We start from the raw sequence: 139,033 nt of genomic DNA on the forward strand, positions 1-139,033 counted from the left end.
TGATTAGCACAAATGGCCAAAATGCCAGCTTCAAACCAAAATGGCCACCTTTCTACATCTTTCTCAGAATGGATTTCAGAGACTTTTTGGAGGTCTACTCATGATTGACCTGCCTACCAAATTTCATGTTTGTGTGTGAAACCGACTTTGAGTGCTGTATTCCTTTTCAATTTGCACAAAATACCTTTGAAACGAGCACTTAAGATCAAAATTGAAACCTTCCTGTGTCTTTTCTGGGATTTTTTTTTTTGGGGGGGGGGTGATTTCTTAGAGGATCTACTCTAGGTGGAAAATCCATGTTGGCTAAAAATGTACACGTTCATGCAAAATGTCTGACTTTCTGTTCAATTGGTCCTTGAGACTTTGTCATGCATCCTGTCATGAATCTGATAGACATTTCATGAACATTTCAAGTTGCTCAGTGAAGCGAATGTAAAAGATCATTTTTGTCAACATCTCCAAAACTCTTTCCTATCAAGTGACCACTCCAGAAACAGTATACCAGCATTTTTTTTTGTCAGTCTGTCTTGCTGCATGTGCTCACTGGCTAAAACTTGAATTCTTAAAGTGGATTACATTTTCCTCAACGTTTCCTCAAATATTTGCAGTACTTGGTTAGATTCCGGCAGCGTCCCTGCAACATGCCTGGGAGATGACCTCACTGCACAACTGGCCTGCAGATGCCCAATTATTAATATTTGATGCTACCAAAGTTTCCAGCCGCGTGTTTGCAGCCATGTACGGGCAACTGTCTTCAAGCTTTAAAGCAATAAATAGTAGCTAAGCAGAGCCTGGGAATCGACTACACCTGCAAGACTCCTAACAGGCAACAGATGTTGGCATTAAACTTTGAAATACAAAGTAATCATGAAAAAAAAGTGAATTCATTCTTTGTAGGTGTGGCTCCCAACATGTCCCGATGCCCCAAAATGTATATTAAATGAAGTTAATGTTTTGTTTTTACAATTTACACAAAAGAGGGTTTCAACCAAACTTTATGGACCTTAAACACTTCCTTGAGGAACTCCGCTCAGTGCTATTGAGGAAATTTAAGGGCACATTATTTCTTCACTGGGAATGCCACAGTCATATTTCAACTTATGTATCCTTTGCATTTTATTCCTACTGATTGTGAGAATGACAAAGGACAGTTTTCACCTTTTTATAGAAAATAGAAAAGGACCGCAATAACTTTGATGTAGACTAGTGAGGATTTGTCACCCTTAATATTCAACTTTTATACCCTAATTTGTACTCTTTTTAGCCTTGATAAAGCCCAAATCACATTACCGCTATTTCGACCAATGATAACTATTTACTCTGAAGTCCGAGACAAAACATTTATTTTAAAGTCATTAATTATTCCCATCAAGTGAAACTAAAGTTTACGAAACACTTTAAAAAAGGCATTAATCATGGCGTTGACCCAGCACTTTAATTGTGCTTTAACGCATGCTGCTGTTTTGGTTAGCAAGAGAGTTTGAAAAGATTGAATTGAGATAATTACTACCCATTTTTGTTGACAGGAAAAGGTAGCCTTTGGATGATTTCCCGGCTTCTATTGGAGGGACAGCATCCGTTTGAGGGAATTTTTCAATAGCAACGCTGTTAGTGGCCTACCCTCCGAGTTCATTCATGTCCATGTTACGGTGGGCGGGGGTCCCTCGAATTCCCCCTGCACGTATGTATGTGCGCTCCAGTGGAAAGGTTAATGTTCAACAGCGCGAATGGAAGGTGCGAACAAAGCACAATGGCCGCACTGTACGCCAGCCAATTCATCCGCATTCACTTCCTGCCCTAATAGCCGCCTCCACTTTCCTCACCGTGAGGGGTTGGTCGGTAAGTAGGTCAAAGAAAAGTCATGTTTGAGGTAATTCACCTCCCAGGGGTGGGGGAACGGCTGCGCCTCTGATCTTGAGAAGACCCCAGAGGTGAGGTCATTTGCAAGTCGCATGGTACACGCCCATGATGCGGGGCTTTGATGAAAAGACCCTCTGTTGATGGGAATGCGAAGCAAAGTCCATTCAAACTTCATCTGGTATGGGGTAGATAGAGGAAAAAAAAAAAGTTCCTATTTTAAGGAGACTTGTGGTGATTTTTCTTTTACCGTTTGGTGTCATTTTGTGCCACCGTGAATTGAGAAGGTTGTTTTAGACCATAGTAGGGCTTTGCTGCCATCTTGTGGCATCTATAGGCAATTATGAATCTTTTGGGTGCCCACAAACTTAAAGTATTTGCTGCAGAGTTTGGAAGCTATTAGCTAATCCTAATCGGCGCATCCAACAAAATTCACTGCAGCTCTGCTTACCTTTTGACTTTGATCTCATAGCAGGTGTTCCACAATGATAGCGTTTCAGACAGTGTAGTCTGACCGTCTCTTGAAAATGGACCTGGACCTTCACCCAGCCTACAAGCAATTAAAAATAAAATCTTCTCTAATGCCTTTAATGATCCTAATACAGACTTGTTTCGGAGAAAATTCAGCCGTTATGATGCCTTATTTCCCTCACTGACCATCTAACAAATTCCATTTTCCTCATCGTGATAACGCCCTTTCTGGTGTTGGAAAAAAAGGAGGAGGGTTTTATTAATTAAATTTGATTAATTAAAACACGGCTACCTGAGGCCAAGACGAACCCGTCAACTTATAACCTCCTGAGCCTGCAATAGTTAATTAAACGCGGCCCCTTTCGTCACTTGCTACGAGAACGGAGATAAGACCTCGGCTGAGTACGGCGTGCCGGAACAAGTGTGTGCTCAATAGATGCGATAGCGCTTTAATTTGATTCAGCACAAGAAAAGGAGGGATTATGTAGTGCTTCCAAGCATGCGTGTTTGCCCTGCAGGAGGTATAGCTGCGCCAAAAGTTGGTTTGGTGTCTTCATGAAAGAGTCTTTTCATGCTAAAGTCCTTCTTTTGTATTTGTTGGCGCAGAGTAAGTTAATGGCTGGTGACCAAGCCCACATGAAAGGATCAAAGGCAATCCAATGTGGGTTTGTCTTTTTTTCTATCCAAGTTTACATACTATTTTCTATTTAAGTATTGAAAGAGGTTAAATGATAGCTGTGCTCTAAAATATGCTACAGCTTGTCTAGTTGCTACAAGTAACATAAACTAAATAAAATTCCATTATATCCAAAGTATATTCAAGATTGATTTGACCTGGGAGGACTTTTGTGACGATTTCATTCCGGATTCCTGGGTAGTTTGCATGTTCTCCCTGTGCCTGCGTGGGTTTCCTCCGGTCACGGTTTCCTCCTTCTTTCTAAAAACGTGCATGGTAAATCAATCGACCAAAGGTCTGATTGTGAGTTTGAACGGTTGTTCGTCTATACGTGCCCTTCGATCGGCTGGTGACCAGTTCAGGGTTCAGCCCCCCAGAACTGCTGGGATAAACTCCAGCATTTCCGCCACCCTCGTGAAGAGAAGCGGTTTGGAAGATGAATGAATGAAAAACAATTTCCATCCGCAGGCAAGCGATCTGACGTTTCACTCAATAGCAGGTGGGTGGAGTAAAGGGCCCTGTCAATGACATCACGTCATCCGTTCCAACATGGCGCTGCGTATCCAACGATAGGGACGGGGATTATTTTGGCAAGACTAGACCTAAAAATGGGAACACCAGATATGGATTGAGCAAATATTTCTCCCATTTCTCGTTAAGACCTCATTGTGGGACCTGCGTAGGTACACTTGAATTGATGCAAGCAAGCACGGCTTCTTGTTTCTCAGTTATGAATGTGTCTGGAAAAGCATGCACCACGGGGGCAAAGAGCTTAGACAAACAACCATTTCCATCAGCAGGATGTATCTGCTTGTTTGGACGAATATAATATAAGCAGTGGCCATACAGAGTGCACAGATTGAGGAGTTGCTAGTGACATGAGCGCCTTTAGTGCTGTTTACTATATGCAAGTGATTACAAGTTTGACACTAATTTCTCACTCACAAAAAAAGATTGAGCCTACAAAAGAGTACATTAAAGATTGATTCATACACAACACTGATATAATGTTATCTGGTGTTGGAATACAATTCTTCAAGAAATAATGATACTGTAGTAAATCAAATATCTGAGTATTCTTGAGAATTCCATTAAATCACACGAGACTATTACATCTTGTGAGATGTTGGTAAATTCATGTGAAAATCTCATGAGAATTCTGTTAAAGTCCTCATAAGAATTTCTCAATTATGAGACTTCACCAAACCTATTGAGACCATAGGGGACTTCATGTGAACTTCCTCAAATAACTCATAACTTATGCAAGACATCTAAATGATGCGATACTTCTTTAAAATAACTCCAGACTTCTACGAAGCTTTACACTGATATCAGTTCCTTCTTTCTAGTAGAATATCTAACAGTTTAGTTGACTGTAATTGGCTAGTTATGGATTGCAACATTTGAGATTGTGACACCTAAGAACAATTGCGGCGGGTAAATCACGGTCACGTCACGCATGAAGGTGGTATTTGATGATATACGGCTAATGACAAAATAAACACACATGCTAAGTTAATATATATCCTCTCGCGATGTCTTGAAACTCCAAAGTCTATACTGTCTTCTGTTTACGCTCAGATAAAATTTCTTGGTAGTGTAAAGCGTTGGATGACATTTTTTGTGAATTTCCCATTCTAAGGTGCAACGCATCCTTTCATTTGTTTTTCTTTTCTTTTAGGAGTGCAGGAGTCCCATCAGGAGAAGGTGATCGCAGTGTCTGGTGAAGGGACGATCCATAGCCCGGATTTCCCTCACATTTATCCCAGGAACATTGTGATGGTGTGGAGACTGGTGGCGGCGAGCAACATGAGGATTCAGCTTTTCTTTGACGAGCGGTTCGGCTTGGAAGACCCCGAGGACGGAATATGCAAGTAAGGCCGCACCCTCCGGATGCGTTCATTTGCGAAATTGGTTTCCTGCTGCTTCGGACCCTCGTGAATATTGAAAATCAGGAAGTAGCAAATTTAACGTCGTCGATACATGCGGCGGCTAACGATAACGTAAACTTATACACGCTAGCGCTATATCTAGTTTGTCGGCGGGGTCACTTTCAATTACGGCTCGTGTTTGCCTCCGTTGCCATTTCATTACAAGGAGGAGCCGGTCGATGGCGGCCGTGTATGCGTTTACGCTGATACATCACCACTGACTGGACGTCATGCAGGAGACAAATCAGGGCAAGGTGGATGAGTGAATGAAGAAGAGCAGGAGGAAGCGGGAGGAGTTGGGGGTGCTTAATGCTGAGCTACTCATGCCTGGAGAGTCCCCTAAGGGATGACGAGGAGTACTGCAGACTCGATTTTTCTCGCCTGTGCAATTGGCAAACCTATGCTCAGATATAATTTCAATGGAATCAATTGTCTATTTGTGTTGTCCTACATATGAAAACGACCAGCTAATCTAATGAGACAGTGAGGGATGTAATGATGATGAGATTTGACGTCTTTCTTTTTTTTTTTTTTCCCCTCGCTAACATCATTTTAAGAGAAGAGAATTAAGGAGAATGTGATAACGCCCAACCAATACTTTCAAAGCTGACAAAAAAAAAAAGAGACAAATATTAAAAGGTATGTAGAAAAATAATATGTATAGTTATCATTATTTTTAATGCACATTTATTATTACAGTGTTAATGTAATGTTTTTAAATGTTTATAAAATAGCACAGAAAATACATAATATTTTAATCCTATAATTTAAAAAGATATATCAGTATATTCAGCAGTTAAAAACGTATTTTGAATTGTAAACTGGCTATTTTTCTAATCAAATCTCGCAAATGTTTCCCATTTTCCTAGATTCATTTTTTCAGTACCTAAATGCATATTAAAATTAACTTGCATTCCAACAATTTTTTTCAATGTTCAAAAGAGTCATTTAAGTAATCATTATCTCAAATTACAATTTTGAATATTTAAAGTTAATAAAGGTCGAAGCCATTTAAAATAAAAGCTGCAATAAATGTCTATTTGTTTTCCTCAATTGGAACACTCATGCTCATGAAATGCAGACATCCAGTTGCACAGACCAAAAAAATAAAAACATCTCCCAAGAACATACGTGAGCATATGTGGACAACATAGCCTGATGCAATCGGCATGTTGGAAACTGTGGGGCAAATAAGAGCAACCCTTGTTTTCCGGGGTTATCCAGGTCCAAATGAAGGCCCGAGGCAGTTGATTGCATCCCAGAATGCTGCATGAGAATGGGGCGTCCAATCATCTGCATACCCACGCATGCAAATGCATTTACATTCCACTCACAGGGCTCTCGACTATGCATTTTGACATGCACTGAGGAGCGTTATTAGAATGGTTTAGAATCCAGAATTTGTTTGTTGTCGCTTCTGTTTTGTGGCGGTTGTCATGAATAACTAATTTTTTTTGCGCTTTTCTTCAAAGGATTTTTTTTTTATACTCTGTGGATCATTTCCAGTCATCGTTGTCCTTGCAATGTCTTCAAGTTGCTACTTAATGTAGTGTATCAGCCTATTTTCCTCCATTGCTGTTCAACAGCACGTAATGATGCCAACTTACTGCATTATTGATGAGCCATCTGTCGCTACAAAACGTGTTGGAAGACTTCCACTCTGCTGTGTTTGCTGCTCGATCACAATACTAGCGTCACTGATATTATGTATTGTTTTTTTACTATTATGGCGGCGGGAAAGGTCGGAGGTCAATGCCTTGCTCAAGGCCGCATTGTCTGTCTTGTGGAAGAGGCAGGGATCAAACGTGTGGCCTTTGGCTTACAAGGCAGGGTTGCCTGTTATATAACTCGGACGTGATTGTTTTTAATGGTTGTAAGGAGGCTTTCTAGCTATGTCTGTCTATTTATCTATCCAACCTCTCATTTAGCTACCTTAACCTCCAAAGAGATAAATTTCCATCCATCCAGCTAACCACCATCTTCCGGTGACCATATTTCTAGTCATCTGTTCGGCTATCGAGTTTTAGGGACTTGGGTGTTTATAAAAATTAGTTTTCATTTCTCTGAATTGAAATGCAGTGAATAATGCAACAATTTGTGTCTTTTCTGGTAACGAGCTAACGATTTTGGTTCAAACGTTTTATTGTTTTGTCTTGTTGAAGATACGACTTTGTGGAGCTGGAGGATCCGAGCGACGGGAGCATCCTGGGCCGCTGGTGCGGGTCGCAAGCGGCCCCCGCGGCCCACCTCTCCAAAGGCAATCGGGTCCGCGTACGCTTCGTTTCGGACGAGTACTTCCCATCCGAGCCGGGCTTTCTCATCCGCTACGCCATCCAGCCGGCGGTAAGAATTATGTCATGTCAGCTGAAGCGCCAATTGTCATTTTAAACCACACGGCAGTTGCAAATAGTCTTGATTTAATTTCGATGAGGTGGAAACAACAACAATAAGCAATATATTTGGAAAATTGGCAATTACGTTTGTCTGATTCTGGTTCCAAGCATTTGGATGATTAATTAAAATGGAACGCATGTTTATTTTGTTCATCAACTTGCACAAGAACGGGGACAGCTCATTTATTTTTATCACGCAGATAAAACCAAAATGTCAACATTGCTAGGGAACCATTTGAATCAAATTTATTTTTATCATTTCTATTTTTACGTTGTATTCTTTTTGTATTTTATCGGTTTTTATCAGCACTTTTTCCCATTTGCATTTAGGATATTTTTATTTTACTCCCATCATTGTAATTGTTTAGATGTGTGTTTTTAGTTATTTTATTTTTAATTTCTTAAATAGTTTTATTTGCATTTTTTACAAGGTGGATTTTTCCCATGTATGATTACTTTCAATCTTCTTAATTGTTTCTTTTTATTTCATTATATTCTTTATTTATCATTCGAGTTTTATCATTAGCGTGTTTATTTGTATTTGCATTTGATCTGTTAGCTCCACTTTTTTATTTGTAGGTTCTGTTTCGTCTTTATGTTAAAATGTATATGTGTGTTACATTTTTAGATTTGTACTTTTACTTATATTTTGATCTTTTATTTAAGCATTTTTATCAGCTAAACAGTTTGATTTCATATTTCTATTTGCTTTTCTTTGGACAAATAAGCAAGAAATGGACTTTTCCAACATGCTCTACCTTTAATGTCTTCCACCTGCGCCCTTATCGACTCTCCATCCAGATGATCCAAAGGTTATTGTTCCCTATGAAAGCGGAGACCTTGTGAAGGGAATAAAGCGTCTCGTCGAGGGTCCTTGACCCCTGCACGGCTTTCATTGGGACTCCTGAAATGAAAGGGGGATAAAGAGGAACTGGAGTACTTTTTAAATTGTTCATGGTTTCGAAGTAATATCCCATCCTAATGTCTCTCTATCTTTAGCTCTGATATACACTATATAGTATATATATCCAGCCACTGTTTCTTTTCACACCTTAATATTGCGAGATTAATAGTGTCGAGCGACCTTTCCGTCCACCTTTCTTCAAGTCATAAAGCAACATGGAACAACGTCACAATGGTTCGTCTGTCGTTTATAATCAGGGGTGAAAACCGCTATAAAAAGGCTCTAATAATAACCGGTCGCTAATGTGTTGCGTTCAATGAAACGGTGAAAAGTGACACTCAATTATGCCAAACAACCATGGTGTGAATTTTTTTATTTCTTTTTTCTGTTGCTTCTTACAATCTTTGTTTTTGTGCGTGATGACTTCATAACAGCGTGTTTGTTTTACAATCATAAAAACTGGAGCAAAATGACGTTCCAAGTCATATTTTTTATTTGTTTGATGTTTTAATTGCTCCATTATTATTTCTACTTATTATCTATACTTGATGGCAGTTACCAGCCACCCCTACCAGCGATCTTAGGCACCCCACCAACCAAACGTCCCCAACTTCCGAGTCACATTCAAGGGCAAAGCCCTTGTGAAAATGTTCCCCCTTCTGTCTGCTCTTTGAACCTTACGCGGTGGAACAGCGGCGCTCTGTTCCCAGCTACCGGAACCCGCAGGAAGCCACACGGGGGCCCCATCAAGAGCCGCTCTGTCATTGACAGGAAGCCATTTTTGGCAGTGGGCTTGTTAAAACACAGAGAAGGAGGAGGAAGAAACATTTGAAGCTAGCGCAAAAGTAGTCACACATTGGTACTTGTGTAAAATAATACTCTTGTACATGTACTGACTTAACTCCTTAATTTAGGTAAAAGTTCAGACCGAATAAAATAGTCATTCAATATTTAAGCAGAAGGTCAGATGCTGTGTATAAGATGATATTCTGGTACTAATTCAACTCTTAAAAAAAACGGACTGTTACATTTGGCTAAACGGAGTTCCTTAATTCATTTCAACATAGTTCCTTGGCATCGAGATGCAGCGGAAAACTAATTTGTCAAAGTGAAGCACTTCAACTCACTTTAACAAAGCTTAAAGCACCACTTTTGTTTAAATGAAGCGCCTCATATCCATGCCGGATGATGGCAACAAAATAATACTTAGTGAGGGTAGGTTAAATAAAATCCTTAAATATGTGAATTTGGACCACGAATATATGGGACCTTTTTATAGGGTGATGGAAGACTGGGAAAACTGATTCATCGGTTTTTTTTTAAGTCTCGGTATTTACGCTTCATTACTCCGTGCAAGTCACATCCATGTCAGCCATTTCCCCTTCCGTGCAGGCAGAAGTTAGCAGGATATAACTGCAGAGTCTGTTTTTACACCAACCTCAATTGCAGACTGTGAACAAGGCAGGAGAAAAAAAACAACAACACAAGCCACATGATTTCACGCACAATAGACTTTGTGGCTTAATGGAAGCCAAGCGGATTGCAGAGAAGTGGTTAGCCAAAGCATGAGAACGGCAGAGAAAGTTGCCCACGTGTGTCTTAATAGACCCTTTCCTGACGAGTCGTCATCATTTCAGTCGGCACAAAATAAACGTGAACGGCCATCGCAAAATGCGCTGTGATGAGTCAACAAACAAAAGCAATTTTAGTCTTATTGTTGACATTTTCCGAGAGATTGTAATGTGGAATTGATTTGGAAAGGAGCCATTTTGGCAGGGAAATTTACCATGTGACAAAAACAGAAATCCATGTCCTAAATGGACAGGAAGTCTTCCATGTTGGTTTGAAGAGGCCACGTCGGGCTTTTTTCGTCCATTTCCCGCATCTTTTCGATCGTCTTTGAAAGGGGATATCCTTCCAAATCAACAGAGGTCTTTAGCGTGTGCGTTTGTATCTTAAATTGGCAGCCGTTAGAAGTCACAGCGGGCCTCGCTGGCCGAGGGAGCACGCCGCCGCTAATTGGGGGAGGATTGCGCCGTCAAAATTCATAGGCTGTTAATGACTTCCAGTCGCTGGACTCTGCCAAGGCTGGGCCAATTTGCCGCTCGCGCTACTGCCGCTACTCGCTGCCAAGATCTGTCGGTGTTCCACGCTTGTGTCGATTTATCTCAGCGAGGCTCCGGCGAAACCAAATGCTACACTGTAAGCTTTCTTAACGAGCTGCTTTCGTTAGAGCCACTGCACAGATGGGCCTCAGATGTTGTTGTGTTTTTATTTGGGGAGGGGGGGGGGGCACCCCTATGAAGGAGCAATCCCAGGAGAATATATAGGAGTTTAGTGCACATGCATTAATCCATGTGGGAAAGAGCGGAAACTGAAGGGAAGGATAGGTCATTCTAAAAACAAAATGAAATGTGATTTGATGAAGGCTGTGTGATGGCATGTGTATTGTTAAAAACTAAGATTTGTTTCATTCTGTATATTTCTTTTTTGCTTTACCGTATTTTCCAAACTATAAACTGCACCAGATTTTAAGGCGCACCTTCAATGAATGGCCCATTTTAAAACTTTGTCCATATATAAAGTGCACCGGATTATAAATCGCATCTTCAATGAATGGCCCATTTTAAAACTTTGTCCATATATAAGATATATGCATTTGGCCCGTGGGCCAGACTTTGGACACGCCTGCTGTAGTAGCTCAATATTAGTCCATATATAAGGCGCACCTGATTATAAGGCACACTGTCAGCTTTTCAGAAAATTGGAGGTTTTTAAGTGCGCCTCATAGTGCAGAAAATACGTTAGTTCTTGGGTTTTACATGTATTCAAATATATCAATTTTAATTGATCTTACATGTTTGCTATTTGATTTTTTTTAATTCTTATTTTGAAGTATCTAAAATACAACTTTGTTTTTATCTATAGTTGTATATTGCTTTTTATTTGGACAATATCTTTTCTTCAATTTTATTTTTGCTTTCCCGATGAGCAAATTTAACATGCATTTCTTTTATTTCTTTTTATCCAGTAAAATTAACATATTCATCTACATGCAACCTCTTGTTGCCAGGCCGAATTTGCCCCCAAAGAAATCAGTGGCACTGAACATAAAGTCAAATGGAGAAGCACAAAGAAAATGGGGCAACTGCAAATATTAACTACGATTTCATTTATATGCGCTATTTTTACAATTGAATCACTTCTGGCATTCTCGTTGACCCGATTGCTTTATTGTACAACGTTGAACTAATCGTTAAGGCAGATGGCCATTGGCCACCCCACCCTGTGTATGCTACAGGACTCCTTCACCTCATCTGTATTAAAAGGGGTTGAAAATAACGCTTTTGATTCACAGCTCAAAATAAATGTATAAAATAACTCTGAAATCCCTCCTAACCTCAGACAGCTGAGGAATTCATTTGTGGTTTTGGTATTTATATTCTTGAACGTAAATATGTGACTTGATGGAAGGTGGTTTTCACATTCGCTCAATGGCAATAACAGAAAGCTAATCTGAAATTCAGCCTCCAACGCTAGTGTCACTTTGCAAAGTGCAATTTGGTGAGCGTGTCTATGATTTTGATGACCTGCTGTGAAACAGGATAGTTTTGTGAATTGGGTTTGAAAACACATGCCCTGTTGGATTTTGCAAGATCCATTTTGGTTGGCTTGGCTATCATGAGTAGACCCACAAAAAAAGTCCCAAGATGTCATGCCAGAAAATAAACAGGAGCTCTGCTTGTTTGGTTTGAAGTAGCCACTTTTGGCTAATTTGGACTTTGCAATTATGAAGGCAAATGTCCATTTGCAAACAAATTTGAACCACATATGGGTAAATAGGCAATACAAACTTGTTAAGCATTTAAGATTTGGTCCTCCACAGCATGGTGGTAGAATTTGATGATGCGCCATAAAACACGAACCCCGCCCCAAGCATTTCTTCTTCTTCACCTAAGGCAGCCATGTTGTCGTTGCATACTAATGTGGCTCACTCCTGCCAGATTAGTGCCTAGCAAAAAGCCGACACAGCGGACAAATCTTGTATATGTATGAAATGTAACATCTGATTCAGTTTTTGGTTAAAATACCAAATAATACAGAAAAGGTCACGTAAGAAATTTGATCTTGTAAATGCATTTATAAAAAAATGAAAGAACAGAATTGCCAATAATTATATACTATTTACTCTGATCTTTTTGGTTGTCTGACATTCTTATTGACCTTCATTTCCTTTCAGATTCCAGCAGAAGCCGAATCTCCGGACCTGCAGGAGCTGTCTGCGGCTGTGTCAGGCCTGCGGACGGTGGAAGAGGTGATGAAATACTTGGAGCCCGAGCGCTGGCGGCTGGACATGGACGATTTATATAAACCTACGTGGCACGTTCTTGGCAAATCCTTCATCCATAACAAGAAAGTCAGGGGTAAGTTTATAGATAACTTGGTTAAGGAACATTGAGATCAAATAAGATTATTGTACTGTAAAAACTCATTTAAAAACATTTTTGCTCAATCTCTGATTTGGTGGAGGATCAGTGTACTGTCAACGATATGAATCTTCTTGTTTTTGTTCCCCCAAGGAGGAGCGGACCTCAACCTGCTTTGGGAGGAAGCTCAGCTGTACAGCTGCACGCCGCGCAACCTTTCCGTGTCACTGCGTGAGGAGCTCAAGCGGACCGACGCCATTTTCTGGCCCAGCTGCCTTCTGGTGAGGCGTTGCGGCGGGAACTGCGCCTGCTGTGCAAACCGTTGCTACGACTGCCAGTGCCAGCCCGCCCGCGTCACCAAGAAGTACCACGAGGTAGCCGCAAAGAAATGGATCATAGCCAGTCTTGTCCTGGCCAAATGTCTTTTTAAAACTCTTATTACTTGTTGCATTTGTTTATCACAACCAGCCATCAGTTTTACGGCTCAATTTGACCCCCGCTAACAACTTTCATTATTCACTTACCTCTTCATGAGGTTAAATTACAACTTTTGTTAACCATGTTGAGTTGTCAGTTTCACTTGTAACATAATGCAAATTATATAGATGTGACTTTTGCTTCTAAATACCGTAATTTTCGGACTATCAATCGCACCGGATTATAAATCGCACCAGCCATAAAATGCCCAAAAAAGTGAAAAAAGAAACATATACATATGTATATAAGTCGCTCCTGAGTATAAGTCGCCCCCCCCCACCCAAACTATGAAAACAAAACGCGATTTATAGTCCGAAAATTACAGTATTCATCTAACTGATTAAATCATTGTCAAAATAATTTATAATGATTGTACTTTCAAAATAAGAAAATAAGATGCGTTTCTCTACAAACTACTACTAAATCCTACTACTAAAATGACTGTTCAACAAATAATTTGTGATAATTAAAATATAATTTAATACAGTGCTTCTAAACAAAAAAATATCACTAAATTCAACCTAAATCATTATGTGATAAATAAAGGGGCTATTTGAAATACTTTAAATAATTTGGAAAATAAGAAAGATCCTAAATTCAACTGCAAATTAGTAAGTCAATCAATTAAAATGTGAAATCTAAATATAACAAAATGACAATTATCGAAACTTCGACAGCATTTGAAATCAATTGCTAACCAAATCAGCAGCACCCACTGTGGGATACAAGCAGCAATGTTTGTGTATATGTATATATGTCTAAATATGTGAACCCCCCCCCCCCCCCCCCCCCTCCATCAGGTTCTGCTGCTGAAGCACCGCAGCGGAGGCCGAGGCCTGCAGAAGTCCATGACCGACGTGGCCTTGGAGCACCATGAGGAGTGCACGTGCGTGTGCAAGGACGCCGATAACGCCAACAATAGCACACCCGTCGGACACGATTAACGCCAAATTGGACAAGGAAAGTAAAACCAAGATGGGGACGGGTTCAATCTCCGGAACGTCGTGGAATAAATACTGAGACTACAAATTCCACCCGACTATCTGGAGTGTTCGAAGACAATTTGAGATAAGGACTTGCCTATTCTTCACCTTTTTGGGGGCTGATAGTGTCATGGAAAATGGGAGCTTCTTTTGTTCAAGTGCTTTTGCTACACTTGCCCCTCCAAAAGTATTGAAACCCCTTTATTATTGCGTACACTGCCTTGACAATTGGATTTGACATCAGCATTTTTTTATATTAGATAAAAAGTAAATAAATGAAAACGCCACGACTGGAGTGGATATAAAAAGGTGACACACCCCTGTTCACACAAATTTAAAAACTAGACAAATAATTTTAAAACCTTTTCTACCAATAATGTGACTCCAGAAAAGCAGTGAAGTACAAAAAATGTGGTTGCACATGTGTGCACAACCTCTTATAACTGGAGATGTGGTTGTGTTTGGAATTGGACAATTGTTGCCTCTGATAAATGCGAATGAAGTTTGGATGTTCTAGAAGGCGCGTTCTGATAATGGAGTGAAGGAAAAGCCTACTAGAACAACTGAACTTTAAATGAGATCAATGAGCAGTTCTTTAAGTGGCAGTGACTCCCATTTAACGTGAGTTTGAATGTGATCAGCTAATTCTGAGTGGAGCAACTGTTATGAGTGTGGACACGTGTGCAGACATTTTTTTCCCCTCAGTCGAGTATTATAGGTTTTTAATTTTAAATTAACACAATTTGGATATTTGTCTTTTATTATGTAAATATTTTTTTTAAAAATTGTAAAATAGAATTGGATAAAGAACACAGCCCGATGGTTCCAATACTTTTGGTGGGTTTTGATAATCCAAAAGCCTCCTTCGTGTGTAAATATTCCATTTGCAATTCTTTTCCTTGCTGAGGTGCCTTTTTTCCTACCAAAGAGACTGTGGTTGCTTCATCTGAGTCACTTACACATTTCAAGTATTTATTTCCTTGGCAAAAAAGACATTTAACATTTAATGTCATTGTACAGATAGATTTGCCTCCATTTTCTGCCTGTATAATTATTTTAACGTGTTTTTCATTCACTCATGTTCAGTTATTTATCTACTGTCTCCTCTCCCTCTACAACTGTTATTTTATTGTACTGAAATTCTGAAATAAAGTCTTTCATTTCTTATTGTGGATGCCATGCATGGAAATGGTAAAGTTGGGGAGAGATATAGAAATGAACAAGTCATTTTCTAACAACAAACAATATACAGACAACATACAATAACAACATAAAATGTATATGTTCAACAGTATTTTAATGTTTAAAAACAATTTTACTAGCTAATTAGTCTAACATTTATTTTAGATTTTTTTTTTTAATAATTTAAAATAAAAAAAAGGTAGAATGCTCTCAATTTGTGGAACAATACTTTTTTGTCCCCGCTAAAATTCTTATCTTGTCGTCTAATGTGTTCCCTGGCAGGCGTTTGGGTAGGCCACAGATGCTGCAGAATGAAAGAGTCTCTGCTATTGTGGCGTGATGCCATTCCACTAGAAGCCTTTTCCCCTTGCACACACAATGGGCGATTAATATAAAAGCCACTCAACTCCTCCCCAACATTTCATCATCCAAAGTCTATAAATGAGCCCAATTGACCTCAATTAATCTACACCTTTCCCCTTAACCATTTTCACCATCACACAAAGGCATGCAAGGTTTCAAGGACAAGTAACTTTGTCAAGTGCTCAGCAACAATTAAACCAGGAAGTTATCCAACAAAAAATAGAGAGAGAGAGACAATGGGTATGGCAGAGACAGTGGGAATGGCAAAATATCTGAATGTTAAAGACAATTCTTTACTATGCATATGTGCATTATTTCTCAAAATGTCTGGCACTGTCTAAAGGTAATTTGACTTTCAGGGGATGGCATCGAGACCATGTCTGTGGGGTGGCAAGATTCATCCCACCAAGCAGCAAATGTTAGAAATGTCTGCTTCCCATTGATTGCAAGCCTGCACAATTTATAGCTGCTTCAAGGACATGGCTGTCCCTCATCTCACAGTAATCCCGTTGAATTATATTCTTAGATTTTCTTACAACTTTTATCTTGTTCCACTTATATTGCATTAATATAAATTTTTTTAATATTTATTCAAAACTACGCAAGCAGGACCATTTCAGCTTATCGTTCCCAGAAACTTAAAAAAAGAGAGAAAACGTTTTTTTTACCTAGCAGACTCGAGATGTATTTTCCTCTCGACATGTCTGGACTTGTCCAATTGCCTCTGTGTGAGTCACACTAGAGTGGACGTGCACAGACGCAAACACACATGCACGACAAACTCCTACTTACGCTCTTCAAACCCACACATGGACTCAGTTTGCAATCAAAGGTGAACACACACGCATACACACATACACACACACTTCGACTTCCAGCTCGTAATCATGCAAAATAAGAGTGGTGCGGCCAATAAAAACATCAGGGCCTGAAGAGGTGTTTTCTTTTAATGAGACAGCACTTCCTGTCTCCCTCACTGTGTTAAGGAACCCAGAGCATGCCACTAAGGTAAACTTATGCCAAGGCATGTTTTTATTAATGAATTCTATCGTAAAATTCATTTCGTTACAAAAGGTTAGGGCACTAAAATGTGTAAAATAAATTCTAAAACTACAAGTTTATTTTAGATTATACAAATAGAGTCTGAAGATTGGAAAAAAACTGTGAGTCTAAAATGCATAATTGAATTAGTGATTTAAATCAATAAAGTTATAACAATTTATTTTAAATTACACTTAAATGTGACACTGAAAAAAATTGTAATTTTGCAAGAATAAATATAGAATTTTAAAAAATCAAAATACATTCAAATATTAGTAACTGACTTCTCAATTATGACATTTCGCAATATGACTAATTTTGAATAATAAAACATATTTTCTCATAACATTGCCCAACTAACAACACTTCAATATTCATCCTAGTGTGACTATTATTCATCTTAAATGTGTTTTCCTTCATTCAAGAAAAGCCCATTTTCCCCGAGACTATTTCAATTTGCCTGTGATGCTGTTGCCATGGCAACAGACATCTCCATGCACCCAAGGGAGGAGACTGGAGGCAGAGTTACGCGCGTACACAAAGACCTCGAGCCCGACTTGTCGTACATCAACATATCCGTTGTTGTTTATGTATGCTTGTGAATTATGAATCCAAAGCCAATCCGGTAAACTGCTACAATTTGAGGAAAGTGAAAAGCTCACTCCCATGTTGGGGATATCATTTCTAGAGTTCATATATCAGAGACGGACTATGGAGGCGGTTGCCTGGCAACCACCCCTGAGGTATCTCGCAGCTTCTCAGCCACTAACATTTTTTTCAACGTCAAACATGAGCCAGACATTTATTTTCATTCGGCTCACATCGTTGGCCTGGAGGGTAATTAAAATGTCATGATTCTCTTCAAATGGAGTAAAATAGGTTCTTGAGGCACTAAAGAGTGGGTGCCATATTTGATTTCTTTTTTTTGCAGATACCAGCTCTACTTTAACTGAATACCTGCAACAATTTAATAGTATTAGTATTAATATTACCTATATTAAAATTTTGAATGGGCTTGAAAGACACATAAGTTCCTCAAAGAATACCTTAAAAGAATAATGACTAAATGAATCTGAACAATTTGAACTTGAAATTATTTAAACCGGTCAGAAGAATGTGCAAATGTGCTAAATGCACTTTTAATTTTGGTGAAATGTCTTGGTGTTATGTCAAACAGGGTTTGAGGGCTTGATTTTCAAATTTGTAAAGTTACGATATCAGTTTCAAATTAGCCTAAAAGGGGCCACTTTGAATCAAACTGACTTCTTGCGGGGGGGTTTTCCATGGTTCTACTTCTATCGTACTATCAAAATATTGTGAGTTCTATGTATTAATCCACTTCCGATAGAGCCAGGCCTCTATTAGAGGCAAGGTGTTTATTAGAGCATAGCCTACTATTTGTGTGTAAAGCTCCGTGACTGCTTAAATGCATAAACTGACTAAAATGGTCCATTTGGTGAGTGAGTCAGCAGCTCAGACGTGACAACACCCTGCCTTAAATAAACCTTCTTTCAACTCCGCTTTTCTAGCCTGTTTTTATTATTGCGGCTGTGACCTGGAAAACGCTGCCTGTTTAAATATGTGCAGCAGTTCAAAAGGCCCGTTAAAGACTCGCCGAGTGGTCCGGAGATACCTCGGAAGCCAAACCCTCTTTATGGGTTGTTAGGTTGGCCCGGGACCAGGATGACTGCATGGAGTCTGACTCCTTTGAGGTCGAAAGTTGAAGTGGTTCAAACCTAAAAGCACCTTTGTGAACTCATGGTAGAGTCATTTCATTGAAGAGGGGTAGTACATTAGCAGAGATTTGCAAACTTTCTTTTTATCAAGGATCCCTTAAAAACTATCTATCTATCTATCTATCTATCTATCTATCTATCTATCTATCTATCTATCTATCTATCTATCTATCTATCTATCTATCTATCTATCTATCTATCTATCTATCTATCTATCTATCTATCTATCTATCTATCTATCTATCTATCTATCTCTCTCCATCCATCTATCTATCTATCTATCTTGTTAGCTATCTTGCTATCTATCTTGCTAGCTATATAGCTGGCGAGCTTTCGCTAGCTAGTTGGGTAGCGATACGAAATGTACCGTAATAATGAGTCTTTTATTCTGAAAAAAACGTGACCTTATTTAGTTTGATAACCACTAAGTTAGAGCATCTTTAGACTATGAAGTGGGAAGCATAAGGGTTAAAACCAAGAGAAAAGAGATGGCCATTTGTCTTTGTCAGAAGCACCACCGCAGGACATGTTTACTCTCTGGAGTATCCAGCGGCAAGCCTGCGGCATCTGCTTTCTTCACTCTAATCGTTTTGGGGGGCTAAAGTGTTGAATTTTTAAATACATTTTTAAACACTTTCCAGGTAGCACCTGAATCTCTCAAAGAGGTATGGTCATAAACCGACCTGCTGGAGTTGATTTGTTAAGAGTTGTTCTTTTTTTACCGTAATTTTCGGACTATAAGTCGCGCCGGAGTATAAGTCGCACCAGCCATAAAATGCCCCAAAAAGTGAAAAAAAAAACATATATATGTATATAAGTCGCTCCTGAGTATAAGTCGCCCCCCCACCCAAACTATGAAAAAAAACCGCGACTTATAGTCCGAAAATTACGGTACTTGTTTTGTTTTTCTCAGTTGCTTCTGAAGAGCCTATTTATTGATAAATTTTTCTGTGCCCTAAAACACTACTAACTATTCTTGCTGTCCCTCTGTATGTACATATCGTATTAATTGATTCCCTTAACAACGCTGCCTTATCTTCAACCTGTGTTGGGATCAGAGAGAGGTGACGGGGGAGCTCGGTGTTCATTACAGCAAGTGCAATTAATTAAACAAGCTCTGCCATGGATGACAACATGGCGTTAACAGAGGCCAGAAAGATGCATTTAAATCCTCTCTCTCTCTCTCTCTCTCTCTCTCTCTCTCTCTCTCTCTCTCTCTCTCTCTCTCTCTCTCTCTCTCTCTCTCTCTCTCTCTCTCTCTCTCTCTCTCTCTCTCTCTCTCTCTCTCTCTCTCTCTCTCTCTCTCTCTCTCTCTCTTTATTCCAGCCAAGGACTTTGCCCACAAAGAAGGAAACAGTGCCACCTAGAGGGATGTTTTTTCCCTTTGCAACCATGTTGTGCAAACAAGACATCACGTCAAAGGGGTGATACAGTATTTGGTTCCACCTTTCAGAGTCTCACTTCAACACAAAGCAACTTAATTAGCCTAAATGCTTCTATTATGGATAGATAGAAAGATGGATGTCATTTAAAAACAGATTGGAATGAAATGTTATTTTGATTCTATTTATTACATTATTTGTTTATTGTGATTGATGTTTCTGCGCAAAGTCCCTAACAAGATGTCCGATTGCTTAGATTTACCGTAATATATTTTAGACAAAGATGACTTTTTTTCATATGCTATTGCTTAAGAAGCCAACCGACTTGAATGTTTTTGTTTTACCGTGATTATTTAGCTTCTCATCTGTTTTACGTGTGGGAGCGATGATAAGCAAAATTTGCTGAGTGTAGGCAAAGGTGAGAAAGCTGAAATGTCAAGATTTGAAACAGGCAATTTAGCATGTTCTGACTCTCGTGTATCTGTCATATCTTATCAAATCTGTTTGTTATTTGTTGTGCTTATTACATTTTGTCAGCTCGGAGAAACAGACGACTGCGTCTTAAAGCTGTCTGGCATCCGAAACTGAGTGATGGCAACTCAAAAGCTATGGAGGTTAAAAGAGAAACACCGTATCTACAAAAAAGCGAGACTAGGTTGAGCGGATTTAAATGAAGAATACCGTGAATTCCTCAAAACGTGGGCAGGTCAAAATCAAACAACTGTAAAGCTTCACAATTGCTTGTCAACCATAGACCATTCTCTGGAATTGATGCTATAGTTACACATTTAAATGGTATACATTGATGTCAAACTCCATTTTTTTCAGACCCCAGCAGCAAAAGATAAGGCCTTACTCTTCCAAAGATTTTGTTGGGAGTGTACGGCGCATGATGAACGCTATTCTGAAGCCATCCTTTTCACTTATATACGGGCTGGCTTATTTCTCATTTAGAGAAAGTTCCAGGCGACATAGTTAAAGCAGCAGCACTATTAGCGTCCATCATGTGCTGCCAACGCACATTGAAATGTGACCCTGGCACTGCACTGCGAGTACTTTTGAGATCCCAGTTGCGTAGCAACGCTTTCACTGGGCTGTGCGGCGGATATAATGAAATAAAACTTGCGCACAAAACATAAATACCATTCGCCTTGGAAGACGTGCATTTTCGCTTTTCATTTGAAATGCCCTCTGAGGTATAGAAGTCAGTAAAATTCTAAGGGGGGAAGCGACTTTTGTCTTTTTTCGAAGTATGAATCAGAACGTCACAATGATTAGCTTGACGCTAATTTATCTGGTTGTTGTACTGGATTTTTAGCATATCTGTCTTTCTCCAGTTTATTTTACTTCATATGAATCGAAGGTTAGATCAAAATGACGAAAAATAAACTAATGCACGTGCATACATACATGTGACGTGTGGGCTCAGATAATCATGAATGCACTCAGTCATGTTTGTACAGCCACAGTCATGTATGCACTCCCACATCTCCGACTGTTGTGTAGGCACCCTGACAGCCGTGAATGCACTCCCACAGTCACGTTATGTCCTTCTACAGTCATGTACCACCTTTGTCCTTCAGTATACACTCCCAAAGTAATGTATATTCCTACATTCCTTAAGTCGTCGCTCTACTATGTACTCCTACAGTCATGTATGTAGTTCTGCATTTATATGTACAGTATGTACTCCATGTACTGTCACAATTGGCGTGTTTACACCGCCACAGACAGTCATGTATGTACTGACACGGTCACATGTGGCCTCACAAAATCATGTATACAACCCCAAAAACCAAAACCACCAAAGTTCGGTCACCAACCAGAAGTACTGGGCAGGCTAACAGGTTAGTTGAAAGATGCTAATTCGCGATCGTACTAACACGCGAAAACGGACTTCTAAAGGAATGTAAACGAACATTTAGAGCAATACTAGATTGTCCTGAAGGTTAGACACATATTTCCTCAATTTAGAAGTTTTATTTTAATTTCTTTTTTTTATTTGGGAAAAAAATCCGCGATATAGTGAAGCCGCGATAAACGAAACGTGAAGTAGCGAGGGATCACTGTATACTCACACCGTCATGTATGCAATCCCACAGTCATCTAAGTATTCAAGACAACTGCAACAAGGTCTATCCAGTAATTGGTTTTAAACAACTTGGCTGGAATTACATTTTAATACGTCGGGTGGGAGCTTGTGAGAGTCAGGACTTTAATACCCATAATTGCTGAGTACTGCCATTTTTTAACAAGGGGAGGGCATGGCATTACACTTGGCTGTAGAACACGGTGCTCTGTCTATTTATATCTTGGCCCAAAGATGTTTTCCTGGATGGCAGAAATCCAGCACAAACAAGTTATCACTAACACTCGACCGAGCCATGCGAGGAAGAAGGTTGAAAGGAATGTAAATGAGCATTCATTTGAATTTTTATGAGCAGATGGGATCAGTTTAGTGGACAGGCAGTGATGTGAAAGAAGATAGGACATCTAAAAATATTACACCTTGGCACATGAATCCGTTTGGGATGATGGTATGCAGATGTAATCTTTCACCACCTTTCGATTTATAGCACAGGATGGGGACTGACGCGGTTCTCTGGCTCCCTCAAGTGGTGCAAGTAAGAAGTGACAGAGAGAGAGAGAGAGAGAGAGAGAGAGAGAGAGAGAGAGAGAGAGAGAGAGAGAGAGAGAGAGAGAGAGAGAGAGAGAGAGAGAGAGAGAGAGAGAGAGAGAGAGAGAGAGAGAGAGAGAGAGAGAGAGAGAGAGAGAGAGAGAGAGAGAGAGAGAGAGAGAGAGAGAGAGAGAGATAGATAGATAGATAGATAGATAGATAGATAGATAGATAGATAGATAGATAGATAGATAGATAGATAGATAGATAGATAGATAGATAGATAGATAGATAGATAGATAGATAGATAGATAGATAGATAGATAGATAGATAGATAGATAGATAGATAGATAGATAGATAGATAGATAGATAGATAGATAGATAGATAGATAGATAGATAGTTTTTATCTCTGCACTGCGAATCGGACGCACTTATCAGTGGACAAATTAATTGTAGTTGAAGCATAGTGTCTGAGGATGGCAGTAAAAAGTAATGTATCCTTTTACACTACCGGAAATAATAACGACAAAGAAGAAAGACGGGCTCCTGGACCAGGGGGGCGCTAACTACACTTCAAATGCAATATGAGTGCAGTGAGCGTGCGAAGAAGAAACATCATCAGCAGCAGCAGTAGCAGCGTCCATTCCTCAATTTCCCCAGACAACCAACTTTGCGTCAACATCTGGCGTCAAATATGAGTTGCTGTTTGTAATAAGAAACCACAAGCCGGGAGTGTGATCGTTATGCGACCAGGCGGCTCAGTTTAAGTTTGAAGGTCTGTTGAATGTCCGAAGCCATTTCACGGATACATCACCGACCAACCACCGAGCTGCTGTCACCGAGAAGGCCGCCTCCGCACCGGGCGGGGATTTAACTTTCTCTCTCCCGGTCGTATGGACGAAGCCGACGAGTAACCACCGAGCAGCCCCGGGGTAAAACTCGTCTCTGGCGGTAAGAATGGAATCCTCCTTGGGAATTGGCGGTGAGGAGTGCTTGGCAATATCCTTTAAGAGTAAAAAGAAAGAAAGTCAAATGAGAAGCTTTAGTTAATAATTGGTGAGGTAGCTTGCTGGCTAACGTAGCATGTCCCCGGCCTTGTAAAGTTGTCTTTAGGATACTTGAGCAAGACGAAAGTTTCTTTACAGAATTACTCTTCTTTTTTTATCGCTTGTCATTTCTTCCACTAGGGGGGCTGTCAACCAAAACAATGGTTTAAAAAAAAAAAAAACGCGACTTGATGACGTATTTATTTGTGCAGATTATTATTTTGGGCCGATTGATCATTTTTGGACTAATTTCAGTTATCTCTCTAATCTGACACTTGAAATTTTAGTAGAATTTAATTGTCTACTTGTGTTATTGTACATTTTGACGATGTTTCGAGGTTACGATTAGCGTAAGAAAACGTCGACACGGTTCACAAGAAGAATACTCAATTATTGCCGCACTTAATGTTTTTGATTTGATTGTTTTGTATTGGAATTGTGTTGCGGAACAGATTCATCTCCAGTGATTCGTTGTAATTTTGAAATGCGATTACAAACCAGTCATGTTTGCTCACCGGCGTATTTCTTTTTTTGATACAAAATACTGTGTTATGATAAAAGAGCATGTTAAGAAATAAAGTTGCTTTATAAAGTGTGGTTAAGGCTGTTTGCAGTAGTAAATTATTTTGTGGATTTAAAACACTGTGGCCGAGGGAGTAGCTCTTTATTTGTCTGAAATGTTATCATCTTTATATGATCCTTTACATTGTTTTGAATGAGAGCCCCCGATGTGAAGAAATCCCCTTGTATTTTGAGTACAAAATGTGCTATGCTTTAATTTTTTTTACATCATGTCTCGCAAACTAATTTATTTACACATTTGTGATCCATCATTGTAACTGTATATCTACATTCCTCTTTCATATTTCAAAAGCATGGCTTCTTGTGACAATACATAACAGCAATGCTGCATCCCCCATGTCTTTTAAAATACATAAACAAACACAAGTTACAGTATTTAGGATATTTACAGATTAGATTTTTCTTTTCATGTTGTGACACAATAATTCCTTGATTGTGCTGCTCACACTGTAAGAGGTCTGGAAGTGAGGGCTGGCCAGAAGGAGCCCAGGCTGCTGTCACTAATTGAACGTGGTGGAAAGTTTGTGTAAGTACCTTACACATTAGAACATGGTGAATAAATGTGTTAGGGTTAAGGCACACACACTTTATTCGGTTAATTTTTAAGACAAAAAATACTTGTGAGGCTTGGATTTAAGTTTTATCCACTTAAGTTTGCAACACTGACCTTGTGCGCATGTGTGTAGAGCTCTCGGGTCGTCTCGTTCTAGCGCGAGGCACAAAGCAATTAGTTTGCGCCGGCTCTCAGCTACCTCCGCTCATTATCTAGAATTCCTGAACTCCGTAATGAAATTCACATGGGAACACAAGTTCCATGCTCCACCAGCTGTTAGCAGGAGCCGTCTGAGTTTTCATTCTTGCTCTACCTGCGATTATATAAAGCATACTGAAAATACAGAGTGACACAAGAAGAACTTTTAGCACAGTAGAATACAAGAATACTTGAACATCACGTTTGTTGATTTTGTTTTGAGAATCTTTGAATGAGATTCTGTTGTCCTGATACAAATTCCGCACAATTGGCAGATTCCTCAGAGGGCAGCACAGTGCATTTGTGGTCTGCGCATGTGCCTCGCAGTAGTGTGGTTCAGGTTTTCAAATTCATTCCCAAAACATGCGCGTTAGATTTATTGAGGACTCTAAATTGTAAGTGCAAATGCGAGTTGGAAGGATAATTTATCTGTGCCTTGTAATTGACATTTTCTCATTTAATTTTCCATCGGCTCCACACGTGCCACATCAACTGTTAGCTTTTATTCTGGAAATCCCGTCATTTTGAGACAGACGAAGATGGACTAAAGCACTTGGCCTATAAATTGCAACATAAGACATCTCTGCATGTGAGCATGATCATTAACATGTTTTGAAACAATTCTACAGTTCAAGCAATTATAAACTTCCATCTACTCTGCATGATTGCTACTACCCACCAACCCCCTCCCCGAGTGCTGTGCATGAAACCGACTTGGGAATGAGAACTCACTGCAGCGGCTGTGTATACATGATGTACAATTGAATTTGAAGGTTCAGAAATCATGCAAACATTGACAGAAAGTGTTATTAAGCGGGCGTCTGCTCTGTTGCCATGCAGACTGGGTGTGCTGGCAACCCCTGATGCCGTCGTGACTCGTCCGGTGGCCCAGCTCTCCATACCCATAAATGGAAAGTTTGAAATTGTAAAAGGTGTGTGGCTTTTTTTTTTTTCTACACGTTTGGTGTTTGAACTAATGTGAGAAGTGCGTCAGAATCTTGTTTTGCAGCTCAAATCTGAACAATCAGTAAACGACAAATTACCTTTGACTGCTTGCTCACTCAGTTTAGCCCCTTTTTTTTTTTCTCACCGCAGAGGGCGAGGAGGCTCTTCTCATTGACTTCTCCCGAGTGTGTGAGTACTTTTCTACCATTTTGCCTCATGGAACCCCCAATTATCTTTTTTTATTTTCTTATTTTTTATACAAGGCTCTCAGTGCCAAACTGTGGGAACGTAAGCACGCTGATACAAATATATAGCAGCTCCACCAAACTGCTTTTTTTGGTACTGTTTACATCTTTATTTAGTAGCAGTCATGGGTCATGAGTTTCCCGGGCTCTCTGAAAGAATTCTGAATGGGTCGACCGTGGAATCACCATGCTTTGTTTTCTCGACAGTCTGCATTTCTTGTGGCGATTCTAAAGCTGTCCTGTTTGTATGTGTGTGTTGCCCAACTGACTTTAGCCGGACTCAAGTTCCGAATAAAAGGAGAAAAAGCCCCAGAACTTTTGTTAGAATTCCAGGATGATGAGCGCACACAAACTTTCCTCACCCAGGTGATAAGTGCTCAACAACAAGGTAGGTCAGTTGGAATATCAACTCTTGTAGGAACAGTTCTAAAAATAATAGTAACCCACAACTGCTCATGTAATATATAACTAACCATCACCAAACTGATTGCGATTGACGATTTTGTCATCATGGAGCAGCCCTAACAATAGTTATCTTCAGTAACTCTTGCTCATGACCACAATTTGGATTTGCCAGCGGATTTGACTCGACTTGAAATGTGTCCATTGTGTTTGGTGTAGTGACTTTCTGAGCCTTAGGAAAATGGCTTGTGCAAACATTCAGGACGATGTAATGACTCACGCTCAGTTCAAATGACGATTGTCTATTTCCTCATACAAGTGAATCAGCAGAGCAAGGCGGAGTGACCGCCTTCATTTTAAATTGTTTTTCTGCTAAATGGATTCATTGTTGCATAACTGCACTACAACATACGGGAATTGTTTTTGACTCACCTTAGGAAGCTGGAGAAAGAAATGTTACCTAAGACGTCATGTCGTGCCACAATGATCAACACAATTTTAATATCTACTATAAACATGGAAAGCCGACTTCAAATTGAATATATTAAGACTTCTTAATCTTAACACTTTCTCTTTACTGTCATTTTATCTCATTCACACATTTGTAGTAAAACAGGATTTTAAATCTTGCATTTTTTTTTTCCGTAATCGCTCAAGACAATGACTGTAAAAGTCATCACATCCGGCTCACTTATGCACATTTTCTTTCCTGTCCTCCAGTTCTATTGAGTCCCCGCAAACCCCGTGCAATGGATGCCCTGGCACAAAAGGGAGGTCGAGTCCCCGTCCCGCCTCAGAGAGGAAACAAGACTGCCAACTGTGTGGACTCTGGAGTCGACACGCCTTCTTTGACAAACGCACTACCTCCCGCCCTCAACAGTAACTCAACCAAACATTACACTAATGCAGGTAAATAAATGCTTAAAAACGCCAGGCCGCCTGTCATTGAAATGATGGAATAACACTTTGTAAACATTCATCCGAAAATTCAGCCCAGTCTTTGGCCTCAGACTTTGGCTTTGAGGACAACTTCAATCACACTTCGAAAGCGGAAGAAAAGAAGAACCACCAGAACAGGATAGTCGCCGCTCGAGAGCCTCCTCCTGTTCCTCCTCTTCCTCCCCGCAAAGCGTCCTTCACGCCAACTTATCAGCTGCCTCCTGCCCCCCTCCCCAAAGAGAGAGCCATCTTCGCTCAGGTCAAAGACAACTCCACTGGCATCACCAGACCAGAGTGAGTCACGTTACATTCGTAGATTGTGAAACATGCTAAAATCGTTAAATTACTTTTGATTTTTTTTTTTATGTAGTTTTAAGTCGAGCTTCGATCGGACGGACAGGTCTTCGTCCTGGTGTGAGAGTTCCACCACAAACACCATGAGGCAGGCCATGTTCTCCACCCAGGCGGCAGAAAGAGAATACCTCATCAAACGCCGCCTGGGAAAGAAGGAAAACGAATATGTGGACATCCAGAACTTTCGGTAAAACTGCTTTGTTTCCATGTAACAATTCCCAGGATATAGCTTGAACCTCTAAGGTCAAACACATTATATTCCGGAACACTGGTCAAGATTCTACAGAAGAAATAATGGAAATACGATTCATCCAATATTAAACTACAACCATCTTAAAATGTTTATAAACTGTACAGATCCATATTCAGATGTCTATGGGTTATGTTACAAAACATTCAAGCTAGGGATGTGCAATCAATCAAAATTCAGTTACAATTGCAGTTTTTACGTTACCCGGTTACAAAAATGAGCATAATCGTCCAAAAACGATTATTCGTATTCATTTATATCCAACGCGCCATGTTTGTTTATACAAAACAAAGTCAAAGTCTGCTTTATTGTCAATCCCTTCATATGTCAAGACACACAAAGAAACCGAAATTCCGTTTCCTCTATCCCACGGTGACGAGACATAGTACACGATAGACATACAAGTAGACGGACCATACTTGAATTTATACCTTTACGTCATTGTTTCTGTAGGTTTTTCAGTGGTACGTGGAATGTGAACGGGCAGTCTCCGGACAGCAGCCTTGAATCGTGGCTCTCTTGTGACCCAGAACCTCCCGATATGTATGCCGTGGGGTCAGTGATGATTTTTACCAGGACTCTTTTTTAATGTGTGTCACTTTATCGTTCTTGGTCAGCGGACTTGACATACCTTTGCTCTTAGTTTTCAAGAGTTGGACCTCAGCACTGAAGCATTCTTCTACATGGATTCATCCAAGGAACAACTGTGGGTGGAGGCAGTCGAGCGAGGCCTACACCCAAAAGCGCAGTACAAGAGGGTGAGTCGAGGAACGACTTTGACCATGTTTCGTTCGTTAACTTGCATATTTTTGACAGGTTCGCATCATTCGACTCGTCGGGATGATGCTGGTGGTCTATGTCAATAAGATACACAAGAAACATGTCACAGAAGTAGCTGCAGAACATGTTGGCACTGGAATAATGGGCAAAATGGTTAGTTGGACCAACTTGGACATTTCAGAATTGTTGTCGTGTGGCTCAAATAGGCGTTTTGCGTTGTACAGGGGAACAAAGGAGGTGTGGCAGTGAGGTTTGTGTTCCACAACACCAGCTTCTGCATTGTTAACTCGCATCTCGCGGCGCATGTGGAGGACTTTGAGCGTCGCAACCAGGACTATAAAGACATTTGTGCCCGCATGAGCTTCCACCTACTGGATCATCCACCTCTTAGTATCCACAAGCACAAGTTCGTTCTCAGCCTTTTATAGCCAGAGTGCATGTGGTTCTAATGTCACACTATTTGTTTGTTATTTTTACACATACTATTGTGTTTTTTTTTAAATCACAATTCAAGCATACAGACAAACAAAAGATAGATTTTTGTTTTAGGTTGTTGTTTCTCATATGCCAACTCCTTCACTAGGCTGTTTTTGTCTTTATCCGTTATAGTGTGGTTATCTGGTTTGGCGATTTAAACTATCGCCTGTGCATGTACGATGCATCCAAGGTCAAGTGTCTCATTTCCCAGAACGAGCTGAAGAAGCTTCAGGAGTTTGATCAGGTGAGCGATCCGTCAACAGCAACTCTCATCTGTAAAAAATGATTTTTGGAATGATTCAAACGTGAAGATAATCCGTCATTATTTTTGCTTTAACTCTCTTTGGTTACACAGCTAAACATTCAGCGGCAGACCAAACGAGCCTTCACTGATTTCAACGAAGGAGACATCAACTTCATCCCAACTTATAAATATGATTCCAAAACAGACAGATGGGACTCAAGGTTAGGTTTATGCAAGTTCTCCGGGATGTGCCAAGCACAGGGCCAACACATTTCTAGTTGTTTTCCCTTTCTGATTAAACCTGGTCAGCAAAGCAGCCATGTAGGCGATGCAGAGAATCAGCTTGTTTGTACAGGTCTACGACCCCTGAAAGTCTTTGCTTCTTTTCCATTAGCGGGAAGTGCCGCGTTCCAGCATGGTGTGACAGGATCCTGTGGCGGGGCAACGATGTCGAGCAGCTCGCGTATCGCAGTCACATGGAGCTGCAAACCAGCGACCACAAACCAGTCAGCGCTGTCTTCAAGATCGGGGTAAGAAGTGATGAATACCTCTTTCAAATTTCACCTACCCAAAAAGAAGAAGAAAAAAAAAAGTCACCAAACTAAAGAGTCCAGTTGACTCAATTCAGCCGTGACTGGTATGACTGAGAATCCACTGACAATTTTAGCGTACGCAAAAAGCCAAGCAATAAATCTTCCAACGATGATCATCAGTGTGTTGGGTCAATCTGCTGATGACCTACTTTCTTGAGTTAGCTTTTCAAAGGTAAGAATTGTGTTGTATTATTTCAGGATTTCCTCTTTTTGTGCAACAGGTGAAGGTGGTCAATGAGCAGCGCCAAAAGAAAGTGTTTGAGGAGATTGTCCGCACCATGGACAGAATGGAAAATGATTTCCTCCCATCTGTGTCTCTGAGCAGGAGAGAGGTAAGGAAGTCGCCAATAAATGTCAATCACTCCATCATGCTATTTTTAAGAGTGCCTCAATAGAGTGTTCGTTTCCCCCGCAACATATTTCGATTTCTCCTCATGGGCATTCTCAGGCCAAAAATAATCTCTGTAATCCCACAAGCATATACTAGGTTAAATTGTGACTGGAATACGATCAATGCGAGGCAACAAACTGGCTTCTATTTCAAGTGCCCGAACCCCTTCAACCCACTGGCAAAGGAGCTTAGACTATTCTTGAAAGAAATCCTGGTTGAGCTGCTTTTTTTTTTGGCAGAACATTCCTTTAATTAATACTCATGAACATGGCTGGCAAGTATCTTTAGAATCCAGATGCTGTGAGATAGCTTGAACCCAACTTTGTCTAGCTGGTACTGCGCTCACTCATTGGATCCGGAATTTACTTACAATATTCCGAGAACTCCGTTTCAACAACTGGGTCACCACTGCTCTGCTATTAACACACCACCGTAGTTGCGTTTCATCCATTTCTTTCCATCTAAAGTAGTTTATGGTTTTATTCCATTCCTTTACCCACAGTTCACATTTGAGAATGTGAAGTTCCGGCAGCTCGAGAGGGAGCGTTTGCTCATCAAGAACGACGGGCAGGTCCCATGCCACTTCACCTTCATCCCCAAGCCCAATGACACGCAGTACTGCAAGTCGTGGCTGCGTGCTGAGCCCAGCGAGGGATTCTTGGAACCGAGTAATTTCTCAGTATTCCGTACCCATTTGAAAACGCTTTCCCTTGTCATGTATAATTATATAATTTTTTTTGTCTGGCCACAACATTCATACCTTTTTAAATGGGGAGTTTGCAGTTAAAAAACTGCTCGTAAACTCTGATCAAGTTTTCCTAAAAAAAGAATCTGCTCATAAAATGGAGCCAGAGAGGGCTTATCTTCTCACAGATCATTTTACAATGGTACTGTCATGTTTGAACAAGTATAACAAAAATAATACACACAGCTCAGCTACAATTGCATATCCATATTGTGACAAATACAAGTTTGACACCCCAATTTATGGCGTATGTTTTTTCTTTTGTCCGAAAATTGAGAATGTTTTCTCCTGAACAGGTGAGACACTGGAGATCTACCTGGAGGTCTACGTGACTAAAGACTCTGTCACGCTGCTCAACTCGGGCGAGGACCGCATGGAGGACATCCTGGTGCTCCACCTGGACCGAGGCAAGGACTACTTCATCACCATCTCAGGCAAATACCTGCCCAGCTGCTTCGGCACCTCGCTGGAGACCCTGTGCAGAATGAAGAAGCCCATCAGGGAGATCCCCATCACCAAACTCATCGACTTGGTGAGGAGTGCATGAATTGCGCTGGAAATGGCAGATTAGTTGAAAGATTGTGAAATACAAGTAACGTAGCTTGGATCAGATCAGCCGGTCGGTCTACTGAGGCCCCTGAAGGCAGAAAGAGGGCGCGTGAGGGCTTGTTCAATCCCTGCGGCTAAACTCGGTCACACAATGGTGCTATTTTTAAAGACTATGAAAAGCTTCATCGTGTATTTAAGTGAATAAGGAAGTAGCAATGAGCAAGTGAGAGAACTCATTCAGGTGTTAAATCCTACTTTGCTGTTTTGGATTAGCCCTGAAATAGCACAGCTATTACTCCTTTTTTTGCCCCCGTTTCCAATTTTCACTCTTTTGTGTGGATGTAATCATTTATGCTGGCCACCATCAATTGATTTTTCTTTTCCGATTCTGATGCTTGGTGCCATCTTCTGTCTTCTTTTGCTTCCTTTTATCGCCTCTCCTTGCCTTGATCATTCCTTTCCAACTCTGCATTCGGGCTGTGGGCTGACTTTTCTCTCAGGGGGAGGACACCTTCACTGAGAAGGTAAAATATTTTTACTGATATTTGCTTAATTGGAGGACATACTTGATGGGAATTTATGTGAAGAAAATAATTTGATGGAAGATTAAATATGAGTAAAGGTTGATGGGACAATGCATCACTTGTCATCTGAATTCTCAGTGTAATTTACTGTACATTGAAATAATTTACATGCCACAAAATGTCTATACATTATTGTTTTGAGATACCTAAAAGTCACTCGACTTACAAGCACAACCACATATTTTAATGATGATGTTGAATAGCGTCTGTATTGGTGTGATAACCCTTTAAGCAATCACAAACGGTGCAGCAACACTTGTAGACAGACAGTCACAATACTCAGTCATATTCATTTGTCCTCTGCAGAGAATGATTATTGCTGTACTGATGAGCTGAGAGGATCTGATTCGTTTCAATGAACAGTATATCTACTTGTCTGTCTAGAACTGTCCCAAGATGGGCTCACTGGAAAATAAGCTTCAGAATGGCTACTCAATTGATGCATTGTGACAAAAAAATGAATGAATACATATAAAATACACATTATATGTAATAGGTAAACATTCCAATCATTTTCAGAGCATTTAAGTGAACGTAGCTTTTTTCCAATACTACACCTCAAGATCTCTTAGGACATACTGTGGCATGGCACAGGGGAATTTCTGGTCTAGTGTGCAAGTGTAACTATTTTTTTGTCGCACACAGGAAAGGTCCAAGATGAACTTCTTGTTGATGGACGGCGCAAGCACAGAGGACAAACCTCTAAAGATCCCCAAGGAAGTGTGGATTCTGGTCAATCATCTCTACACGAAGGCGTGTGACCAGGTAAGATGGGCGTGGCACATAACTCCTACTCTGGCCTCCCTGTACATTTCTTTCTAACATTCTGTTATATAACACAATTTTATTGTTTGGCTTCTGACTCATCGTGAGACTTGGTTTAGTTTTTTCTGTCTTTGTTGGGAATTTATTCTTTTAACTATGACTTATTTTGTTCCATGTACAGTACTTTGTATGCAGCGGTTGTTGTTTTAAAGTGCTCTATAAATACATTTGAATGTGCTCTACAAATACATTTGAGTTGAGTTTCAGAATACAAGTTTTGAGTGATGCTTCCCTGTTTCTTGCATCCATCTCTTAGGAGGACTTGTTCCAAACGCCGGGTTTGAAGGAGGAACTGCAGAGCATCATTGACAGTATGGATACTAGCATTCCAGATGCTGTCCGTATCCTCATTCATAAAACCAGTTTAGGAAACCAGCAACATCACCGCTCCACGCCGTCAATGGCATTTTACATTTTGTATTAACATTAAGATAGCCAGATTTCCTTAGGAAAAATTAACCTAAACATGTAATTTGCTTTATTTACTTTGACCGTAACCATAAACGGCTTGGAGCCTGTTTTTTTTTTTCCACAGTTGTTCACAGTCTGGCAAATTGCTGCTTGTTATGAATTGAGTTAGCATCGAGCGCTTGTGTACTGGGGGAAAAAAAAAAAAAGTCAAAACAATGACTTGTATTTGAATGGTAGAGCCATATAAGGTGTTAGCAGAATTGTTGTGTAGAGAACCCCCTGAGACATTTGGCGTTGAATCTGAATCCCTCATACACAGCAAAGAAAAGTCTATTTTCTTGTTCCTCCTTAATACTTCCATCAAGCCGGTTGCAACCACTCCGTGGCCGAGGCACTGTTGATCTTCTTGGAGGCCTTGCCGGAGCCGGTGGTGTGCTACGAACTCTACCAACGATGTCTGGACTGCGCCCACGACAGCCGCCTCTGCAAACAGGTGACCCCCATCAACCCTCGACGTCTTCAATTTAGTTTAGGATAACGGCAACGTTAGTCTTACTCCTATTTGATGATTTCCAGTTGATCTCCCAGCTGCCCCGTGCCCACCGCAACGTGTTCCGCTACTTGATGGGTTTCCTAAAGGAGCTGCTCAAGCACGCCAACAACAACAACCTCACAGCCAGCCTCATTGGTAAAACACGTTTCTGTAAAGTTGGGTTTGAAAGCTGACACTGTTTTCCCCAGTTGTAATAATTCATCAACTAATTTCCAAAATCACTCTGCCTTACACTTTATTCCTACAATATATATATTTTTTTCCCTTTCCACGTCAGCCACCCTCTTTGCCAGCCTCCTCATCCGACCGCCTCCCAGTATGGCGGGCCGACAGACGTCCCATGACCGTCAGAAAGCGATTGACTTTGTCTTAGGCTTCCTCATGTCAGGTGACGAAGAGTAATTTGCCAGCCCTCCGGACTTCCTCCACAGCTTCTCCACAGGAGCCAAATACAAGTTGTGCAACGCAAGTGACCCTCTGTTCATTTTTCATCTGGTGGAAAGCATTGACAAACACTAACGTAGAGATCCAAGATGCTTTTTTGGTAGACCTCCATTGGACAGTAAACGCTTTGACCAAATTGTCCTTCTCTCGATTACCGTTGTGTGGATTTACAAGCACTTTTGGCAGGTGTGAAGGATGCTACGCACTTTTTGATGACTTAAAGGATGGACTTGTGCCTCGGGACCAGACATGTCCTCGTTCAAACAGAACGGATGCCCCCAAAAAATGAAACGCTATCCGTACCAAGGTTAAAACACTATGCTTCAATGTTGTGCTAGCACACCTCTCCCAGAAGCCGCAAAGTAAGTTGAAATCTAAAGGTTACAGCGCTTCTTAAGTTCATTTTGAAATTTCACCCCAAAGCTGAGTGTTCTAAATGTTTGTTGTGTGTAGCGTACGTATATTTTGACCACCAGGGCACACCAGATAATCCATTTTACAGCAGCGTTAGTTGAAGGGGTCCACGTTGTCATACCTGCTACAACCGTCTGTTGTGTTGATTACCTGTTATTTAAATGTTTTCTTTTCATCCTAGTGGGTTGAAGTTTTGAATGGAAATTTCCATCATTTTGTCATCAATGTTTGATATCATTTTGAGAGTCTGACATCAAGTTTGTCCTCTTCTTCTGGAGTTACAAAGCAAATCTGGAAGTTGATGCACGGCTTTCCCGATCAAAGGCAACAGTGCTACCTGCTGTCCTCGAGGATGTAAATAGCACGTGTTTACCTTTTTGGTGTGGCATCTGTAATCATTGGATGTGATCCACGTTTGTATTTGCCAAACGCTTACATTTCCTGCTCGTGATTTGGTACTTTCGGTCTAACACTGTTAACTCCGTGAGGCAAAAGTGACGTGGTATATTTGAGGATTATTGTGTGTGCTACACCAGCGTGCTGCACTGATCACATCACGGGTAGTTAAATATTTGGGAGATAGCAAATGTTAAATATTTGAGAGATGGCAAATGAACGGGTGATTCCGTTTAGTGCATTGGATTTGCTTTGTCCTGTGATGGTTCAGCATGACTGTGAGCACATGATGTTACTGCTGACAATCATGCATGTAGGCTTGAAATCGTTTTATTATTTTATTTTGGTTGTCTGTGGATTTTTCAGGTTCATGCAGTTTGACCTGGGACCAACCGTCCTAGTTTGGGAGAGACATATTCCGTCAGCAATCTTTTAATGTTCTGTCATGTGTTTTACAAATCCAACTTTTGCAATCTTGCCTGAAATCAAAATCTCTGACTCCAGTCTTGTTGTATGCCAGTGAATTAAGTGTAATTATGGGAATTTATTGTGCAGACACGGTGTGGTCATCAGCTCCTTAATGAAGGTACTCAACACTCAAAGCAACACTTTGTGTTTATCTTTACAGCGTCTTTGGTACTATTTTATTTATTTCACAAATAAAATCTGATTATGTTGACTTTCTCAAATATAGTGTTACTTTTGATATTTGGGAAATGAACTCAGCTTGGTTGTCTACCTGTGAGACCATACTGTGCTTCATTCTCACTGCAGGTTGACCTTATTTGTTTGGGCAGACCTTCTATGAAAAAGCCATGACGCCACTTAAAGATCGACGTCCTACATGCTGTCTGTACGAGGAGTGGCATCACCCAGTAAGTGTCCGTCATGAGTTAAAGAAGAAATTTAGAAAACGTTTTCATGTGCATGTTTCAATTAATCCCAATTGTATGTGTTTTTTATGTAAATTTGGAAATTGAAATCAACGGGGGGACCTGCTAATATGATTGCTTAACGCAGTTGTAACACTAGGTGGCAGTATTGCCAAGCTTTTTCCCTTCTCTTGGAGTAACACGTAAAGAAAATACTTACCAGTACTAAAATACAATTGTCACGTGAAAACTGAAAGATTGTATTACTATTAAGAAAAAATGAGAGGAAATAGAAGACAGGGGAAGATTTGAGTAAAGCCCTGTAACATGCACATTTGTGTTTGAGCTGAAGTAAGACGCTTAAAAATAGGGGAATAATAAAGAATTTAAATTGAATTTAGTAGTGCCTTGACACAGTTTATTAAAATTACCCGACATTACTTCTTTGAGACGGGAGATCTTTCTCTCTTTTAATTGTATTTATTTATTTATTTATTTATTTATTTATTTGATTTGGTTTGGAGCACCTTAATCCAGCATTTTAGACTGCTCAGCCACACTACCTGCAAACTTTAGTGAATTAATTTAGTTGTTGCGCACTTCTGACCTGCTGGGACCTGAGACAGAACAATTTTAAAGACACCCAAAATATTTTTCAGGACTTAATGCTTCTAAAGCAATAAGAAGAACACATTGGAAAGATTTGCCAAACCTGTTTACAAAATAGTATTCACGGTGCATGATTAAATATCCACATTCCTGTCGGTTCACATCAATCTTATTGGCACTCCAACGTTTGCGTAAATGACTGTCATTATTTATGAGACAATTGTGTCTAATCAGTTAGAGGGCCACATAAACTTCCCAGATGTATTTTTTTTCTGGGTGAGTTAGGTAATGCTGCTGTTACTGTCCTACTTTTGCTCCATGCAACATTGCACGCACACACACGCGTGCACGCAGGCAACTCCAAACTGGACCAGTCATGATGGACGACGTGTGCATGTGTGCCAAGTATCCATGGAGATGACTGCTAGGTGCTGACCTTCTCATTTCCAGGTTATATAACCAACAGTTTTGGCAAGAATCAGACACTCAGAAGTGAGGAGACAACAGTAGAGTGTGGGGGGTTGGGGGGGGGGGGGCGTTGACACCAAATTATCTGACACGTTTGAAAAGGCAGTAGTTCACACATTTGCCATCTGTTGTGTGTTGGCATCAGCATTTGATAAAATGGGCCTACAGGCTCAAGTCGGTGGATGAATTCACAAAGATACAATAACATTTGTTTAAAGTCACTGCCGATACTTGTCGGATGAATCAATGGTCTCAATTTAATGAGATCACATTCTTATCACAGCGATGGAACATTTGGAAACTCCCTGCTACATATTCCCAATGACTGCAGTGTTGTTTAATTTGAAGTTGATTAAATGTTTAAAATGAATGGGGAATTATTGTATTTTCCCCCCCAAAGGAAATTGATTGAATTAACTTATGTATCGTGTGAAACAAAATATTCAGCAGTGTAAAATGCATTTTACATTCAGAGATTAAAAATGGCATCATTAACAATTGCAGTAGTAAATTATAATATCATGAGATTTCAAATATAATTTTTTCCTTATTTTATTATAATCATATTTACATTATATTATTGACTTGTCCAAATGTCACACGACTTCACTAAGAAAGGCAAAACATGCTTAAATGTTCATACTCTATTATTACATTTGACCTCCTTTGCAACTTTTTGTAATATCTGACTGACCTACATTTACCATGCTTGCATAAACTCTTCCTGTCCAAGTTGTTGCCTCTATAATTGAGCTGCACAAGAGTGAGTGCATTGTCAACAGTTATCTTTTTGAGGGGTGTGGTATGCTACTTGATTAATTTGTGATTTACTCCTATATGTGAAAAAGTCATCACTTGACGAGCAAAGATTGCTCTGGACGTGAGCTTGTGGTGCGGTTGTGCTGCTTGGTGTTTTGAGCATGTTGACCTTGGCATTGACCGGTTGCTTTTAATAGCAAGTTAAGAGGGCTTGGAAAGTCTACAACATAGTCAAAACTCTTGAGACATATAATCAAATTAATGACTCAGGGGTTAGGTTTGACTCTTTATCTTACTTTCAATTCAAGATTTTGGAAAATTTTAAAATTAGATTCCTGATTCACCCATTCTAGACCGTCAGTGCGACAGGCATGCCACATTGAAAGGGAACGAGAGGAGACGCTTAGATTTGCAAGGATTGAAGTCGGCTTCGATTACTCTCACAGCAGCGCAGACTTCCCTCTCTCTGAACCGATGGCCTGGGCTATTCTTCCAAATTACCAACAAAAAAAATATTTCCTTGAAACCATCATTATTAGATTCATTTCAAAATGTCACTTTAAATTGCAGGTTGAACTTCCTTCTATTCCTGAAATTAGACAACAGCGAGGTTATATGTAAATAATTGATTGAAAGTAATGATGCAAACAGTCATGTGAACTGTTCCTACTTTGGACGCTTGGCCAACCTTTCAAAACGCAAACAAAAGAAACGTCACACACATTGTGCAAGAGGAACATGTGTTATTTTTCTTTCCAAACAATGAGGCCTTGTCTCCATTTTTTTTAAGCTAACGTTGCATTCTGAATTTTCCATCACATATACAAACAACGTTACATCATCTTATTTCATAGTTGCAAGTTCTAAAACATAACATTCAAGATCATGATACATTTGGAATCAGGATCAGCTGTAATGTTTCTAAATGCTATACAAGCAAACCATGAATAAGAGATTTTCATTTGTATTGCATGCTGTTGTTATGCACATGTTGAGATGTTTCATGGAAAATTACCAGTTTGACAGTACGGCATATATCAAGTGTCCACTTTCCTTGACAGTCAGACAAATGCAAAATATTCTTAAACAAAAGGAAGCAGCAAACAGTTTAAGCCTCACCGTGTTCAACGGTTTTTGTGCAGTAAACTTTATTGAACCAGTTTCAATGGAAGCATTATTACTTATAAATGTGCTTATATTTCCCTTAAACATAAAAAAAGCTACATATAGCTTCTTAGCTTATTTTAACATTCGTTTAAAAAATAAATAAAAACAAGGGCAATATAAACTTACTTGGTCACTATCCACCTGTATTTTTGCAGCGTATGAAAAACTATGAAAGGTTACTAGTTATGTTTTAGAGCATACTTAGTTTTAGTTACTGTCATCAAACAAATCTGTTCCTTGATTGAAGCTAATTCTTATTTTTGTCTATTTCTTGATTTTGGGGGCGATTGCCTTGCAACATGCCAGACAATCAACATTAATACAATACAAAATATTGGATTCAGTGCTCAGAACAGGATGTATCAAAAATTTAAAACACATCAAAAATAGTTTAAAATGATCTTAACACAATTTAATGAACCACCCCAAATTCTGCACCCAACATTACACCGCATTCCATTTTCAACATAAGAGGGAGAAGTCCAACTTAAGGCACGAGAACTGCTGTCAGTGGAAGAGCATTTTAGTTAGATAAAAACGCCTCTCTATACTCTCTTTTTAGGCAAATAAAATGGGCTACAGTTTTTCCAGTCATTCTTTACACATGTGTTGAAATATCTATTAGTTCACAAATGTCTTTCCAATATTTTTACACTGCAAGTGTAATACATTTGACGGAAAGCATTTCCCTTTTGGGCCCAACATAATTATTATATTTGCAGAATTATGAAAGCAAATATTCCGAACATGTTGACTTCAATATCACTTTCTACCCTTTGTCCCCATAACTAATCCCAACAATGTCGTTGTGGGGAAAACCAAACATTAGAGAAGCAGCTACTGACATACAAAATGAGGTGATTGATAAATGTGACATCTGCGTACTATTGCATATCTGATCATGAGATCCTGTGAAATAATTACTAAACTAAATAACAAACTCTTAATAAAACTTGTATTTAAAACAAATGTAAAGGCAAAGCTCTCTACTGTCTTAAAACAAAACAACAATCAACAAGGCATCACAATTTTCACCAAAGTGTATTTGTGGAATAGCCAACGTCATAACAATTAAAAATCACAATGGAAGTTATTCTCCCTAATTAGGGTGGAAGTACCAAAAAAAATCAGAATTAACACTGACCTAAATAATTGTACATCAATGAGAGCTTTTTTTTTTCTTTTTTTAATTCAGGGCTTTCTCCCTTCTATTGGTACAGCGTGCAAAATGGCTGCCATTTGTAGGTGTCAAATAGAAAAATAATCCTGCGGAAAATGAGCATCTTTCAACAAATGTAAACAAAGTCACTGCTTGCATAAATAATGGAAAAAAATAAATAATGGAGAAAAAGCAAAATGCCACACATAAAAAGAGCAAAACAGTCAAAGTCCCCCTACAATCAGCACACCTTTTTGTGTGTGCTACTAACGGGTGTTGTTTCTGTGTGAATTTTCAATGAAGTCAATATTTTCTCTATCATAATTCACATAATTTCTGGTATAAAGTATATGTTTGGTCTCTCACAGAGTTCTTAAGTACACTTGGATACATAGGGTGCTTCTCAAATGTAATCGACCACCACCCGATAATTTTTTCTCATTGTTCAAAATTGTAAAATATGGCAAGGAGACAGAAATCTTTTCACAACAGGTAGTCTAATGAATGCATGAAGCAGCACTGTGCGTATATCCAGTATATACGTATCAGTCTTTCTCTTTACTCTAAAGCTGTTGGATAGGCAACTCACTCTGAGGAAGAATGTCAAATGTATTTTTTTTTTTCCATTTTGTTCTATTACCTCACATTAGAAGCGCAGAGAAATATGAAAACAAAGGCGTGCCATGCCCAATAAGGCCAACATACATTGTCTTCCATGCCCTTGGTCCATATGTTGTGCGCATTAGCGTTGTGTAAAGTGTTACAAAGAAAGGTGATACTCCTTACTCATAACCAAGCGTTTAGATTCTGGCTTGAAGTCGAAAAGATGAAACAAAGAGGGTTGCTTTGGGTGCAAAGAGCCCTGGGGTGAATGGATAAATGGAAGTTGAATATAACGTGATTGAGTGTTCTGTAGATTGTGCGACAACATGGAAAGTGCCGTCGTAAAAACAGAAATGCTCAAAAGGAAGAAAACTTCTTGTCGGAGTTGCAGGGGCGGGTGGGTCGGGCGAGATTATGAACGCTGGCCCACGACGTGTCCCCGATTTCGGTTGCGGGACATGAAGAGGAGGACTTTGCGGATGCCGCTCAAGCGGTCTTTCAGGGATGTGATGGCGAGGAAAGGCAGCTGTGCTCGGCCCTCTAATGGAAGTACAGCAAGTAACCACCAACACCATGAAGGACCATTTGGATTAGCCTAAAGGCGGGGAGAAAGACGAGTTGGATTAGGGTTGCAAAAGAATGCCATCACAGCACCTTCGTTTTCGTCCCACTTTACTTAAGCGGCTGCATATTGATACATTTATTCAAAACGTCAACTTGCTGTAGGATACGTCATCACAGCTCAAAAGTAAAAGTCAATTCCAAAGTCTTTCGATCTGCAATATGTGGTGAGAATCTTACACACCTGAAGTTCAGAGTCTTTCTTGGGTATGGGTCCAAAGTGGCCTTCAATGCGTTCCTTCTGCTCTGTTTTCAGGGAGTCGACCCAGACGAGAGCTTGGTCATACACCGTGTCATGTAAAGACTGCAGCTCCCCCACTGCCAAGCCCTCCACCTACAAAGGATTCATCAATTCATTCTCCAGCCCTTCAAAACTTTCAATTTATGCGCTTTGGTTGCCCTCCGGCTGACCTTGACATCTTCCAGGTACTCAATGTCAGCTGTGTTGTATCCATCCCTCTCACGATGCTGGATGACTTTAAACCTCCGCCTGCCGATGGTGTCGACGACGGAGCGCCCGTCGGAAAAGAACGTCACGTCACGAATCTCCAGCAGGCATCCGTAGTCTGCAAACCTAGAAAGCGGGCAGAAGGTAGAGGAAGTGGGTTTAATATTACATTCTCCGGGTGCGTACACGGAAAGCCTGACGGGACACCCACCCTTTGAGGTCATCGGCCAGACACATGCCAAAGCAGTTGGTTCCCGTTTCCATGCATCGGCGAATCATCAGTCGGTAGCAGGGCTCAAATATATGCAGAGGACACGGCACGGTGGGGAAGGCCATGGTGCACACGAAAATAGGCACGTTCTTGTTGAGGCTGGAGAGAGAGAGCGAGGCAAAGAGGCACAGGTGTTGAGCGCCTAGTTGACATTTTTTTCAATTTCAAGGTTTGGCTTAAAAATCGATTTTCTTGGATCCGGCCGCTGGCTGGTGATACTTGACACTCGTCAGGCGTGACGCGTATCTAAGAGGTCAGTGTGTCATCTCGACAGAGGGACAGTAGGTCAAACCGCAGCTCAGGTTATATCGGTCCAAGAGCAAGGGTGGTTAAGACAAAGGCAAGTAGTCATAAATATCCGTCTGTCCTTAAAGAGGAAAGGTTACCTAGATCCAGACCTTGAGGATCTTATGAACAAATCTTGAGCGTTATAAAGACATGAAAGGGGGAAGCTGCGGGAGTATAACAAATTGTATGTCAACGGAGAGGAAGTTGTAAAAACGTACTTGGAAAGCTCAGCCATCTCCTCGATGTGAATTTTCTGTCTCTCCATGAGCTCATTCGGAAGATACCTCGCTATGAGGCTTTCCATCAACGTGGTCTTGCAGTATCGTCTTTGGACGAGGTACTGTGGAGCGATGGAGATCGATAGTAAGACGCAAGGGCGGACAGCGAGAGAGAAGAGTTTGAAAGGACATGAGGCTCGCATACTTCCGACAGCTCTTCTTTGCAAAGTGGACACTTTGGGTTGTGGTCCAGACATCTCTTGAGACACTGGAGACAGAAGGTGTGACCGCAAGGTGTCGTCACCGGCTCGTAGAGTAATCTGGGCACAAAACTGTCCTTTAGCGTGTTTTGGACGGATCCAAATGCAAGTGAGTTTGGGTGTAAAGAGCACCTCACCTCATGCACAGAGAACATTCCAGATCGGTTGGGTCCAAAAGGTCCCCAACTGCAGGACTTAACAGATGGTTCGCCTCTGCTGACTCTAAAAGAAAAGACACAAGTTCAGCAATTGATTTATTAGTAAAGCGAGTTTATTAGCGAGTGTGCTCACCAGACTTCAATCTTTTTTTAGCATCACTCTTCCCCTCTGCTCCATGCTCGTCCTCGCATTCCTCCTTTGTGATTCTTCTCTTCCGCTTGTTTAGAACATAGTGGTCCATCTTCCCGTCCTCCTGAACTGTGACCTCACTGCCATCCAATCTGCCGGCCGCAGGAGTACCGGGAGCCACTCTCGACTCCGACGACAGCGGGGCCGGGCCGAGGAGCTGAGAAGGTGAAGGAATCGTTACGCAATGGGTTCTATTTGAATTGACGGGGAAGTAAGGAGTGTCTCCTTGAAGTTTTTGGGCGCGTCTCCAATTGGGCACTTCATGGCACACTTACTAGTTTGCCACGTCAACACTCTAGTAAGCAACTAGTGTGGTGCATTTTAAAGGCGTGCTGCTTTGATTGGCTAGAACTGAAGTCAGCTGTGACCACTCCCACAGCAGTGCAACCCTCCCTCTTGCGGATGCTTGAGCCTACGCTCATCTGTGAGATTACCAAGATGGAATCTAACCAGCCTCCACCCAAACACTGCACCAGATTCATGCCAGTCAATAAACAGCAGCTCTCAAACAACACTTGCAAATCGTTCTCTTACCCGAGAGGCTCCACTGATGCTATTCTTCACGCGCCCTCGAGAGGATAGCATCTTGGGGAAGTCTGAGATGTGTTCAGGCGCCTGATCCGTCACCGGAGCCAAGAGGTCACTAAGAAGCTGAGGGAGCAATGATCACAAAATAAGACTTAAGTATTCAGTTGTGGAGTGCTGAATAATTAGCGTGTCGGATTAGTTGTGGTCAGGTGGTGACTTCCCGCAAAAAAAGAATTGCGACAAAATGTCTATTTTTTTGAGATTGTAGTCTGCAAATGTGCTGTTTCAAAGGACTGAAAGCAACCCCATTAAAAGGAACACCTTTCATCTGACGGTGGTCATAAAATAAATGAAATGAACGACTAACTCTTGTCCAAAACAAAGTGCGAATACCTTGTTAGCTTCGACTACCTTGTTAGCTTCATTCCTGGCCAGTCGACAGTCGGGCTCTATAGAAAGACACAGCAGGTACTCTCTCAGCGCTTCCTCAGTCCTTCCAAGTGACATCAGAGCCTGTGCCTTACGAACATGTCCCTTGAAGTATAAAGAACTCATGTAAGGATTTCATCAGGAATTAATTCATAAAAAAAAAAAAGATAAAAGCTATTTGGTAGTATACCTTTGACCACAAAGGCATGAGTCTGCAAGCCATCTCAGCATCACTCAGAGCCTTTTCGTAGTGTTTAAGACTGGAGTGGATCTGGGAGCGGTTACTGAACAGTATGTGGTCCGTGGGAGCTGAGGAGGACAATAAACAAAAAAAAGTTTTAGTATTCAATAAAAATAAATAAAGTCATATGTTTTAATGGCTTGTCCTGCCTTGCCAAATGTGTGAAAATACAAATGAATACAAAAATAATCAGTTTTCTTAGGTTCAGAACTAAATTCCAATCATTATCAACTGGACTATTAATTATTGATAAAGTATTCAGATTAGAAATCTGTGATAAAAGTCTACCATCTTATAGCATCTTTCGTCTACCGACGTTAAAACAAAAGCAAACAATTTTGAAATCCAACTGCCGAATGTTTAAACTGGAGCTTAAATATGTAATATCAAATTGCATCTCCAAAAAGGCTGCTTTGGGGTTATTAGGTTGTGTGAAAGAATGACTATTTCAAATGGATTATGTTGCCACGTTACAAAACGCCTGCCTCACAAAATCATGCAGAACTTCAAGGTCACCCACATTCTAGGTTTCGTAACTACTAAAACTTATGCAAATGTCACATTTTGCCTAAAGATGTGCACAGCCATGGGATACACGTAGCTGAAAGAAAAAAGAAAGAGCAAAAAACAGCCTTTGTGCTAAAATGAAACCAATTGGATATGTGAATACACAAGAAGCACACACTAAGCAGCATTTCACACACACATTTCCCAAACAAATGCACTGATTCTTTTCGCAAGACATCGAAGTGACTTGCCCCAGGGCTTGCCCTGACTTCACACACAACTGTTAAATGCTTCAGCACAAAATGGATTCCATGTGACCTTAATCTAGATCAAAAACACCTTCCATGCTCTGTGATTATAATGTAACGTTAAGGAGTGTTGGGGCTATTCAAAGTGAGATTTCTGTGAAATGTACTTTGATATCTGTCATTGTCGTACATGTAGGACAGATTAAAGTCCAAAGTTATTCGAAGTCGAGACGAGCATAATCATCGATTAGCCTGATAATTGACTTGTGAAGGATGAAATATAGAAAGATGAAATATAGAAAGTGGTCTGTCTTTTTGATTGTAAAGAGGATCACCTCATTTCTAACATTGAACTATCATATGTGTTGTCCTTTGAGAGACATTTGCCCCTTGAACAGTATTTGTTAATTTTTTTACTGAAAAGAGTAGTCGGGAGGAATTCCATACAAATAACTGAGCCTGTAGACAACACAGTCAACATGAGCGCAACAGAAAATGATCCCATCTCATTTATTTGGTCTGAAAATGATCTATTTAGCACCCAAAAATATATCTTTGTTCAACTATTTATTAGGGATGTTCAAAACCACTTTTTTCAGATTCATATCAGTCTGCGTACTTGAGTACTTCCCAAATACCCCGCTACCAAGTATCGATACCAGTTTTGATACACAAGATCTCAACACAATGATAGATAATTTTGGACAAAGATCTTTCTGATGCACATGATGATCTAACAATGTGCCAGTGTAGCATCAACTACTGGCAAGAAATACTTACAGATAGTTTTGTTTTAACTGTCGTGGCTGTTTTTTTGGCAATCCTCACGAGTACAGCTGATATTTAGTATCCGTACTCACCCATCCCTATTATTCATGCCAGCGACATAGAGTGACAGGAAAAACAAGTCAATAATATTGCATTTGATGGTCCATAATCATCATTTTTGCAACGTTTTTCTTAGGTATAAACAACGACAGATGCCGTTCCTCAAAGCCAGGCTAATGTCTTTACATTAATCTTGTGGTTGTATCAGTCAGTCTGGATGCCCGTTTTAGAAACTAATTTGGCCTACTGAGCATTCCTAGCGACGGCCTGCAATAATACCCTTGACCTACATTTGTGTCATTCTCCCATTACACAACGATTGAGCCCAGTGGGCGGTGACGCGCTTACGCAATGTTTGGCCCACTGGCCTAGCCAACCGTAAGCTTGTTATCCAACACGTGGAGAAATGGTCGTGTCTCGTCAACACGCGCGCACGCAAAATGGAGTGGGTTTTTTTTTTCTTTAGTGCATTTCTTTGCAATCTGTAAGTATGATACCAGTCTGCAAGAAGTACATGTTTCATGTATTTATTTATCCCGTGTCTCGATTGCTTAAGAAGTGAAGTCCACACATTGTTTCATGAAACAGGAAAAGTCGAAGGGATAAAGTTACCTAATTTTTTGCACTGTTATTCTAATCTGACTATGATTTACTAAGTAATGTTTATGAAGCACTGGATGGATGGATGGTAGAATTTGAAGTCACAGTGAATATTTTACAGATGGCAAATGACTGTTTAGTTAGTGAGCACGAATTAAAGAAGAAAAAGAAACAGGATGTATAACAAATCTAGGGCTGCAACCAAGGATTACTCTAATTGTTGAGTATTTTGGCAATGAATCGTCAAATGAAGAACAAACATTTCTAAGTTTAAAAAAGCCTTTCTTTAAAAAAAGAAAAACGACCCTATTTCGAAGTGACAGTGCAGAAAATGGCCAAACAAATTGATTAAGATTCAGTTACTGGTTTTGTAACACGTAATAATGTTGATCATTGTTTGTGAACCCCGCCTACATGAGGATGAGCGTTTTCCGAAAATAATGGATGAATTTGATCATCAATTTGTTCCCGATCCATTGATTAACCCATGAATAAATCCGACATTGCTTATTATGCTGTGTTGCTTGTGTTTGTTCAAAAAGAAATGAGAAGTGGACCTTGAAAAAAACGATCGCACATGAAATCACAATCGCGATTTGTCAATCATTTGTGGAAACGGCTCAGCCCCGGTGCGCATAAGTTGGTCAAACCCCCTCAAGACTTACATATCGTGATAGCTTGGTTGTATTTCTCCAGAGCCGCTTCCACCTTCTTTCCCGAGTAGAGGCCGTTGCCTTCTCTCCTCAGCCGACCAGCACGGTACACCCTCGGGAACCATTTAGCCAGCAGGTTGCTGAGGACCACGTTGACCCTGTAGCTATGCACTGCAACTCGGGAGCTCAGCTTGCATTCCTTACAGACCACCTCCTTCTCGTTCTTGTCTCCCTTCTCCAGACACTTTTTGCAAAAGCAGTGTCCGCACGCCAAAGTGACGGGCTCAAACAGCGAGCTCAGACATATCCGGCACGAGATGTCTTCGCAACCTGTGGCTCCAGCCTCCGCGTCCTCTCCCCGGTCACCCTCTCTGTCCAGCCTAGTGATGGAGGTCAGATAGTCGACAAGGTTGCCCAGGTGCGCGGGTCTCAGTTTGTCCATCTCCGCGGCTTGCCGGTAAGCCACGACAGCCTCGGTGAATTTCCCCCCGAAAGCGAGCGCGTCGGCCCGCCTCACGGTCAGATCCTGTCGGCTCTCTCCGTCCCTCAGAGCCGCAAGCTGGCACTCGTAAATATCCGCGGCCAGATCGAAGTTTTTCGCCCGGAAAGCTTCCGCGGCTAGCTGCAGCATGCTTTCGCTCTCTGTCCCCATGGCGACCAGCTTGTTGGAGGAGCTCATGTGCGTGGAGCATCCCCGCTCACTTAACGTGTGAATGTTCACGAACAAGCAGCGATGAGTGACTCCACGCACCATGCGTCTCATTCAACTGAGCAACAGAGGGAGGGGCACTTACGTAAAACTTGTGTCACGTGATAGTAGTCAGACGCTCTCATTGGGCGAGCACAGGTGAAAAAAATGGTTACAAAACAATTGGCCATGTAACACTTTGGTAACGGGGAGTGACTGTGTGATGCAGCAGCCGCTCTGACCTGCATTCTACACTCACTAGACGCATCGGGTCAAACATATAACAAGGTCCTCCAACAGCCCAAATGCATTTACATGTCTAATATATAGAGTTATCTCTTTGCGTCACAAGCCTCGTGATATTTGACCCCAAAACAAAACAGTACTGGGACGACATTAGTCCAAAACGTAGCTCATTTCAATTGAGGTCAGTTGGAAGTTCATTTACTCAGTGAACCCATGAACTCAAGTTATTCTTATCAAGTTATTCATAGCTGGAGCATCAGGTTTTCAAGTAAACATTTAGCTGTTTTAAGTGGATTAAAAGAAACAAACCAAGCCAACAAATCTTCATTAGATGGAAATTAAATCAAGTGTTCATGTTAGGTTTTTTCAACCATCCATTCTTGAGTATAGTGCTCGTACGTTTGTTTAGTCTTGAAGTGGCTGTTAAAATATCTCATTTATAGAGCAAATCCTTCAGAAAATCAGAAAATGTGCTACAGCAGAGAGTAGGGCTTGCTTATTTTTTTTATAATTGATTAATCTGTCACTTAATAGATGAATCCGATTATTATTATTAATAATAATAATATTCAACTCCTAGATCCAAAACTGGACATTCTACAAATTGAAAAAGCTCAAATGTTTTGCTTTGCTTCAACACATTCATTTGAATCCACAGCGTGGACTAAACGACAATGGCTTATCTGTGTCAGGAATGTTCCAATAACCTTGATTTATGAGTTCAGTTTGTTCCATGACCCAACTCAGTTGATATCATCTAACCCAGTGCTTCTCGATTATTTTCTGTTGTGTGCCTTCCAGCAAGACGAAAATATTTAAAGTCCTCCCGACTCTCAGTGACCATAAATAGTATCATTTGTCTATGAAGTTGTAATAAGTACACCTCTGCATATCCTAATGAACATGTTCCCTGGAGTCACGCGCGCCCCTCTTGGCATTGCACCACACCTCCCCACCATTTGAAAAGCACTACCAAACATGTATCATTTTGAAATGTAGAGATCTTTGCATTTACTGTACATGAGCAAAAAACTATGACTTAGCATTTTGTCATTCCATGGACGGCGGATGTTTTTGGTAAGAAAGTCAGGTATAGTAGTCACTAACATGAACTTTAGTCAGTCATTACGCAAGTAGTACTTGCATAACAACAACGAAAACATAAATAGGTCTAAAATATTGTTTGTGCAATGTGTTCGACATCATTTGACCGATAGTCATAACTATTTACAATGAAGACATTTTGTAATGCTATTTAATGTCACCTTAAAAGACTGCAACAAGATTGCAGTGAAGGGATTTTCATCGAAATGCTTACGAATGCTACCATCTTATCAGCATCACCTCGTGCCAGCTGGCATTTCCCCAACAAAGTTGTTTGGTCATCTGGAAGCTGTGCGTGATTATGCGTTACATTGATCGGCGCCTCTGTCCATCGTAACGGCGTGCACAATATAGGTCGGCTGGTCTAGCCTGTGAACTCAATCCCTTCCATAGACATTCAGGCAGACATAGACATGCAGCAGACAGAGTTAGACATGAGTACTTCTACAAATGAGGACACAAATGACTCAACTTATTCAAGAACATAGAGGCCGATGCTGAGGGGAACTTTTGATATTTTCAGCATTGTGCACCTAATCAGTCCAGTGGTACAAAACATGCTTTTCATTGAGAATTTATTTTAGTGTAGAAATGAAGGATAACATGAGACAAACATTTAAATTGTAGCCCTCGACAGAGGTCTTCCACAATAACATTATTTCACAATGAATGTGTTAAGTTGATTGACTGCAAATCATTAATAAAATGAATGATTTTGTTGTCATTCATCTTTTTTGATAAAATTGTTCTATGAATAAAAGATGGTTTAATGGTTAGAAATTTGTGTTAACATTTGGCATACAAAGTAGTTGTTTTGAGTCATGATGAAGCAAAATCAGAAAGTCATGCTCCTGTTCATACTTTGACTCGAGTTTTTATTTCGGCTTTGGTTATGCAGACTGGGTCATAGGACACCGGTGTGCACCACCATCATCAATGTAAAGGTTGCATTTTTTCTTTCTCTCCAAAATTGCAAAGGTAAAGACCAAGTGAAAAATAAAAAAAGGATCATCTTTTCTCATCACTATGTTGTCATCGATTGCTGAACGTTTATCAGTCCTGAATCCTGAGGATGCTCCTCTTTTCCAGATCATTCATTTCTTTGAGGATCAGAGCCACATTGTAGCGCAGCTCCTGGAATTTAGCTGGTGGCACCTGCACGGGAAAACAATAACATGTCACGTGAGAAGTCACTTCCTGCTGCTGTTCTGTAATCTGGTTGAATAACACTTGCACAGCGGCAGCTGCATCCCTCTGGCCTCTTACTCAATTCATTCATCAGCCACCAACCATCGTTGGAGTCCGGCGCCCCCTATTGGCCAAAGTATTTTCCTCACTAACAGAATGAATGAATTGAAATTGACGATTTGTCTCTCTAAAGCACACAAAGAAATGCCTAATACATTGTTTACTACAAAACACCTTTACATTACATTACACTGCTAATGCCCAAATTCCAGCTCAAATGAACACTAATCGTACCTCGAATTGGTGAAAACTTCCATCCGACAGTTTTAGGTGCATCAGGACAGACGGCTGCAGTGCTCTGGCCAACGAGCTGTGTGCACATAGGTGTCAAATGTACTCACCAAGACCCAGAGCGGAAAAAAAAAATGTATGCATTTTTGTTAGCTTGTAGTTTACCTTGTAGAAATGGCAACATCTACTCTCCATTTAAATTCTTCTATTGTAGGCAGATGGGGATCCCTCTGAGAAGTGGCTGCTTCGAGAGCTGTGCGGCTGCAGTTGATCAGGTGCGTGGTACCATAAAAAAGATCATGTTTGATTTATTAAAAATAACACTAACATGTCTGCTGTAAATCGAGGCTTAGGTTATCACAGAGTTTTCTAATTTGAGAACGACCCACCACGACAGAAAACTGGAGGGGCCCCCCTTAGAGCCCAGACCACAAGGTTACGCATAATCTGTGGACAGAGGCACAATCAGGTCTAGGCATACCTCCCCGCCTTGTGTGGTGTCTTTCAAGGGTCTGCCCTTGGCCTAATTCTATTCATTTTGTACATGCTCCCTGTGAGTCATGTCATCAGCCAGCAAAGTAGGCTGATGACACAATGTTTTACAAAGAACCAAAATCTCTCAGCACTCGCGCCAACCCCAGCAACATCACTAATGTATTTTGTTATTATTATTATTGGCAGGTGACAGGCACTACAATATCATATAGGAGAGGCACCAAAAGACTGGATTGTCAATACACACCGATTTCCGAAGACCACGCTGCAGAAATCTGTGATGAAGTCTTCTGATATCCTGGTGTCAAGAAAAAAAAATCCATGAAAGCAGAATCAACGCATCAACATGAGGTTATCAAGTAGTGATACTTGCCTCAGTTCTCGAAGATCTTCTTTAAAGGCCTGCAAAGGAACACAAGCATTTTAAGACAATTGCTTTAATTGTGCAATTCACCAATTTGATGCACAATACTGCCGACCTCAAATCATCAATTAAAAGAGTAACGTACGTAAACAATATTACAGTAACACTATTCATAGATCACGCTAGTAACATACGACATTGTTGTGGATCTGTTAAAGGTTTTGAAGGTCAACGATTTATTTCAAGTGATAAGCTTACCTCCTGTTTAAGTAACGACTGCGGTATGCGAATCGCCTCCGATAACAATCTGTACATTCCAGCTACAATGTGACTGAGCTTATCCTGTGGAAAAGCACTGTTCTCGGCTATTGACTTCATCGTGTCTCTGCAGTCTTTTCCCTCCAAGGCATTCACCACAGCTGAAAATACAGAATGCACGATTAAAACACATAATTTTATTGCATACCGAATAGAGATGTTAGCAAATTGGTAATACACTTCCAACAATCGAATTACTACTAACCAGCACATACCCTTCAGTAATTTTCCAAACATCTCTTGCTCCACATCCTTTAGGTTTTTTGACATGGACTCGATTTCAGGTGGTATTCGGCCACCCAGAAAGCTGGTGTCCTTTACTTGCGTCAACGACATTCCTGAATATTCTTTAAACTGTTATAGAAGTCAAGACAGTCATGTTTTGTTTTAGAGTTGGCGACAACTTCCGGTTCGCGTCACGTGATTTGGTTCTCGCCGTAGTAAATCCCGCGATGATTTCATTCTCGCGTGGACGACGGGATTCGTTGGTGGCGAGGATTTGCAAATGGAGGTCGCGCAAAGAGCTTAGATCTTGAACAACAAAAGGTTGGTTCTTTTTCTCTCATCATTTACGCACATCGATGTATGTTGTAGGAATGTTTCTAAGGATGCTTAATTTAGTAGAACCACTTTAGTGTCTTTTGAATCTTTTTGTCAACGCCCCGTTGGCACTTAGCAATGTAATAAAAGCAAGCTAACCGTCATGGCTATCACTGCCTTACAACATTACGTTATGAGTTACTAATAAAAACAATAACTTGCCGATAATTATACTATCGAAAATATTTTGTCGTTCTATTACATTCCCTGCATTGCAGCAGTTTTGCCCTGTGTTTTAATGGACGATAAAATGATGACGTCAAAACAACAAGTAATACATTTAAATTGTAAGAGCGCTCCTATAAAATGTTTAAAGCTACTTAAGGTAGGGCAATTAATAGAAGAAAATGTTTATTTTTACCGTATTCTGTGATTTGGCCGAATGGGCCATTATGGTGTAGTTTTTCACGTGGTTGTATTGTCAATATTGTCTCAGGTACATTTACACTTAACTACACTCATTTATGCTTCATGCAACTCCTACTCTTATTTTCTCAGGTACATTTACACCATGTCAGATTCTCTGTATGAGAAGTTTCTGGCCCCAGAGGAGTATGAGAAGTTTCTGGCCCCAGAAGATCCTTTCCCCCTCCTCTCCCAAAGAGCCAACCTCAGCGATGTGGGGACCCTGGATGTGAGTGATTTCAGCTGTCAGCTTTCATCCTGTCACAGGACAGACCCACTACGCCGCTTCCACGGCAACAGGCGAGTGCAATATTCTCAAGGAAACTTTGTGGAAATGGTTTGCCCCCGAAGGAAGTCATTTTAACATTGAACAAGACACAGTTTAATTCCTCTGTCTGCATGAATCAGTATGGCCCCTCGACTCCTCTCCCAACAAAGACACCTGCGCAAATCTTTTTAAACTGTATTTATTGGTTATCAAAATTGTCATGTTCTTTGTCAAATGTAGAGTGTAGAAAAATGTCAAATTTAGACTCGATTCAGTTTGTTTTTGTCGTTTAAGAATGCCTTTGTTGTCACTGTAACAAGTACTGTATTGAGCAAGTGTGCATACAGCAGACAGTAAGCATAGCGCAAAGTACAGGACGCTACGCAGAAAGGGGGAGCGATTTCAGGATCCTAACAGCCTAACAGCATTGTGATTAAATTACAATTTATATAAATGGACGACCCTCTGTATTCCCATTCGCAGCCTTATAAATGTGCATCTACATTTTGTTTGTAGTGTACTTTCTTTTGCCACTCCAGTTCCGAATACTTGACACCTGAATTGATGCCTGGACTTACCGCTCTCCAGGTGGAATCTCACTTCCTGCGGCACAAGCGTGGCCAGCTCGGAGTGCAGCGAGGAGCTCTTCTCATCGGTGTCCGTCGGCGACCAGGACGACTGCTACTCCCTGTTAGACGACCAAGAGCTGGCGTCCCTGGATCTATTTCCCGAGGGCAGTGTTTGCAGTGACGTCTCTTCCTCCATCAGCACCTATTGGGACTGGTCTGATAGCGAGTTTGACTGGCAGGTGGGTTTTGTGTTACAAATGTTTTTCCAATCCTTTTTCACTAAAGGTTTTTCTTCACCCCCGAAACAAACATTGGTACCGATTTAGATTATAAAGACCAATCCACTCAACATGGAAAGTTATTACCACCATCTGCAGTGCCCTTTTAATTTATTCATTCATTCATTGTTTCTCCTAAGAGGAAGTACTTACATTCTTGACCCGTCCTCCAGCTGCCGGGGAGTGACATCACTAGCAACAGCGATGTCTTGTCCGACATCATCCCGAGTATTCCCAATTCTCCTTGCTTGGTTCCCAAGAGGAAGTCGAAGCCCCACCCGCACCGGAACCTGGATGAGCTGCCATGGAGCGCCATGACCAATGATGAACAAGTAATGCCAATGAAAGCTGGCAGATAAATGAACAAATTGGGGCGACTGCAAGCGGCACGCTGACACCCACTTTGTCTTTCAGGTGGAATACATCGAGTACCTGAGTCGTAAGGTCAGCACAGAGATGGGCCTGCGAGAGCAACTGGACATCATCAAGATCATCGACCCCTGTGCTCAAATCTCCCCCACGGACAGCGAGTTCATCATCGAGCTCAACTGTCTGACTGATGAGAAACTCAAGCAGGTGAGCCATCTCCATTAAAAAAAGAAAAAAGATCTCTACATTGCTACATTTAGGGCGTAGAGAATGAACGAACGATTCTGAGGTGTATGCGTGCGCCGTCCCCAGGTACGTAACTACATCAGAGAGCATGGCCCAAGGCAGAGGACCAGCAGCACCAGGGAGAGTTGGAAGAGGAGCAGCCACAGCAGCGCCAGCGCAGGTGGCGTCAGCGGCGCCAGCAGCAGTAATGCCAGCATGGTCAGCTCGACCAGCTCTTCCACCAATTCCACCGCCTCCAACTCTGTCGCAGGTACCGAAGCCATTGGGTCACGACTCCTGCAGTTTGTCTCGTGTTTCAGCTTGACTTCTTAAAACCACTTAAATTTTTCAAAAAAAGAAACACTGTGCTTTGCATGGGAAGTGGAACACACACACACACAACAAAAAACAATTGAGAGGCCAAGGTTCACAATTGGACAATCTCTGTCATGTCCTTCAGGGGGGACCGCTTCAGCATGCAGCGGAAGCAGCGCCACTAACATAAGCCGAGCCCACAGCGACGGCAATCTTTCTAGCGCCGCAGAACGGATCAGAGACTCTAAAGTAAGACTGCTTTTTCTTTTAATATCCCTGGCCCCTGATGTGTTTTGCGTAGTGTCTCAAGTAACCTCCCCGCCTCTCGTTAGAAACGTTCGAAGCAACGCAAGCTCCAGCAGAAGGCCCTGCGCAAGCGTCAGCTAAAGGAGCAGCGTCAGGCCCGCAAGGAGCGCCTGAGCGGTCTGTTCCTCAACGAGGAGGTGCTGTCACTGCGGGTGACCGAGGAGGACAACCACGGTGATGACCTGGACATACTCATGTGACACCAGTGAAGGAATCAGTGCTGCCTCTAATGCCCGCTCTTGCCACCGCATGCTTAGTTCAGGCACCACCGTTTGATTTGCAGTTGCGGAGAGCTTCTAGTAGCTAACGTGATCACTTTGACACTTAGGCTTTGACTACTCCTTACTAAAGCCCCCACCAAACATTTTGGATATTGGGCTTACCACAGATTTATCAGGGTGATACTAAAACCTTCACTTAAGAATTCTAAGCAAAATTCACAGCAGGTGTTTGATCCACGTAGTGACTGATAAATTTTGTTGTTCAGACCCATGCTCCAGTACACCAAATTCTGCAGTGAGGATGTTCCGTACTACCAACTACGCCAACTACTGTCAAGCAGGACTTATTTGGTGTAATATATATTGGTTTGCCTTAAGTATTGGTAGCTAATATTGGTAGCTTCCACAAGGACTACCTACTTCCAAAATGAGGCCTGCTTTTGGTAATCCACCTTTCCCTACGAAAAAGTACAGTTGGACATTAAGAGATGCTCAAATAAAACTCTCTGGTGAATATTATCGTTATTTTAGGTTCATTCTGAAGTTTCACCCCAACAGCTCAACATTACTACATTGTTGTGAGTAATGTACCATATATTTAATATTGACTACTGTGGTAGTCTTAAAGCTTGGACATTATAGAAGCAAAATCTAGCTGCGCTAAACTATCTTGCTGCTAACTAGGACTTCAGGCAGAAGAACTGAAGGTGAACTGCGCTGTCCTTCTCACTTGCGGTTCCATTACGCTGTCGAGGCTTTAGAGGGAGCACTGAAACACACTGCATGTTAAAGCCGGCACCTCCTCAATATGAGTCAGTAAACTTCAGCTTTGTTCCTTTTCCAACCCAGCCGTTAACCAAATGTACGTGTGCTGTATATAACTGCATAGCTTAGCGCCAGCGGTAAAGGTTTAATGAAATGTTTCCCACCTTTATTTGTATGTATTTCTGCCATTATCGAAATGTATCAATATTTTAATAACATCTAAACTCCTTTTGTGTTTGTTTGGTTGGTTTCATCCTGTTTTTCCCCTGATAGCACTCAGAATGTAATTCAGCCATGCACAGATGAATGAAAGACTTGACAGTCCAGCTGGAAATCTTACGGCAGGTCGTGGTTATGTACTGTACAGTGCCGCCATGGTTTCTGAATTTTAACATCAAACTAATAACACCTTTGAATGATGTTTGATGGCATTTTAAGTGACAGCCGGTTTGTGCTCTCCATCTTTACTGTGATGCGTTGAACCACTCGAAACACAGCCTTGAAATTTGGTCATGTACTCTAGCTGTGCCGCTCATTTCTCCTGTATTGTTTTTTTAATTGCAGCAATTCTTTTCAAAGCAGTTCTATGTATTCTGATGTGTTAAGTAGTCAAATTCTATTTTGGGAAAAAAAAAAGATAATTTTGAAAAATAAAAAGTAACAGTGCAATCAAATGAAATTCTGTAAATAATGTTTGCTGATTATAACATTAAAATGATTGAAAACGAAAAAGTCTGCATTTGTTTTAGCGAACTATTTATTTGCTCACGTGACACAATGAGAATGAATGTCCAGCAGTTTGCTTGGCCAGGGGTTAGGTGACTGATTCACAATTTGGTTTTGTCTGATATCAGAGATTAAATAAAGAAAACCAACTGGCTGATTGATTTGTTTTAATTGAGAGGAAAAAAAAACAGCAAAAGCATTTCACTAGCTGACCAGGAGATGGCGACAGCGTGGCATCTGAAGACCATGGATTGTTTGTTCTGCTATAGCCTAGGTGACTGATTCACAATTTGGTTTTGTCTGATATCAGATATTAAATAAAGAAAGCCAACTGGCTGATTGATTTGTTTTAATTGAGAGGGAAAAAAAACAGCAAAAGCATTTCACTAGCTGACCAGGAGATGGCGACAGCGTGGCATCTGAAGACCATGGATTGTTTGTTCTGCTATAGCCTAGGTGACTGATTCACAATTTGGTTTTGTCTGATAATAGATATTAAATAAAGAAAACCAACTGGCTAATTGATTTGTTTTAATTGAGAGAAAAAAAAACATCAGCAAAAGCATTTCACTAACTGACCAGGAGATGGCGACAGCGCGGCATCTGAAGACCATGGATCGTTCTGCTATGCCGGTTTGAAAAAAAAAAAAAAAACGTGATTAGCTAGGGGTCAAAGGTCAAAGTTTACGGTTCAAAGTTCACCCAGGGGTCAAAGGTCGGTTCAAAGTTCACGGGGTCATGTGCACATTTTCGATTTTTAACTAGAGTTGAAAGTTCAGGGTTCAAAGGTCACCCAGGGGTCACCACGGGGTCACCACGGGGTCACCGCGGGGTCACCGCTGGTTCAAAGTTCAGGGTTCACTTTTTTTTTTTTTTTTTAGGTTAACCTTTATTTAACCCAGTGCTTCTCAATTATTTTCTGTTACGCCCCCCCCTAGCAAGAAGAAAACTATTCGCGCCCCCCCTCCCCACCGTGACTATCCTAACTTGTCTTTTGAGAAAACAAATTCGCTATTAATTTCGGTCTTTTGTTTTTGTATTACGATCCGTTATTTTGAAAAATAAACCCACCGGAAACAGGAAGTGATTAGAAAAAAAAAAACAGGAAGTAAATCGAAAACCTGACGTCATTGTGTTTACAATGGAAAGCAGCTCTTTCATCGTTTAGCTCAATAAAAGCAAGCTAGTTTAGCTATTGAATGTTTAACAGATATTTATAGTTTATCGTTTGAGCGCTTACAGTGTTTGCATGGGGGCTCACGGCCTTTTGGGGAACGAGCCCGAGTCCATCGACTACTCTGTTCACGAAGCCTGGAACGAAGCCACCAACGTTTACCTGCTGGTTATTCTGGTTAGCTTTGGCCTGCTCATTTATGCCAGAAAGTGAGCACACTATTTTTTTTACTTCTAAAATGAATCAATTGCACATAAAAACAATCAAGGTGTTCTTCTTAACTTGACATTTGCTTTCGGTCGTGCTGCTAAATTGCTTATGTAGAAACAAGCGGAAGATTATGCGCATCTTCAACCTGCCTCCCAGCGTTGGTGGCAACCCAGAGCCAAACTTCTACGACAGCCTGCAGAAGGTCCGTTTGAGACAACAGCTGGAGATGTACTCTCTAGGTTTGTATCGAGTTTGCTACTTAGGTGGTTAATTTTGCACTTTAGAAATAAAAGACTCGTCTGTTGTGTGTTCTAGCCCGGAAATATGATCAGCAACAGCATCAAGGCCAGACAGACAGTGTTCAGCTTTCCATGGAATGAGGGTTCTTCTGGACAAGAAAAATGATGTAGAAATCCTTTCTTCAAGCCAATGATGCATGGAGACAACACAGCCAGATTGGACCTAAAGATCTCGGTGTGACTGGATGCTGGGAGTACATAAAAGTGAAGACTAGGTGTTGCACAGTGAATTAAGTTTAATGTCTAATTTTTAAAGACTCATCTAGAATATAAAATCTCCCAGTAGAAGTGTTTCTCGTTGTGATAAATGTACTTTATTCTGTGAAATATCCCAAAACATTTGTACATATCCACATCCCTCACTCTTTTAGTTAACAAAAATGTTCCATGACAAACGTTTGCATTCAAATATAATAAATTGAGAGCTCTAGCATATGTTCTAATTTGGTTTTAAAGCATTCTTAATCACTTAAGAGCATGTTTTTTTTTCCTGCAGCATTTTTTGAAATATTTTTCAAGACTTAGTATTGCATACCCAGAATTTTGAAATTACCTGAGGAAATAACATGCAGAACATATACATATTGCTCCAGGCAAAAAAAAAAAAGGGGAGGGATCTGTACAGCTCAGATTGGTAGTTCAACAGCACTGAGCACAAAAACATGATTGGGAAACCAACCATAAAAAGGGCAATTATATACAGTGGTTTCTCACGGCAGTCCCTTAGCATGCTAAAAGGGGAAAAAGGAGGGATGAAGTTGGACAGGCAGCAATGCTCACCAATAATTTAGTGTGACATACGAGGGCAGACTCTGACGTCGGTGGCCGACAGTGTGCTGGAGTAATGAGACCTCCAGTCTCGGAGGAAGAGCTCCTCTGCTTGGCTCTGCAATGTCCGCTGGCCTTGTCTGACCTCGGAATCTGTCTGGTTCACCACCAAACCCACTCCGGCGTTCTCGGTATAGTAGGTTTCGGACCAGTTGGATGTGCCTGTCCACACGTTAAAAAAAAAAAACATGTAATTTCTAGAATTTGCAGGACCGGCTGCGTTAAGTGGGAGTAACAGACTGACCGATATAGAGGACTCTGTCGGTGACCATAAACTTGCCGTGGTTGACTCGAGCAAAAGGGATCTTCATCTGCTCTACGGTTGCGGGCACTGTGAAAATTTTCTGCGTAGAAACAAAATCCTCAGTGTGACAAAATGTCCACCCCGTTAGCAGCCAGCCTTCACTTCATTCAATGACGCACCACTTCAATGTCGCATTTCATGGGCGGCCTGTTGAGAACTAGCAACGACTGCAGGAAGGTGAACATGGCGGCAGGCGAGTGCTCCCAGCAGCTGACCAGGAGACGGAGTTTCACACCTCGCGCGCAAGCTGCTGCGCGGAGGGCCGAGTCGATGGCAGGCCAGAACCTGAGAGCGGACCACCATCAACACTTTTTCAAACCGTTACATTGCTGTAGTGTGTCCCACATCTGAAGGTTTTTTTCTGTACAGCACTACAAAGTATTTCAATATGAAAGCAAAAAGTGTGTGTTGAAAGAGCATGTGCATTTTGTTAAGTCTAAATGACACCTGACCAGGCAATTCAGTATCACATGACCAATTTACAATTTAAAGGGACATTGATAGAAGATGGTGACCTGATTGGCTTGGTGAACTCCGAAAGGGGAAGATAGTCCATGACAGAGATATAAATCAATTCCTGAGCATCCTCAATGACGGACAAGATGGCGTGGAGATCATCCTCGCGTCCTCGCGCTGAGATCTGTGGTGGGGAACTCTGCACAAGATACAAGACAAGCAGTGAGCGGACGTCCTCAAATGTTTTAGAGAAATTAGATTGTTTTTTCATTATATTTCAAGAGTGATGGAACTCACAGACAAGTAGACTTTGGCGGCGACTCCGTTCAAGTTGACCTCCAGAGGATCCCGGGAGCTGGACAGGGCGGTGAAGCGAGCTGGCCAATAGAGTGGCAGGGATCCATTGAGGCTCCAGTACATCTCCAAGATACGAGCGGCGTCTTGCGCCAGGCAGCTGCAGTCCTCTATGACAACACCGACCTCCTTCACCTGGGAGGCACCAAGATCCATATTGACCTGGGCCACACTAATAGATCACGTTTGCGTGACCTGACCCACATGTGATCCATTCACTCACGATCCATCCAAAATAAAGCAACCCTAACTCTTTTACCTGAGTCAAAGAACGCCAGTCCATGTTGGCACTACCCAAGTAGAAGTGCTTCTGATCAACCAGCAGCAGTTTGGTGTGCACGATACCTCCAGATAAAGACTTCAGGTCCACCTCCCTGATGTTGACACCTTGGCAGGAATTAAAATGTCTGTGTGAGGTCATGCATGTGCTTAGAAACAAGGTCATCATATACCTGCTGCAGCCAATTCACTCGTGTCCTCAGTGGATGTCTGTGGGCCATTCACGGCTATACTGAGCTTCACATGTTTGGATGGAAGTTGCTTCAGCTGCTCAAAGACCTCCCTGCCCTGCAAATGTGCAGTAACAACATCAGAGGTGAAGACGGGCGGGGGCGAGCGTCACGCGCGAGGCCTGCGCCGCTCTTCTTGCCTGAATGTCCACGGAGCCGGCAAACTCGGAATCGTTGCTCCGCAGCGTCACGTAGAAAGCGGCGATGCTGACCGAGCTGTTGGCTTGGTCCAGGAGCTTGAGCCAGGTGGCCGCTGTGCTGTGCTGCGGCGACGGACTGGACGGGTACAAACCCACGGGAATGCTCTCCACCAAATGAGCTCTAAACAGGCAAAAGTCATTTCATTCACTGAGACGCGGTACGGCCTCCCAAAGTGTTGCTCTGAGGTGTGCCAACTCGGGTTAGAGTCCAATACAAACATAGTGAAGCAGCATTTAGCTGCACATACAGGGAATAAGATGCTTACAGCCCTTATTCAGATTTAAAAACTGCTTTACCTCTGAATAACAGTCTTTTAAAAAAATATTTTGTCTGTAAATGCCTTTAAACATGGTACTTTTTATTATGTCAAGCACACTGAGCAGCCACCCAACTTGGGAAGTGGTGAACCCTTTTTGATTTCATGTCTTACTTCATTCTGTTGAAAAGAACGTGATCGGACGGAAAGAGGTCGCTACAAGTCGCTCACCTGCAATCTCTGCTACACTCCTCCGTGATGGGGCCCACGCCCTCCAGCCAGTGCAGCTCCAGATGAGCAGCGAGTTGGCTGACCGACATGGGGAGGCCGAAGCGCCACGCGTGCATACCAAACAGCAGCAGAGTTGCCGACAGCAAGAAGTAGAGGGCCAAGCCTCCGCATCGGGATCCCTGCAAAAAGAGGAAGGCATTTGAAACGCGACAACAGCTCAGCTCCGAGACTGACAACCATCTTCGGAATGCGTTTGCGTTCCGAAGCTATTTGGAAAGGGTGTGGGTAAACTCCTCTGGCTATACGTCACACTCGGGTCCATCGTCATTCTAACAGGCATGTTTCCCACTTGGACTCATCCGTTTTGTTTTTTGCGGCCTGTCCTGTTCAACTGCTTAGTCTGACGTTGACACATTACAACGTAATTAAATGGCTATATTGGGTGGGGGCGAGGAAATAGCCATTCGATTATGTTTAGAAGTGTCAAGTGGTGCCTAAACACGCCTACTCACTTTTGTTGACTTGGTTGATGGACCTTTAGCAGGCTGCTCTGCTAGCACAGAAGAGGCCGATTTGGCGTCAATTTCAGCTTCGTCCTTTGCAACCTCCTCGCTGTCCTGTATGCTTGCCTGTGGTTCATTGCAGTCCTCTGTATTGACAGAATCATCCGAGGAGTGATCATCTGATGCCTGATCATTCTCACTATCTATGTCTGATGATCTTGGGTCATTGGACTCAGCTGCGTTTGGATCTTCGACCTCCCATGGTGGTTTTTCGTCCGCAATAGCTTGCGTGTGGGGTATGCAGGTGGGCTCTTTGGGTATTGTTAGAGGAATATTGATCTTTTTCTCTAAATAAGGCTTCTGAGGAATTTCTCCCAGACATGCGTTATTGCTTTGGGCGGCCATGAGCGGAAGGCTGCTTGCAGCGCTGTCCATTTTCGTGTGTTGGCTCTCGTTTTCCCCTCGGATGAGATTCTCCTCTGCTCTGAGGGCAGGCCTGGGGCTGAGCATCAGACTGGGTGGCACTGCCTCACACAAGACGTAGTTTTGGGGGGCAGCCCCCGCGGCCATTTGTTCTATGCCGAACGGGGTGGTGCGGGCCTCCAAAATGACTTTAGGGGTGCGGACCAGTGGCTGGAGGTGGGGTTCAAGTATTTTGGTCTTGGATACGTCAACATTTGCAGGTTTGTCAGCAGGCGGAACCAGGTTGGCAGGAGGCTCTTTTTTTGAGACGGGCGGCTCTGCGGTCACAACAGCAGGCCGCTTATGGAAAGTTGGGATGCGAGAGGCAGGCTTGGCGCTTTTGCGGTTCATGTCGTCTCGCTCCTCAGGTTCTCTTCGCGTGGTCCTATCGTCGAGACGGTCCAGCACAACGCTGCAGCGCTTCATTTCCTGAAGATGACAACAGATGACAGTGTAAGCGTTGCATTTTTTTGTAAACACATCATTCCTTTGCCCATGGCTGCCCAACCGTCATTGTTGCAACATTTCCTTGCAGCAAGACGTTTTTCTGTCCCCGACTAAAATTTAGCGCCAGTTTGATGGCTCTAAGGCGTAATGCAATTTGCACTAATCGTGGCATGTTTCATGCAAATAATGCTGTCCTTGACAAATTATGCAGTGGAGGTGTTCGAACAAAGCCAAAAGTCTGTCATATATTATCATTTTTAGCCATGTTAAGTACACCTAATGAGATGCAAGAGTATATATAGTCTTCAGTTGAGCAGTTCATTATAAAGTAATTTTAGAGCTGTGCATTTTGATACCGTGGCGCGATAGTAGGACAGAGCTGAATAGACACTGCAGATTTAAATTTGCTTATCATTTTCATTACACTTCACACTATTGTGTTAATTTGTGTTGGAATCACATTAAATGCGAAGAAAATACAAAAGATGAAACGCTTCAAAGAGTATGAATACTTTTTCAAGCCACTTCAGATACAAAGACGATAATAAACATGCATTTAGTGCACCGATACCGTGTCATCGTTTTCCTCCATGGATTCTTCATCATCAGTCTGCACTGTCTCCATCACCTCACCGTGTACAGTTTCAGAGTCCAAGTCCTCGAAGTCCTGGGACACAAGAACACAAGTCGGTATAGACAATCCACCTCTAAATAATGAATGCAGCGTGGGTTAAGATACAAAGCGATGAGTCATCAGGGCTACGTAACAAAACGTGCTCGGGATCAAACGATCTACCATGACGCAGGAGCTTGGCGAGTGTGAACGCACAACGCGTCGCAGTCAAACAATAAAAGCTTGTGACGATTAGCGACTTCTACACGCCCAGAGTCGATGTAATGCGCTCGCTCCGCTGCTTGCGGATGCTTCTTATTTTGGTTTTCTTTCAAATTTCCGGCTGAGGCGGCCGGCTGGCGATGCTGCTCCCCTCGCTGATTGTGAGGAACTACGTGGCTCGCTGCGAACTTTTCTTTTGCTCGGTTGAGGAGGAGAAAGAGGCGGAAAAGTTGAGTAATATTACCGCGTCCGTGGGTCTCTGCGCCAGGCGGAAGGACTTCCTCAACAGCCTTTTGGTTGTTTCTGCTGTTTCTTCCTGTTCGTCGTCCTCATAATTGAGATTCATTGATTTTCTGGGTCGCAAAACCATATGCATTTTTTGGGGAAAAAAGGGACGGTGTAGGAAATTGGAAACTGAATACAAGTGAAATACCGTCGAGCCAAATCGTTCACTAAATAACACCCGGCGTCAATTTCCCCCTTAGGGTGTCCAATAAATGACTATTAAATCTGTTTTTCACACACCTTTCGAGGTAAGGTGAGTAAACAACAACTGAAAGTAACCGCGGTTTCCTGCTATCGCTGATTGGTGGTTGTAATCCAAACTTGAGGTTACGCCTATCACAGGTGACGCACGGGACGTAACACGGAAGTAACGACGTGAAAGTCGTCCGCTGAGGATACAGAAGCTTCCTGTGAAAATAAGGTCTGTAATTTGTCATCCTGCAGTCATTCGTTGACTCTATGCTCAACGACTAATGACGGAATTACGATATGAAATGGATAAAACCTCGCGTTGTTACGCTTTAAAAAGACAACGTCAACAATGGTTAGCTTAGCTTTTGAAAGTTAGCATTGAGTTGTTGACATAAACATCTGACCTTGTTGACACAGCGTTAATATTATTCACAAGTCGTTATTGTCTTAATGTCCCTGTGCCCCTTCAGAATAATGATTGCGAATACGCGCACACACAAAATGACAAATGTTAACCGGTTTAGTGATAAGGGTCTGTTTACGATCCAACGTGGAAGGAAGTAAATTTACATGTCCAGCCTCAATTTTATCAGGTGACTAAAATGATAGCCTGTTTTTTTTTTTAAATTACTTCAGCCTGAGATGTACAAAAGCCAGATGCGGGCTTTAATTCCAATCAGGAATTAATGTCAATATTGTATATTAGAGTACATTTTTTTACATGAATGCGTCCAGCAGACGGCATTCCTATTCTGAGCATACAGCAACATTCCACACCTTTTGTCCTGTTTACTGCAAAAGTACTGATGCATGTTGCATAAAAAGTGATTCATGTAAAGCATGTGGTAAAAGTAAAAAAAAAAAAAAAACAGTGCAGCCTTGGAACTATACTAGTAACCGTTGGAAGGATTTGTTGTACTCAATATTACACAATTCTCCTTTTAATGAAAACAAATCATGACTTAACTAAAAAGTCCCACGTGTGTGCTGTCAGGTGTCCTATGTTAACTTCCAATTGAGAGAGAAGGATGGTCAGCATGGAGCTCTAGAAGTGTCAGGACCACCATGGAAGCGCCAGTCACAGCCTCCCCTCCCCCCAACTCCTCCAACCTGCCCGTCCCACTGCCCCTCCATCCCGCCCTGGCCCCTTCGGTCCAGCTCGGCTTCACCATCCTGTACACGGTGCTGTACGGCAGCCTCTTCCTGGCGGTGTACGCCGAGCTCTGGCTTCTCTACCTCTACAGACACAAACGATGGAGCTACCAGAGCGTCTTTCTTTTCCTCTGCCTCCTGTGGGCGGCACTGCGCACCACCTTGTTCTCATTTTACTTTCAAAACGCGCTGGAGGCCAACCGTCTACCTGCAGTGTTCTACTGGCTACTTTACTGCTTCCCCGTCTGCCTGCAGTTCTTCACTCTGAGCCTTATCAACTTGTATTTCACTCAGGTGAGACCGTGAGCAGTTCCTCATCGAAGATAAATGACAGTTTGAGGTGAGCTTTGCCACAGTTTCCGTGATGACCATAATTCCCTTTTCTCTGCTTCCACAGGTTCTGCTCAAAGCCAGGGAGACTTACAACTCAGATGTAGAAAAACAGCTGTGAGTAATGTAGATTGTGCAAAAAAAATGGATTCATCCTGGCAGGTGAACTGGAATTATTGGATGAAGTCAACAAATGACCCGAGTCCTACCTGGTCAACATTTTCCATTTCAGTCGGTGCTCTGGAATGAATCTAGAATCCGGAATCCATTTTGTTTCAGGTGCAGAGCCCGATGCATGTATGGGGTGCTGAATGCTGTCTTCTTCTGCGTTAACGTGGGCTGCGCAGCTCTCGGAGGCCGCGGTGAAGACACGGGGGAGCGGACTTGGACTCTGGTCCTAGTCCGGGTGCTCGTCAACGACTTACTGTTCATCCTGAATGCGGTGCTGCTCGCTGCCCTGCTTCTGATGCTGACGAGACACTCGCGCTCCACGGGGCCCTACCTGACCAGCAAGGTCTGTCTGTAAAAAACACAGATTTTATTTTTGGAACTTAGCTTGATCTGATATTTGTTCGCCACATTCTTTCCCAACATAAGTCATTATGAATCATACCCAAATTTGATTTATTCTACTCGTTCCAGGGTACCACAGTGTGTCGCACAGCAGCCCTGGGCGCCACAGTCATCTTCCTCTTTACCAGCCGGGCTTGCTACAACTTGAGCGTCCTGGTTTTGTCTCAGCACCACCACGTCGAGTCTTTTGACTTTGACTGGTACAATGTCTCTGACCAGGTACTTGTCCAATCATTTCAATGCACTTGTCCATTTTTGTACCCTGCCAAGAGTTTACGATGTTTGCTGCTTCTTTAGGGCTCGTTTATTGAAACTCAAACGCTTCCACATTGTTTTGTTTCCAGGCTGACTTGCGTAATGAACTAGGCGACAGGGGCTACCTGGCCTTTGGCGCCATCCTCTTTATCTGGGAGCTGCTCCCAAGCAGTCTGCTCATCCTCATCTTCAGAGTCCGCAGGCCTGCTCAGGAGGGCAATCAAGTAACTGAAAAATACAAAAAGACACTTCTTTTTATTGGCTATACATTGATGCCATTTCTAATAAGTTGTGTATTTTTTTTAAGTATCTTTGGGTTTCCGCTGTTACATTCCAACTTGCATTCCAACTTGTATGACCACAAGGGGGTGCCACTGTATTCTACAAGTGTTTCTATCTATTTTCTGGGAAGTCATAATGTGTTTCTTGACAACGGCAGGTCAGCAACCTGAACGTCAACAACAGGCCCCTACCTCGTCCTTATTTCTTGGATGACCCTCAGGGTAATGAGGAGGAAATAGCACCTCTGTGGACTTCCACCTACCAGCCTCACTCGAGGTTGGCCCCATTGACTCACTGCACACCAGTGATGCTGTCACAACATGTGTTCATTTAATCCTTGACGTCTTTCCTGTTTTGTCAGTTGGTACGGATCGGAGACCGCTCCTCTTCTGTTTGCCAGCAAACCCCCAGACCGAAGTCACCAGCATCATTCTTTGTACTCCACGCCCCAAAACTGATGCACAGACGTGGTCATCTCAAGGAAAAGCAAAAGCCAGTTTGTTTTTTTGCACTGAAAACCTCAGGAACTGTCACCAATCAATAATTGCACTTTTTAGCGTTTTTACCAACTACATCAAAACATATTTTGTTGTTTCTTAAAGGGAACCAACTCAGAATGCCAAACATTTGAGTCGGTACTCTGACAAGGTTGAACTTGGGTTTGGCTGCATTTTTTTTTTCACTTTTCTAGAGGTCAATCAACTATTAAAATAAGCTCTTAAATGTCCTTGAAACGCTTCATTAGCATTCCTCTTTAAAAGAATGTAAGAGTGGGCTGACCAGTAATAACAGCTTTTCATCACTGCACTCTTTACTATCCCACTGGTTTGTGTATATTATTTTAAAATATTTTCCATAGTCATTTTTCAACTCTTCTTTTGTGATTAACCTTTATTTTTGATGAAACCCTTACTGGTAATTTATTGTATTAACAGTTTGGCTGACAATTGTAGAAAGACATTTAATGTGGCTTTGCCTCGATCACATTTACTGTGTAAAGAATTAAACTCTATTTGTACAGCCTGTATGTGTCTCTATTCCATTTTTTTTTTAAGAAAATATATTTCCAAACTCACAATTGCAAAAGTGTTACAAAATAAGAAAATAGCCATTCATATTGTTGACCACAGCATCTCCTTTCAGTTTGAGGGCACTTAACTTATTATATTCACTCATAATTTCACCACCAAAGCTCTAAACAAAATTCTACTAGTTTAAACTAGCTTATTACACCACTTAAACTACCATTTGGGTAGTGGTGAAAAATGTAACACCTTCAATCTCATTCATAAACTTCCAAGAATTAACTTTCAACATAGCCTGAAAGAAAATCTTGCAGTTTATTATCTATGTACAAGATCACCCTAATAAAACTCTTTATACAGTATGTACACATTCAAACAGATGTTACAGAACCTGCACCAGTGGGAAGGAAAAAAAAAAACTGCGCAGCGCAAACTGATTTGTAAAGGGGAGAACATGTTTATCAACTTTCCTTTTTAGATCAGAAAAGTTCACTGTGCAGTGTAATAAGTGACACGCTTTCTACTGAAGCCAGTTTGTTAAAGAAAAAATGAATTAGGGTGCAGGCAATGATCGCCAGCCAAACTACCAAATACTAAACCAGTGTTTCACTCACTCAACACAAACACATTGCAAGTTGCTCTCAACTTTGAAGTGCCTGCAGTCTTCTCATTCCACTATTGTGTTTAGTGAAACAGAAGGGGGGGGGGGGGGGGGGTCGGGGAAACATGCTATCATTTAGGCGGAGTCAGGAGTGCAAAAGATCCTCTGGTTTAACCCCCGAAGGTCGAGTCCGACTCCAATTGGTGATGATGGTGAGAGGGGCTCAACAGATGAACCACGTAAAGAGCTCCTGTTGGTCTGCAGCCATTGGCCTCAATCGTCTGCAGGCGCAAGTGGCGCCGTTACGAGCTTCCGAAGCCTCCGGCGCCTCAGCTCGGCGGCGTTCGGCTCGCCGTCCTCGTCCTCTGATCCTTCATCCTCTTGGTTTCTTCTCTCGCTATCCCAAGTGGCAGAAGTGGACGCGGATTCGAGCGTTTGGATTGGAGCTTGGCTCACTTGGACACAAAAAAGTGTGATTAAATTAGGATGGAAATTTGAAATTCACACACTTGAAGAGTAGTTACTAACTGCTGGGAGAGGAGATTTTCTCCTGAGTCTGATCATCCGTGCTCGCGCCAGCAGTGGGGAAGGAAGCAGAGCCGCTTATCCCGCTGGCTTCTCCTATGTTGCCGTCAGACCTCGGAGGACTGCGAAGGAAGAGAATATTCTTTAGCCGATACCAGCGCCACCTATTTCTGCTGTCTAATTCTCACGCAGAAAGTTACAAAAGTAGGAAGTTTACTTACGTGAGCGTGGCTACTGTGCTGAGGTAATGGTGAATATTAAGCATGGCGGCGTCCAACAGGGTGTGAATGTTTTGGAGACACTGCAGCCTGGCCTCTAGGCCCCGCCGACCCTCGGCCTCCAGCTCCCTCAGCTCCTCCTCGGACAGCTGCGACAGAGACGGCGGAGGAGGCGGCATCGACGACACTGAAGAAGATGGGAGAGGTCCGTTTGCAATGAAAGTCTGATCGGCCCTATTTTTAACTACTTTATTTTTCAAACAGTGTGGAGATCTATCAATACTGAAGCACTAAATGTGGAAATACAAACAGCTTACTGAAAGGAGGAGGTGGCGGTGGCATGGGCAGCCACGGTGCAGTCGGGAAGGGAGGAGGGGGAACGGAGAAGGGGAATCCCGGCACGGCGGAGCCCGGAGATTCACCTGTGGCCTGGTCCGTGCCGGATGAGGTGGACGGGCCAGTGCCTGATGAAAAACATGGATTCAAATTCGGCAAAACCACTTCACCTTGACCGTCGATTGGGCGGCTTGGCTTCACGTGACCTACCGGCTGCCTGCGCCGCTTCCGTGTTTCCCTGCAGCGCATCGCCAGCACCGGGAGCTGCCGGAGCTGGATGAGGCATTCCGGGAAACGGACCCCAGAAGGGGAAGAGGCCTGGTGGGAAGCCGGCCAACATGCCAGGGGCCACTAAAAAACGAAAGAGCGGCAAATTAAACTGTGCCACTACTCCATGGCAAAAAAGAAATAAAAATCACACTTTGCGGACACGTATGACTTTGAGGTCCACGTTTTCTCTGATCAACTTGCTTTGGAAATATAATAGTGGAAGGCAATTTCATGAAACACCGGACAGCAGTGTTGCTGACGGAATTCGTCTTTCTCGGCGCTCTCACCGTTAGCTGGCTGTGCAGCGGGAGCGTGCGCAGGGGCTGCTGCAGCAGGGGCCGCAGCCTGGGCAGGCGTAGGAGTCGGATTGTTATGCGACGCCCTCAGGACGTCCATACGACAGGTGGGGCAGGTCTGCTGTCTCTGGAACCAGGAACGCAAGCAACTGCGAGCGGAGAAGCTTTGGTTAGCAATCACGGCTTTGTTTGACTGTAAACAGGATTACACAAAGACCGGACTCACTAAATTATGATAAAGTGTTCATATTCGGCACTTGTGAAACTGGAGGGGTTTTAACGTACCTTGAGTGGAAAATGTGATTACAAGGTAGCTTCTTTGCTCCGGTGACCATTTCCTCACGACAGATAATACAAACGTTGTCAGAAGCCTGCAGATCTTCAGGAGTGGCGTCAGGGTAACTGATGACCAAAAAAAATCAGAAATCGAATTTAGCTTGGACTGTTAGGTTGGCAAAAATATTCTTTCATGCAGTATTAATATTGCAAATGATGCCAATGCGAAAATATTTGCACTACTCACAGTGTATTCATGTTGCGAATGGCTCTTCGAGACATTACAGCGTCCGTTACTGCTTTCTTGAATTGCCTGAGAGGTGAAGGAGCAGACGTTTCAATGCCAAGAATAAAAAATCTGGTAAATAATACATAAAGAGTCAGAGGTGGAAATAAACTTTTTAAAAAATCTGGTAAATAATAAATAAAAAGTCAGAGGTGGAAATAAACTTTAATCAAGCTATAATGTGTTTTGAGTATTTTGGATTTAGCTGAATAAATGGACAACACTTGGACAAAATATGTAAGTGACTAAGTAACTGAAGTCGTATTTGTCGATTTGGCCAGAGGATAAAGATATATGCCCGTTATATTGTTTGTCTACACTGGACCGTTTGTGTTCGATTATTAGCCATTACCCTGTCACAGGCATTTTCCATTATATGTTAGCATTAAGCTAGTGGACATAAATGTTATGTGGTTGTTTTTAATACACACTGTACATTTCTCTTTAGTTACGTCTTACTCATATCTTAAGGCACCACGTTAACTGTAAACTGAACAATATCAAGCAGACAGAGTGAATGATGTATTCTTGATTTAAAGCTATTATTTGTTTTCTTCCGCTACAAATAGATTGGAATTGCAAATGGGGGTGAAAAGAAATCAACAGTACGTTCGAATAGCTGCAAGACTCCTTACCTCATAGCCAGATACATGGGGCGGATTGCAAACAGGGGGAAAGTGTGAACCTTCATCATAATTGTCATAAAGGCAATGTACAGGATAACTTTGATGAAACCTGAAACGGACAATCTCCCATTATTATTATTATCATCACAATAGACGCAAGTATGAAAGAAGCACACAGTTACCAGTGAGGAGCTCTGTGTAGAGCATATACACAGCCTTGTTGTCCCAGGGATTCTCACTTTGCAAATCGACCGTGTGCAGGATGTACTTAATGAACATGGTCAGTACCATGGTCAGCAGTATGGCGTACTGAAGTGCACAAGCGGAAACAAACAATTTAGCATGTTGACATCTAATTGACTGGTAGTTATTATTGGAAGATGACAAACCTCAAAGCCAAAGACAAGCTGCACAGAGGCACCTCGGCTGATGATGCTTTGACAGGCGTGGTAAACAAACACGAAGTCCAAAGCTCCCAGCAGACCCATGAGAGCTGGAGAGCATAAAGAACGATAATCCCATTTCCAAGACATCCACACAGCAGCAGAAGGACAGCGAAACGCATACAGCATCCGGTACTTGCCAAAATGTTTTAGTTTGGAAAAAGTGGAAGTAATAAAAATAAAGGCAAGATGCAGAAATTGAGGAAGCGATTTAGCATTTGCACTTACATAAGACTCGAAAGTGGAAAAGGCAGGATATGTTTGGACTTCGCTCCATCTGAGATTGAAAAGAGAGAAAATAAAAATATACCTAAGTTTTAAAACACTGGCAGTCTCTCATTACACAATTATGCATTTTATAGTATTTTTACCAATTAATATTTAAAAAGTTCAATACCACTTTTTTTCCCCAGACCGATATTAGTAAGAGTACTCAACTCTAGCACTGATAACTGTTGATACATAAAATAATCCCCCAAATTTAATAATAATTTTTGAAAAAAAAATACCTTTATATCCCATTGTAGCAATTTTCCTTAAAATTGCAGAAAATCAATGGCAACTTTCTGTTCTTACAATTTTGAGTTTGTGATGATAAAACGGCCACAATAGGGTGCTGTAAATAATACCTCAACATGTGTCATGGTGGATATTATCACTTGCATTGTTACAGAAAAAGGAAATTAAGAAATTAAGCATTAAATATGCTTCCCAAAAAATGCAGCCTTTGTGACTTGAAAATTGCATTCCACCACACAGCAATTTGATTATTTCTTTGACCACAGAATGTTTTTCTTTCCCTGCGATCACTTACAAAGTCCACGCGATCCTCAGCCAACCAGTGGAAGCACTTGAGGAAAACCAGAAGTGTGAAGAGAGCTACAAAGCGTGGCGAAAAGTCATCCCTGAATACAGTGAAGGCCAGGCACGTCTCCGTCACCGCGTACCAGGAACGCTCAATGAGATGCTGTTGTCAGGGAGTGATAAAGAGAAGTCATGGTGGATATAAATAGTCTACACACCCCTGTGCAAATGCCGAGATTTTCAAATGAGACCAAGATGAATTATTTCAAAACCTTTTTTTTTTTTTAACCATTAACCTGTAGAGTATTTGAACTTGATAAAGAAAAAACTGCTTGAGAAATTTAGTCATATTTGAGAGGCTAAGTAAAAATACAACCGAGATAATGCGGTTGGAATCAATTCACAACTGCCACCACTTCAAATGACCCTCAAATAAAGTTCAGATGTTTTTTTGCCCTCCAAAAAACCTTCTTTTTCCCCAAATGAGTTCAACAAGTTATAGGTCAGATTATTAGTGGAAGCTTGGAAATAATTAACTTTTTTTTTTTTTTTTTAGTAAGCCGATAACGTTTTATTTTTAATCATAGTTGTCCACAATATCTACGATACATCAACTTTTCCATGCACACTACCTCCATTTCTGCAGCCCGTAGCTGTCCAAAAAACACTTTCCTCATGAACTTTCCCAAAAGAAACACCAACACAAACGCCTGAATGTACAACACCTACGACAAAAAAAAACAAAAAGAAAAAGGTCAGTGCTTAATGAATCTGAAAGTCACTCCAAACAACAAGAAATGAACTTATGTTGTATTTTCTTACCGCCATGCTGGGGCTGCTCTTGGTGAGGTAGACGACAGTTGGGTAAAACTGGTGTTTGAGGAGATACGCGTGCGCCACCACGGCACCGGTCAGTGCCAGACTGGTGACGGTCACCAAGGTTGATCGCACCATGGTGAACTATACAGCTCCTGCAGCAAAAGGGGAATAGTTACTTCTTTTTGTTTTAATGTGTATCCAACACAAAGGAGACACTTTTCTAACAGAATTTTCAGATGTCTACCTTGTCATTTGTATTTATGGAAGATTTCACTTTGAAGTCACTAGATTTCTAAAATTAACAGTATTTCATGCATAGTTTTCTTTGCTTATGTCAAATTTGATGGAGATTGTAAAGTTACACTGACCGGCCGAGGTGGCTCATTAATTTCCGTCGCTCCCAACGCTAATTTCATAATCTTTACCAGTTAACTTTTGAAAATGAGGGAAAAACTTCGAAGATTGAAAATCGGATTCTACTTAAAAAAAAAAAAAAAAAAACGACAACTAAAATCTAGACCCCAACTGACCTTGCCTGAAGACGTCAGCTCCACTTGGTCCATTTCTGATGCTTTATGAAAGTCACAACTTTCTTAAGATTTGTCATATGATACTTGTAAAACTAAAATCGTTTTTAAAAGAAAGTTATCAGACATAACGATGGTTTTAATCTATTACACGATTACATTTGAGTGAAATCAGGGGTTACGATCTTTGCTCTTTCAACTTGACAAGCAACATTTTGCCCAATTTGGGTCCTCGGAAAAATGAGACAGTCAACAGTTGTAAAATGAGTACAAACGATAAATGACTGCGAAGAATTAAATGCTCAGTTGCTAAGCAACGTTAATTTATCTCGATTACTCGCACACTAACCGCAGGTAGTTAATCAGATGGTTAGCTTATGTCAGCTAACATGAGCTAGCTTAGCCGGGCAGCATTACAACTGTCAGTCCTCTTCGGAACTCACCAAACCGATGTATGCGGAAGACTGGCTCCTTGTCTGCAAGAAGCGGAATTCCTGGTTTTCGAAGGTCTGTGTCCCCCCTTAATCACTTCATTTCGGGAATTGAAATCAGCCTTTCAATTGTATTTCTGGGTCTCGCCCCTCTCTTTCAGGCTACGTGTTTATCTTTGGCTTGCTGTCTGGCAGCCACATCACATCCGGCTTTACGGTAACTCGACGCAACAATAAATTAACTAGCGCAATTGTACCCTAACATTTCGCCTATAAGAGTCTGTAAATACCCGAAATTTGCTATTTAACATGTAGAAGACATGTTGGTGTCCTATTTATTCATGTTTAGGTCCTGGCTGATCGCTGCACGTCAAAGACGTTTTATGAGCATTACGGCACAACTCAACGTGGACCAATAGGAAATTGCCAGTCTGTCTTTTAAAGTTCACACATTCCAAATAATTCGTGCATTTTTATTTTTATCCCAAAATCAAATTTCCATTGGCCCCGTTCATATATCTAAAATAACTGTTTCATGTCTCTCTAAAAATACATTACAAGAATGTCGGGCTTCTTTTGCAAACAGTTAGCCAGATGAGTTGCGTGTTCTTTCCAGGTTTAATATTAGAAAAAATGAATAGATCTAACATGTCACAAGTGTGTAAGAAGTAACCAAAGACTTGGTAACCAAATAACCTGTTTATTTAATGAGCTAATGAAGTCATTCAACATAAAAAGTCTTGTAACCCACGGCAACATTTAATATATGCCTCCACATAATTTTAGTGCACAATATTAAGAGTGAATGTGGACAGTGCAGTCACTCCTAAAATGTCTATTATCAGAATTGATTTTATGCAACTATTTCTACTGCAACACATGTAACATTGACAAGATGTTATCTCATGGTATGATGAACTTGTCCATCTCCCACATCAAAAACTATCAGATTACAAAGGCAGTAGCTCAGTGTTCTTTCTACAATTACAGACTAAAAGATTGAAGATTGCAATATCTGAGTCTTAAATTGCAATATCTATTTCTTGACATTGCGTCATTAAAAAAATGTTCCATAACATTCTGAATTAATTGTCAATTGCGCCACAATCCAGAACTAAACAGAGAAATTTAAAAAAAAAAAAAAATACTTGGACCAGATGCAAAAAGATCAAAATTGCATGTATCCAAAATGAAGAATGGGTCAAATGATGCAGGTATGGCAGTCCATGCCAACATTGCTAGTTGGGGATTTGTGTCTTTCTCCAGGTAACATTTCAACAACTGAATCTGGCTGCTGTCATTCCAGTCCAACATCTCTTCCCAAATAAGTGTAAACAGTTCAGTCGTTAAGACCAACTTAAATTAAAAATCACAAGGGGAGGAGTAAGAGTGAGGGGGAAGGGAGGGAAAGAGTCTAATCCAAATGCTCTATTATTAGGACACCGAGGAGATTGGGTTTAGGGGAGAACCCATCTGAGTCAGGACCTTGTCCAGCCACTGCAGCGGCCCATGCAGGTGCACCTCGATCCAGCAGGGTGTACTGGTGACATCCTGTCTGTGGTACTCGGCTCCCCAGCCCTGGACAGATCACAGAAAAACAGACCAATTACAGTCATACTATCAAGACATTTATTTACAAGCAGGGGAAATACTTGGTGTGCTTAATCACAATTTGGTAATCTCGGTTTGTGATCTTATTTCGATGGGTTTAGTTGCACTAATCAGCGATGAACTCTCAACCCAAATGAAGTGTAATTGCTGAAGATACAAATGTTTATCATTTATTTAATTTTAAAAATAAAAATAAATCCACTGATGCAGCTGGGGTCAAAATGATGTAATATAGGAACACAGTTCAGGGTTTTCAAAAGACTCAAGACAATAACAGTACAACTGACAGCTCCAGACCATGACGCTGCCCCCTTACACATCAACCAGAAACCTTTACTTTTTATTGATGTTGGTCAATCCTATGACTGCCATCAAAGCAAATCATTCTTGGGAGGCTTAGAAACTGCAATCTGTAGTTCATGCCACTCAACATTCTATGAAGGTCATTACTACTCATCTAAAACTTTGGGTTCCACGTAGGATAACCATGTGGCAATCCTACCTTTACAAAGCTCATCCGGATGGTGCACATTTTGGTAAGCTCATAAACTGCCTCAAAGCCGTGGTTGACGGACTGAGCCAGAAGTTGGGCAAACTCCTGGTTGTTGAAGATCTTCAGGCTGCAGCCACTCGGGATCTTGCAGACAGTGGTGGGATGGAAGCCGTGGTGATAGTTGCAGTTACGGCTCTGGACGAAAATGCTGGTGTCACTGAGGCACTCGGCGTACACCTCGCCACCAACGTAGTACAGGTGAACACCTGGTAAGAGACACAATTGATTGTTAGCGGCCATCAAAAGTGTTTGACCCGTCGATCGCCGTTGGTCAAACCTTTGCCAATGTGCCGCCGGGTGTTCTCAATGGTGGAGTTGCGATTGACATTGGACAGCAGCCCGAGGCAGAAGCGGTTCTTGTTGTTTGACGGATCAGTGAAGCCGTCCACTAGCACGCTGGTTGATGAAGCGTGGTAAGCCTCACCCACGCGGTTGTTGAGTTCATAGTAGACGATAGAGCACCAGTGGCTCGGCTCCTCGTACTCCACGGGCTGCACGTCTGAAACAAAACGGTAGAGTTACACGCACACCGTGGATATCTGCCCACTCTACAGACCTAGCTTGTGAAACCCCCCTCGACATTACACAGGGCCTCCATATATCTACGGCGCTATTAAACGATGACCATTGATCAAAGCTATTTTCTTGGACATTGCAACATAGAGAAGCGGACAAATCAAGAGTTTCAATGTCATTTTAGAGAAAAACTGAACGTTCTTGAAAACAACAGATTGACAATTTTGATGCAGCATCAACAAGCCCGGCTGGCCAGGGTGCTGTTCTGCTTACCTCCTCTGGCCATATTCGGTGGCCCTAAACTGCTGCTTGTTTCCATGGACTGGCTCTCCTGGCCCAGCTGCTCATCAGGAGGCATGTATGCTGGCGGTGGGGTGTCAGCTGAGACAAGTGAGGAAGAGCCAAAGAGCGGTCAGTGAGGATGAGCCACTTGCTAACGGTAAATGTTGCGCGCACACACCAGATCTGAACCATCATCACACTATCAGTCCCACACAAAGGTGTCAGATTTCACAAGTCCCGGGACTGCCGAGCAGCCACATGCTAACTATTCCCGACAGAGATGCAATATGAGCCGTTTGAAACTGGGAGACAAACCATCCACTATACCGAGAAAAATATATCAGTCAATGGGAAAGACTGCAAAATTTAGACACACTGCATATTATGCCCCCCCCGTTTAAGAATTAAGAAAATCTTGGTTTTGTATAGCATAATACATAAATACACTTACCTGGGAGCTGGAATGGACTGGAGGGCCCCGAGCTGGCAGGAGAGTTGGGATAAGTACCACTGCTGGCAGGGGATGGAGGATACGGAGAGTTGGGCGAGATGGGGAAAGAGCCTCCTCCTCCTCCCCCCCCACCACCACCACCACCAGTTCCGCCACCGCCCCCGCTGTGCGGCTGCTGGAAGGACTCGGGAAAGGTGGCGTTCAGGGGCATGTGCGGCTCGTTGTGGGTCAGGTTGCGGAACTGGACGAGCAAGCTGTGCTGTGGGTTGAACTCGCTGTGGCGCGGTACCAAGACAGGGGGGAGCACTGGATGGCAGATTGAACATGGAAGAGCGAGAAAGTTGAGGATGATGTGCTTTCATTTGATGAATTCAAGAAATCAAAACACGAGCGACTTCATTTGATAAATTCAAGAAATCAAACCATGCAAGGAAATTCTTAACCACATCATTGGTTTTACAACGACGAAGCCTTAATCTTTATTTGCACACTCATTTATCCTTTATTGTTCAAGTTTTCCTAATTGTTGGTCAGAAGAATAGGAAGGGAAACATGGCCAAATCTTTCGACTTTTCCCTTTGATCACCCTCCAAAATTGCACACCAAGGCAAGTTTACAATTTTGGATATGCAATATATACCTACATACATAGCACTGCTGATTTTGTATCTTTGGGATTCAAAATGTAATTTGTCTCGTGGCCTTCTGCGATGTAACTGAGTTTTTATGTGGCAATGTCCTTATGACAAGTGCATCTGCTAGCATCTGCTTTTTGTTGGGACCCAGTCTCGCCATGGAGGAGGAGAATGGCAGTTTTGTTTCTTTAGGGCTACATTTTTTTTCCTCCAGAGAATCTTGTGTTCATAATTAGCTAGCATAATGTGATTTCCCCCGGCCGTGTAAAAACCAAACAAAAAAAAAAAAAGAATTTTGTAATCTAATTTTCCTTTACAGAGTGGTGTGAACAATCATGGGACTTCCCATCTAAACAAGCAATGTCCCAATTATTCTAAGTTTTCCATGTCTGCAGTTCTGAGGGTGAGAATGAGATCAGACACGCAGCTATGATGTCATATGTTAACAGCTGTGGGCGCTAATTCGACGAAGATGTGGAAAGATAGACTCTGGAAAATGCTTGTGAAATATGAAATGCGGGTATTGCATTACTGATCTAACCGAGATGCCGTGACTTGTGTCTAGGGCCTGAGGTATTGATTAAAAAACAGAAGAGATGTTCGAGATGCTGGGTGTCATGCCAACGGGTGAACAAAGAAGTCCATGCGGCAATTTGTATCATTTCTAAATAAGAACTTCCATACAATGATATACTCCTGATCAATAGCCTGAGCATGATGATGCGCTATGCACTTAGTCTGAAACGTTTCCAAACACTTTCTCATGCCACACCCTTGTGGAGTCTCTGAGGCACATCATCTAATAAGAGCTCGTCATATCGATTTTCCGTGCAACAGAGGGGGAGCGGCCGAGCGGGCCAGATCCCTTCTCGCTCTCTGTGCGTTTGCACGTCGAGGGGAATGTGAATGTTTTCAAACGCGTCATGCTTCACACATGGACACCATATATGGATCTTCAAAGCCTTTCTACAATTTCGATGTGATGAAGGTGCACTTACCGGGACTCTCCACTCGCTTGTAGTGGTACGGGTTGATGCACACCTCTTTCTGTTTGGAGCCAAAGGGATACTCGCACACCTCCAGGGGCTTGAGCTCATGATGGGACTGCAGGTCTGGCCAGCGCCACACCCGACAGTATATGACGTGCGGCAGACCTTTACGGTGCGAAACCTGCAGCCGGCCGTCCAGCGATCTGGGAATGGTAACGCATTTGCTGGGCTGTCCGGGGCAGCTCAGGGCTTTTTCCAGGTCCTCCATTGCCCCTTTCTTCTTCTTCAGCTTTTTCACAAGAGCGTCCACTGCCTTTTCGGCCCACTTCTCCTCCTCATCTCCTTGCTTCCAGCCGAGCAGGCGCTTGACCGCTGGACTGGTGAAGGAAAAGAGACTGGACATGGAAGTCATAGTGGAAACTAGGGCAGGTCAACAGGGAGAAAGTCTGCAGGGTTGTTTTCAAGGCCCTCGCTGAGCGCTTCCACGAAGTTATTTGGAGGCTGAGACGGGGGAGGCGAGGAGGCTCTGGCCTTGTCTGACCAAGCACAGGAAGGAGGGGAGGGAGAGGAGTCAGCGACCAGGACGCAGCTGCTGCTGCTCAGGAAGGGCCCTGCAGCAAGCTGTCCGGAGTCGGGTCACCGCCGCCGATGGAAGGAGGGAAGGGGTGCGGTCAGTCGGAGGGAAGAGCTCGACTGCTGTCCGACAGACGGGCTGAAGCAGCGCTTGGTGCTTTCAGTCAACATCCAGCTGCTTTTCACTTGCCACGCGCTCTTAATCCATCACGCGTCTAGAAAGAAAACACACCAGGAACCTTTATTGATCATTTTGAAAGTGGTTTGAGATGACATCATCGTTATTATTTCTCGACACTCTACACACACTTTTTGTTTGGTGGTAAATGTGCGCCTTGGCGCAAATACTGGGAACCAGCTCGGCAACAATGCAAGCAATAATGTACAGTACATCTAAAATGCCACCGGGCGAGTGTACTGACCTGTAGATGCCTTCCTATTTCCCGTCCAGCATCTTAAAGGTATCGTACGTTATTAGAGTTTTACGATACGGGAGCTCCCAAAGCTCTGTAATTGTATGACAATGTTAAAATTCGGTCGGCATGAATTTTAGCGATCGGCAGCTCACGTGTACTATTTGTTTGCTAACATTTGCTAAAATTCGATGTAACTCAATGAAAACTAATGCCATCGCCAGACTCCAAAACTACCGATATCTTAAGATGGGTCCGGAATTGGCATCGATACTTGGTATTGGTACTCACCCACCTCTATTAGTTGCAGACACTAACCAGTACAGAAAGAGGGGAATTAATCATGAAATTACAACCGTTTCATAGTCAACCAGTATCATACATGGGTTGAGTTCTATAGTCAAGAGACTCTGTATGAGATGTTGATATGTAATGCGGTCCAAGAAACAACAACAAAAAAACAACGTGTAGCCTTCAGCTGCTGTCTGGGGGCTTGTGAAAAGCCATCCTGCTAGATAAGGATGTAACCATCAAAAGCTGTTTCCTGCCTCAATGCCTCCCTTACAGCACACAGCTGTCCAGCGCTTACTTCTATGGTTCATTGTTCTACATTCACACACACAAATGTTGGAGAAGCGCCAATTGTGTGTGTGTGTGTGTGTGGGGGGGGGGGTTATGTAGGCATACACATGACATTACTGGCCCATAAAGTTGATTTTTCCTGACACTCACCCTACTGTTGGAACATTCAGTCAATTGGACTCACGTCAACACCATCGGTGATTCATAGCTGATTCATACACTGTAGGTGAGCTATGACGCTTTACATGTCGAAATAGGTACATTCTCAAACCTTCTGAAACATCCTGTATGAGGATCGTTGATGTGTGACGGGTCTTAACACAACTACATGCAGTAATTTGCATCTAGATGACCAACCTTGTAGATAAAGCTCCTCATCTGTTAACTGATAGCACTTCTTTGCACTGATGGCTCTTTGTGTCAACACGATCAGAGTACGACTCATGTCTCAATTCCAGAATTTTCTAAGAAAACATGAGTGTGCTCATTTCAGCTTCATTAATTGTTGCAAGTGTAAGTTAGAGCCTTGCAAAATTCAAACCTGAAAACTAAATTCATTAGGAAATGATGACCCGCATGCATGCATTTGTGGCCTCGCTCAATTCTTCCATATTTACAGATTTGGACAGAGACAATATGGAAGAACGATTTGGTAAGCACCCCCCACCCAGAGGAAGAGCGACTGGATTCAGAGAAACGCAACTCGCCTCACGCAAATCCCAAACAGCTGTGATTCGATCGTCCCAAAAGTCAACGCAACGTGAAAAAAACACTCGTTGGGTTTTGCGTTTACACACACAAGAGGTAGCCAACGATGACATAGTGGCAGAGAGCTATTTGCTAACTTAGCTCTGCTAACATTACAAAACTTGCCAAGAAACTGGTTAAAAACTCTAAACTCCTCACAACACCGTGTCTTTAAGCGATTGCATCGCGGTTTAAAGTGAACGGCAGCAAAGAACAAACGCATAAGAAGCCCCAGGCGAGTGAATCTTCCTTGTCTTCCTCGATTCCCTGAACTTTTTGAACTACACCAGCGGAGTTGAGCTATGCTAACTGTTAGCCTAGCTAGTCCTTCCAGAGAAAGTGGTGAGCTCGGCGTACCGTGCAACTCCATTTAACTCTCCTTTAACATCATACCCTCAAGGACGTTAAACAGACCCAGGTGTCATACCTTGACCGACGTGCGTTTCATCTAGTTTGCAGAGCGCCCATGTGTGACGTTCAACTTTTAAAAGGAAGAATTTTCGCCTGTTCTCCGCCGCCTTATCCGTCAGTCTCGCATGCCCTCCAGATTCTGAAAGCAAGTTGCTAAAGGAGAGAAGAGGCGGGGTACATATCCCTTCGCGGTGCTGACGAACTAGTCCCTGCATTGACATAAAGTCTAAACCAATCAGCAACGCATAATAAAAACTCACATAGATTTGATTATTTTAATTTGTTTTCGTTTAAAACGCACCAGTTTCCTGAAATCCACATTCTAAAAAAAAAAAAAAAAAATTGTAAGAGAATATGCGATGAATGGCGCACCAGTTTAAGCTATTCTGTCACGTTTTGGTAGTAAGGCTGAATATCACAAACTTTATAAATCCTAATGGAATGATTGAAAAAAAAAAAATCCTGGATAGTTTGGAAGCGTCTCCAAGGTTTCCGCGTCTGAGGTCTGAATTCTTCCGCGGGTCGTGCTGCGACTCTGGGACGCCTCGTAAGTTGCTGGCTCCACTCTGTCTGGGGCTCTGTGGTTTGTTGTATATTGTTGTCCTTTGTTCCAAGCGCCACTGGCGACCGTGCTGTTAATTGCATTTCAATTAATCAGACCAGTGGTCGCTCTTCCTCACGCATGTGGGCCAGCAAAGCGCTTGTCTGGGGCAAGGACACAGCATTTGGAAGTTTGGGTACTCGTGAAATCCTCTACAATTATTTGACCGTTTATGTACATATTGCAGTGGCCATAACCGGGAACATATTAAATAATGGGATGCCTCGGTGGCTTTATAATATTGCAATTATGCACAAATGAATTTAATAAACAGCTCATTACAATGGAATGGTGTTTTTACAGGAGCACGTCCATATTTGTTGTCAGGGGGTTCATCTGGGGTACTTAAAAGGATGAAGAATCAATCAGGCAACTGTATGTTGGTGTTTTATTTGCAAGTTTACATCCTATGTAAACAAAAAAAACTTTAATATGTCAATGAAACAAAGCCAGGCAATATGCAGCGAGCCAATGCATTCTCAGACAGTCCAAAGACATTTCCCAGTGTTTGTCATTTTAGGCCCAGTTTGCAAATAAGTTCCAGTGATTGGAACGTGGAAATAATTACAAAACATGTTTCCCTTTAAAAGGGCACAAGCATACATAAAACAGGATGAATTGTTATGTGGAATCTGCATATCATCGTGTGTCTCGGCTACATTCTCCAGCAACAGAAGCAAAGAGAACGACTACATGACTAGAAAACTGAAGGATGGATGATGGACGCATGATATGGAGAGCAGCATTTGATCACCAACACATCTCAGTTTGAGCTATGGTCTTTGGTCCTGTTCAGCCTGAAATATTGCTTTCAGTGTCTACAGTGTACGACAGCCACAGACCAAATTTACAATAAAAACAATCCCAACAAAAAAACAAATCTACTTTTGCTGTAAGGAACATGAGATCGTTTGTGTTTCCTTTCTATCTAAATAGCAATCCTAGCCCAAGATGTTCTAAACACAATTTAAAGCTATTCTAGACTCAACATACATGTTACATATTGTGCAGATTGTCAAAAACAGTTTAGTTAATCAGCAACTCCTTCCTATCCTGCAATTGGTTACAAGATGGGAGAGTAAACCTGAAAAAGTGTGGGATTTTGATATGACATGATTGTGTTCCCGGGTTCAGCAGCAAATATTCATTTTGCAAAAAAGTGATTTTTTTTTTTTACATCGTACTTGTTTAAGTACAAAGTGTCTTGTTTACTTTCAATTGTGTGCAGTATTTTCTTTTTCTTTCTGGAGTTCTAATCAACGCTCGGACATCATTTCAGTATAATGAGCAGCATATTATTTGTTTTGTATTGTTGCAATTGTTTTAAGGGTTTGCTCACATTAATGTTGAGAACGAACCTTTGTGATACCGTCTAAGTAATACATGCTTAGTTGTAACGATCTTAGGAATAGTTTGGCAACAGATTGATTATGTGGGCAGTGTGAACTGGTCATAAGAGCTTTCCTTAGACGGTAAATAATTGCAATTGTTTCGCGACAATACAAGAAATGATCAGCAATGAAGGCACTGAAAAAGGAAGTTAGAATTATATTTATTTCATGAGATGGGGCGGGGGGGCTGGTGGCTCGGGTGTATGTGAGAATGTGTTGAAGTCTCATTTTGTGCTGGACACTATCTGTCCTGGCCGTCCAACCCAAGACTGTAGTCCGAAGCGTCCTCCGAGGGAGTGTCCATGACAGGATTGACAAAACCTTCGAATTCCGGGTCTGCATTGTCCTCCGGGTGGGTACTCACAAAATCATTCTCCCACTCCAACGCGTTTGAGTCCTCAGAGGCGGAAGTCGGGCCGCTGTGCGCTTGCTTTCCGCCGGGTCGCAAGGCTGCGCGCAGGATGTCCTCTTCTGTCCGAGATCTCTCCCAGGCTGGAAGCGCTCGGTTGATTCCTGAGAGAAAGATGACTATTCACATTACTTTCACTTCTTTCTGCTATGAGTCACTGTGGCTTTGCCGCAGGGATGAATGCTTATTCTCTCGGTCTCGATTCTAAAACTTAGGTAGTAGAGGTGTCAAAATTAATTGACAACCAATCGATTATCAAGTTTATCACTTCATATTTTAACAATCGTTTAGCGACATTGTTAACTAAAGGTATTTTTTGATTTCCCGATCTTAAAAGTGAGAATTCTCTGATTCACAAAATCAGAGTGATTTATTTTTTGTGTTTAAACAAAATAAGACATTTACAACGGCTTTTACTTTGGAAAACAATGACATTCAATCCTTCTTGTGTGACATTGCTTAACTGTATTTAGTTATTTTTGATCGCAAAATAATATCAAATTAACTCAAGTATTTTTAATACACTTTAGCACAAATAAAAATTGTATCTGAATGGAATAATCAATTGTAAAAATATTCAATAATGACAGCTCTAATGCATGGAAGCCACAAGGTACAACGTCAGAGTAAGAACAAGACAGGTAACATATTTTTCTCCACGTATGTATTTTGTATGACTCCATCATAACCTTGCGACATGGTTTCAATGTATCATCTGGAAACAAGTAAGCTGAGCTCTACAAACTAAACAATAGAATTGTGCTCTCACCCTCCTCATCCTCCCACTCTAGGTCCAGTGAAGTGGCGTCATCATTGGTGGAGCGTGTCTTGGTGGTGAAATCCCAGCTGCACTCCGTGTTAGGCGTCACCACGTTTGTGTCGGAGGGAAGTCCTAAAACGGGAGATTGTAAGCGTTTTTTTTTTCCTTTCTTATGTACAGTTAAGGAAATCATAGGTCCTTGTTAGCGTGGATTTAGATTAGATAAGACTGGGAGGTTGAGTTCACTCACGATTGCTTCTGAAAGCCTCAGACTGGGCTTTGACATTCTGCAGGGAGGGTTCGAAACCATCCCCGGTTTGTCTGAAACAGGTCAGGATGACAATTATAAAAACAGTCCCTCACAGCTTTGGAATGAAAACACACAAAAGTGGGGTGCAGACACGAAAGGGTGATAAGTGTATTTTACCGGCTAAATGGGAATTCAACCGAATATTTGACAATCGTGAAGAAGAAAAAAAAAAGTGTTACTTTTAAGATATTTAAAGGGAACCTATGGCAAAACGTTCTGAACTCCTGCTTTCATGCCATTGCTGTACCATGGCGGAGATCAGTTCTCAGCTGACGTTTATAGCCGGTAATGCCCTCCATTTTGTCAGCTACTGCAATGTCCATCGAGCCATTCATTTGCAATACTTCTTCCAACTACATTTCTGAATCGCTCTTTACATTTACTGTCAAATGGCAAAAATGAAAAAGGACGTCTCTCCAACAAGGAAGGTTTACAAAAACTGCTGACTCGGCTGCAATTTCATCCGGCTGTCCGACGAAGGGACATGACTCACTTTCTCGTCTGAGGATCGCTGCCGCTGCCGCACCCATCTGCTTTCCCCCTCGTCTTCTGGGCCAAGCGCTGCAGAACAAGTCAGATATATTCAAATATCGCAGATAGCATTCTGTCATTCATTCACTCGAGGCACTGTTGCAAGATTACACAAACAAATGAAGTCTAAACAGAAGAGCAGTGGAATGAGGCGTGATTGTATTTCAGTACTAAGGATCTTTCATTCACAACTTTACTCCAGTCATTTTTACATCGTAAAATGAGAAGAAATTAGATCTTCTGTACAAGAACCAGAAGTTCAATTTTCCCATTTTGTGTCTGCACTTTCAACGACATATTCTCAGAAATGATGTACTTCCCAAATGTGCAGCATGTACTCAAGGCCACCAGACAAATGAGGACTGGCACAATACAATCCTGACAAATATTCATAAAGATGGAAAAGTAGCCACAGGGCTTGCATGCCGGTCAGTAAAGAAAAGTGGTCCAGTCAACTGGCAGAAGGGAGGAGCGCCCAATGTCGCCTCACCTCCTTCCCTTTTCGTTCACGTGCCAACCTGGCGGCCTCCCGCTGGGCAGCATTTCTAGCCTCCTCTTCTAGCCTCAAACTCTCCTCTTGTGCCTCTAACTGAGTGACATAACAAAATGAAGCAAAACATAAAGACAACAGAAAATTAACAAACAGAAAAAAGAACAATGCGGCAAATGATAGGATAAGCAAAATTAGGTCTCAAACGTGAAAGAATAATAAAGGAGGGCCCACGAGAAATGAAGAGAATATGAGGAAGAATATTACCTCCGCTTGAAGTTTCTGGTCTATCAGGACCTGCTTTTTGGAGATGTCAGTATATCGATGCTCTCGAAGGTTTGTCAGCTCATCCTCACTGATGGGTCTGAATTAACAGCAAGAAAAAGAAGACAAACAATGCGTCAAGTTTAGATTTTGTGTTTGAAATGTGTAATTTGAACAAATATTCTACCTTGGGCAAGGCTGAGGGCTTTCCTCCTGCCAAAAAAGACAAACATAATTTCATTGAGAATTCATCACTGCACTGCTGAACTATTTGGGCACATTTCTTGTATTCAAAAGTGAAAGTTTTAATAATAGTGGGATCTCTGAATTTGAATGCCCTTTACATTTTACAAGCCTGCCCAAAACCAAAGAGCACCATTGCACTTACCTCATCACTTTCTACAAGGTTTTCAAACTGCAGAATGAAAACAAATACAACAATTAGATCAAAATGCACAGTAAAGACAAGACGGGCCTCAAAGTGTAAATTGTACCTCGATTGTATAATGCTCCCCAGTGGTGCTACTGCAAAAGTATTTGGACCTGTGAGAACACAAAGGTTATTAGCAATCGAAAATGTAATTCAAATGATCTCAAGTTTGTCATTGTATGTGTATTGAAGGCGTCACCGACACACCTAGACTGTGTCAGGTTCAGCAGATCAAAAAATGGAGAAGTTACACATCACTTCAAGGCGGTGCGAGTTTCGAGCTGGGCTGCGATGGGAATTATTTACTCAAACCCTGTTACCTAAACACTATAATGGGATTCATTACTCCTGAATTTAGCACATTGGATTGGTGCGTTGCGTCATGCGGTGCATTTGCTTTTCTAGTGCCCGTCGTTGTTTACTACATTTCAATTTGCATTGTCGGTCCATGGAGGAGAAATTCCTGGCATCTCGGTGAAGTCAGTCTGCTCGTGACGTCACGCAAAGAATACCGTTTGAAAGAATCTTGAGCAAAACGACAGATAGAATTAACACTTGGCCTCTATTGAGTCATTCAATAACTACACCGATACAAGATCCAACACACGCGAGTTATTCCATCGTAGTTATTCAATGTACTCTCAAGAGTAATGGCCACAGGGGTGGGGTTTTGTGCTTTGCTGGCACAGCCACAGCACAGGTTCATTTTCAGAATAAATGAATTTTAACAATTGAGTCTCAAAAGGCACACAAGAACATCACAAGTCATCCATTTTAAGCTAACCTTATTAGCAGGAAGCAAGTTCCCCATTTTCATGATGCTGTCAAGCTAGTTAGCTCACTTAGCCAATCACACGTATTACTTACCCGCCCCCTCTTTGGATCCTATTAGCCTCTCTTCTGAAGAGTCCTACGCAAAAAGCCCAACAGTTACCCATGGCATTTTCAAATATTACAAAGATGTCGTTGCTTCGCGTGTACTTGGCACCAAAGTAGGATTTGCATCGCCTATACGAGACAGCGAGATGAAGCCGCAGCACTTCCTCATCCTTCTTCTTCTTTGCCTTCCTCGGTGACAGCACCGGGAGTATCATTACCGCCCCCTAGCGTTTGTTTGGAGTAAGGGCTTGTCACCTGCCACAATCCATACGCATGGATCTGGAATTGTGGAGTTGCAGATCTCATCTGCGCATGCGTGAGTCAAGGCTACCAAACAAACGAGCAGTCATTGAAACTTTGTATGAAAAGACTGCATAACTTAACCGAACACTATGGTTTTAAATTCTTGACAACTCATTCACTTTGTGCCACGTTTAACTCCTCAAATTGAGTGTATATAATAACTGACAGTAATTTCTAAACACAAACATCCATATTGTACCATAAATATCAGTTTTAGCAGTTCTAATAATTTTCAGGAGTGTAGACCTGCCCTGCATTACCGACACTGAAAATACTTTCCCACAGATATGCACTGCAAAAATTGAAACTAATACAATACTATATTTATTTAATAATCAAAATGTTCATCATTTATTTCGCAATCAATCTAAAAGCTGGCCCAATACCCATATTAATGTGGACAAACCTGAACATACTGACTAGAACATAAATTCACACAAACATATGCACCCCCACCTCACACACAAAATAATGAGATTTGACACAATAATGCCTTGAATACTCTGCAGCAAGATCAAACTGCATGTATTTTTAATTATCTCCAGTCAAATCAGGCATCGCAAACTTTCATTTTGTGTCTTCAGTCAATATCTAAAGTTTCAAAGAAGTAGTCACTAAAGCCATCATCAGTAGGAGCACTTTCCACTTTTTTGACTTTGACCTTCCGAGCAGTGGGTAAGCATCTGGGCATTAGTTTGCGTCCACTCTGAAAGAGATAAGAATTTCAAATCTGACAGGTTGGAGTCCCGATGCCAATATCATTTAAATCAGAGCAGCCAGAATTTGTGATTCTACTGGAGATATTTTGTCCATATTGGGTTGCCATTCTCACATTCTCAACATTTAGTATGTGTAATATTGAATAATTCCACTGGATGCATATGTTAAATATAAAGTACCAGAGAGAGAGAGAGAATTAAAACATTTTGGGAAATCTTGAAATGACTTACCGTTTTCTTGGCATCAGATAGGGACCTCTCCAGGTACCTCTTCATTCTTTCTATCTGTTTCTCTCTTTGCAATCTCATCTTTTCTTCACGTTGCCTCAAAAAATAATATGTAACATGTGTCATGCATTGCAGTCTGTACAATAATAGCTTGACGTAAATTTCTAAGGTAACATCTACCAATGTCAAGGCATGGCTGCAGATCACAAAGACATACCTGGTCCTCCTCTCGCTGTCCTTGATCTTTTGCATGGTTTCCAAACTTTCCTTGGGGATGTCCTCGATGGAGTGCAGCAATGAAGACATCTGCTTCTCAATGCTGGCCAGCTTCTCCAGGGTGCTATGGCTGTTCAACCTGTCATCCACACAGCACCTATACACCTCTGATACTTTCTCGCCGAGCGTCCTCATCATATCATCCTGCGATCGAGAGGGCAGATCCATGAAATAAAATATGTTTTCTGTCCCTTCATCTGTAAAATGCGGTGAAACCTACGTTCCATTTCCTCACCTCATCTTGTGTGTTCAGCAAGACGTGGAGCTTGACCTTCATTTTCAGCTTTGAAGCTTTTGTTTTCTCTTCCTCAATTCGCTTGTTCATGTCATCTATTTGCTGGGTCAGAAGTTCCTCCTCCTTTTCACTTAAAGGGGACAAAATATAGAAAATTGACTTTTAAGGGGTCAAGTAAAGTAAGTCAAGGGTAAATTAATCTTTAAACTGATATGATTACGCAGCCACACTCATTTAAACATGGCCAACAAACGGGAGAAATACTACATTTTTTTGTCATCATCATATTTATAAACATGCGCCAATTACGTCCGCTTCCTGATTTCCTCCATGGACTGTTTGAGCTCCTCCAGTGTTTCCTCGGCTCTTGTAGAGTTCTTGATCAAGGATAAGTTCTGCTCAGTTAGCTCTGTCATCAGGTCAATAAGTTGCTTAGGATCAGTGAAGTACAACTCTGGGTCATCCTGTGTGGATGCAATATTTAAGTCAGAAAAGAGTACAAAGCTGCAGTAGATTTCAATCAAACTGACCTCATACTCTGAAATATCTGGTTCAGACACTTTTGTGACCCTAAAGTGTGAAGACAAATATTTAGGAAGGGTGTTTAAAAAAATCACAAATATTTATTTCATGTAGTAATGGTGTGTAGAATGCTGTGTGTGGTGAACACCTGGCGCGCTCTGCAGAGGACTGTCTGGGCCGGGCACCTTCAAGGTTGCTCTCCAGTTCTGTGTGTGCAATAATCCAAAAATCAGAACAGCAAAAAAAGAGTATCTTGTAAAGAACTTCTTACCTGGCTTGCAATCTGCGTCATCTAGGTTCTTGTTCTGTTCATCATCTGTGTTTTTTTTAACTTTATTGAGAAGCTTTTCCCTCTGGGCTTCCTGCCACTCCAGAGGAGACAACTTGAAGAGAAGGTCCTTGTATCGTTTGTACTCTTTGAGGATTTCTTCATAATTTGCAACTTCACTGATATGAGAAGACTTGATTTAGATAAGCAATATATTCAGATTACCATAGTCACAGTGAGTTCTTTGCAGAAAAGGGGCACCTTCTTAGCATTGATATTTCAGAAGTCAACTTTTGGATCTCAGCAGTTTTCTCCTGTTTGGACTTCACCTCTTGTTCAAAACTGACAACAGAAACAAACATGGGAATTTTAAGAACTTTAGTTTCATCCTGCATTTCTAGCTAACCCTATACTTTCCATGAGTAGATGTTTACATTTTTTGGGCCTCCAAAGACTTCTTCTCATTGTCCCTCATTAACACTGCAAAGCTCTGATTGTCCTTCTCAATGGTCTTCTCCAACTCCTTCAGCTCTCTCTCCTTTTTTGCGATGGCCTTGTCCATCTTACAAATCTCCGACTTCTTTGTCATGAGTGATACCTGAGGAAGAGGGGAGGTGGAGAGATGGTGGTTTCTTGGGTTAAAAAACAGAAACACTTCTGAAATGTATTGTACGTGTTGGAATAATTGGATGGTGAAGCCTGACCGAGGGCCTCGTGTCTTTGCTTCAACAAAGCTTTGTCTAGCTCCAGAGAGTTCCTCTTAACTCCCAATCATACATACCTCCCTTCTTTTCTTATCTTCCTGTATATGCCTGCGAGAGGCCTTCACTAGTTATGAATAGAACGTCTTTCTTCTTTTCTTTTTTAGTTCGAAAGATGTTCTTTCTCTTTAAGTCAACTCTGTAGCATTTATTCATAAACTGTTGTTGATCGGGACAGTTTTTCTTTGTTAAGTGTTCTAGAAGAAACATACATGTTGAAGTAGTTTACCCATGTTTTGAGTGATTTTTCCACAACATTAATAATAGTGAACCTCTTTCATATTCAAAGTCTGAGTGCAGTTGTTTACCTCCAACACTGCCTTCTGACGCTCCATGGAGATCATGTCATATTTAGATTCTCTCACGATGTTTTCTATAAATAAATAAGACACAATGGATTCAAATGTGAGTCGTGAAGATACGTTTCCAATCGCTTTCCACTTACTTTGTTTCAACAAAGCAATCTTCAGCCCACGTCTTGCGGTTGTTTGTGTTTGGAGTGTTGGCTTACTCTTGGCTTTCTTCTGCATTTTTACTTTCTCTTTTTCCTTCTCTTCTTCTTCCTCCTCTTTCAGCTGCTTGAAAAGTGCTTTTCTCTGCTCTGCCATCATTTGAGTAGCATGATTTGTCTTCTTGTGAATTGGGAGAGACAGGAAGTAACGCATCTCCTGAGCAAGGAGGACAAGATGCATAGCGATTAATAGAGTAGAACATTCGCATACACAAACAGATACGCACCATTTGTCGATGATCTTTTTCAACTAAACTTTGTTGAAGAATGCTTTTCCCATCTAGTGAGTTTAATTGACTCTGAGGTGTCTCCCTCTTCATGCTTCTCCTCCTAACATCTACAGACATACAGTGAGGAAAATTTGTTTTTTCAATCATTTCTTTCTGTATGTAAGCATGGCACACTGCTTTACCTGCTTTGCTGGATTTGACGCCGCCGTTCTGTTTTGATACAAGACTATCTGAGGGAATTGCCGGACATTCAGCTGTTGATAAAAAAAAAAAAAAATGCACTAATGAGCTTCTGTTCTTTATGCTGTTATATCCAATACTTACTGGAATGTGGCAGTATGTCTAATGTGGTTTGATGCATGTAGCCAGTGATATGTTGAACTGACTATTGGTTGGCGACCAGGCCAGGGTGCCTCCAGCTCACCTGATGAAGACAAGCAGTATGAAAAAGGTTGAATGGATAGTTTGCAAAAGTGTAGACTAAATTGCATCAATATTTGGTCACTTGCATATATTGTAACAAAAATAGTTAGCAATCGTGTTATTTTTTCCCTATGCAGCTCCTACTAATTTCTTTTTCGGAAAAAATCTATACACAACAGAAAAAATATCATTATTATTATTATTTTGAATGTATGAAATGAATGTATTATAAATGTATTTTAGTTTTACTGATGTATGACAAGGCAAACAATAACTAATCGAGCGACACAATCACTGCCTATCATGCTCAGAAAGTTATTTTAGTCGCATTTAGATTACGTTAACCAGTAGTTTACGTTAGCATTACATCACACACGCAACGCTCACTCCGTTGAACACAATTGCGCAATATCGCTTCACAATAATTTTAAACCAACCTACTGCACTATGATGATATCCAAGAATTTCATTAAATTTAGCAACAAGACAGAATAACGATAAAATCATGAATAAAGAACAAGCAACGAACGCTTCGAGCCTCTTCTGTGTACTGTTGTCATGGTAACTGGCAACTGGGATTTGTTGCTGAAATTCAATCCGCTCGTCTTCACGGGTTAACTACACTGTAGGTAATTCTTATAATTGAACTCTGCAGTCATTCTTATTGGACAAAAAAAAGCATTTGAAATCAAAATCAACCAGATTAATTTTGTGTGGCAATCAAATGAATTAACCGCTAGATGGCGTTAAGAAGTCATATGAACAGATTCAATTGGCACAGACGAGAGGAAATACAATTATTTAATTTTATTGTGCAAACAACGCCGACTATTTTTTTTTTACAATAATTAATTACATCTATAAATTGTATTTAAAAAAATAAGTAATTTTGTTTAGACAAAATAAAAAATATTCCGGATGTGGTCTGGTAGAGTCCTCTGATTAGCAATGTGCATGAGTGGGTATACTTAGAACTGAAGAGCGTCCTGTTACTCCCCCGCATCCACACATGACCCTGCATATAAAAAAGAAAAAAAAAAGAGTAACCCACACACTACACTCCCTTGTAGGAAATCCCAGGTTAAAATAGCGCAAACTCACGGGGGAGTGAGTTGGCCCTCAAAAGGTCACATTGCGTAAGAAGACAAAAATTGAGACGTTCACATTTGAAGCAAGTCATCTTATATTGAGTCCTTTTAAAAAAAATCAAGCATTGGTATTGATTGACATCATTGAGCGGTATAGAAAATGTATGGGTGGAAGGAGTACACACAGCTCATTTTTTAGATGATCAGTTCTTCCTTCCACTGCCTTTTAATGTACACTAGGTTGTGGTTTCTCTAAAAAACACCGCTTCAAAAGTTTTCCCGATTAACAATTCTATTGTCTGATTTTTTGCCATAGAAAAAATCACAAGTTTTCTTGAAATTATTATTTTTTTTCTCCTACTTTTAAAATAAATGTGCTTCTCCCCTTGTTCAGCATTTGAGCATCAAATGTTGACTGGCATTCATTCTATCACTTGGCCTGATTGCATTGAGGGCTGTGTGAGGAGGAGGAGGAGGAGGAGGAAGATGATGAAGAAGATGAAGAAGAAAAAGGGGAGACTTAACGGAGCAGAAGACTTAGTACTTACTTTTTGTTGTTGCAGAGAATATGTTCCAAAATATGTTCCAAACATCACCACCACCATGTTAGCATGTTTTATTTATTTATTTAAGGCTGCATAACTCTGTCAAGCATACGAATAGTAATTAATCATCATAATACTCTGTAAAATGGTATCTGCCAAAGCTTTGAAATGTAATGAGTATGCACAATTGATTATAATTAGTAGCATATACGCATATGAAGTTTAATTGAATTAATTATTGCACTGTGAATTGAGAATTGGAACACATTCTAAATATAGGGTGCTCACAAGTTAATCCCCAGTAACAATGAAAAACAATTTAGTGGGTGCAAATTCAATTGTCAGTTTGACACTAAGCAAAGAAACAAATTGAATCCCACCAACATAGTAGTTTTTATTGAAGTGTTTGAACACAAAAGTCTAATCAATTTGATGTAACAACTGCCTATTAAGAGAGGAACAATAACAAGAAGTTTGTAGTTGTTGGTGCCAGCGAATTACAGGACGTAGCTGCAAAAAGAAAATGTTGTGGTGGCAATTATTTTACAATGAGCAGACAATATGAATGATCTGATCTTGTGTGACATCCATGTAATGGATTAAGTGCTTTCATATCATCAGTAAAATTCCAATAAAGTGACAAATTGCTCGAAAGATAATCCCCGACAGGGGCAGAAACAAAAACAAAAAAGACAGACTGAGACAAAGGAGAGCTGCGCCAAGTGGTCACAACCAAGTTCAATCACGTGAGAATGGGAAGTGGAAGAACTAGACGTGACTCGTGTTGTGATGTAATACATTGTCTTTGACATTATTACTCAACATCGTTTTTGAGGATGATTGATTGATTGAATATTTATTGATTCCCAGGGGTGGGGAAATTCAGGCCCCAGCAGTATCCATACCACAGAATGGGTATACAAAAGACACACAGATGGCATGAGCGCAACACAATAGGCTCTCATAAGGCTGCCACACAACGGCGGCACAAAGAAAGTCAGAAAGTGCACAAAATAAAAGCCATCAAAGCAAATCAAAGCTAAAAGACAAAGGAAAAAAAGTAACAGCGGCCAACCAGCACCCCTCAATACAAGAGAACACCCCAAAACACACAAAATACCCTCCAAGGGGTCCATCGACAGGTGTAAGGGCAGTCCAGTGCAACGGCGCCCAATGGACTGTGGTCGTGAATCGGCAGCCCCACATTTAAAAGTGTCCCGTCAATCACAGATAAACCACAGATTCCTCATCAGTTCCATGTCACAACACACAATGAACGACTCCCTACTGCAAACCCAGAGCACTAAAGTAATGAGACGGAAAGATGGAAAAATACTAATCAGGCCCAAGAAGAGAGAGCAGCAAACAAAGTCGTCATAAGCGTACCGAATGCAATAAAGTATACACAATGTATTTGTGTGCAATCACCAGAAACCACTTAAGTCGACACGTATTTGCACAATGACAATGATTTTGCCTTGATATATCACCTAACTAGATTAGAAATAAAAGAACATTAGCATTTTTGTTTTGACTGCACAATGATTGATTCATTTTCTCTAGACCCGATAAGACTGCCTCACTATGCTGTGCCATGCATTTGTGTAGAATCCACTGAGATGTAAAAGCCTTATCAATCAGCCTTGGTGCATTCTTTACTCATGTAGTAGTAGTATCGTGCTATATGTTAGCAAACGTTATAGCATTTGATCAATTATAAAATAGAATGAAATAAGCAAATGAATGAATGAACTATAACAAGTCAAATGGATCTAGATCTTACTATCTTGCAATATGGTACATATACGGGAAGAAGTAAATTTAGTATCCATCTGCCTTAGTGTTTTTGATATTCAAGGTGCTATCATGTTATGTTAGCAATCAATCAATTTTAATGTAATTAATGGACCGCCTGTGTTAGCATTTTGTCAATTTGTATTATTTGCACTATTTCTTCAAAAACTGGTTACTGTCGCAATCAAAACTCACAATGATTTTTATTTGAAGTTTCCTATATTGTTGACCCAAAAAGCCTTCTCCAAAACCTTCCCATTTATTTCTCCATTTGAAATGTGAACAATGTGCCTTTCAGTCAGTGGACATACTGCTGTCTGTGCCTGACGGCTTTCATCTGAACAATAATAATCCTCACATAAATGAAATTATTTTTAACAGACAGCTGCTTGCTTGTCTGGATGGGAGAAAATGTTGGGCAAGTGGGTGACAATTAAAGAGAAACGTTTAACTCGAGAAATGATGAGGGAAAATATAAATAGCATTTCATTATTATTATTATTTTACTATTTAGCTTGTTTAGGGTCTCGGGTGAGTTGGAATCTCTTGCAGTTGACTTTGGGCGAGGTGAATTGGTTACTCGTCTACGAGATTTATGCTTCATGTTTTTTTATCAGTATACTTCAAAAATGTTTAATTGAAGAGTTGACTTCCCCACCTCCGCTATGTTAATTGCCATTGAGACTGCAAGAACGAGGGATCCACACATCTTAGACTAAACCTCTAATGATGAAGGATAATGAGTTCTTTCACCTTGACCTACAAATTTCCCTCGTTTAAACCCACTAATCAGCCTAAATCCAGATCCATTAACTCTGAAAGCTCCTAGTTGTTTTGAAAACTCTTTGATTTTTGTTTCTCAATATAAAAAGATAGATTGATGCTGACAATGTGCCATTAAATCGGGGACCTCTGAGGGTACGATCATCTATGACAATTTACTGTCTTATGATTTCAAAATCCATATTACCATGGCAACCTATTTTCCTTGAAATAATGACATGTTTTGGAGGCAACTTCTTTTTTACGTATCAAACAATTTCATCTGTTCAATTGAATACCTTTTTTGATTTTTGAGCATCTTGTGCTCAAAGTACACGATTTGAAAGAGGACTTTGACTGCCTCAATATGTAAAAATAGATTAGCTTTTAATCAGATGACAATTGCAAGCAAGTCCTTCTTGCTTGAAGTGCTTCACCACTCAAGGGACCAAAAAAAAAGGCGATTTGGGTTAGATTCTTTTCTGCTGCCGCTTTATTCCACTGAGATTTGTCTCATTTTCTTTTGCAGCTATATGACAACTGCAAAAGCAGCCCATGCAACCTGGTGGTGCAACAGTGACTTGAGTCACTGAGAAAAATCCCACAATATTGTTTATTCAGCACTCATGTCCTTGCATCGAAAATCCAAAATACTGGTGCCTATTTTCAAATTCTGGTTCTGTTTGGCTTTAGTTGCCCATTAATAATAATCTGACTTTTTGCTGTCCATGCATTATCATATTGACATTGTCATGACGTATCCAGATCATATTAACCATCAGGGGTTGTGCACAAACAGGATCCCGAGAATATCGTGAAAATGTTCCAATACCATCCAACAATTTTGGTGAAGATTAGCGTTTGGCCTGACAATTGCCGATTTTCTCACAGATCCGGAAGGAAGTGCAGTCACGATTCATTAGCACCTTGAAAACACAAATGTCTTTGGGGAAAACATCTCTGCTCGTGAATAACATAATTGGGACAGCTCAAGAACTCGGGCATGGGAAGAAGCTCACACACAAACTCACAAAGCTGTCACTTGCACACATACAGAGCAAATTAATGAGGCATGGATGTAATAAAGAAAAGACGTTTTGTCTGCAGGAGGGAAATTCTTACAAAAAAAAGTTTCATTTCAAGAGATATTACAGTAATAAAATGACACACTAGTTCAAAAGTGAAGGGATTCCACATAAGAGCCCAGTAACAGTCTGGCCTATATCTCATTGTTGGAAATTTGGCCATTGGTCCTCTCTTGAGAAGTTCCTCTGAGAGATCAACACTATTTTAAGTGTGCCTATTTATACAGCACCGCCTCAATGGAGAGGTGAAACAAAGCAAGAACATCCTAGCAATCAGGCCAGGAAACTGAGAGCATACATAGATCCAAATTAAATTTCCATGATGAGAAAACGTAAACTGATCCCAACATACATATATATTAAAAAATACATATCTATCTATCTATCTATCTATCTATCTATCTATCTATCTATCTATCTATCTATCTATCTATCTATCTATCTATCTATCTATCTATCTATCTATCTATCTATCTATCTATCTATCTAGCTATCTATCTATCTATCTATCTATCTATCTAGCTATCTAGCTATCTATCTATCTATCTATCTATCTATCTATCTATCTATCTATCTATCTATCTATCTATCTATCTATCTATCTATCTATCTATCTAGCTATCTAGCTATCTATCTATCTATCTATCTATCTATCTATCTATCTATCTATCTATCTATCTATCTATCTATCTATCTATCTATCTATCTATCTATCTATCTATCTATCTATCTATCTATCTATCTATCTATCTATCTATCTATCTATCTATCTATCTATCTATCTATCTATCTATCTATCTATCTAGCTATCTAGCTATCTAGCTATCTATCTATCTATCTATCTATCTATCTATCTATCTATCTATCTATCTATCTATCTATCTATCTAGCTAGCTATCTATCTATCTATCTATCTATCTATCTATCTATCTATCTATCTATCTATCTATCTATCTATCTATCTATCTATCTATCTATCTATCTATCTATCTATCTATCTATCTATCTATCTATCTATCTATCTATCTATCTATCTATCTATCTATCTATCTATCTATCTATCTATCTATCTATCTATCTATCTATCTATCTATCTATCTATCTATCTATCTATCTATCTATCTATCTATCTATCTATCTAGCTATCTATCTAGCTATCTAGCTATCTATCTAGCTATCTAGCTATCTATATACGTATATAGTATATACATAATATAGATGTTATATATATAATATTAAAATATATATATATTATTTTATATATATATATAATATACAACATATAATATTATATATATACGTATATTATATTATTATATATATTATATTTTTTACAGGAATATTTCTACAGAAACAAACTTGTTCGTTAGCCTGATTCTCTGAGTTAGATGCATGTTTTTTTTTTGTTTTCTTTTATCCCCCCTGCATGGTGGACTCCTTTATGGTGAGTTAAAGTCTGCCCTGCAGGCAACTGCTGCTAAACTGCTGCAAGCTACTCGGGCCTTGTTTTTTGTTTCTATTCACACATCTGCTAAGGTGAAAATGGCATTCAAAAGGAAACTTTCATCACCATGTTTCTGCCGCAACTGTCATGGCTCAGCAAAAGAGATCAGTGAAGTCTTGAGGCTGCATCTGCTGCTGCTGGAGGGGGTCTACGTTGGCCTGCTGTGGAGAAGAATGAGGAAGTTGAGCACAAGCAAAAGAGCAAAAACCAAGACACCTCATAACAAAGCATGAGTGCTTTTTGAGCAATAAATACACATTAAAAGCGATGTAATTATAATTCATACATTTGATGGTGTTGATTTAACACCGTTTGACGGTGAGGAAATAGTTTCATCCGATGCATGCTTCTTCTTGCCTCTACTGCCGACCATGTTCCCTACGGATTCTGCTGATAATTGTCACACGAATTAACATAGAAATGTGGGAATGCTTCTTTTATGTCTGAGTTGATGGGATAAAAACGCTACCGCCTACAACAGATGTGCTCTTCTTCAGGCAAAAATGATTTTCAATCACTTCAATCACCTTTTTGTTAAATTAAGAATTCATCACTGGAACAAAACGGAGTAAATTAAGTATGAAAAGATGCTGATTTTTGTCTTAATTTCAAATCATATTGATAAACAGTTACAGCAATACGTATGATTTCCTTAATTCTTGATTTTCACCTTCCTTTCATTTCGCTCAGTCCAGCGACATCAAATTGCTAACCAAACCATCCTTTTAAATGAGGCCACGTTCTAAACTTGGATGTCGGGACAGCAGCAATCCAGGGCTGTTGCACTTCAGGGTAATTGAGAGGACACATTTATTATATTGCCGAATGAAGCCATTCATATCTATTTCAATGACACCTTTGTCAACCGTTTGAATCCTTTTCATTTCTTTTGGAGCGACATGAGCTTGACTTGGAAGGAAATTACTTGTCATGCAGGATATGAATCAAATGGGATTTACTGTTGTTTCCATAAACACATGGCCGTTTTAACCAATTTTTAAAATGTGAAAGACCACATGGTGAGGAAGAATTGGCAAGTGGGTGTTCTTATCGAGATGACCATCACCACGCACGTAACAATATGCCCCTCGACAATAGCAAGTCTCCTCTTCCAAACCAGATGTCTTTTATAGCACCAACACTGACCTGTGAGAGGCTGGGGAGAAAAAAAAAGAAAGAAGAAGAAACAACCCTCCTCATTTAAAGATGGGCTTATATCGTTAAATGTTTAATATTATAGTATATTTTTTTCCCCTTGTTTCTGCCACGTGCCGAGAGCTTCTGATGTGTTACACTGCAATTGCTGCCGAGTAACAGTCCTAGTAAAACTGTGTGGAAGAGAAAAAGGGGGGAAACACACACAAATACACACACAGACAAAAACTAGGTTATAGCAGTTATTTCTGCAAAGGAGGAAGAGAGATTTTCAAGGAATTTATCTACCTACATAATACCTATCTAATCAACACATTCATCTGTCCATCCATCCAAGCTCACAACACAATAGACTTTCTTTATTCTATTTGTTTTGGACATTTAAAAACGTCCTGCTCTTTTACGTTAATCCAAATGATTTTTCAATCAAGGTTGCAGTAACCAAACGTACAAAAATAAATAGAAGGGGAAAAAAACAAGAAGAAATAAACAGACTTGGATGAAAGCCTGCTCCCACAAAGCACATGCGTATTACTCATCCCCCACAGTGCCGCCTTGTTCTCGTGTGTTGTGGGTGGACTGGAGTGGGTGGCTGTGCAGGGAATTGGGAAATGTGTGTTTTTTGCATGTAAGAAATCGACAAGATGCTTCCTCGACTTACCGTGATTGCGCAATTTTCTTTCGAGGTAAGTCATTATACATGTGAACTAAAAATAAAAAGTCTTTTTATTCTGCAGAATTTACCTTAGCTACAGAACCGCACACATGCACTGTAGTATTCATCTGACGCACACGCACACACGCGCACGCACACACACACACACACACACACACTGAATGTCTTGTACTTGTCCCAGGTGCAGTGAAATCTGTGAAGCAGCATGTGGCTTGTCCCACTTCCCCTACCTGTGTCCCTTGCCTGTGTGTGTATTGCGACAAGACTGACCCATTTGAATCTCAAAAATGCAGTACAGATGAGTACAGTCCAAACTATGAAAATCCACACCATTTGAAAAAAAATGGCGTTAAATGAGCAAGGGGGAAGAACAATCGGGGTCAGTCACCAAGCGCAGATGTGCTTCCATCATCTGTCAGACTTCAGGAAACCGCATTTAAAGAGAATGAAAGAACCCATGATTGATTGGCCATGAATAAAATCAACTGTGACCACTCCCACAGCAGCGCAGCCTTCCCTTTCGCAGATCAGCTCATCAAAACGATCAACAAAAGTTTTAAACCTCTCTGCACAGATTTACCCTGCACGGGATTCACCTGACTGTCACAAGATAATCTTCTTTAGGATGCAGCATGGTGGAGTCCAATCGAGTATTTCACTTGTCTCTTTTTCCACTGAATCTTGAAATATTCCTGAAAACCGTTGTCTGTTCAGTTAACCAGGTTTGCAACCGTCCCCCCCCCCCCCCCCCTCCATCACTTTTGCATGCCTGTATTTCTCAAACATCTTGAAATTACAGGAAATAACAGGAGATGTAGCTTCTTTCCCTAGATGCCCTTTACACCAGGGTAAAGTTGTGCAAAGAAACTCAGAGGGGAGGACGCCTTATGTGTAATATGCAAAGCAGCAGGGGAGGTCACAGCCACACTGTCAGGGAACATCAAATACTGAGACCATACTGTCCTTATATGAACCGCCTCTTTTCTTTACCATGTGAATGTCGGGATCATGCAAAGAATTATTTTACGAAAGCATATTGGAGGGAAAAAAACAGCTGTAAGGATGGGGGGGGGGGGTAAGACGCAAAGGGAGTGAAGGGGAAAGCGGATTTGCTTCTTTCTGTGGACGCAAGTGCAAAGAAAATGAGCAGCAGCTAAAATCCAGGCTGGAGGGAGGTGTGACCGGGCTGGAAGGTGCGTGCGTATTTGGCGCGTCTGCGGCGGAGGAGAGACTGCATGCGGCCGGGAGAACTTGCTCCCTCTGTGCGCCGCTCCATCTGACCTCTCCTCCTTCTCCTCCCTGAAGAGGCACTTGGAAGTGAGGAGATGTGAAGAAGCTTGAAGTATGGCATGCGAAGATGCTTTCTGCCAATACAAAGGCGCTGGCGACGACGATGCACCCCGTTTTTATGACTCTCTTATACTTTTTCTCTTTGGCGACTTGGTGAGTCCCAAATTTGGGTTACCGAAACTTCCTCTTTTCCACACTTTTGTCTTTTTTTTTTTAACCTCTAAATTCTTCGACCTTCTTGTCTAGTGTTAAGAACACCACAGGACAGACAAAGAAGGATGAAAGGATCTATCCGGGGAATTTTACGCGGATTTTAGACCGACTTCTAGACGGTTACGATAACAGACTGAGACCTGGATTCGGAGGTACGTGTTTTAAAATTGGTCATGATTTCATACAAAGTAAAAAACGCCCTTTAGGCAAAAAATAACAAGCTGTTTAATTCTACGCAATAGCCTTTAAACTCATTATTAACTTACTTTTAATGAAGCATAATGTGTGCGTAAATAGCCTTACATAACTCGTATCGATCAAATAAATGGCGCAGTGATCTTTTTGGAACTTTATGACGACATCCCCCCCCTCCGTGGGTTAAGACGACCAACAAACGGGACATCACGTCCCACGCAATGTCATACGGTATATCATATATTTTTAAAATCGCACGCAGTGTGCTTATATAATCACATTATGGGACAAACGCTTAATGTACAGTTCAAGTGCTTAAAGTGCAGATTTGTTTCTGAAAGCAGTGTGCGTGTATTGCATTGTAGCACATCCACATTGGAGTTTATCCTTCGCCGCAAAGGCTTCAGTCAAGTCCACAATTTTTTTCACTAGAGGGCAAAAAATCCAACAGGATTATGTTTTCCAAGCATTTTTAAACATCCATTAAGCAAGATGCGTCAGAGTGAAAGCCTTTTGACTTCATCCTGACAAATTGAAGAGGGTGTTTACACCAAATATTAAGTGTGACTAAGACTAATGGATTGTGACTGATTGTGAAGGGGCATTTAAAGTTGAATGCGTGATTTAATGTCTCATCAGGTCCCGTGACCGAGGTCAAGACAGACATTTATGTGACAAGTTTTGGTCCTGTCTCAGATGTTGAAATGGTATGCATTCCGTTTCTTACAAATTCACATTCTACTGCTCAAAAAACGGTTCATCGAAGCCAATCGCATTTCTGGGATATTCTCACTCATTTAAGCCGGGTAGAAATATAAAAAAAAATTCCCGTTAACCAATTTTTAACATAAGAGCGACATGTAATAAAACACAATATAATAATAGAAAGTGTGTTACACCAAGTACAACCTAAAAAATAGCAAATTCTTCAAGTCCCACCACGACGACCAACATTACTGTACAGTAGCATAGGAGGTGTATGTTTTCATAAAAATATTAGTATTGCAAGTCACTGTACTAAAAAGTGAAATACAACTGAGCTGTACCTAGCCAGTATTTTTTTTTTCATACCACTAGAGTGAGCCCAAGTACCAATAGATAATAAGATGGGTTTTCTCTAACTATGTAAATCCAGGCAAGTAGATTGGTGGCTTGATTCAGGTCTTTATTTCACTGTGAGCTTTTGCCTGACTGTGCATCTTCCTACTTATCTGCACACTTGTACACTTAACCAGTTGAAACCAATTACGACTACTGAGTCACGTGGGTTATCGTTTCTCGGACAGATTAGACTTTCTGCAGTTGGCAGAAAATGGCTCCACAGTCTTAATCTTTCTGGCATCTATTAAATAGTTCAACCGAGCGTCGAAGATAAAAGAACCAGTAAAAGCTCGCTCAGAACCTTTCAATTGGTGCCGTGACTTGGATCAGATACATTACTTTCAACTAGAATATTTTGTTCATGGAGATTAGACGTTTTGGATTGAGGTTCCCTTTTTTGAGCAGTGCACAAATAGTTTCAGTCCGCAAAACAATTAAGAATGTAATCAGATGTTTGCTTTGTTTGTCCATTCTTACGTTAGGAATACACAATGGACGTGTTCTTTCGTCAGACGTGGGTAGACCGCAGGTTGATGTATGAGGGTCCGATTGAGATTTTAAGGCTCAATAACTTGATGGTGACCAAAGTTTGGACGCCAGACACTTTCTTCAGGAACGGCAAGAAGTCAGTGGCCCACAACATGACGGCGCCCAACAAACTGTTCCGGATCATGAAGAACGGGACCATTCTCTACACCATGAGGTCCTGGGAGATGAACTTTCATAATTCATTGCTTGTCAAACTGTGATTTCCCGCAAGAGCCATCCCTAATGTCAAAATAGTATTGAGCTTTAAAACTTTAAATTTGTAGGGCTCTATTTTTGTAGATAATAGTGCCAAAGACAGCAGCTCCTTATCCAGGCTCTCTGCAGATATTTGACAATTTTGGCAGACTGGTCTCTGGCAATCTGAGCGGGCTGGTGCAGCAGAAGGAATGTCTTGAAGACGCACCTCGTGGAGTGACAATTTGGTGGCAGAAAGTCAATTTAGACCCAGACTAAGACTGGTGCATGGTGGAGGGCTGGTTTAATATGAAACATTTCCTTCCTAACTATGCAAATAGCCTGAAATGATTATCCGACTGGGCGAGACCAGCAATTTGGGGAGTGGGGTTGTCATAATAATAATAATAATAATAATATTTTTATTTATAATGCACCTTTCAAGGCACTCAAGGTCGTGGATCAAACATAAAATAGCATACAAAATTTGAATAAAAAAGATGGATCAATGTCCTCTTCAGTGTGCAACTAGGCCACCACATTTATAGGGATTGAAGGAAGCAGTTTTGACTGGTCAGGATTGAATGCAGCTGTGATCACTCCCACAGTGGCGCAGCCCTACCTTTAACCCGCCTCCGCATAGTGTTATGTGAAATACTCACAAAAACAGAGCCCTGTATTGAGTTGGTGCTGCTCCTATGGTAGAGGTGTTCACTGTTTATTGAATCAATTTGTAACACCTTTAAATATTTTAGCAAAATGCTTCCTGTCAGTCTTTCACTTTGTTTCCCTTTCTTCTGTCTTATGGCCAACAGATTGACAATCAGTGCAGAATGTCCCATGAAGCTTGTGGACTTCCCGATGGACGGACATGCGTGCCCCCTCAAGTTTGGAAGCTGTAAGTTTTGTGTGAGTGTGTGCTGCTCAATCACATGACTGTTCCCATTTTGGAACGGAAATGGATTATTTGCTGCAAAGCACAAAATGACAGTCGACTAATACTGAATAATGACGTCGTGTATTTCATTGTTGCACTTAGCGGTGAACAATGAAAGCTCAACTCAGCACCATTGTTTGAGGGGGGGGGGGGGTGTCTACCGGTCAGCAGAAATCTCAATTAAAGTCGCTACTCAAATAAAGCAGTTCATTCTTATCAGTCAGAAGCAGCCAGATAGAGATTTTATCTGCAAAAGAGAAACAAGGAATGGAAATCACATTTGCCTGTGTTCTTAGCCAATCTCCGTCAATTACACAGCATGATGATGACATTGTAGAGGACAAATTCCCAGTTTTGGGTTATTGTCACCTCCCGTCCCCCTCCTCCTTCTCCTGATGCTCACCTCCAGTCATGAGGAAACGACCGTGGATGCGATTTGGCCTGAAGCAAAGGAAAGGTCAGAATTCCTTCCTGTGCCCCAGGATAGCAAAGACCTATGCATATATTTTCCATATCTGGCATGTGTGTGCGCGTGTTCTCATTTCCCCCTCTTTCTCCTCTGCCTTCATTCCCCCGCGCTCTCTCTTTTTGCTTCTCCATCTGGACTCGTGTGCGCACTCCATGACACACCAGAGTCATTTCATTTTGGCAGCACAGTTAGTATCCTGCTGGTGCGGAGTCCCATAGGGAGTGGAAGGCAAAGACAGCTGTCATTTTGTTGTGCATTTTATTGAGTGGCCAAAGCACTCTGAGGAGACATAAAATGCCATCTTGATATGGAATAAGTCAGCCACACAACGGGACTAATGGAACTTTTTGCAGAGTTGTCAGCAGAGTTGGAAAAAGTATTCAAGTACAGATACTTGTGTAAAAAAAGACTGGTGGCACTGATCCTATGCCTCTATTTAGGTCAAAGTAAAGTACAGACGAAGGAACAGAAAAATGTTTTTTCTTGATAATAATAAGACATTAAATAAACAAACAAAACTACAGAATGAATGAATGAATAAATAAAATCTGTTAGCAGTCTTCCAAATTTGTGTTTTTAAAATACTGGAATAAATTAACCGAACTCCAAAAATTATTTATGTAATTGCACCATTTTATGTTAAAATTAAATGGAAAATGAAACAAATTAAGGTAAATAAAATGTTATGAAATATACGTATTTTTCAGAGATTGATTTTAATCATGAAAAAAAAATCACTGATTCTATACTCACTTAAATGTGCTTGTTGTCTTATATTCAAGTAATGAAAAATATCAGTGTTTATCTCATCTCATTTAAAAAACTTAAATTTTGAATCTATGTTGAAATTCCACCAATTATAAATCTCTATTTGAAACGACGTAAACATTCAAAAATGATTCACATCAAGTGAAAACATTCAGGTCAGAGTGATCATTTGGAATGATTAATGAAGCCAATTCAATTTAGGGCCATTTGAAATTTTTGTTTTTCTTCACATTAAGTTATTAGGTGTCATGAAGTATTAAATGAATCATTTGAATCCAAGCTAAAATATGAGGTGAGACAGATCACTTCAATTTTTACCTCATCCAATATTTCATTTTTTTATGTAGATTGATATTTACCACAAAAATTCTAACTGTGAACTAACCTTTTGAAGTAGCCTTCGAAATACACGACCCAGCAGAATTTGAGATGAGTCAGTCCAAAAGTAAGCCTTAAGTATTAACCTTCAAGTTTCAAATGTGTTTAAACCCAAGCAAGGCAAGTCAGTACTTAAGTGCTGTCATTTTTCTCAGCCTGAGCATGAGTCACTCTTCACTCAGTCATGTCTTTTTTCTTTTTTTTTTTTTGCTGTGCACAGATGCCTATCCCAAAACAGAGGTGATCTATACTTGGACCAAAGGGCCCGAGCACTCCGTGGAGGTCCCTCCGGAGTCGTCAAGCTTGGTTCAGTACGATCTCATCGGCCAGACGGTCTCCAGCGAAACCATTAAATCCATCACAGGTGAGATGCTCTCCATTTCCACCTTGTCGGACATTTGCCGTGCTCTTTGGCTCAAGGGATATTCATCCCTCTTCACGTCAACGCCACATGCAAAATTAAACCAACATTTCATCAGCATCAAGGTTGATCTTGATGTTTTTTTAATTCTGCTGGAATTTTAGGAGGACAAAATAAAACATGAGCAGCCAAAACCTTTCATGAGTGAAATCTGTCAGACTGTTTTGTTCATCACGCTAATTCGTCTGTGTTGATCCCACAGGTGAATATGTGGTGATGACGGTCTTCTTCCACTTGAAACGGAAAATGGGCTACTTCATGATTCAGACGTATATCCCTTGCATAATGACAGTAATCCTCTCCCAAGTGTCCTTCTGGATAAATAAAGAGTCGGTCCCGGCGCGCACAGTTTTCGGTACGTGGACCTCACTCATTGTGTTCAACCTTTTGGCTGGCTGTTAATTTGCTTGGAGTGCCTCCTCTCTGTGTGTAATTACGGCGGGTTATCAAGAGCTGCTGTACTGATACACATTTTTCTTTGAAAGCTAAGATTAGACATGAACAAAAGTCCTTTTGCTGCACCTTTTAAGTACAGTGGAGCCAACTACAATGAGAAGATGGGTACCTAAAAAAACCAAAAGTGATTTCAACTTTTATTTCATGCTTTAAACAGTTCAAGAAACACAAATAGAGAAAAACATGTTCCTTTGAGTTGTAATTTATATTTAAATGTGTTTGCTCTTGTATATTTAAGAATAATTTGACTAAAGCCTATTTGGATTTGAGAAAGAGGATACAAATAAATCAGTGAGGATACAGATTTGAAGTTACAGGGGAGCAAGAACTTCCCAGCCGACATAAATACAACACTTTTGTTATTGCTCCCATTTTTTGATGAGTTGAAGTTAAAGATTGAAGATATTTTTAGTGCATCAAAAGGTCAATTTTGCTAAAAAAAAATTTGAATAACAATGCTACAATAATTAACCTTGCCATGCCACATGTCATGATCTGCATTTTTGTTGACTTTAAATTGGCTGCTCGGAAGTGTGTGTGTTTTTGTGGTGATGATGGCCAGAGGTAGAGACACTGGCGGAGCTAAGGGGGTGGGGCTAAAGGGGCACCCCTTAAATATCCTAACCCCTTAAATATCCTTAAACCCCCTCAGGTTCCAGGCCAAATAATTGACTTTTGGGTATTTTACAAATGCTTTCATTTTTCATTCCACTTTTCCACCAGTCTCTCGAAGTGAGCGTATAATGAATATCAGCATGTTATGAGGAATTGTTTGCATTTGTAAAAAAAAAAAATGCTTCTCTACAAGTGAAATGTAAAAATAATAAAACAAAGGAAATTCTCCCAGAAGCTTTACGATGTGTCAAATATGAAATATTTTTTCATGGAAGGCTACCAAATAATTTTGCTGATACGTCATTATACTACAAACCACCTAGCATTCTCATTTGGTTCCCTATGATTGACATGCAATTATATAGGGGTCACCTCCGGTTGCGAGCGGATGCATTTATGTTGAGGAAGGACTCTGGCACGCTAACGCTTCTGGTCTGTCAATGTAAAGGAGATTTTCCTCTAAATTCAATTATGGTTATTGGTTAAAGACACAGAGGACGAGTGGTGCACTGTTAGCATATAGAGCATCTTTCTATTTTTGTAGGAGCCGCGCATGACCTTGTATACACTCTGGTATATGCATTCATCTCGTCTAATTTTTTCATGGCAGCGTGACAGCGAATCATTACATTGTGTCCTTTAGCGCTGTCATGCACACCTTTTCAATTGAGTTCATCTGTGCCTATGGCTTTCTTACATTATATACATCACAGAGTGGATAGAGGGGCAATAAATAATCTAAATTAGTCGCTCTGGGAATTATATTTCTTACTGTCATTAAATCGCGACTCACTTCAAGGATTAAGACATTTTTTATAAATTTGAAACATACACGTTACAGCAGTATTTACATGCTTGTAAAATATTTAATTGTCATGTTGGTAATACATAAATCCCCTTATATTTTTTTCCCATAACGATCCACCCACTTTTGGGTCTTGACCAATGACCAAAAACAATGACATTAAAAATACATTGAATTAATTCATTAAAAAAAAAAAAACAGAACAAAAACAAAAAAATAACTTTTCTTTTCACACTGCACAGACAGAGTTGCGAGTTTACTGTGCAATAAATATTCAGCTTAGTGCTCAAGAAGAAGAAAACATATTTGCCATATGTAGACACAAACAAACTATCATACTTTGCATTTCATTTACACTACCACAGTCAAAACATTTGTGATTGTATACAGGAATGGGGATAGAAATAATGTTTTTGCATGGTGACATTTATGTCACTGTTGGAAATGTTGCTGGCCATGTGACGTGCTCGTTCGGAATTTTAACAAGGGTTGCCAAATAAACTAAACTGGGTTACTGCCGTCCTAGGTCCGACTCCAAAAGGGACCAAGTCATTGCTGAGTTATTTAAACCCAGCATGTGAATAATTAATACTTTAATAGTATATTTTTAGTGAGTGATACTAGCACACGATTGCGCAATATAATGTTCCCTTGTATTTAATTACCATAACACAAAGATAATATAATTTTAATGGCTTGTCTTGTTATTCTTCTCTCTCACCCGAAATCAGTTTACGATTGATCCTCATGGGGATACGTGGCATAGAAAATAGTTTGTATTACTCATTTGTCAAAACACCTTCTTGAGCTTGAAACACTGCTTATAAATGTGTACAAGCACCTTTGATGCATTTTCTATTTTAGACATACATTACTGTTGTGCTTGCTTTAATGTGTCAGCGAAGCTCGCTGAGTTCACTTCCTTTAATCCCAAAGCAAAGTGAATTCAACATCCGACATCACTTTTTTTTCCGTCATTTACTTACCGTAATTCCCGGACTATAAGGCGCACCTAAAAACCTCAGATTTTCTCAAAAGCTGACAGTGCGCCTTATAGTACGGTGCGCCTTATATACGGACCAAATAGAGAATGATGGATGGATGGAACTTTACCTTTTTAAGTTTACTGATCTGACTGTTTTGTTTTGTACTTATTAAAGTAAGCTTTACATGTTTGTTTTGTGTGTTGTGTGATATTAACATTATTGATATATTGTTATTGTTTTCATGATTTTAAGTTATTATATTGTGATTGCATTAATGGTGCGCCTTATAGTCCGGTGCGCCTTATATATGGACAAAGTTTTAAAATGGGCCATTCATTGAAGGTGCGCCTTATAGTCTGGTGCGCCTTATAGTCCGGAAAATACGGTACTTACAAACTCTCTTTTTGAACCCCTGAAGGTATCACCACGGTGCTGACCATGACGACTCTCAGCATCAGCGCTCGCCACTCCCTCCCCAAGGTGTCGTACGCCACGGCCATGGATTGGTTTATTGCGGTCTGCTTCGCCTTCGTTTTCTCTGCCCTCATCGAGTTTGCTGCTGTCAACTACTTCAACACGCAGCTCGAGCGGGCTATAAAGAAGCCGGCCAAATGCCCGCCTGTACCTCAAACCACGCCAGTCAAGGTCAAGGACACGGAGGAGGTGCTGCAGGTAAATGTCATGTCCTTCAAATATAAGCATGGCTGATCATCTGAGTGCAGTTTAAGCACTCAGCACCTCTCACAGAATGTGCTTAGCGGACATTTAACTGACCTGAAGTGGCCATGGCAGAAAAAGAGAAGGATGAGATTTTTGCTCCAACAAATGAATCTTGACCCGGTGTGAAAATGGATGGACGGGATGAGTGGATGGATGAATGGCTTCAAATTACTTTTAGAAATAGGCAAACAAACTCGTTCTATGATTATGCCTCCCACAACGGCGCAGCCCTACCACACGCAGATCCACCGGTCTTCACTCGTCAACGTCAGGTCTTACCTCCCTCTGTGCAGGCCTTGAGCCTCACAGGATTTTTGTCCGTTACAAAAATAGAACTCTTTGTGTTCACATGCGTGTACTATTATAACGATAGTGCTAAAAAACACTTTATGATATATAACCATACTTCCTTTTTCAGATATAGACTAAAGGTACAATATTAAGTGATAGGTGTAAAATTTCCCTTATTTATTTTTTATTGTTTTCATTTGAGTACATTTTTGAATTCCCTTATTTATTTTTTATTGTTTTCATTTGAGTACATTTTTGAATTCCATATTATTAAATGATGACTTTTCTTTCCCACTGACAGCTTTAAGTTGCCTCTTCCAGTCCAAATCCCACTATGGTGTAATCACGCCTGAATGCAGTCGGGTGACACCCGCACTTCGGTGGATTAAGTAGGTTGCCACGGCAACACAGCCTAGTTTCATCGGTGTAGGTTTCCTAGAGACCCCGCTGCTGGCGCGCGGAAATGCTGTTTTACGCAAAAGCCGATCGATCCTGTTGACCCTATAGAAAAGATTGGACGTAAGGGTCACTGCGTGATGGGTCCACTTTGATAGCATTTCACACCTGCCGTGATGACAAGCAAACAACACGCAACTCGGTTATCCACATTGGACATTGAATATTTTCAGTTTCAGATGTTGGGTGGGGGTGGATTATTTCTGCAAATGCTTTAGTGCCAGGCAGCTTCACACTCTTGCCTGTTGGAAAACATCAACTCCCAAAGGATAAGCTTCTTTGACTCTCTACTGCATTACTACTGTGATGCAGTGCTACCTACTTTCTGTCTTAAGCTTGCGAGTGAAATCCTTGATACGTGACATCTGCATTGCCGTCCGCTTCGTCATGAAGGCCATCTGTGTGAGGGCCTCTGTAATCAGATCAATATGACAAGGTTTACACTCCGCCAACACACTTTTGCAATATAGGAAGGATGAATGCAAGGAAAAAAATCAAACATACGCACGTAGACATGCACATTTCTGAATAATTGTGCTCACAGAGATGATCTTATAGCCTTTACTTTTGACATGGCTAGTTGTCACCCTTTGAATAAGATGACTGACTAATCAGATGACATATCCCAATGATCGTCCAAATGATTTTCATTCTTTTCTCAGAGTAAAAGAGTTTTTTTCTCCAGGTTTGCTCTTTATAAATAATTCTATTGAATCGCAATTCAAAAGTTGCAATTTTCAAACTATTTTTTTCATTTATAATTCATACTTTTGTCATATTCAAGTTATTTCTGCGACCACTGTGGGTGTTTCTTTTGCACAACTTGTCCGTGTGCTCAGAATTAAACCGTTGTTTTTTTTTCTTCAAATATCTCACTCCAGATATTTCAAAAGAGAGGAAGGAAAAAATGCAGGTTATTGCTAAGATTACTAAAAGAAACACACAGTTCAGATCCTTGTTCCAAGTTGTGCAAAACCCCGTTTGTGCATTCCCTTCCAGTGCAACTGACATCTTACTTTCTTCCACAGCAGAACCCAGACACCAACGGTAACCTGAGGAAGCGCATGAATTACATTTGCCACCAAGACTTGCGCAATCACCAGCGAGCCCAGTCCACGAGCAACATTTCAGGAGTGGGCCGAGCCCGACCGCCGAGACCTTTAAACAGCGGCGTCAACAGCAGCTCGCCCACCCTCTCCCGCTCCAGCCCCAAACCCGAGAGCGTGCTCAGCGAGGCTTCGTCAACGGAAGTCAAACAGCTTGTGAAAAACACGCCCCTGGCTGCGTCATCCACGCCAGACGTGACGGTAGGGACGCCGTGCAAGACGCAAAACGCCGCCGCCGCTTCCTTGCATCATCTGCTGGGGCCCAAACTGGAGCACCTCCAGATGATGGGGAACAAAGCGGAGCTCAAACAGACTCCGTGCTCCCAGCCCAGCGCTGCCGGGATGGGCGGAACCAGCAAAATTGACAAGTATGCACGGATCCTCTTTCCAGTGTCCTTTGGAGCATTTAACATGGTTTACTGGGTGGTTTACTTATCCAAGGACAGCATGGTGGCCAAAGGAGGCTAGACTCTGGCAACAAGCATGAAGCACCATTTTGCTTCACAGATGGGAAGCCAATAAGGAATTAAAGCTGCCAAAACCAGAACAGACGTACCTTCATATCCCGAGAGAACACATGTTTTTATTAACAGCGAGCATGGGAACATATCAACCAAATTATGAAATATTTCATTCGCTGTAAGGATGAAAACTAGCCCACTGGACGATGCTTTTCTCCTCTTTTCATCTTGTGTATTTAAAGGTCTTCACTGGAGTCGAGATAACGCATGATATTTTTCTATCCTGCATCTGTGTGGATGTGTGCACCGCCATTCTAAAACTGTAAATAGGTTTATTTGTACAAACTGATTTGATTAATCACAGTGTACTGACAATTGAGTATTAAGACCTTATGAAAGCAAGTCTTTGTAATGGGAAAAAGAGTTCAGGGTTTCTGGTTTCGTGACCAGGGTAAATTCGCGCGAATGCCGATTAGACCCGAAGTTGCTACATTTTTAAAGGGGCACGGGGTGTTAATAGAGCCTAGGATGTTAAGAGCGAGCATTAATACTAGACGGATGATCTCAATCTATAGTCAATCAATGGAAAACAAGAATTAGGAGATCTTGCAGACAGAAACTTGTAAGGTCTCATTTTTCATTAATATTCCAATAAGCTTCTTTCCTAATAGCAATGGCAATTGACTGCGTAGTCAAGAATTGTGCAAGGGTTTAACTCACGTCACGTGATTTAACAGCACAAACGGCTTGTGGCTAATCCATCACTGCAACAATAAAGTTTTTAGCGGAGTGACTGTTTTGTATTAATTTGGAAATTCTATCATTCATACATCTAAATGCAGTGGTGCCTTGAGATAGAAGCTTAATTTGTTCAGATTATGACTTAAATAAACCTTTCCCATTGACGTTAATGTAAATGTCAATAATCTGTTCAAGCCTCCTAAAAAAACATGTTTTTAAACAAGAAAAATATACATATATATATAATTTCAGAATGTAAGGAATGAAACCGAATGAAATCGTTTTTACCACGATTTTTGCTTCAGGTTAGCGGACATTTTGCTGCTCCTTCTGCTGTGTGCGCTTTGACCACCTGGGGGCAGTAGTATTTCTGCTTTTTATAATCAGCGGTATAAAAAAAAAAGCTAGTTTGCTAAAATGGACCCACTGCCAGCTGTCCCGGTACACTTCATTTCATCCATGCAGTATATTTTCTGCTCGAACTCTGGAATGAGTTTACTTTGAGTATTCACTTGCAGACACACGCGTCACACATAGATGCAGTGTGTGTGTGTGTGTGTGTGCATGTGGTGGGCCCCTTGTCTCTTCATCCATGTAGTTGCCATCGTTGGCTCCTGTTGATCTGTTAGTCTAACACGAGGGATGATGCTGTCGCGCCAGTGAGAGACACGCAGGCTGATAGACAGATCAAGATGCCCGCTGCCACTCATCTTTCCCGCATGCAGTCATGTGCGAAATTGATTTTGCCGTTATTGCCCCGCTGTCGCTCTCTCCCTCGCTCACTCTGTCTGTATTCCGCGAGCAGGCAGACGTAGAATAGAGCTCAACACAAAACCAGAGACCAGGCGTATCCTAATGAGGAGCTTGTCAACAACAGATTGATGTTTGCTGTTTATGTGCTCTAAATAAGTGTGCACATGATTGATGGAGCTGCCAACGCTGCATTGTGCTGATTTTTTTTCTGTTTCCTATTTTTCTTTTTAGCAGGCCTGTCGCTCCCGATGTCAGAAAAATGCCGACTCCTCTTACTTTTAATGCCTCCAAAGCTGCTACCGAGAAGCTTTGAGGTTTTATTTATCATAATGTCAGCTTCCCATCATTTTTTTTAGTTCATTTCTGTTGTAATTTCTTTTTGTGCTCTTCATTCGGTGTGGGGTGAATTAGAAAGTAAATCGTTTTGGGCCTAATCCTCATCAGTGGATTTTTCTTATAAGGTGACGCGCTAATAAATTTGGTGTCCATAACCAATTAGCAATTTTAAAATTGGATCGATCTATCTAACCTGTTTAAACAATTTACTGTGACGTCAACTCCCTCTATTTGTGGAAGATTAGATCGCCCACAAATGCCCAAAATTTGCGGGAAATTGAGACCCACTAAAATGCACTTGGAAAAACATTTAACACTGAAACTTCTTCCCAAAACACTGAGTCGATACATGGAAAATAGGTTTGGTTTCTTCCTACATTTCAAAAATATGCATGGTAAGCCAATTGAGCACTCCAAATTGTTTCATTTATTTGCAGAATAAACATACCAGGGTTGAGAGTAGGATGACACACTTACAGATGAATTTTTTCGTAGTTTTCCAGACCCATGCAAGCTGGTGCAACGTGATACATTTTTGAAGGTCTGTTTTGTGTTGTTGTGGGAGTGACAAGATCTGACTGGATGATATAAAGTTGGCACCGAAGATCAAATATCGGTGAAGTGGCCAATTAGAGGCAGCCTTCCATCCCAATCTGTCGAGAGATAATGGAGTGACTATTTTGATGGATTCGAATACAATCAAGCCCAAAAAATTCCAGTCTTTCCCCATCCCGTCATATTGGAAAGAGAACACCATGTTGTGTGCGTGTGCATGTGTGTGTTTGTTTGTGTGTCACGGAAACATAACCTTCACAGTCCAACAGAGCGACTGGTGGTGACATTAACTCGAAAAATCAGCATGCCATGAACTCCTGCTAGCTTTACCATCTGCCTCCTGTCAGGCATTTAATCATCACGTGCTGTGAAGCATTACATGTCCACTTCCCATCACTTCATCAGCTCTTGACACAATCAAACAGATCCAGATTTTTTTTTCCCTCAATAATCACAAGGAACAATTAGCGCACTGGAACATAAGGGTATTCATTGTCCAATTGCTTTTAGTTATAGGCTACTGTAGGCACACATATAAACTGTAATAGTCTGTTTACTTCACTGATGTGGATTTGCATGATGAGATGCTCATGCACCTGTTTTAAGAATTATACAGTTGTACTTTTTTCCCTTTTTTTTTTTTTTCTTGAAAAGAAAGCAGAAAAGAAGACAGAGAACCAACCTCAGAGCTCACTGCTCACAAATTTGACTTTTCTCTGCCATCTGGTGGCTGTTTGCAGCAGAGGAATCTCACCACCATTAAATAAATAAATAAATAATCAGCATGGCCAATTAGAATTACCGAAATTTGTTAAAATGTACATTGATAACTTGCCTAATGTCTTAAAATGATGCTAGTACTATTATCAACAATAATGAGATAACAATTCATACCGGTTTTATTGACTATTTTCACCCCTTATTTATTTTAATATATATTTCAATAATAATTGTTTCCTCCTTCACATCTTGAAAGTTCAGTTGTGTTTTCTTTTGCAGCAACATTGATGAAATTGTGTTAATCAATCATAGCAGATTGTGAATGATTATGTCCATCCATTATGTACATCCAATCAATCCGGTACTGTGGCCGTGAGTGAGTGAGTGAGTGAGTGAGTGAGTGAGTGAGTGAGTGAGTGAGTGAGTGAGTGAGTGAGTGAGTGAGTGATTGTAATGTCACTGTTTCAAAGATACAACTCAATTTATCCACAGGCAGCACATCGTAAATTTGTGTTATTTCCTCCGTAACATGTGCTTCCATTTCCTTAGTAACGACTCCCTTCTGTTATGACGTGATCTTGCTATGACGTTTCCCAGCATGACAACAGCGAGCTGTGGAAGATGAAAATGTGGGATCCCACGGTTTAGTTCCGCAGTTAATTTTAGCCACGGATAAAAATATAGCGGTTGTTCAAACCTATTGTCAACAGACGACAATTGCGACATGACTATACCGAAAACACAGATGAAGGGTGCTCTGCGTAGTTTCCCTGGTAACCTGAGGCAAGCGAGCGAGTGAGTGAGTTCAACAAACTGCCACATTACCAGCTTCACTAAGGTCAGGGAACAGACCTTTTTGTTCTCATCAGCAGTACGTGGTTGTGATTCATTTATTGCGTTATATAAGATGCATGCAGCTTTGTAGACATAAGCAGAATATTTTCTGATGATGACATTCCATGGCAGAATATGAACTTTGCATGAACTTGTGTTTACGTGTGTTGCTCCAGGCTCAAAAATGAGCGGCTACCGCTCTACACAAGTTGTTTAGACTTTCAAAAACTAACTGAGGTCGAGATCTGCGTTTGATCATGTCGACTCATTTGGAATTTGGTAACCAATCAGGTTTTCGGTCACTCGTCTCTTTTCGCTTGTAGTCAGTTCCTTGGTCGGTTCATTGTTGTCGCAAGTCAAGTGAGTCTATTCCCGTTTTTGTGCGTGACTTTGAATAGGGGCCTCCACTTTGGTGCGTATATTTTGTCAAGAGAAGCAAGGCAAGGTCTGTACCAAAAAATAAATTGGAAAAACAAAAAGGAAACAAGGCACATGAAATGTCCACCGAAATACTTAATCAACAAAGTCCTTCAAAAACAAGACGCAGATACAAAACAGTTGGACATTGGTTGACATGAGGAACATGGCTGATGAGACAAGTTGCTGACAAAACCAAGACATAAACATGGGACACAAGAAAATAAGACACAAAAGAATCTGTAAGAAAAAAAAGTCCACAAGCTCAGCTCATGACAGCTGATGCACGTAGTCTTCTTTAGTCCATTAAAAGGCCCAGTAGTCGACGTCCTGCTTGAAAGTAATCATTTGGACTCAACAACATACAAAGTTGAGCTTTTATGGAAATGTTTCCCTCTATCAAAAAACAAAATAATCTGTGCCACTAGGTGGCTGTAATTACCTTTACTATCACATCTCCTATGTGTTACAATATAATTTATAAGGATGTCACATACAACCTGCATATGGCACCTGTAAAGCTGAAATTTAAATGTATAGTTGTTCTGTCTCATCGACCATGGGAGAAAAAAAATAACATGCAAATCAACAATGCATTTGGTTTGTAACAATAAGAATAGTTCCGTTTGAGAATAACGATGGATGACAGGTTCTTAATCATCTTGTAACTCTGACTGCGTAATGACTTGACACAGTTCTTTTCAGGGTGGCATCACTTTAGGATGGCCCATTGTTGAGCTTCTCGTTTTTCCAGCCTCACGCAGCATCAATCTTCCTCCATTCACCGCTTGTTGCCGAGGAAACAGGTCAGAGAATTGCACGGCATTTCCGGCTTTGCTAGACATGCATATGACAGCAACACTAGCCTCACGTGACCATGTCTCCAAAATGTCACCGTGCTTTGTTGCAACCTGGTCAAATCAAAGATGACATTGCAGATATCGTGTTTAGCATCAGGCTTGGTCTACATTCATCCAATCATTTTATGAACCGCTTTTCCTCACGAGGGATCCCAGTTGTCTTTGGGCGGTAGGCAGGGAACACCCTGAACTGGTCGCTAGCCAATCGCAGGGCACACATAGACAAATAAACATTCACGCTCACAATAACACCTACGGACAATTTAGAGTGCTCAATCCACCTACCGTGGAACATGAGAAAACCCACGCAGGCACGGGGAGAACATGCAAACACCACACAGGCAGATCTGAACTCTGAGGTGGACGTGCTAACCAATGTTCCACCACCGTGCTGCCCTAGCTGCATTTAGTCTTTGTTACAAACTTGAAAACAAGCAAATCATTTTTTGGACTGAATCGATTTTTAATTTTTTTAACATGGATGCATATTTTACGAAGTTCAAATCGATTTTTTAAATTGTTTTTTGATGCATATATCCATATACAATATACCTATTACATTACAACAAGCTGTGGAAGAACAGAACTGAAAAGATAAATCACACATCTATTAAGAATCGATGCCACTGTGCAAGTCGACCGTAAAAACAGCAGTAGGGCAAGATGTGTGGAGGATGATCCGTCAGCACATTCCCTGTCTTAAGAGGCAGCAAAGCAGCCCACAATAAGCACTCAGTCACGCACAGATCAAAACAGACCGATGGACCTCGTGGGTCAGACCATTAACAAACACAATTGCTGCCTCCCATGCACTTCACTTCAGACGGCGCACTCTTGTTCCATTGATCTGTGCTCTAATCTATACCTCTGACAGGTGATCAATGAGTGGGTCGTCTCAATAAACGTGACCCCTGGGACTGTTATCAAGTCCAACGGTGAAGGTGGGGCGAAGAGGAGCTTGGTCAGAAGAAACAAAAGCCTTTTATATTCCTTCAACCGATGTTATATTTTTCACACAAAACATGTTTTTGACTTCACGGATTGCGTTACATTCTATTACAGCGACATCATTTATTGCAAGGCATTGCATCACTCTTACTCATGTCATGAATGTGTCCCAGTTGGCACAATGACTGACAATGAATATGGATAAAGTTAGTGCAGGAATTTCAGCACTCGGTTGGGGCCATTAGGGCTTTCTCTGTTGGTCGAAACACTATCAGAAGCTCTGAACCAACTTTTGTTCTGAGAATTATTGTTACTGTTTATTTAACCAATCAGATTTAAAACATCATCACCGTCATTTTTGCATCTTCTGATTGGTTAATTAGAGTAAGCCAAGTCGGTTATTAGTATGATGATGATGCTGAGAATTACAAGTATGCCTGAACTGCTTGCAACAGAAGCTGGTCTATTAGCCCACAATATTCTCCAATAGTTTGTACAAAGATGACCAAGGGGGGCGGTGCATGTGCACCAGCTTTGTGGGTTTTGACTCTGTGTCTATTGATCCAATCCAAAATATTGCGTTTCAGCAGAGAGGGCCAACATATTACAAACCATTATAACACAGTGCCCCTAGACAACGTTGCAAACTACATCCATCATCGTAAACAATGAAAATAAATATAGACAGCACAGTGTAGTCACTGGCACGCCTGAGAAATTGGGAAGTTCCGAATATAATGCTTGGCTTGCTCCTACATTTCAAAAGTGAGCAATTTTGGTTAAATGAAGACTAATGGGCCAAAAGTAGCCAACATTAGGTTGAATGAATGAATGAATGAATGAATGAATGAATGAATGAATAAATAAATAAATAAATAAATAAATAAATAAATAAATAAATAAATAAATAAATAAATAAATAAATAAATAAATAAATAAATAAATAAGCATCTTTCTGCTGACTGCAATAACAAAGCTTGATCAAATCTCCGTAAAGGCAAATTTAGAATCTCATGGTGCGCCTAATAGTAGGATCTCTTTGTGTATACGCTTTAATGTCAGTATCACTAAAATACCAAAGAAGTTGTGTTGTTTTATATTCTGTGCACACGCATAGTGACTGTCCTCTGCTGGACAAAGACAGTAACTCACCGTATAACAACAGTTTTCTCTCCAGGTTCCTCCCCGCCCCCTTGGTTGATTTTCTGGTTCAGCAACCGTAAGCAGTCCAAACGTCACAGTATTTCCTCTCAAACTAAAGCCAGAAAATCCCATTTGGAAACATTGGTTTCCTAGAAGCAAAGTTCAGAAAAAGACCAAATTTACATAATCATTACGTTATCATATTGACTGCAGGCTGCTGGGGCGGAAACTACATCAATTAACATGCGCGCATTCCAATAAAGGCTCTTGGAGCTGGAACTAACTCTAGGACCCAGTAAGTGTCCTCCTTAGCCTTTTGGAGTGTGCGTGTGCGTATGCGTGTGGTGGGGGGGCTCAATGTGCTTCTTGCTAATCACGAATCACATCGAGACCACAAGATGATAATGCACAAGACCCTTTGAAAGCCAGAGCTTCTCACTGCTTGCTTTGATTTATTTTTATTTTGTTTTAGTCGCTCCCATTTTTTTTTTGTACCCAACGCATTTCTATCATCTAATTGCCTCATTTAAGGCACGATGGAAGCCGGTGCATTCCAGCTGACTGGGATTGAGATGTGATTCTCCTGACACATTTCCATCTATTCATCGCTTCTATCCATTCAAAGCTGTGAATTGACTTTAACTTTTTCCTTTTTTTTTTCTTTTCCCCCCCACCGTCGACGATTGCAGCTGCCGTGGGTACTTTGTGCACTTGAGGTGAGCGCGCTTTGACACAAAAGAATCACGTACAACCATTGTCACGGCAAAGGCGTGGGAGAAAGGGGTGATGCTTTCTTTTTCTGCTCTGTTTCCATCACGCGTCTTCTATTTGAAAATTGATCATCATTGTCTATTTGGTGGCAAGGCATAAAATCGTGGCGCTCGTATTTTGGGGGCAATAGCAGTGCGTGGGTGCGTGGGACGTGTCACTGAATACTAATTACCGCCAATCACAACCGCCCCCCCCCCCCTCGATTCGTCTTCTTATTTTTCCATTATTTCATTATTTCCTCGATGCAATGCTGTGATGTTATGTTTCTATTCACTGGTTGTCGTTGCGGTGGGCGTCCTGCTTGTGTCGGTGTTGAAACAGCAATGTGGAGCGGCAAGAGCGCGCCTCTGCTCCTCTCCTGCCTGCCGCTCATGGCTTTGTGGATAACCAGGTGAGTCTTTCTTTCTTTTCTTCATTTTTTTAAGCTTTTGTGGAAGGGAGACACTGAGAAGATGATAGCTGTCTGAGGGACCTTCTGCCTTTCAGTAATCCTTGGACGCACATTATGCGCACCCAGGAGACAATTTACGCCAGGGGTCACCAACTATATTTGTCAGAGGGACATAATTTCATGGATATTGTATGATGTTTATTGCTTTGTTCATTTCTGCGCATAACTGTCGGACATTTAGCCTCAGTCTCAATTATTGTTTTCATTTGCTTTAGTGTGATATTTTCTCTTTGAGCCTCAAAATTATGGAATTGGACAGTTTGGAGGGTTCGGCCCGCGGGCCGCCATTTGATAATAACTGGTTTATGCCTTCTGTGCGCTCAGTCTGGCTATAACCTGGAGGCATGGTGCTGATAAAACAGATGGGTTGGATTATTGACTTGTTGGAAATGAACAATTCATCATAGCTTACATTATTTGTAATACATTATTTTCAGGTTGTATTTATTGTGTGGATGCTGGAAGTGTTCACAGTTTCCTCACAATTCCACATTCACCCCCAAATATCTCCATTCATTCCCAGTGACACGTTCGATATTATTCGATATGATTTTATATCATTCCACATCACTGATATCATTCACATCATTGCATATCCTTCAATATCATTCCACACTTTTCAGCGACAAGTTCATTCCCCATTATTGAGTATCTTTTAACATCATTATATATACATATATATGTTGACATTTTCATTCAGTATTCTCACAATATAAAATAGATTTGAGGGAAAAATAGTCCAATAAATTATTTAAATATTCAAATAAATGTTCCATATTCTTTTCCTTCCTTATGATAGAAATACTACTGACCCAAGGCTGCTTTTTCCTGAGCTGACAAAGTTGTTGATTACGTTCTGCTATAATGTACCAAAGTACCTTTGGTGACTTCATTCACAATGAATCTGCATGCCTGAATGACGTTTGTATTAGATGGCTAATGTATGTTTTCTGCCTTGAAATGAGAATGGAACAAGCACATTTTGTTTCATGAATCAACTCTTGGAGGGGGATTGGGAGTTGCAGCTACTCTTCAAAACCAATCACGTTCATGAAAGCTCCTCTAACGTGTCATGTTGTTGTCATGTGTCTGTTGGCCAGATCGGTAAAGGCAGACACCACTTCTGATGCCTTCAAAACCAACATCACCCTATTCACACGCATCCTTGACAGCCTGCTCGATGGCTATGATAACCGTCTTCGCCCTGGTCTAGGAGGTAAGAAAATATTACATTTGATTTCAATTTTCTATCTTTGCCAATATTCCATTGCATATTTCCCTTTACTAAATATTCACAAAGCCAGTGAACGGCTTCATTTGAATACACTTGGTTTAACATTAGCATTTGTTGCACAGATAACCTTTGACGTTAATCCCCCCCCCATAGTGAGTTAAAACCACAGTCTACACAAAACATTGAGGTTATATAACACATTGTTTCCTAGACAAAAAGACCCATTTGACTATCAAACGTAGAAAAAAAAGAGATTTTTTTTCACTGTATAATGAGTCTTTTTATCTTCAAGTACGCATCTTACTAAATTATGTATTTTTAGAGGAGCAGTTTGAGCAAAATGGTGCATTTTAAATTGAGTTTAGTCATATTTTCAAAGAGGCAACATTTATGACACCAAATATTTCCCCCGTGGTGACGGCTTAAAATGTAATTTTGCAGAGGAAGCAAACGGCTGTAAATTTGAGTAAATGAGGAAAAACGGTACTTCCCGGGCTTGCCTCACCGTCCTCGCCTCTTCCATCACCTTGTATGGTCGGCATCTCATTTCCGACTGGCCCCTCGCCCCAAAGCCGAGGACCTCCCTCAGGATTTAGGTCCATTTGAAATTCAAATTCCTGAGGCCATCAACCCGGAGAAGCCATATGGGGAGCAGATCTTCGTTGGTCTGGCAGTGTTGTGCACTGCTGCTCCTCAGTCACAAGTGCTGTTAGTGTGTTTATTGTTTTTTAAATGAAAATATATATAGTAGTGCCTCAAATGTTGGTGCACCATTTTACGTACAGAAGAACCGTACGTGTGTATCTGTGAATTTCTAGAATAGAATAGATCTTTATTGTCATTGTCACACATGTACAACGAAATTTACATATATATGTTTATATCTCATCTGTGGGTTGACATTTACGTTTTACTATACAACGTATATGAGTCAAACCGTTCCACACTTGGACTTAATCATAAAGGTAGAAGAGCGAAATCTAGGGCAGAGGTTTTCAAGACCAACTCATGTTTGCCCCTTAAGGCAACTGGGAAGTTTCAAGGGAGAGCCATTTTTTTTTCCTATTTCGTAAGTCAAGTGTGAGTGTAAATGCACACATGGCTCTTCATTTCACTCCAAACCAATGAAGTATCAACACATCAGGTTGAAAGCAAAAACTGTTGTTAAAGTGCAGATCGTAAAAATATTTCCCACTTGTCTGTTGGGTTCAAGTGTGCATGACACCTTTGAGATGTAGCATCTGGTTCCTGTGGCTGCAGAATGCATGAAATAACACGGCACAATATTATAATCTACACAAAAAAAGTTCACATGATAAAGAAATTGGTACTGACGTCCTTAATGGGCCTTTTAAGTGGTGCCTTTGCTTGCACGCCCACATTACATGTCTCTTCCAGGAATGGGAAGTAACTTCATGCAATTTAATCCTAATATGACTTGACCTTGTCTTCCATGCTTAACCATCCTGCGGGTATGGGCTTTACATTTTCATGAACCCCCCCTCACTGACTACAGTAGATAACCATATAATGTGTCCACAGGAGTGAATGTTTGAATGATATTTGTTCAGTATCAGACATAGAAGCGGCTAGCAAACAGAATTGTCTTTGAATTTTGTTATTGGAAAACTAACAAAAACAGCATTCAGTCTATCTTGAAGGGAGCAAAGGGCAAATCAGCCAAAAATTGTGTGTTTGGGGGACTATGCCCCCAGTAACCCCCCAGTTCCACCACCTCTGGTGCTGATAATCTTAAATGTTGAAAATATTCCAAATCAATGTGAGACTTGTGCTTGTCACTGAGGTGTGAATTACAATTGAATTCACACAGATATTCTTAATCTTGTGACCTGTATAAATAAGTAATGTGGAAATTGTGAAAGGTGTTACTTTCTGCATTTTATTTGGATGAATACGAATAATGCGTAAGATGGATTCTCCGACATTTGGAAAGCGCCAGGACTGAGGCGCGTTTCATCCGACCAATTAAACACGGTTCGGCAAACCAGTCTGTAACAAGGGACGAGGATTTTACGCCAAGCGTGTTTGGCTTTTCTCGCCAAAGACATGAACTTTAGGTATTGTCCTCATGTTCATATAAATAACCTCACTGTCATCCTCAGGCATTAAATGCACTCTGGGTAAAACATTTCACTCCAGGGAGCCTGTGCTGTCCCAAGTTTGCTGCAACAAGGAGGCACTGTTGGTTTTTTGTCTACGTGTTTGTTGTGCACAGAAATGTAGACTTCAATTCAACAAAATACGCAAGGATGATGTCTTTTCATCCAGAAGGACCAAAGGGAGCATAATAGCAGCTCCACTGCACAACCCCCTCAGTCTAGTCAGCTTCTCTCTACCTCACTTCAACTAGCCTAAATGATAACAATGGCTCGATGAAGAACAATCGATTATGCAGTATTTTATTTCAAATACGATCAAATTCATTGAGTCTGGAGGCTTGGTGTGATCTAATTTCCAATGGTTATTTTCAAAGCTGAAAATAATGTGCTTTGAACTGCAACAAATTTTGAAAAACAAAGGTTTGCTCCCTTTAAAGCCTCTGTCATGATCATTAAACTAAATCATTGTTTTCCTCAGTGATATATTTTATACAGTTCCATCCTAAAATTTACTTAGTTCTCTAATTACCGCCATCATGACCTACAGAAGAAAATGACTACAAAGGTTTCATTCCTTTGAAATATACTGTATTTGAACATTTACACTTTGCTTATCAAACATATTGCATAAAAAGCTACGTAAAAATGGTTCCTAAATAAAAAGTCAGCTGGGATTAGCTTCAGGTCATCCACTACCCTAAAGAGGGCAAGTTGTGTGTGTGTGGGGGGAACTAATAGATGAAACTTCACATGAAATACAGACCATCAAAAAAAAAAGAAAATAAATCAGCGGACAATGTTCTTTTGATGCCTATGATATTTCCTAATGGGGGGCCCATGTGGTGGGTCCTCAAAATATGACATCTTTTATATGAACTCGATTCATAACACAGGAGTCTACATACATAAATGTAACTTACATTTTGTCAAAGTAAAATCTGCTGTTCCTTTTGATTCACATACTTTTTAAATGAGAAAGCCAGCCCGTAATATTTCTTGATGGAGCAATAGGGTTGAGTGCCAGCCTTACAATGCATCGGAGCACTTTAGCTTGGACTAATGATGTCTTTAGATTATGAGTGTTTGGGTAAAAGGGAAAGGAAAGCTTTTTAAATTGAGCGAGCGCGTGAGCTCCAGCTTCAGTAATTATTGAAAGAGACAGCATGTGGAAGTCGCAAATGGACTTGATGTTGCAGATCTGATGCAGGAGAGCAACATTGGGAGGTTGATGTCCAGGGGTTAATATAGCCAGCTTCTGTTATGCTGAATGTCGCTTTTAGATTCCATCAACAAAACATAAAACATGCAAAATGATGTTCAAGAAATAATCAGGGGGAAAAAAAAAATTTGTTGATTGAATCTGTTGATTTTTTTCCCCCCAATTTACCCTGGTCTCTGAGTTTGATCATGTGACATACACAAGCTGACGCACAATTGGTTGTTAGCTGAGCCTTGAGCAACTGTGATGTCATTTTCAGTCGACAGCAAATGGCAAAATGGCCGCCCCCGGAAATGAGTGGATTCTGATGAGTAATTCATATACCACAAATGCAATATTAATCAGACTACCATTAAGACTAGTGGGGCCGTGTAGAACATATTATTGTAATATTCCCTTTGAATGGTTTATCAGAGAGAGGAGAGGGAAAAGAAATTTGGCAGATTTACAATTTCCATACAAGTAGAATCAAGCATTTTGGGGATGCTCTTGTGTTGTATCTTTAAAACTTCTGGGTTAAAAATAACATTTGTTTAAAAAAAAAACTTGCCCAGTGTAGTTTAAATTGTGCTTCTTTGCTGCTTTATTGAACATCAAACTACGCTGTGCCTTCCAGACAGGGTCACCGAGGTGAAGACGGACATCTTCGTCACCAGTTTTGGACCTGTTTCAGACACAGACATGGTGAGGGCAGATATCCATATCTTTTCATATTTAATCCTCCTTGTTTAAGCTTCCTTTAATACATCATTATTTTGGCGTTGCGCACACCATTCGCCACAGAACTAAAGCGGGACTTGTGTTCCTCTCTAAGCACGACGTCTATTCATGTGACAGTAATCATCTTATGAATTATTGAAACTCCTCTTGTTATTCCCCCCAGTCCTTTGTTTATCCGGGGCTTTCCCCGCTTATCATTCTGAGACATGCGACCCACTCCACCTCATATCGTATACGTCCCCTGCCTTTGTTGAGGACCCATTTTCCAAGTGATTGATCCGTTGATTGAACGGCTAAAATGCGGCTGTTCAGTTCTCTCCTCTCTGAATGAAATGGAAATGAGAACTCACTCTCGCGCGCACACAAACAGGCAAAGTCGTGACTAGCAGGTCTCCCATAAGGAATCAATCATGTTGAGGAGAAATGATAAAAATCCTCTTAATAAAAAGAAACATGGAATTTTGATTAGCACCAACATCTGACTGGCTTAATCTGTCCATGAATTTAGGACTTGTTTTTCCATTACAAAAAACAACAACAGTCTGGACACTCATTAAGTCATTCAACTTCCTGGTTTTTTTTTATTTGATTTTTTTGTCTATTTGTGCCCTGCGATTGGCTGGTGACCAGTTCAGGGTGTCCCCCGCCTACCGCCCGCAGACTGCTCCACACCCGCGACTCTCGTGAGGATAAAGCGGTTCAAATAATGGACAGATGGATGGATAATAGCTTCAAAAGGAGTTTGACGTTAAGGACAATAGTGTTTGGCGCCAACGTGATGCACGAGTATTTCAAAAACCAAAAGGCAGGGTTTAATTTAAAAAGGGTGATTAATCTTGAGAAAGATTTGTTTCCGGCCTGAATGATTGAGTCATTTTTCTTCTGTTGCTGCTCCTCACTGCACTTTTTATTACACATGACCTATACTGAGCCAAGGCACATTAGGAGAAGCACGATGCTTAAAAAAAAAAAAGACTCAAATATTTGTGTTTTGTATTTATGATCACACGGGGGGAGGGGGGGGGGGTCTATTTGTGTCGACAGCGCATCTATGCCTGATTTGCGTGTCAGCACAAGACTTATACTCATTCAATTTGACAGACCTGTTTCCGCCAAGTCTGATGGATACTCGTGTTAATTGTACTTTCTGCCATCTAGTGAAAAAGATCTGCCTGTCTCTACAGGTCACTGGCATTGACTGATGAGCACATTTTTGGGAGTGAAAATTGATCGTTTTCTCTAATGTGCTGTGGAACATTGGTTGGGAATTACTGTACATTGCCCTGGACTACCATCATGATCATTTTAAATCCTGGGATTCAATATTTCCACATGTATGTTTCATTGGAGGATTTCACCAATCTGGTGTGACTTTCAGTAAAAAAAAAAAATTAAAAAACTCAATAGGGGTTTTTCTTTTTTCCCCCCACTGGCTATGTGTGAATCAAGTTAACACACAATTCATCGTGCAGGGCTTTCTGCGCTGGTGTGTGTGGTTTCTTTTGACAACAGAGAATTATGGGTCGAGGGGTTCTTCCCTGCGTCAAAGCCATCTTGGGAAAAACGCCCATGATGGGAGTTGTGAGGAACACAAGCGCAGGCTTCACCTCTCAAATACCGTCGAATCCGAAAAGTCACCCAGTTCTCAGGTTTAATGTGTCAGGTGGAGAGCGATAATAAACGACAACAGAGTGCAACGTGTTTTGGTTCACATTTATCAACCAAGCTCGGGAGTCCGTTGTGTTCGCTATACACACAAACAGTAACAGTTGGACTGATGACATTTTCTCTTCCCTCAGGAATACACCATCGATGTTTTCTTCAGGCAAACCTGGAAAGATGAGAGATTAAAATTTCATGGACCAATGAATATATTGCCTCTCAACAACCTGATGGCGAGTAAAATCTGGACCCCCGACACTTTCTTCCACAATGGGAAGAAGTCTGTGGCTCATAACATGACCATGCCTAATAAATTGCTGAGGATCAAAGATGACGGGACGTTGTTGTACACAATGAGGTAATTTACGTCAAACAAACTCATCTGACTGCGATACAGTTTGAATCAATATGCTGCGATTAATCATCTTAGGAAAGATTTGCTCTCGCTGTGGTGGGAGTTTTATGTTGTAGTCAATAATTCTAAAAGCCCTTTTTTTTTCCGACTGTATTTGAATACGGATCGAGTTCAGCAGATTTTCACGAGGACGCGGAAACATCTTAAAGGACACAGTTTCAGTCAAGCATATACTGTTTTGCCACATGACATCCATTTATCAATGTCAAGAAAAAACATATGAATGATGATATACAGTCATTCTAGGTTTTTTTTTTTTTTTCTTCATATGCCCATCCCAGATCTTTCCCTAGACTGTATTGCGGGATTTTGCAGTGATTATTTTTCCACATGGACTGTTATTGGAGAAAAGGCAGAATGTCCAAAGTTTGGAATAATTTGACTCCCAATAAAAGATGCTCAAGTGTAATTTGAATGCTGCAAAATTACAACCGGTTTAAGTTATACAACTGCTTGTTGTTGACATTATTAGTTAATTTAATTCAGTCGATTGGTAGTTAGTACAAAATCTGAATTCCTTACCTCATGGTCCAGGGTAACTTTATTTAACAGAGGTAACAAAATAACATACACAAGCAGATACATATTCAAACACGCACTTCACTCAACACAAAGGGCCCTATTTTCATGCCCAGTGCAAGACCAGCACAAGGTTTAACTGTGCACATGGGTGGAAATGTCTTTTTGTGGTATTTTGTAGACTGGCGATTCTGGCAATTCAAAAGGGTCACTTGCGCCATTGTGAGAGTGATCACAGTTGATTTACTTTTGGGCCAATAAAAGCAGGTCACTCATTTCAAAATCAGTCTTTGACATTACGGAAGAAGAAATAGACTCACTGGAGTCCATTTAGAAAATCAAAGCACGCAAAGTATGTTCATCAGGAACTGCAAGCAGATCTCTACTTGCTTGTAAAGTTGGCCAGGGTCATAGATCACCACTGTGAAGCAGGTACTTGAATACTTATCTCGTTTGTGTCCGTAAGGCCCAGAGTGTTAGTTAGTGAGCTATAATAATGCTGATAATATTTGTCATTCAATAAATTGATTTCTTCACTGGGTTTGAAAGGTGATATTTTGAATACATTTTTCAAGTGTATTTGTCTGTGAATCTAATGCAGGCTAACCGTGCATGCAGAGTGCCCGATGCATCTGGAGGATTTCCCAATGGACTTTCACTCCTGTCCGCTTAAATTTGGCAGCTGTGAGTAATGCTAATATAATGATACTTACTGGAATTGAAGGAAGTTAAATCTTTTCATTTTGTTGTTGTTGCTGAGTTTTTGCTGTGTCTTCCGTCCTTCTTAAGGTATTTTTGTTGTCCGCAGTTATATGGAACTCAGCAGCCATTGCAAAGAATGTATGTCGCCATCACTGATAACCATGGCAAAGAAAGTCCTGACACATAACACATACAATACTGAATATATTGAAGGAGCACGACAAAGATTGAAGGTTTTATTGTGCTTTGCTTATTTTGCTCAAATTGTATGCATCCTTTCAAACAGAGGTGTGGGTTGTGTTTTTCTTTAGACGCCTACACAATCTCGGAGGTGACTTACGCTTGGACTCTAAATGCCTCTGATTCCGTAGTAGTGGAAGGAGAAAGCTCGCGTCTGAATCAGTATGACTTACTTGGGCAAACGGTGGGCCAGGAAACTATTAAATCAAGTACAGGTAAGCTCAAACTTAGACGAGGCAATTTACTGTTTGGACTTCTTCATTTCACACTATTCTTCACATTCAAGTCTTTCACCACTGTTGTTAAACATCAATGTGGGTGCTTATTTATTGGGTTTTCATTCGCCTGAACTGAACTGCAAAGGCCGCAGAAACAAAACACCACATCTCCAAACTGTTTCATTGAGAATAAAAAACTGTGAGTTTGTGCTTGTCTTGTTGAACTCTATGGAGCTTTTGGCAGGTATAGTAGCTTGTGACCAAAGTCTTTTGGCGTCACTGCTTGTACTTGGAAAAAAGGAGGATTGATATTTTTTATTAAATTGGTTGTAATTCAATCATTCGACAAACGCAAACTTGTCATACAAGACATATGGTGTCAATAAACCAAATTTAACTCACTTTAGCCAGTAGTTTTGCATATAATGAACATTTCCTTAAAAAATAGTTGCTTCCACCTGTTTAATACCAGTCTTAATTCAAATTTACCGTCAAACTAACCATCAAATACATTTCAATCAAACGATGACGTCTTAAGAACGGCCCTTGCTAGCATAATCCTATAATGGAAAATGCCACCAACTTGCTGACAGTTCTTATCTGTAGTTGTAGTTCTTTAAGCAAAACATATTTGAACACAGACAGTTGAACAACCCAAATTATATAGCAATACTAACAGGCATATATTCTTTATCATCTTTGAAAAATTACTGAGTAGAAGTTGTAGCAGAAGTAAATCTTCATTTGGGTCTACATTTTGTGTCATCATTTGCTCAGTACCTGGTATGTTCAAATACTTTACATTTTAATCGTTTTTTTTAAGTATTTTGTGCGTGCGTGCGTGTGTGTGTGTGTGGGGGGGAGTTAATGGCATTTCTAACCATCTCAATAGATAAGATGATTTCAGGTATTATCCAAACATGGTCACAGAAAGAAATAAACTCAAATCTGGAGGCACCACTGTAGCATTAATTTGCATTTAGCGAGGACCGGAAACCCAAAAGCAGCATGACAGGTGTGCTACAGCTCCTACAAGCCTTTCCACTTTACCAAAGCTCCCCATGGAGAATGAAAATGGGCAGACTATTTACTGTGTCTTTCTGCGCGTGTTTGGTGTGCTCAAGGGAGTTGGAGGCAATAAATAAGTATTATAGCCATAAAATCAGATGAATGACATTGCTGCAGCTCTGGACCAAAACATAGAAAATATATTTGCCTGTTGCGATAGAAAGGGATGCTCGCGGAACCGTAAATGATGGCTGCTGTGCCTATCAATAATTTTATTGTCCGATTCTAGTAGCGAAAATTCCTAATGAGAAGTAAAACAACTTGGTGTGCACATAAACGGAGGTTTGAATCAAGCAACATTGACAGAAAGTGAATATTGTGGTTCAATTGTGGTCCTATCTGTTATATTTGATGGAACATATCAAACAAGCTGCGTGCCTGAATTGCACATGAATGACTCCACAGTGATCAAATGTTTGCCTACTGAAAACCAAAAAGAAGAGAAAACTCAATTGATTAAAATTAATTTCATTTATGTCTGTGATGAATTTATTCTCAGCTGTTTGTTTTGGTAAGGAAGGCTCTGGAGCAGATGAGAGATCTGAAAGTGTGTGTGACTCTCAAGACAGCATTGATCTAATTTTAGCAGTATTATTTGCTTGCGCAGACAGCATGACACCATGGGAGAGTCATCAGTGCTGGGAGATCACTGCTGCTTTCATCTTTTCAACCAGTTGTCAGCCTGCAAATGTGAATCAAGGCTCAGTTGTGTGTCTCATTCATTTATTTGGAGTTTCTCCTCATAGGCTTTGTCTTGCGTCACTGTCTTCTCAGTTTTTATTCATGGAAATGATCTTTATTTATGTTCAAGGAAGGGTTGGTGAATGGGTTTATCACATGCAATGATAATAACTGCAGATATATCATGAAACACACAACTAGACACTCTGTAGTTAGTACCTGTAAAATATGACTGATTTGATTAGCAACAGTGGCTTCTTATGTTCAATTTATTTCAACTGTAGTTGGAACTAAGATTTTGGCTCACAACACAAAATATTCAAGCAATGGCACATGACACTCAAGAAAAGTCGATGCATTCATTTTGCAAATGAATTGCTATTCTGTACTAAATGATAGAAGTGCGCTAATTTATTGATAACTAATCAATTTTCAAATTAATTCCATAACTATTTTTGATCAAGTGATTTATAGACCATGTGTAGTTTAAAATTGTCCAAATCCTCCAAATTTCAGGCCATCAATTGGAAATGTTCTTCAATTAATGTTAATAAAACCAGACCTATGGTTTTTGTTTTGAATCTAAAAAAAACTTTTACAAACTTCAACATTTAATTTGGAAAACAATAATCAACATGTTCTTCCTGTTTTCTGACACGTTATGGTTTGAACCAGTTAGTGAATCATATTTGTGCTTTTTCTCACAATTGGAATGATGTTCTACTGTAGTTTTGAATTTAGGGATGAAAATGGAAAACCTTTTCTTTTTTTCATAAAAGTCCCATTCATTGTTGAAAAAAAAATCTTACAAATAGGTTCCTGATTGTGACGAAGAAAAAAATGCCATCTGGTAGTCCCGTCTTTTTGACTTACTGTCCGCACAGGTCACGGAATGACTCCGAGTTGTTTTCACGATTTGAAATTAAATCCTGTCCGTCTCCTCCCTTTCTTCCCAGTGACTTCCTTTCAGTATCAAGGGAATTCCAGCATCCATTTCGCTCTCCACGACTCTCCTTTCATGAACTAAACTCTTCTATCAAGGATAAGTGGTGCATGATGCCTTCATAGGAGGAAAATGCCCGGCTGCCAGTGTTTCTTTGGTTGAACTAGTCGCTCCACATCATCTGATTGGCTGACTTTAAATGAATCATTCATTAGTGGTGTGTCAGGGCTTAATGTAGCGTATTTGCAAAGTAGGTCATTTGGTACGAGCAAATGTGCTCTCGGGCGTCACTGGGATGGACATCTTGCCCAAACATGTGAACACAGCCTCACACGCTTGTAAAATTTGTACAATTTCACAACTCATTCATGTTCTACTTGTTACTTTAAAGCACTTGTATGTTGTACACTTGGGTGCAGCTGCATGCTTTACATACACAACACACGTCTGAAGCGAGCTGGAAGGAATTGTGTCATTTAATCTGCACTGTTTTGTGCAGCTAACAGGGACCTTGGCATTTCAGGGTGTGAATAATAGAAAGAAGGATGTGAGTTCTGTAAGTTTCTTGGTCTTATTGAAGTTTATTCATGATTTTCTGACACTTGAAAAGAGAAGAGCAAATTAATATAAAGATTACAATTTAAGGGGAAAAAATAATTATTATTTCGTAAACTGCAGACATGTAAAATTTAATTACCGTATTTTCCGCACTATTAAGCGCACCTAAAAACCTCAAATTTTCTCAAAAGCCGGCAGTGCGCCTTATAATCAGGTGCGCCTTATATATGGACCAATATTGAGCCACTACAGCAGGCGTGTCCAAAGTCCGGCCCGCGGGGGCCAAATGTATATATCTTATATCTGGACAAAGTTTTAAAATGGGCCATTCATTGAAGGTGCGCCTTATAATCCGGTGCGCCTCATAGTGCGGAAAACACGGTACTACTAAATGGAAAGATAAATTCTAAAAAGAGCATATTTCTGTTTGTTTGTGCCAGATTATAAACTTTGGGTTGTAGAAGTTTTCCAGACCCCCTGAGATATCCCCCAGGCAAAATAAATCCTAGCTCCACCAGTGACCTGGTACTTACAACAAGAAGGCAGGAACTAATTCATTTACTCCCAATGATGGCTATAGGTGTCAAAGATCAATTTTCAACTGGGCTGTCAGTGAAAGAGTTAATTGGCTTTGGACGCCTCAAATATCAGAGATCACAATCCTGCTAGAACCTCTAATGATTCTGAGCTGGTCTAAACGATTCCATGAAGACTCGGTGTGAGAATAACTGTCGATTATCTCCACTTGTCTGTTAGTAACATTTTGGCAGACATAAATGAAAAATTCCAAGACAACTGAGACTAACTAGCTTGTGAAGACGAAAGCCATGCTCTCTTTGTTAATGGTTGTGGCAATTGTCGATAATAAAGGCTTGTCCAAATGAAATTGCTTTTATGGAGTTATATTACGTGCAAGGAGAGAGCACAGACACGCTTTGACTAACAATAGCGAAACACTTCCCCCACGAACGGGGAAACCGTGTTTTCTCCTGGTGGGAGTGGTTGGTGTGGATGATCTAGGGCAGTGTTTTCCAACCTTTAGTGAGCCAAGGCGCATATTTCCTATCATAAAAATCTCACGGCACACCACCAAACAAAACAGACGCAAATTTATAGTATTTCAAGTGACCAATCAGTGGTTTAGAACGAGGGCACAGATTCAGGTTAGCACTTGTGGTCATATCACAACCACCAAACATTTCCTCAGATGACAGAGGCTGTGAGAAGCTTGTTGCCAAAAGTGTTGCCAGGGGAGTGAGCAATTGTGTATGTGGGTTTACACCGCGTTGATGCGAAGGTACCCGCATTCCTTCTCAGGCTCGGTTGCCATGGTAACACTCATTGCAAATGGAAATGGCGTAAGGCTCAAGATGGATCTTTGGGGAAAAGCTCTGGTTGTTTTAGTTTAGGTTCCTTGTTCTTTCTGTCGCTTTGTTTCTCAATATTGGCTTTCTGGTGTAACCCGTGGGGAATGACTGGATCCTTGCACTGCAAATCTGTGGCATCAAGGTAAAGAATGAGGTCTGGGAAGCTGTTCTGTTGACAAGTGGTCTTTTTCTGTCAGATGAGTCACAGTGGCACCTAAGATGTTTTTTGTGTATCTCTAAAAAAACAGCTGGGCAAAAAGGGGCCTACCTCCTACTTGGGTCAATTTGACCAAACCTTCAGGGTTTGTTTGTACAAAATGACTCACTTATTTGGAAAGAATTGGGTCGAATTGACCCAAATAGTGGATCAGGTCACTCACCACATCCAAATTTGGTTATTTTTGACCCAACTGTTCACAAGGACATCATTCGGCACCGTGAAGGCCATCGTGAGGAAATCCACTTAAAGCAAAAAACATCTCTAACATGAACCGTAATAGTGTGCTCAGAATGGGCGGCGGGCACCTCTGCGTCCTGTATTAATGAGATGTGAACACGAGATGGTGTTTCCAACATTTGTGAGATCCTCTAATTATTGTATTCCCTCTCAACAAGCGATCACAGGCTTCTCCTGAAAAAATCCAGCACATCCTTTTGATTCTCTCCACACACACACACACACATGCCCCCCCAATCCAGTACACAGGCATTGATGCCGGCATGCAAGTTAAATTACACAAGATAGTATATCGCTCCATGGGATACTGCAAGTGCACTCAATACCTCTGAATTCCGCAGCTTAACACTTAGTAATAAAAGAAAAAAACATAACGATAAAAATCTTTAGGAATTAACTGCTGGAATCGACAGCAGCTCCCCATTTCCACCTCTTTCTTCTTCTCGTCTCATGTAACCAGGCCTTCATTTCAAATGGCAATAAATGAGCTATGTTTCTCTTTTCTGTTGCCATGGGTAACACATCTCCTTCTCGTGTCTAATCGTGGCTTCGCTTTGAGATAGAGCCTCGATGCACAAGGCCTGCCTCACGCTGTGGACTGGCACAGTGATTCTTTATATGTTTTGCATATATAGAATATACATACAAACCATTTATTCTTCGTCATATTATTGAGACATTTTTCCTATTCCCATCCGAGTTGCAAATTATAATGTTTTGAACTGACCTCCTCTTCTGCTCAGGTGAATACACGGTGATGACCGCTCATTTCCATTTGAAGAGGAAGATTGGCTATTTTGTCATCCAGACCTACCTCCCATGCATCATGACCGTCATCCTCTCCCAAGTGTCTTTTTGGCTGAATAGAGAATCAGTGCCGGCAAGAACTGTATTTGGTAAGTGTGTGCATCACTTTTTGACTATATTCTTCTCATGCTCACTCTTTTATCATTATCGGATCATCATTTCAGCAGGTTATTACAATACATCTATAGTATACCAAACTCCTCATAATTTTGGATATCAAAACACGTGGAAGCATTTGGAATGGTCTTAATTTTGGAAAACTCCCATTTGTAAGCGCAAGGCTGAATGAAAATGCTTGGAAGCACCGGAGAATGGGGACTTGAAAAGAGGAGACATGCTGTAAATGCTTGACTGCTTTTTCTATATAGCTGAACTTGTTTGTAATCCAAGTGGAAGTAATAAGAGTGACCGAAGACTGGTTGACTCAGGGAAGCAACCACATGGGAAATAAGGATCTTCTTTCAGATAACAAATTGGCCTCCCGGGTCAATGAGAAGTGAATATTCATGATTATCTGGGCTTTTGTGCTTAGTCTGTTGACCGGAAAGAAAAGTAGAAGCTGACTTGTTAATTTGCTTTAGTGACGCAACATGGTAATTGAACTGCCGTCATTTGGAGATTCTAAAGAACTGACCCTTGAGGGACCCTCTAGACCTGTGCAGTCCATATAATAACAAATCTGACTATAGTTTTGTCAGGGTTGTAACTAAACTTGTCTTTGTGTTTTCAGGGGTAACCACGGTGCTCACGATGACAACGCTGAGTATAAGCGCTCGCAACTCCCTTCCCAAGGTTGCATACGCCACCGCCATGGACTGGTTCATCGCTGTTTGCTACGCTTTTGTCTTCTCTGCTTTGATTGAGTTCGCCACAGTCAATTACTTCACCAAGCGCGGCTGGGCCTGGGATGGAAAGAGTGTTGTGACCGACAAGGTGATGAGACCAAAGAAGTTTGGACAATGATGTCTCCATGTTCATGTTATCGCGACACCTCGCACTAATTCATTCACCATTCCGATACATTTCAATTGGTTCTTTTTTCTCTCAACAGAAAAAAGAGAGGACATCTGTGATCAAGAAGAACAACGCCTATGCTGTAGCAGTGGCCAATTATGCACCTAACATTACCAAGGATTCAAGCACGCTTCCAACCATTGCTAAAGGAGGTGCTTCAGAATCCAACAAGGTCAAAGGAGACGGCAAGATCCCCGACAGCAAGAAGACTTTCAATAGCGTTAGCAAAATTGACAGGATGTCAAGGATTTTGTTTCCCGTTCTCTTTGGTTCCTTCAACCTGGTTTACTGGGCCACCTACTTAAACCGAGAACCCGTCATCAAGGACATGGTGCCCTCCACTTAGACGCCAGCTTCAATAAGTTCTGGTCAGGAGGCCTCAGAACCAAATACCTCCAGCAACTGT

General features: G+C 41.0%; 14 protein-coding genes across 26 annotated transcripts in view; 7 read left to right on the forward strand and 7 right to left on the reverse strand.

Annotated features, from left to right (window-relative positions):
* The window catches only part of LOC133159600 (platelet-derived growth factor C-like), a 27,923-nt gene extending 12,637 nt beyond the window's left edge, over positions 1-15,286 (forward strand). For 2 of the 5 annotated variants that reach the window (XM_061286729.1, XM_061286748.1), the window contains 5 exons: positions 4,686-4,878; positions 7,098-7,278; positions 12,473-12,656; positions 12,813-13,033; positions 13,937-15,286. In XM_061286729.1, the coding sequence (XP_061142713.1) occupies positions 4,686-4,878; positions 7,098-7,278; positions 12,473-12,656; positions 12,813-13,033; positions 13,937-14,080 (923 nt within the window). In that variant the 3' untranslated portion in view covers positions 14,081-15,286. The remainder of the gene's footprint in view (positions 1-4,685; positions 4,879-7,097; positions 7,279-12,472; positions 12,657-12,812; positions 13,034-13,936) is intronic. The other 3 variants (XM_061286737.1, XM_061286765.1, XM_061286758.1) reach the window with 2 other exon arrangements.
* A 7,733-nt stretch (positions 15,287-23,019) lies between these two features.
* ocrl (OCRL inositol polyphosphate-5-phosphatase) lies at positions 23,020-36,052 on the forward strand. Of its 3 annotated transcripts, XM_061281489.1 has the most exons (24): positions 23,020-23,442; positions 24,518-24,597; positions 25,663-25,754; positions 25,918-25,956; positions 26,287-26,400; positions 27,135-27,323; positions 27,407-27,647; positions 27,724-27,894; positions 28,411-28,512; positions 28,601-28,715; positions 28,774-28,890; positions 28,962-29,143; positions 29,347-29,458; positions 29,570-29,679; positions 29,853-29,988; positions 30,273-30,383; positions 30,945-31,110; positions 31,484-31,719; positions 32,237-32,260; positions 32,966-33,085; positions 33,402-33,486; positions 33,922-34,049; positions 34,133-34,244; positions 34,387-36,052. In XM_061281489.1, the coding sequence occupies exons 1-24, from the start codon at positions 23,401-23,403 to the stop codon at positions 34,509-34,511; spliced, it is 2,949 nt and encodes a 982-aa protein (XP_061137473.1). In that variant the 5' UTR covers positions 23,020-23,400; the 3' UTR covers positions 34,512-36,052. The 3 variants fall into 3 exon arrangements, with proteins under 3 accessions (XP_061137473.1, XP_061137482.1, XP_061137492.1); XM_061281498.1 differs by lacking the exon at positions 32,237-32,260; XM_061281508.1 differs by lacking the exon at positions 24,518-24,597 and having other exon boundaries at positions 23,343-23,394.
* Positions 36,053-39,178: 3,126 nt separating this feature from the next.
* On the reverse strand, positions 39,179-48,264 carry LOC133157032 (LON peptidase N-terminal domain and RING finger protein 3-like). 2 transcript variants are annotated; one of them, XM_061283254.1, is made up of 12 exons: positions 47,501-48,264; positions 44,602-44,720; positions 44,394-44,516; positions 43,989-44,105; positions 43,398-43,611; positions 43,244-43,328; positions 43,052-43,166; positions 42,847-42,968; positions 42,281-42,439; positions 42,033-42,195; positions 41,806-41,955; positions 39,179-41,595 (listed from the first exon to the last, which is right to left on the reverse strand). In XM_061283254.1, exons 1-12 carry the CDS (start codon positions 48,249-48,251, stop codon positions 41,413-41,415), a joined length of 2,301 nt encoding a protein of 766 aa, XP_061139238.1. In that variant the 5' UTR covers positions 48,252-48,264; the 3' UTR covers positions 39,179-41,412. The 2 variants fall into 2 exon arrangements, with proteins under 2 accessions (XP_061139238.1, XP_061139236.1); XM_061283252.1 differs by having other exon boundaries at positions 44,376-44,516.
* Positions 48,265-50,084: 1,820 nt separating this feature from the next.
* commd5 (COMM domain containing 5) lies at positions 50,085-52,612 on the reverse strand. The gene is made up of 7 exons (XM_061283337.1): positions 52,398-52,612; positions 52,123-52,283; positions 51,874-51,902; positions 51,748-51,798; positions 51,171-51,266; positions 51,009-51,084; positions 50,085-50,681 (listed from the first exon to the last, which is right to left on the reverse strand). Exons 1-7 carry the CDS (start codon positions 52,516-52,518, stop codon positions 50,580-50,582), a joined length of 636 nt encoding a protein of 211 aa, XP_061139321.1. The 5' UTR covers positions 52,519-52,612; the 3' UTR covers positions 50,085-50,579.
* On the forward strand, positions 52,606-57,235 carry fam199x (family with sequence similarity 199, X-linked). Its single transcript, XM_061283301.1, has 8 exons — positions 52,606-52,728; positions 53,281-53,487; positions 54,044-54,263; positions 54,476-54,634; positions 54,717-54,878; positions 54,984-55,167; positions 55,357-55,460; positions 55,544-57,235. Exons 2-8 carry the CDS (start codon positions 53,294-53,296, stop codon positions 55,715-55,717), a joined length of 1,197 nt encoding a protein of 398 aa, XP_061139285.1. The 5' UTR covers positions 52,606-52,728; positions 53,281-53,293; the 3' UTR covers positions 55,718-57,235.
* A 1,084-nt stretch (positions 57,236-58,319) lies between these two features.
* smim19 (small integral membrane protein 19) lies at positions 58,320-59,355 on the forward strand. The gene is made up of 3 exons (XM_061283332.1): positions 58,320-58,612; positions 58,728-58,852; positions 58,929-59,355. Exons 1-3 carry the CDS (start codon positions 58,479-58,481, stop codon positions 58,991-58,993), a joined length of 324 nt encoding a protein of 107 aa, XP_061139316.1. The 5' UTR covers positions 58,320-58,478; the 3' UTR covers positions 58,994-59,355.
* On the reverse strand, positions 59,204-64,678 carry pld7 (phospholipase D family, member 7). 2 transcript variants are annotated; one of them, XM_061283235.1, is made up of 12 exons: positions 64,543-64,678; positions 64,035-64,130; positions 62,564-63,445; positions 62,052-62,230; positions 61,504-61,684; positions 61,307-61,421; positions 61,114-61,241; positions 60,798-60,989; positions 60,560-60,699; positions 60,164-60,329; positions 59,985-60,084; positions 59,204-59,902 (listed from the first exon to the last, which is right to left on the reverse strand). In XM_061283235.1, the coding sequence occupies exons 1-12, from the start codon at positions 64,672-64,674 to the stop codon at positions 59,700-59,702; spliced, it is 2,514 nt and encodes an 837-aa protein (XP_061139219.1). In that variant the 5' UTR covers positions 64,675-64,678; the 3' UTR covers positions 59,204-59,699. The 2 variants fall into 2 exon arrangements, with proteins under 2 accessions (XP_061139219.1, XP_061139227.1); XM_061283243.1 differs by lacking the exon at positions 64,543-64,678 and adding an exon at positions 64,260-64,458.
* Positions 64,679-64,697: 19 nt separating this feature from the next.
* On the forward strand, positions 64,698-68,392 carry gpr137 (G protein-coupled receptor 137). 2 transcript variants are annotated; one of them, XM_061283314.1, is made up of 9 exons: positions 64,698-64,836; positions 64,910-65,004; positions 65,770-66,221; positions 66,325-66,374; positions 66,537-66,771; positions 66,900-67,049; positions 67,175-67,309; positions 67,525-67,643; positions 67,729-68,392. In XM_061283314.1, exons 3-9 carry the CDS (start codon positions 65,841-65,843, stop codon positions 67,823-67,825), a joined length of 1,167 nt encoding a protein of 388 aa, XP_061139298.1. In that variant the 5' UTR covers positions 64,698-64,836; positions 64,910-65,004; positions 65,770-65,840; the 3' UTR covers positions 67,826-68,392. The 2 variants fall into 2 exon arrangements, with proteins under 2 accessions (XP_061139298.1, XP_061139307.1); XM_061283323.1 differs by having other exon boundaries at positions 64,926-65,004.
* A 291-nt stretch (positions 68,393-68,683) lies between these two features.
* syvn1 (synovial apoptosis inhibitor 1, synoviolin) lies at positions 68,684-75,057 on the reverse strand. The gene is made up of 16 exons (XM_061283267.1): positions 74,863-75,057; positions 73,896-74,044; positions 73,706-73,798; positions 73,084-73,236; positions 72,498-72,546; positions 72,216-72,319; positions 72,009-72,135; positions 71,836-71,935; positions 71,162-71,227; positions 70,924-71,040; positions 70,630-70,787; positions 70,283-70,423; positions 70,054-70,200; positions 69,740-69,923; positions 69,522-69,640; positions 68,684-69,448 (listed from the first exon to the last, which is right to left on the reverse strand). Exons 2-16 carry the CDS (start codon positions 74,025-74,027, stop codon positions 69,267-69,269), a joined length of 1,872 nt encoding a protein of 623 aa, XP_061139251.1. The 5' UTR covers positions 74,028-74,044; positions 74,863-75,057; the 3' UTR covers positions 68,684-69,266.
* Positions 75,058-75,534: 477 nt separating this feature from the next.
* Positions 75,535-82,784, reverse strand: smad5 (SMAD family member 5). 2 transcript variants are annotated; one of them, XM_061283290.1, is made up of 8 exons: positions 82,630-82,755; positions 80,883-80,967; positions 79,897-80,675; positions 78,264-78,569; positions 77,804-77,911; positions 77,292-77,513; positions 76,964-77,220; positions 75,535-76,428 (listed from the first exon to the last, which is right to left on the reverse strand). In XM_061283290.1, the coding sequence occupies exons 3-8, from the start codon at positions 80,297-80,299 to the stop codon at positions 76,285-76,287; spliced, it is 1,440 nt and encodes a 479-aa protein (XP_061139274.1). In that variant the 5' UTR covers positions 80,300-80,675; positions 80,883-80,967; positions 82,630-82,755; the 3' UTR covers positions 75,535-76,284. The 2 variants fall into 2 exon arrangements, with proteins under 2 accessions (XP_061139274.1, XP_061139265.1); XM_061283281.1 differs by lacking the exon at positions 80,883-80,967 and having other exon boundaries at positions 82,630-82,784.
* An 804-nt stretch (positions 82,785-83,588) lies between these two features.
* ap1ar (adaptor related protein complex 1 associated regulatory protein) lies at positions 83,589-88,883 on the reverse strand. The gene is made up of 10 exons (XM_061284873.1): positions 88,667-88,883; positions 87,864-87,912; positions 87,758-87,784; positions 87,557-87,582; positions 87,373-87,469; positions 87,106-87,204; positions 86,578-86,645; positions 86,025-86,095; positions 85,784-85,906; positions 83,589-85,118 (listed from the first exon to the last, which is right to left on the reverse strand). Exons 1-10 carry the CDS (start codon positions 88,735-88,737, stop codon positions 84,847-84,849), a joined length of 903 nt encoding a protein of 300 aa, XP_061140857.1. The 5' UTR covers positions 88,738-88,883; the 3' UTR covers positions 83,589-84,846.
* Positions 88,884-89,523: 640 nt separating this feature from the next.
* Positions 89,524-93,713, reverse strand: cfap100 (cilia and flagella associated protein 100). Of its 2 annotated transcripts, XM_061283638.1 has the most exons (16): positions 93,596-93,713; positions 93,056-93,155; positions 92,914-92,985; positions 92,729-92,838; positions 92,436-92,658; positions 92,299-92,363; positions 91,664-91,827; positions 91,491-91,571; positions 91,233-91,408; positions 91,110-91,167; positions 90,970-91,009; positions 90,749-90,903; positions 90,440-90,569; positions 90,146-90,348; positions 89,932-90,025; positions 89,524-89,687 (listed from the first exon to the last, which is right to left on the reverse strand). In XM_061283638.1, the coding sequence occupies exons 2-16, from the start codon at positions 93,090-93,092 to the stop codon at positions 89,562-89,564; spliced, it is 1,734 nt and encodes a 577-aa protein (XP_061139622.1). In that variant the 5' UTR covers positions 93,093-93,155; positions 93,596-93,713; the 3' UTR covers positions 89,524-89,561. The 2 variants fall into 2 exon arrangements, with proteins under 2 accessions (XP_061139622.1, XP_061139613.1); XM_061283629.1 differs by lacking the exon at positions 93,596-93,713 and having other exon boundaries at positions 93,056-93,578.
* A 9,201-nt stretch (positions 93,714-102,914) lies between these two features.
* On the forward strand, positions 102,915-115,296 carry gabra4 (gamma-aminobutyric acid type A receptor subunit alpha4). The gene is made up of 9 exons (XM_061291204.1): positions 102,915-103,206; positions 103,300-103,418; positions 104,101-104,168; positions 105,045-105,265; positions 106,101-106,183; positions 108,058-108,201; positions 108,461-108,613; positions 111,539-111,792; positions 113,616-115,296. The coding sequence occupies exons 1-9, from the start codon at positions 103,121-103,123 to the stop codon at positions 114,159-114,161; spliced, it is 1,674 nt and encodes a 557-aa protein (XP_061147188.1). The 5' UTR covers positions 102,915-103,120; the 3' UTR covers positions 114,162-115,296.
* Positions 115,297-122,138: 6,842 nt separating this feature from the next.
* Positions 122,139-139,033, forward strand: part of LOC133159380 (gamma-aminobutyric acid receptor subunit alpha-2-like) — an 18,230-nt gene continuing 1,335 nt past the window's right edge. Inside the window, exons 1-10 of one of the 2 annotated variants that reach the window (XM_061286344.1) lie at positions 122,139-122,177; positions 122,554-122,623; positions 123,784-123,899; positions 127,873-127,940; positions 129,776-129,996; positions 131,174-131,256; positions 131,586-131,729; positions 137,550-137,702; positions 138,344-138,546; positions 138,665-139,033. The exon at positions 138,665-139,033 is cut by the window's right edge and continues 1,335 nt beyond it. In XM_061286344.1, coding sequence (XP_061142328.1) covers positions 122,556-122,623; positions 123,784-123,899; positions 127,873-127,940; positions 129,776-129,996; positions 131,174-131,256; positions 131,586-131,729; positions 137,550-137,702; positions 138,344-138,546; positions 138,665-138,973 — 1,365 coding nt within the window. In that variant the 5' untranslated portion in view covers positions 122,139-122,177; positions 122,554-122,555 and the 3' untranslated portion in view covers positions 138,974-139,033. Of the gene's footprint in view, positions 122,624-123,783; positions 123,900-127,872; positions 127,941-129,775; positions 129,997-131,173; positions 131,257-131,585; positions 131,730-137,549; positions 137,703-138,343; positions 138,547-138,664 lie in introns of both variants that reach the window. The other variant, XM_061286337.1, reaches the window with a different exon arrangement.

This window comes from Syngnathus typhle, linkage group LG1, assembly GCF_033458585.1.
Source record: "Syngnathus typhle isolate RoL2023-S1 ecotype Sweden linkage group LG1, RoL_Styp_1.0, whole genome shotgun sequence".
In the NCBI taxonomy this organism is placed as follows: Eukaryota; Metazoa; Chordata; class Actinopteri; order Syngnathiformes; family Syngnathidae; genus Syngnathus; species Syngnathus typhle.

Bases quoted from the DNA above. Each gene is read 5' to 3' on its own strand.
- ocrl (XM_061281489.1), top strand. From the start codon at position 23,401: ATGGAATCCTCCTTGGGAATTGGCGGTGAGGAGTGCTTGGCA. The intron at 31,720-32,236 runs GTGAGGAGTGCA...CTTTTCTCTCAG, and splicing joins TCACCAAACTCATCGACTTG to GGGGAGGACACCTTCACTGA. The intron at 34,050-34,132 runs GTGACCCCCATC...GATGATTTCCAG, and splicing joins ACAGCCGCCTCTGCAAACAG to TTGATCTCCCAGCTGCCCCG.
- ap1ar (XM_061284873.1), bottom strand. From the start codon at position 88,737: ATGGGTAACTGTTGGGCTTTTTGCGTAGGACTCTTCAGAAGAGAGGCT. The intron at 87,785-87,863 runs GTACAATTTACA...TTCATTCTGCAG, and splicing joins GGGAGCATTATACAATCGAG to TTTGAAAACCTTGTAGAAAG. The intron at 86,646-87,105 runs GTGAGGCGACAT...CTTGTTCTGCAG, and splicing joins GTGAACGAAAAGGGAAGGAG to CGCTTGGCCCAGAAGACGAG.
- smad5 (XM_061283281.1), bottom strand. From the start codon at position 80,299: ATGACTTCCATGTCCAGTCTCTTTTCCTTCACCAGTCCAGCGGTCAAG. The intron at 78,570-79,896 runs GTAAGTGCACCT...TCTGCCATCCAG, and splicing joins CAAGCGAGTGGAGAGTCCCG to TGCTCCCCCCTGTCTTGGTA. The intron at 77,912-78,263 runs GTAAGTGTATTT...CACTTGTCTCAG, and splicing joins CAGTCCATTCCAGCTCCCAG to CTGACACCCCACCGCCAGCA.
- commd5 (XM_061283337.1), bottom strand. From the start codon at position 52,518: ATGTCGTTGACGCAAGTAAAGGACACCAGCTTTCTGGGTGGCCGAATA. The intron at 51,903-52,122 runs GTAAGCTTATCA...GTTCCTTTGCAG, and splicing joins AGTCGTTACTTAAACAGGAG to GCCTTTAAAGAAGATCTTCG. The intron at 51,799-51,873 runs GCAAGTATCACT...TCTTGACACCAG, and splicing joins GAAGATCTTCGAGAACTGAG to GATATCAGAAGACTTCATCA.
- gabra4 (XM_061291204.1), top strand. From the start codon at position 103,121: ATGCTTTCTGCCAATACAAAGGCGCTGGCGACGACGATGCACCCCGTT. The intron at 108,202-108,460 runs GTGAGATGCTCT...TTGATCCCACAG, and splicing joins AACCATTAAATCCATCACAG to GTGAATATGTGGTGATGACG. The intron at 108,614-111,538 runs GTACGTGGACCT...GAACCCCTGAAG, and splicing joins CCCGGCGCGCACAGTTTTCG to GTATCACCACGGTGCTGACC.
- syvn1 (XM_061283267.1), bottom strand. From the start codon at position 74,027: ATGGTGCGATCAACCTTGGTGACCGTCACCAGTCTGGCACTGACCGGT. The intron at 71,041-71,161 runs GTGAGTAGTGCA...TTTGGTCATCAG, and splicing joins ATTCGCAACATGAATACACT to TTACCCTGACGCCACTCCTG. The intron at 69,924-70,053 runs GTAAGCTGTTTG...CATCTTCTTCAG, and splicing joins ACCGCCACCTCCTCCTTTCA to TGTCGTCGATGCCGCCTCCT.
- gpr137 (XM_061283314.1), top strand. From the start codon at position 65,841: ATGGAAGCGCCAGTCACAGCCTCCCCTCCCCCCAACTCCTCCAACCTG. The intron at 67,050-67,174 runs GTACTTGTCCAA...TTTTGTTTCCAG, and splicing joins GGTACAATGTCTCTGACCAG to GCTGACTTGCGTAATGAACT. The intron at 67,644-67,728 runs GTTGGCCCCATT...CTGTTTTGTCAG, and splicing joins ACCTACCAGCCTCACTCGAG to TTGGTACGGATCGGAGACCG.
- fam199x (XM_061283301.1), top strand. From the start codon at position 53,294: ATGTCAGATTCTCTGTATGAGAAGTTTCTGGCCCCAGAGGAGTATGAG. The intron at 54,635-54,716 runs GTAATGCCAATG...TTTGTCTTTCAG, and splicing joins CCATGACCAATGATGAACAA to GTGGAATACATCGAGTACCT. The intron at 54,879-54,983 runs GTGAGCCATCTC...CGCCGTCCCCAG, and splicing joins CTGATGAGAAACTCAAGCAG to GTACGTAACTACATCAGAGA.
- smim19 (XM_061283332.1), top strand. From the start codon at position 58,479: ATGGGGGCTCACGGCCTTTTGGGGAACGAGCCCGAGTCCATCGACTAC. The intron at 58,613-58,727 runs GTGAGCACACTA...TTGCTTATGTAG, and splicing joins CTGCTCATTTATGCCAGAAA to AAACAAGCGGAAGATTATGC. The intron at 58,853-58,928 runs GTTTGTATCGAG...TGTGTGTTCTAG, and splicing joins GCTGGAGATGTACTCTCTAG to CCCGGAAATATGATCAGCAA.
- cfap100 (XM_061283638.1), bottom strand. From the start codon at position 93,092: ATGCATCAAACCACATTAGACATACTGCCACATTCCA. The intron at 92,839-92,913 runs GTAAAGCAGTGT...GTATGTCTGTAG, and splicing joins CGTCAAATCCAGCAAAGCAG to ATGTTAGGAGGAGAAGCATG. The intron at 91,409-91,490 runs GTGCCCCTTTTC...TTCTCATATCAG, and splicing joins GAAATATCAATGCTAAGAAG to TGAAGTTGCAAATTATGAAG.
- pld7 (XM_061283235.1), bottom strand. From the start codon at position 64,674: ATGCATATGGTTTTGCGACCCAGAAAATCAATGAATCTCAATTATGAG. The intron at 64,131-64,542 runs GTAATATTACTC...CTTGTGTCCCAG, and splicing joins CGCAGAGACCCACGGACGCG to GACTTCGAGGACTTGGACTC. The intron at 63,446-64,034 runs GTATCGGTGCAC...TGTCATCTTCAG, and splicing joins TGGAGGAAAACGATGACACG to GAAATGAAGCGCTGCAGCGT.
- LOC133157032 (XM_061283252.1), bottom strand. From the start codon at position 48,251: ATGAGACGCATGGTGCGTGGAGTCACTCATCGCTGCTTGTTCGTGAAC. The intron at 43,612-43,988 runs GTAAGAGAACGA...TCACCTTCTCAG, and splicing joins GCATCAGTGGAGCCTCTCGG to CTCCTCGGCCCGGCCCCGCT. The intron at 42,969-43,051 runs GTATGCGAGCCT...ATCGCTCCACAG, and splicing joins GCAAAGAAGAGCTGTCGGAA to TACCTCGTCCAAAGACGATA.